Here is a 144,179-nt window from a genome sequence, read left to right on the forward strand (position 1 = left end):
GACTGCGACACGTGTAGTGGCCAGAGGCGGTCGACCCAGGCCGGTGAGGACTGCGCTGCTAACTTGCGGCGCCGAGCGCCCAGTTAGCGCGACGTCTCGTGCCGGTGACGTCACCGCCTCCAGGTCGTCCGCTGCCTCTTCACATCTTAGCTCTCGGCACACGGCATCGGGCAAGAGTGCTGCCATCTGTGGCGGCTGGCGCGACCCGAAGTTCCCAAAGACAAAGGGAGACCTTTGAAGTAGCTTGGCTTCTGGGTTGTGGCCGCGTCCTTGGTGAATAACTCATCGACGTTTCGGTCGACATTGCAGTCGCCATCATCAGGGAGCAGTTAGTACGTACCGAGCAGTTACCTACGTCCCGGATGATGGCGACTGCAATGACGACCGAAACTCCCCAAGGACCCGTCTACAACCCAGAATCTACTTCAGACAATGGCGGTGAAAGCCTGCGAACATTATTAAAAGGGAGACTTTATAGCAAAGGTTCCCAACCTTTTTTTGATCAGGGACCACTTTAATTTTATTATTATTAGCAGGGACCACAAGGTTAAAAAATAATCTGTATCAATCTAAAAATATAATAATCGTTCAATGTTAATCGAAACGTTTAACATAAGCAATCTAAAAAACCAAAATAAACATTTATTAACAGTGTTATGATTGAAAACATATATTTTTATTACACAATTCAGTTTGCATCAATGAGATTTTTGAGCTTGCATCTTCTGTACAAGATCTTGAATTCTTGGGGTAATATTTTTGCTCAAAGCTACACGCATATCATCACTCACTTTCAGTCGATTCCTGGATTTGTTTTAAATTACCAGTAATGCAGAAAATCCTTGTTCGCATAAATAAGTTATTGAGAAAAACATAACATAGCGCAAAGCGATTTCTCGAATTTTAGTATATGAAATTGCTTTCTTACACCAAAACGTCTCCAAAGAATCAGATTCAAAAGCGTCCTTACAGTTCCTGTCATTTTGTAATTCAATAAGTTCTTCTTGGATTTCTTCTGCAACTTCTCTAGCGTTAGTGCCAAAAGGGTTGCGTATCAGTTTTTGGTCCACATTTGCTTCTGTATTGTTATATTTTGGGAAGTAACGGTTGAATTCATCAACCAACATTTGCAAATGACATTTGCTGTTTTTTTTGTATGCTTTCCCTAAACATAACATACTTTTTGTCATCAAGGAGTGCCTTCAATGTTGCAAACGCACTATAATTGCCCTCGCCAACTTGACTAATCTATAACTTAAGATTGCAAATAAAAGCACGAAGTTTATCTTCATAATTAAAAATATTTGCAACGCCTTCTAATTGTCTGTTTCCTGAACCTTGCATTTGCAAGTTCAAATTATTTAAGTGTGTAAAAATATCCACAAGATATGCCAAATGCATTTGGGATGTCAAATCAGAAAACTGTACTACTAAGTCTTCCATTTTTTCTCACCTAGAAACAACTCAATCTCTCCTCTCAGCTCGTATAATCTTTCCAGCATATTGCCTTTAGACAACCAACGAACCTCTTTATGAAAGAGGAGGTTCTCATGGTTGGAGTCCATTTCAGTGCACAGTTTTTTTAAAAGGCGTGAATTTAAGGCACTGCTTTTAATGACATTTACTACTTTTATGGCCAATTTCATTGTATCATTAAGGCATTTAGGAAGAGTCTTGGAAGCTGACGCCTGGCGATGAAAGATACAATGCGATGTTTATGTTGACGGATTCCTCTGTTTGATTAACGTTGCTAGAACGGAATGTGATCCTAACATCGCAGGAGCACCATCCGTACAGAAACCGACTAGCTTTTCCCACATAATGCCATATTTCTGGAAATATCCAGTTATTATATTCATGACGTCGATACCTCTTGATGTCATTTCCAGTTCCTGAGAAAACAACAGTTCTTCTTTGATTATGTTGTCGTCGTCTAAAAAGCGGACAAAAACAAGTAACTGAGCACAATTAGAAATGTCAGTGGATTCATCGCACTGTAAAGTGATCAATGGCGACATTATAATTCTTGAAACAAGTTGCTCCTCGATATCATTTGACATGAGTTCAATTCTAGCTTTCACCGTATTGTTCGACAAAGATATATCTTGTATTTTTTTTTTTTGCTTCTAACCCTAAAACTTCTTCGACGGCTTCAATCAAACAAGGTTTCACAAGAGTTTCTCCTATTGTGTGAGGCTTTTTTGATTGTGCTATTAATTTCGATATCTCAAACGATGCTACTAATTTTTTTTTAGATGATGCATACCTTGTACCACTAGGCCAGAGTTTCCTTTTTTTAAATACTCTAATTTTCCTTGAAATAACTCTGGTGGTCGGTCAGAAAAATTTGTATGAATCGTTTCTAAGAGACGTTTTAATTTCGCTGGCTTCAAGGCTTCGTTCGCGAGAACAGTTGCGCATATAACACATTGTGGTTTTATTTCTCCATTACTTTCTATCGAAGTAAATCCAAATTTAATGTAACTATTATCATATTTTCTTATAGGCGGCATTTTCTGAAAACAAAACCAAAATGCAATAGAATGTACACTGTTATGCTTATATAATGTTTTATGCCAAGTAAAAGAATAAAAAAGAATATAGCTAAATTTTTTCATAATTCATAAAATAAATAATTAAATAAATAAATATAAACTGGCTTCCAAAAAATTCTAACCTCGCTATTATTATTTTACAAACTTAAATATTTACTACACAATTTAAATAATTATGTTGTCTAATCGTTAAAAACAAGGGTCTTGGTAGGTACCTTAAATTTCCCTTAACCCTCTTGGTGCCAGCCTCAAATTGTCTAATTCTATGACGGTTATACTTAAAGTACCAAGACATTTGTAAATGAATTACATATCTGGAGTTAAAAATTAATACCTTTTTTACTTTTATTAAATTTTACCTTTAATTACTTTTTTACCTTTAAAACTTTTTACTTTTAAGTATGGAAGTATAAATTTTTTACATATTATAAATAAAGTATTCTTTGTCAATTTTTTAAGATAACATAAAAACATATAATGCATTTGATATTTATTTCATTTTAAAGTTCTCGTGAAAAAGTCATTATTTTTAATGGATTGGCGTGCGAATAGAGCAAGGTTATTAAAGTAATATTCTTGGCCCTAAGAATTTCGTGGGAAAATATAATCACTACAACTATTACAAAAATGATTTTCAACGCACAATAAACAACAATAAAGAATAGCTGGCAATTTATAATATTCAAGAAACTGCTTATTATTTTTTGATAGAGCAACTTAATTATTTGTTTGCCAGAAATATATAACTTTTGTAAATATTTGCAAAATACATTTTTATAAGCAGAACCACATACTTATGTAAAAAATAATTAACACTTATAATTTACAAAAGAATCAAAATATAATTTTTTAAAAATAAAAGTTGAATTTCTCACAACGTAAAGTTAAATTCAAAACGAAGTAATGCGCACATACGCAGTACTAATCTGTTTCACATGCTGTTCGAAAATAGCATGAGAACTCTGCTCTCTATCAGGGAAGGAAGACAGAAGCGTGACAGCTCTAATCTCTATTTTGAGAAAAAGCAACTCAATAGTAGGGCGAGTCAAACCGACAACAGTAGAGTGCGCTGCAAGTGACGAAAATGCGTTTTTTAAAAGAAAAAAAAATTCAGTCCGATTTTTCGATCCTCCAATTTTTCGTACGACACAGAAAAGGCGATCTATCCGACTTTGGCATTAAAAGAGTAAACGGTGTTTTTATTTCGTTATGAAAAACCTAAAACAGCATAATAACAATTCAACAATTTTATAGCATATTTTTAAGAATTTTTGTGGCTGGTTACACTTTTTAATTTGGGAGGCCAGTGTTCTTTTACCATCTTAATTTTTAATTTCAAATCGGTTTATGTTAATATAATTAGGTTTTAAACTAACTGTACCTAACTGTTGTGAACATTTGTAATACATAAAAACAAGACTCGTACGTAAACTAACGTCCACATTCTGTTTTGTAATTGCATGTTTTTATTAAAAAAAGTTTAACAGAGAAAAATGCGTAGTCTACTTACCCTGTTCATATTTTATAAAAATATCCATAAGAATATTGAGGAGTTACAGATGTTGACCCACTAAACAGCTAAACAGAATCACTAACACAACACTGCTGAGCAAAACAAAAGAAAACGTACGATTGACTGACCGGCTTGCGCCATAATGTTTAGTCAGTTGCTTGCCCTTCCCCCGGTCGCCTGCGCGCCGCGTTCGCTTTTGTTGACCAACGCGCGTTCATTCAAAGTTTGAAATCTTTCACGGACCATATTTTAGCTCTCGCGGACCACTGATGGTCCGCGGACCACTGGTTGGGAACCACTGCTTTATAGTATTAACTGTTTGACAAGGTTCAAAGCCGGGGTTTTTGTATTTTTTCAAGTCTTTTTTTTTTGCTTGATCCGAGCCGTTTCAATATAAATTTTAAAATTTCGCCCTGCTAATGAAACTATTGAATAGTCTACGTAGCTGCTCCGGCAGCGAATTCTAGCAGCGGGTGCGGAAAATACGTATGTTTCGCGTCCAGAAATAATAGTTGAGAACACAATTTGCGTATATCCATCACGTTCGGCAGTATCCTAGGTTGAATTCCGTGTCGGAATTTCGTATCGTAAGTGTGTTTGTAGAACGAGAACAAATTAGTTTGCTCGTTGCCGAGGTTAGATGTTACTCAGTGCGTGGCTGGAGTGCGCTACATATAGCGCCATGATTATTTCTCGGATTGCTTTTTCTCCAGGTCAAACTCAATTTGCCTTCTTAGGCCGGTACACAGACTCGGACAAGACGCAACGCAACACGGCATGACATCACACGATGACGCGCGATACACTGACAACGTTTTACCTTTGCGTTATTCTTCCAATGCTATTTCGATCAAAAATTGTCGTCCTTATACTTCTGAGATGATACATATATATAGTACGTGTTTCTTAACACAATAAATACTAATCGTCTGCATTACCTCCATAATTTGAAAAATAAATTAAAATACTTTACACGTAAATATTTACTTGAATTAAATTAACGGTATAGAACAATATTTAACTATTCTGCTACAGTGTAACCATTGTGTCAATAACGACATGCTTTTGTTGACTTTTTTATACTCGCACATGCGCAGACCCGCACTCACGACCAAGGGACTTATTCTAAGTATATCGTTACATCCTTTGAGTCATCTTGACGTCGAGTTACTTTAATGGAATTTCTAATGACAGAAAATATCTATAGCGAGAAAAGTATATTCTATGTTCGTAATCGTTAAGATCCTACAGTCGCTCGGGTTAAGTTCTGGTTTTTCGATTTCCTCTCTTCCTCTGAGACGCGAGAGTGGGCATGACGATACAGCAGCAACGTAACGAATAAAAAACATTTTTTATATTTCTTCAGTATTATAAATAAAACGCAATTTTTTCTGAAAAGCACATGTTTTGAATTTAAATATGTAATGATTTTTAGATACAAAATTTAATTGGCTGGTAGAACAAAGATGACGTGTAATTATAAACTATGCAGGTCACACACTGCCGTGATTAAAAATTTCACTTTAAAATTGCGGTGACACCAAAGATTATCCACCTACGTAACACTGCGAAAGTTTGCATAGCAGAAGAAAAGCAAAAATTGTTTTTCTTCACTCGTAAGAAACTAACTGAAAAAAAGCCAACGCAGTTACCGACCAAATAAATAGCTTATCTGTGTAAACATAAACATTTTGCTGTCAAATTACCCAAACTCTAAAAAAATAAGAAGAAAAACACGAAAAAAAATTCAGCAGTTTATTCTAAAATTATTTGACTCGGGAAAAATAATAATCTATATTTAACTTACATAAATGCAGTTAAATTTACTTAGTAGGTATTAAAAAACTGTGTAATTTTAGACTTAACGAGATCACATTTTTTAAAAGGAAGTTTGGAGATATAGTCATATATTAATATAAAAATGTTATAAAGGAGTTGGTGTCTGCTTTGATGTTTTTAGGTTATTTCAGATATAATCTTATAGGCTTAATTACATGTAGTAAGCTCTTTGAGATAATTTGCAGTAATAATAGTGCTAATTTAATAGAAATAGTTCAAAATGCCACCGAGCCATCATTTGTATATGTTCTTTGAGAAACTGTAAATAAAGAGCGAGACATAGAATCAAGCAGAATGTAAGATAAACTATAATTCTAAATGAAAGAAAACCATCTCGTGTTTTCATTGGCTAGGTGTGCAGTTCATATAAATGCTTTGTTTATGCATACTTTACTATTGAACATTCACTATTAATAAAATAAAGTTTTATTTAAATTTCAACTATTTTATTTAAGTAATTTGAATTGTATTTCGATTATTTATTTTTATTAGTAGTTAAAAATTTAAGGCTATAAGGCTACCCAGCATTAAATAAGGAAAAAAATGGACTGAGCTATGAAATAAAATTATTATAGCAAATTAGATTAACTTATTTTTTAATTTTACATAAAGTGCAACTTCTTTAATTCCACAAGAAGTTAATTTTTTTTCAGCGACGGGATTTGAATCACATCAAAAATTTGCTAGAATCACGGTCTGCAAGCTAACTACACATACACAGTTGAATAATTACTGTTTCTTGTGTATTATTATATCGCGATTATTTCCAACCATGACCATATAAGTTTAGAAAATGTATTTCAGTATAGTTCCACTATCACAAAGTTTCATTTGGCACACCAATACGTTTGGTTCGACTCCATATGTTAATGAATGAGAATATATACGAGTGTGTGATATCACACGCGGGTCCGCCATCTTGATGACATCGGCTCCTGAGCATAGCAGAAAAATATAACACGTTCTAGTACGGTTGTAGGTACGACTTTGGGTATGAAGACTTTTAAACCCAGAGCCATACCCTCTTGGAAGGATGCTAAGTGTTCGCAGAGGTGCACATAGGTGCGCAGAGGTGCGCAAGCAGAAAATTAGCACGATAACTTCCAAGGAAATGGGTATCGTGTTGGGCTTTCGATAGCTTGTACCCTTTCATTACGAAACTATAGTTTGTAACGATTTTATTCATCGAGAATGACGTCACAGAAGAAACTAAGAATACGACACTGTCGAGAACGAGCGATATAATCGATAGGCAACGACAAATATTATCGAAACGATAAACTTAGGATAAGCACCTAAGTTGGAGCAGTCATTGGATGTTGTCGCCTCGTGTCTGATTGCGACAGTTTCGGCAGTGTCTTCACTCCGCTTCTGACTCTGTGTGCATTGCTTGTATGTAAAAAAACATGTGAGTGAACTACTAGCAGACAAAATGTCGCGCTTAATTCTGTGTGTTCCCGGCCTCTGAGTGCTCTTTTTTTTTTTTGGCGGGACGTATATGTGCTTCAAGTCTGCTTTGCTACCTTACGAACACGCGAAAAATCTTGGCTCTAGCATAATATGTTCCATGGAAACAGGAAGGGGTTACGTTTCGCGTGTTTCAGGCCCATTAACGCCCAAGTCCTAAGGGCAAAACCGGCACACGCATCAAATGCATCCTCGCCCCTAAGCGCAAAGTAAGTCGCTGAACCTGCCGTGCATTCGTTTCTGTCGGCAATTGTAGGACTTTATGGCCGAGACCCTATAACTTAATGGCCGAATAGTATGTGCAAATAAGTGCCGCAGGTACGACTGGTGAAAATATTCTTTTGAACGCAATAAATACCAAAAATGTACAATATAAAACCAAGGTTACATCCGTTGTAACACGCAAACATATAAACAGCACGGTCACACACGCACAGCCAAAGGCGTATAAAGCTCAAAACTTAAAAAGGGCGGGGGGGATTTTTCAGTACTCAACTTATTTAATTGGGAGGATGGCATATAATGTTATAATGCCATATAATGATAAATACTAACTACAGGAAAACTTTTGTTTATTAAAAAAAATTAAACAATAGTTGTGTGTATTGGTTACAAATATTCTAACTTTACCTTCTTGCTCCTTGTTATAATTTTTTTCACTTTGGAAATTTTTTTGGGGGGGAGGGGGAGTTAGTAGTATGTAAAAGGGGCCCTGGCGCTGGCGCGTGGTGTCCGTATCGGTGTCAGCCATCTTGGATTGTGACATCACGGCGGCCATCTGGGACTCAAAAATTCCTCAAAATTCCTCAAAGATGACTCAAATTGACTCAAAAATTCGAAAATTAGAATTTCGAAAAACCACAAAAGTCGTTTGCCTTAAAAACCACGAAATTCCTGATATAGGCTTAAGCTTCCGTGTCTTCAGCCTCCGATAAGACTCTTTTAGGATTATGACGTCACCGTTGCAATTTTCGTTACGGCAGCAATCTTGAAAATCTTTATTATCCGATTTTAATGAAAAAAATGTTAAAATTTATAAAAAATTCTGCCTCCGTTAAGCCATTTCTAGGAATAAGGATACCATGACTGACATCTTGGATTATGACGTCACCGTTGCAATTTCCGTTACGCCCGCCATCTTTAAAATCCGCAATTTTTATGTTAGAAAATCGGGAAAAATTTTAAAAATCATAAAAAAAATTTCATAATCTAATTAAATAATAAAAATATTAAAAACCACTGTTGCACTTATCGTTACGGTCGCCATCATGGATTATATAAACGTTGCATGTTTCGTTACACCCGCCATCTTGGTTGAGTAATATGCCATCGTTACACTTTATGTTACGGCTGTCATATTGGATTCTATTAATGTTGCATGTTTCGTTACGGCCACCATCTTGAAAATCTTTTTTTATTATCCGATTTTAATGAAAAAAAGTTCAAAATTCATCAAAAAATTAACTTATTAAAATTCTGATTGATTATATCGATTCCCGTTCTCGGTTCGAAACCGGTGAGGGCAAAAAATAGAAAAACAACAGATCCTTCCTCCACAGAAGCCACCTACAGACTGATCCCCGCCACTTGTTTCATAGCATATTTATCATCAAATAGTATGACGTAATGTCCGCCATCTTGTAATTTAGTCGCCATATCGGAAATCTTTATTTATTATCCGATTTTAACGAGAAAAAAAAATCCAAAATTCATCAAAAAATTAACTTATTATAATTCTGATTGATTAGATCGATTTCCGTCCTTGGTTCGAAACTGCTAAGAGCAAAAAACATTATATCCTTCCTCCACAGAAGCCACCTACAGACTGACCTACCACCATTATCAAGGTATATATCGTCAGCTGGTATGACGTCATGTCCGCCATCTTGTCTTTGTCCACTGGAGACCGTCATCTTGTTTTCGTCTGCTAGAGTGTGCTAGCGACATGTTAGTATAATTTTCTGTTCACCATACCTTTAACCCTGTCTGTTGGCATTGAACTTTCTCATTGACCTTGAACTTTGACCTTGGCCTTTAAATTTGACCATGACCTTGAACTTTGACTTTGACCTTGAACTTTGACCTTGACCTTGAAATTTGACCTTGATCTTGAACTTTGACTTTGACCTTGACGTACATCATGGATCCGACATTTTATGTTCAGTACATGCTACCAGGAGCTACCACATGCTAGTGGTCATTGCCACCATCTTGTTTTCGTCTGCTGGAGGACACCATCTTGTGTGTACTCGTCTTACCATCATGCTAGTTTTATTCTAACCTGCTACAGTGCAGTAATCATTTATTATTACTGAGGTGCCCGCCATCTTGAAATTTATCAGCCATCTTGAAATCATGTAATTATTTAGCTAGAAATGCGGGAAAAATTCCAAAATTCACCGAAAAAATCAATTATTAATTTACAAATCGAATCGATCAGTTCCTGTCCACGGTTAGATTCTTGACCAGTGACAGTTGTAACTAAATATTAAACATATTTAATATTTTGTTTTCCATTACCTTTCGTGGAATTTATTAATCATTCACTCTACGAAAAACAACTCAAGACAATATACCTGACCATCTAAATAAATACAGTGCGCTATGCATTACATGAAAGTTTAGTTTTTTGATACTTAGATTAACCTTTAAAATGTTCATGTACAAAACCATCCATGCACCAAGCGTCTTCGGACCGCAAGACCTGGTTATGAACAATGTCAGACATATAGACCATGAACATAGTACACACAGATAAACGGAATTTACACACAGGAAAAAGGAATGTAACGCAAGAAAACGGAATGTACACGCAGGAAAACGGAATGTACACGCAGGAAAACGGAACGTACACACAGGAAACGGAACGTACACACAGCAAACGGAATGATCACACATACAGTAGCGGAAACACATGCTTAGTTGGAAAACAGAATAAAAGAAATAAAACGTACTTTTTAAAATATAAATAATTCATTTATATTTCAATAGTACCCACATGACAGTTAAACAAATGATTATTGTATGTAGCCAGCTTTCCGCAGTTCTTTAAGTATGGATGATACTTCATCGATATGCGAGTAGTTTCCTCTACGAACAGATGATACCATCAGTCTTAGTTGGTCAACCAATCGTCCCATGAGGTATAATCAATCTCTTCTGCTACGTTCATCTTTCTTGTACGTTTATAATAAATATTATTATCTCCGGTGTCTTCCGTTTTAACACCAACCGCAAGGTTACTTTCGTCATCGTGTCAGTGATTATCACAAGCTTGATCAGGATAATTTATTTTATTATGTCATTTCCATCGTTTTGATCTCAAGCCGCCATCACAGTCTTCAATCTTGCCTGCTTTAGCTGCTTCAGCACAGTCTTCGATCACGCCACCAGCTTCAGAGTCACTGTAGCAATCACCGTAGAAGGCATCGTCTTCACCCAGATTACCTTAAGAATTCGTTATCGTTGATGTCGAAGTGTCTTCATAGTCTTCATACTTCCTTTTGACAAAGTATGGTGGATCTACTGAATATCGGCTTGAATGTATTCTCACTTTTCACGGTGTTACTTCCATTAGTTTCAGTCTTCTCGAAGCCATCAGCATCCTTCAATTTATGTTCTTCGTACGATCGGGTGAGCTAATACCATCACGCTCAGGACAAGGAAAATTATTGTCGTAATGCAGATCACTCTTCTTTAGTCTAGCGGATCCATCGATGTCCTCTATGCCGTAAGTTGGCTTGGCTTTACATGTTCTACCATGTCTTTTTAAGCTGTCAATTCACGTTAACAACCTGATACACCGATTACAGCCTATAATTTTGCGTAGTGGTTTTTAACACAATCATTCGTCTCATACCGTTTAGCATTCTTTCTCAAGGTAAACATCTTGCTACAGTATCTACGCTGATGTTTTGATACAGCTACAGACATCGAAGTCTCCAGAAGGCACCAATTGCTCCTACAGCCTTTTGTTTCAACAGCACCAATGATATTTGGCTAGAATGGTACGAGGTCCCAAGACATCACGACTACGCGACTACGAGCCATGAGGTTACGAGAATACGTGACTACGAATCTTCAAGTTTACGAGACTGCATGACTAAAAGACCACGTGGCTACGAAACTACATGTATATGAAGCTACAAGGATACAAGTCTCCTCGGCTCCAAATGACTGCAAGTCGACATGGCTACAAGACCACTTGGATACAAAGCTTCAATTCTACAAGTATACAAGTCTCCACCAACTACCTTCGAGTGTATAAAGCACCAACTACTCCAGCAGTATTATGTTATAAGATTACATGATTACTTGTTTACGTAACTACAAGTCTACGAGGCTCCAATGCTTCATGACTACGAGACTACGAGCTATGAGGTAACGAGACTACGCGATTGCGAGTCTTCAAGGTTACGTGATCACGAGGCTATAGGACTACGAAGCTTCCAGGTCACATGGTTACGAGTCAGCATGGCTAAAAGACTGCGTGGCTACGAAACTACATGACTCTAACTGACTGCAATAGCACCATTCAGTGGTGAGAGTTAATTTATCTCATACAAAATAACCTGTTTAAAGTAGTGTCGATTGATGTCAACAGATGACACCACATGTTGCTTACAGGTAAATATTATTTATTTTATACAGGATGCGGGATGCTCACTAACGATCGCAATATAAGGATGGCTTCGCTAGTCACCAAGGAGAAGGAAGTTCGTCTTGCATGTTAGTGCTTCACAGATGTCTCATGGTATCTGAATAAAATTACCTGTCTTAACCACCAAGTTCAATGCAGTTTGTCTCAAAGCATATTATTTGACTGAGTAATGGTTGTTTATTTTTTTAATTCCACATGGTAAAAATATTGTAAGTGTCAATTTATTAGCAGAATTTCACTATTTAAATGTAACTCTGAATAAAATGAAATGACTCATTAGGTAAAAAAATCCATCATGCAGAGAGTGGTTTCTCAGAATAGAGAGAAGCACTTGAAGAAACCACAGGGATAATCAGAAGCACACGGAGAATACCACCATAATATTGACAAGGATAATCAGATGCATTCGGCAGGGCCAGTAGCCCCTTTTACATATTACTGGAGTTTCCTCCCTTGTCCCACCCCCTGCGGATTCACCCTTGATTCCAGCTCAGATGTCGAAGCTACATTCACACACAACATACCGTTTAGTTTCTTCATTTAATGCTGCCGAGGTCTTCAATTTCAACCTTTTGAATTTTGTCAGCTACTGTTATAGGAAGCAGTTGTTTACCTAAATTAAAGCATACAAATCCATCGTTTTGTTCTTAAACGACTAGGAATGGCTTTCTGCAAAATGTCGCCTCGCAAATAAATAGGGTACCATATTCAAATTCCTTTTACTTTTTATTTAAAAAAAGTAAATTTGAGAACCATCGCTGGCTACTCCATGCCGATGACGTCGTGTATGCTGATTGGCGTTGAACGGATATCGGCGCATGCACAATAAAAGTTAGAAGTTTTGCACCATTCTGTGCGTCGTGTGCTGTCTGTTTTAATCATGTGCGTGTAATAATAGGCGGATTTATAAGAATAACTACCTATTGTAGCCGTTACCGTGGTGTGATTTCTGGAAAATGTTTACACTTTTTTTTTAGTTTCGTGGTCCATAGACCCAAAAACCACCGTCAACTTTATGGACACGATAACTGCTGTATTTTTGCACAAATCACTTCCAAAAAAATTCATATAATAATGAAAAAACGAAGGGGTGGAATCGGGGAAGATTTTTGAAAACCAGAAAAATTGCTTCCTCCCTTAAAATGACATCCGCGTGAAGTCATTGTATGATTTTTTCCCTCAATGTGGCGGCTTCTGTCCCGTTGTGTACTTTCAGCTTCCATGATCTATTCATTTCAGTTTTCTCTTACTTGTGCAACTGATACGACCCTGTTATCTGCGAGACGTAAAATATAGTAAACACAATTTGAACAGCGCTCTATTATTTTAGAGAACGAAAGTCCATTATGGTTTAGTTGCAGGTTTTTTTTTGTCGAGTTGGCGCGGTGCAAGACGGGCTGTTCATAGGCAGGTGCGTGTATGCGTGCTTATAATATAATGTGAGCGCAGCGAGCTAGAGAGAGAGTGTGTGTGTGAGAGTGTGTGTGTGTGAGAGAGTGTGTGTGTGTTTGCTTGAAAGAGAGAGATAGATGAATGATGCGTATCTAGAACCGCACGCCGCTATTTGCAAAGCGAGCACACGTGGCTGTCCAGCCCGTGGGGCAGGTGTATACCCCTCCTCCCCAACCTCCTCCACCACTCCAACTGCTACGCACACACTTCTCCTCCTCTTCTTCCACTTCACACACTCTATTCACCTCCCCTACTCACATTAGCCAGTACAGTCACGTGCATGGGAGCGTGGTCTTGTGCGTAGGAAAGAAATTTTTTTTTCTGATATTACTTTGCTCAGGTGATTCCTGCTTTAAAAATAAATTGTGCAAACCATCTGAAAACCTAACCATAAATTTAACTTAGAAATTATTTAGATTTAATTAATTAAAAAAAATACTGAAGTGTTGAAATTAACAACAACGGTGTTGCGCCATGGTTTACAATCTGTACTACTTCCATGTTCTGTATGACTATTACATTACGCTGGTTGACAAATCAGCGTAGAGGAAGAATCCCATGTGTTTACGATAAAAAAGGTATTGATGAGATATTTTTACTTGGACTAGTTTTAAGATGCCTCAACATTGTCTTCTCTCAGGAGACTGATGTACAACCGATGCATTCAATACAGATTTCTCACTGCCTGTAGTTCTTAGCTCATCCCTCGATGGGGACTTCTGTCATAACTTATCGACACATAAGCTAGGAACACAACATAGTAATACACAATATAGTATTTTCTAAGTTATGACAGTTCTAAGTTATGTCATTCTAAGTTATGTCATTCTAAGCTATAACGTTTCTAAGTTGTGTAAATCGGCATTTGTGTGTTTATAAGTTATGTCGCTTCTAAATTGTGGATTTATTATTTGCAATAGTTCTTAGTTATAACGTTCTAATTAATAACTTTTAAGTTAAGACGTATCTAAGTTTTGTAATTTGGCGTTGTATGTTTCTAAGTTAAAAGTTCTTAATTTATGACAGATTTAAGTTGTGTATTTCTAAGAAATGTTAGTTCTAAGTTATGACTCTATAAGTTATGACTTTTCTGAGTTGTTTGTTTCGGCGTTGTGTGTTTCGGAGTTATGTGATTCTAAGTTATGATCATTCTAACTTATGGTCGTTCTAAGTTCTGAACTTTTTTAAGATATCTAAGATATGATTGTTCTAAGTTCTGACTTTCTAAGTTACGTGGGTATTCCCTTTCAAAGCTAGGCGCTCCCTTCAGCCTCTGCCACCACACAGCTGCTCCCACTTCAGCTACAGGTCACATGAGTGCAGTCAGCGCAGTGCCCGGCTGCTCTTTAAGCTGTTTCCAGTTTGATCAACCTGGCCTCAACTGTTTTACTCTCAATTTACCGGTGCTTCAAAAATAATAACGCCGTTATTAGATTGACAAAATTAAAGCTATCTTGTCTGTGTTCACTTATACATATACACTCATAAAATTAACTACAGTCAAAAACATTGAAAGAAAAAAAGTATTATCTAGTAAATACATAATTAATTAAATAATTACTTTTAAAACTTCAAAATTCTGGTAATGTTCTGTATATTAATTACAAAATGCATGTAATATTTTAATAAAATCTTGATGTCTAAAACAATAATTAAGATTACTGGTATGTTTCAATGGCTGAAGTAAACGAGAGAGGAGGGAAAACTGCTTTGATAGATGAGATGGTACATATATACTGGTGTGCATCTGATTCCTTGGTCAGCAATAGTAGCGTAGAGACTGCACTTTTAGAAAAGCCGACTTATCTATTATTACATGCAGCAGAGATTGACGTTGTCGAACTGCTTTAATAGATTATATGGCTAATCTAACCTGGAGTGCTGTAGGGATCCTAGGTCAGCAAGAGAAGCGACGAGACTGCACGTTTTGAAGAACCGACATATCTACCACAACATGAAGCAGAGATTGAAGTCAAACTGACTTAATAGATGAGATGACTCGTCTAACCTGGTGTGCTGTAGAAGCCTATAGGTCAGCGAGAGAAGCAATGAAACTGATCAATTAAAATAGCCGTATTACCTACCACAGCACGCAGCAGTGATCGACGTCAATAAACATTTTGAGTAGATACGATGGCTCATTTAATATGTGTGCTGTAGGGCCTAGGTAAGCAAGAAAAGTGTCACTATTAGAAAAACCAATTCATCTACCACGTTATGCAGCAGTGATTGACGTCGTCCAAATACTTTAGTAAATGAGAAGGCATATCTAACCTGGTGTGCTTTAGGGTCATATAGGTCAGCGAGGGAAGCAACGAGGCTGCTTTATTAGAAGAGCCGAATTATCTACCATGGTATGCAGCAATGATCGACATCATCAAACTGATTTAGTAGATAAGATGGCTCACCTTGCCTGGTGTGCTGTGGGAGCCAAGTTTAATTAGAGAAGCGACGAGACTGCACTATTAGAAGAGCCGACTTATCTACCTTGGCGTGCATCACAGATCTATGTCAGCAAATGTAGTGAACTGATGTGTTTATGTTGTTTGGCCCTAGGTTAGCGAGAAAAGCTACAATACTGCTCTAATGGAAGATCTTACCTTGGTGTGCAGATAAAAAATACGCCAGAAAACGTTGTAATTACCCCACTCTCCACTCACAGCTTATCAAGGGGAATAGAGGGGCAAGGAAATCTAGATGTAAAAAAAACCAGGTTTTTTATGACAAATTTAATATGTTGCATAAAGAAGCCTAACATTATACAACAAATGATATGTGTCCACAAACATGACTCGATTACAGCTCACATTCAAAATAATTAACAAAGAGAGCATAGCAACAGTTAAAATTTAGAGCTCTCCGAATAGAATCAACCAAACTTACAATATTTTCTTCACTCATTATCCACAATTTGTGCAACATAAAATAAGGGAAATGGGCTGGAGAACTGTGTCACAGGCCAAACCACTGCCATCACATCACAGGTTTGTTAACATCACCTCAAAAACTAAGTCACTGCTAGAATACACACCCTCCAAGATAATAATTATGCCAGCATAACTCTCAACACCCGATACCACAGTTGCCACTTTTTATGATAACTTCCACAGGTTCATAGTGTGAATACAAATATATAGGTATATAATATTTAAAAAATTACCATTCATCATTAAATATTCCTTAAATAAATATTTATTTCTAAGTGCCCATTTTATATATTTCCTCACTAAGAGTACTGTTCACTTCCATTTGGTATGAAAAAAATATTTGATCACAGTACTAGACGATATATATCATTTAGCTACATTAAACCATGATAGCTCCTTATAGCATTAGAGTACTCATAATGAAGGGACTACTATTAATGACTCGCAATATAGACTTAGTTGGGCCAAAAACAAAACAAGGTAATGACTATAGTATATAATTGGCTGAGCCCCAATATCCTACTAATATTATAAACGCGAAAGTTTGTAAGTATGGATGTTTGTTACTCTTTCACGTAAAAACTACTAAATGGATTTGAATTAAATTTGGCTTACAGCTAGCTTATAACCTGGATTAACATATATACCCCATATTAATATTAAATTCCATCCCTAAGGAAGTGAAAAAGTGATAATTTCATTTTATAACAGAAAAAAAATCATAGGTCATAAACATACAAATAGTGAGTGTCATTTCTCATACACATAGTAAGGTCTGGCAAATTTTTTTTTTCTCCGTGGTGAGACCAGTCCGCTTAGTGGAGCTCGCAGCGGCTAGCAAAATAAAGGCGTTAATAACAGTTTTCTTCTTAACTTCGTCAATAGATAGAGTTGCCTTGAATTTTAAACGAATCATCGTTTGATGCGTTTGTCATGTCTTTAATTTTCGTTTGTTTGTGCCGTATACTTTCCTATACCATTCATCCTATTGCGATGAAATTTTGGTGAGTTGTTATGCGCATGCCCATAAAGGTTACTGAGACGGTATAACTATTTTTCAATAGTTGGAGCATGAATCGTGTCAAAAAATGTGTTTATTTCATTTCATATAGCGGCACTTCGTCTGTTTTTGTTGTATAAGTGCCCACGCATGACACAATTTATTTAAATATAAAAGAGAGACAGAGATAGTGTGATATATATGTATATAGAGTGAGATAGAGACGGAGAGATAAGTTGAGATAGAGCGAGGTATAGAGAATGAAATGGGTTAGATAAAAAGATATACCTATAGATGTATAGAGCTATATAGAGACTTATATATAGAAGATATAGAGATAGTGGGAAGTATATATGTAGATATAAAGAGATAAATAGAGATAGAGATATACATAGATGTATATAGATGTGGATATAGATAAATACATAGAGATGGATAGATGATTTGTATATGTGGAACTACTTCAAACATATTACAAAACAAAATTGAATGAGGCATTGCAATGCAGACCGAGCATTAGCTAGATAATGGAATCTTTTCAATATTAGTAATCCCTTATTTTTCAGCTTTTTTCTATATTGCTTTATAATGTCTAAATTACATACAGACCAGGTAAATAACAATAAACTGGCAGAACAACGTCTGTCGGGATCTAAAAGTGATATAAATGAATTTTCACACTTTACATTCAAATTAAGAAGACAATTACTGACTACGCCCTGTGTTAAGCCCGGGCAACGCCGGGTATTGCAGCTAGTATGTATTAAAATAACAGTCTTGATTTATAAACGTCACTTGTTCTAATATGCCATCAATCATAAATCATCACATCATAAATTGTGCAAGTTCATTTGCCAAACAAGCCAACCTGTGCTACCTCAAAAACGCACATTTATCCACATTTCTTCTATAATGACACCAACATGCACAAAGTCTAAACATTTCGGCTGAGTACATTTACTTAACAGCCATTTGTGTCGTTTCAGCAGCGCACCAAAAAAATTAATAAAATAATCACAGCTTTTCCAACAGTAAAATTTCAGCAGGACAATTTAACGAATAAAAGCTTCGAGGATATCTACAAGGCATTAAACGGCTCGTTGAATATGGGACTTAAATCACTTAATGCAATCAATTACCTGCTCTCCCAGGAATACAGGTTTTAAGGAAAATGGCAGCGACCACAACCTATAAATTCTTCGTTAGCTCTATTCCGCCCTCCAGCACAGCAGCAGGAAACCAAACATGCACCTCCAACATGGCCGCTCATGTCAGAGCAACATGAAACCCAGGAACACGGTAGTATAGGCCGCCTCCCGCACGAAAACGTAGAGTAATCCCACCTCCGAATTACTGGCTTCGTCCAAGAAAAGTAATATAGCTTCCTTCATATTACTCGTGAAACACGTAGTTTCTCTCGTACATCGAACACTCATCAAATACCAAATCTTCAAAAACTGTAAAATCTTGGTCGTCGTCATGACGAGTAAAATTGCATTAAATTTCCACAATTTCATGCTGTACATCGCCTGTATCGCCCAGATCACACCAACCTCGTTACTTCGTCTCTCAGTCATGTCTCTCGATCAACACGACAAAAGAACACCGCGCCAGTATTAGTAGAGCTGCCATATATACCTTGGTGTGTAGCTGAAATCTACAGCCATTCTCAGTCTTAATTGTATTAAATTTTCCAGCAAGCAAACATATACTTCTTTTCAGCCAACCTGAACACTAGATTAAATGTTGCTTACGGGGTTTTTTCAGACAAGGACTTTCAAAATTGAACTATTTGTTCTCAACATGTTAGGTTAAAACTCCAGGTTAGATTTAACTGTTCTATACATAATCCAGCCATTGATTGTGCTCGTAAGGTCGATACGGGATCCACATATAACTTAGAAACACACCACTTATAAGTCATAACTTATAATACTCGAAAAAAATTCACTAATTTTTAACTGTAACATAAGAAAGAACGACAATAACTGAAAAACACGTAACTAAGAAACACATAACGCCGAAACACACAACTTCGAAACGTCTAAATTTGTTAATCATAAATTAGAACTAGCATAACTTAGAAACACACAATTAGAACCATCTTGCTTAGAAACACACAACGCCAAAACACATAACCAAGGAGAGAAGGTTTTAATCGTTTGAACTGGATGACAAATTGTTGGTTCAACATCAGTCCATGTTGAGGCTTATCAAACCAGCTGCGAAGTATTGCTGCCGAATGAATCCGAGGTGTCTTCGCCTCCAGTAACGACTGTCGACACAGCTGGAGTCGTTGCAGTGATGGAGGATGCACGCACATCGAGGAATGACATGCTGCCGGCGGCAAGGACCTTCAGTGGCAGCTGTGTCGTAAAGAACCCCAGCTCCTCTATATACACTCGTCCATTCGACCGCTCCTCGTGCAAACATATCGACGGAAATTCTCGGGTTGTTAACTATGCAAAGGATTAAAAAGAAACTTAATAAACAGTTGAAGTCACACCACAATCGTGAAAGAGCACCTAAACGTAAAACGAAATTAAGTTTTTCGCATAAAATTTACCAAGCAAATATTTTGGAAATTTAGTTTTGTTAGGTTTCCGTTTTTACTTTCTATCGTGCGGTACGACGCGACGAAATAAGAAATAGAATCTACTTTTTGCGGGGCCGTCGGCGCGCGTATTTCTTACGTGTTGACGTCACCACGACCTTGAGTTCCATTGGCTGCTGAGCGTGTGTGGCCTGTCGTGGCGTTGTGACTCCAGCTTCAGACGTGGCGGCAGCAGATGGACAGTGGACATGGACTTATTTGCGCGGGAGTGAGAGTGGAGTTGATCCCGGCAGCAGAGAACGACGTGGATATCGCAGTTCACTAATCCCCAGTCCACGCAGTGGAAGTCTCGCCGGACAGGAACCTCCCGCGGGACCTTTGTCGGTGTCGTTGCAAGGAAGCCGCGCCGACAGTGGGACAAAGCGCGGATCCACGCTCCTGGCCTTGGCGGTAGCCGCCTGCGCTGTTGAAAGAAGTGCCGCCGGACCTCCGCCGAAGTCTCTTTGACGCCGCCGCGAGCGGACATCCCGTCGCACACGGTCACACTTTCGAGAGGGCGACGGTTCAAATAAAAAAAAAACGGGGGTTGTCAGTAAAGTCGGTTTATGGATGATAATTTTACGTGATAACGTCATAACAAAACATTGATGAAATTATTGATACTTTTATGAATAAAATTGAATCATTTTTATTTTAATAATAAAAGAATAAATACATGAAATTATACTAATAAAGATTTTTAAAATGCAAGAATAATCAACCTTTATTGCCGAAATTGTTGTTGTAATAAGCAATGAAAACCACATTAACTTTTCACTTCACTTTATAAACAGTCGACGAAACAGTTTACGTGTAGATGACTTGTAATTAATTTTAAAAACTGGCGTTTGGCTATAAAGTTTAAATATAATTATGAACAAGTTTTCATATAAATAAACTGTAATCAAATATATATCATCAATTATATGAATCACCATAATTTTTTAGTCAACCTATTATTACTGCACTCGCCAACAGCGTAACGGAACAATGAGCGTAACGTGACACAGCGCAACGGAACATTGAGCCTAATGGGACACAACGTAACGGAACAATGTGCGTAACGGGACACTTTTTCGTGCGTGCAGCCGGCGTTCATCGATTTATTAGACGTTGTCACATCAAAAAAGGGGGGTTGTCTGTAAAGTCGGTTTACGGACGATAATTTTACGTGATAACGTCATAATAAAACATTGATAAAAAATTGCATTCCTTTCAATTTTCAAATATTATGTACAGTTTTCTCAAATTTAATTTAAATAATTTGTTTAAACATAATCACGAAAAATTAGTTAAAAAGCCCGCCTTAACCTGTTTGATATTATAGAAGATTTTCTCGCGCGGTGGTTGGCCGGTTCTTGCACTCTCGGCTCAGGTGGAACGTGACAATGAGTCATGCTTTTTCGTGCGTGCAGCCGGCGTTCATCGATTTATCACGTCAAAAAATCAACGTGAGCGATTCTTTCAGTGTAACATCTAACCTTGGTAACCGGTGAATTCGCGTGTTTTCAAACACACAATCACAAACTGGCACATGTAACGTAGAATTCATTAAAATAACGCCTTCCATGATAAATATGCGCACAATGTGTTTTCGACTACATTTCTGAAAGCGAACCACGCGTATTTTCCGCACCCATCGCTAGAATTCGCTCTCGGAGCAGCTACGTCGACTATCGAATCATTAATATATAATAAAACTGGTCTGATTAAATAAAATAAAAAAGACTTGGAAAAATACTAAACTCTTGTTTTGAACCTGATTTCAGACAGCGAATTTTATTAAAAATACTGTCCATCTTATTAAAATTCATCAGACAGTTAAAACTGTAAATATTTACTTTGTATTTGTGAACTTTTGTTCGCGCCATTCGGTAGCTACCGATGGCAGCACCGTGGTTATGCATTTCCGTTCCATGCTACTTATGTTACATTCGCGAAGTCACTCCTACCAATTGGTTTATACCAAGAGCTAAGATGTTACACATCATTAAAAGTTGGGGTAGGCCTAGGATGTGTTGGAACAATGTTGCAAGTGTTTAACGTCGTGTCGTGTGTATCGGAGGATAAAAAAAAAGATGTATAATTTCAATATCAATGTAATTACTTTTTCTGTTTCAATATGTATATAAAATTAATGAAAGAAATAAAATAATTGTAACACTATTATTTTAGTCTGCACTCGTACTAGGCCGAGGCTAATTACTTGCATTGATGCGTGCACTGTACTAGGCCGGGTGGCGTCCGCCATCTTAGATTTCTTCCTCTCCTTGCAGATTTTGCTTCGCTCGGCGCCGGTGTGTGACAACTTTTCGGAATCGTCACAAGCTGTTCTTTCTTCTAATCCTCGTTTCTTGCAATACCGATTGTATTAACTCGTCATATGCCTGGACATTGTAATTTTTTAAAATTACTAATTTGTATAATTACGTCTCTCATTTGTTATACCGTAAACATTTTTAAAGCTGTCTGAACGTTTTTGAAATATTATAATATTTTATGCACAAAATTAATATTATTATATTCAGTATGGTTTACGCGTGTAGCCAAACATTTGCTGTCAAAGTAAATGAGTCACCCGGGACATAACGTTAGAGAAACTCGCCTATTAAACGTAGTGACCTGTAAATAATAAAAAAAGAATTATAATGGCATATGCTCTACCTGTATGTATTGTATACCCAAACTTACTAAGTCCAATTTATATTTATAACGTTTCAAAATCTACCCTATTTTCGTTTTACTCAAATTTCGAACTGCATGGAAAAATAATTTTGGTACTTGTAAGAATCCGAACCCAGTATTACTGCGAACGATATTTTGTAGTGATACTGTTGTTTTCACATAACTGTACAAATTAAAAAATATATATATTTAATTTTCCATTAATATTTCTGTTTTATTTACAAAAAAATGTTCAGTGTGGCATCCCGATTCATAAGACGTATTCACGTCAAAACAAGATCATTTAATTATGTAGTTCCCTAAATTATTGTAGATTGCAGGCTTTCGCAGCATTTGTCAGAAAACAGAACATCATACGCCAAAATTGAGCGTTTTCGTATTTTTTTAATATTTCATTTCTGTTAAAAAATTAAATAATAGTTACATATATATATATATATATATATATATATATATATATATATATATATGTGTGTGTGTGTGTGTGTGTGTATCTTTTTATGTATTTTTGACCTAAGAGGAACCTGAGAAGAAAAAAGAAGGATGCATTGCACAATATTTGGTTCTTGAGGAAATTACATTATGGTACGCTAAATATATCATTGATATTATGTTCTGTACTAGAATAGGTAGGGCTGAAGTATACTTTGATACCCGGGATATTAAAATCAGCTGCTCAGATTTGTCCTGAAAAAAAAGAATAAACGGATCACGTGATCCACTATTATTCTACGGGATCTCTACGCTCCTAGCCTTACTAAACTATTATTTAAATAATTAGGACACTTCAGTGTGTTCATTGGCCGATACCAAGGACCGGGTCTCTGCTGATTGGATAAACGCCTCTTAGGTTTCTTAATGACAAGGTGGTCCAGGGCGGTCCAAGATATTCAAAGTGAAACTGATGGCTATCACTATTAGAGATTACAGTAAATTTGCGTACTTTTCAACGAAGAGATCACCTCAAATAAACGAAAGGTTCGTCTTAATGTAAAATAACTGGATCTTCGTAGAAAATACGCCGTATTTCGACTTACGAGTTCTGTTTTTTAAGGTAAACAGGCACGAAGAAGAAATTTGAGTGTTTTTGCAGGTGCATTAACAAGTTCTACTAAAGGATTGAGCCGCATACCCCTGAGATTCCACAAGGATGCATGAAAGGACGGGAACGACTCATACTTTCACGTAAGGTAACATCGGCGAATCCTCAAGGATCCTTGTAGCTATTCAGAATGTCAACATAGGTGACTGACATCGCTTAAGGTCAACTTTTCAGAACCCTCTAGGCTAAAAATTTCCTTAATGTGATATTTGGAAACAGCTATAGATTGTCAGCTGTACCAGCAAGCAGGTTTTAATTAATTTTTCAAATATCTGTCGTATTAAAAAATTATGTAAATTTTATTAATTGCTTAGTCTAGATAATTAAAAAAATTATATGTTATTTTTTAATGGAAAACTACTCACGAATCCTTCAAATTAAAACAATGGTATAAAAACATATGATAAGGTTATTTATTAAATTAAAAACACAGCTCATTTGCGTAAGCAACGTATTGTGACGTTAGATGTCAAATAACAGTGAAATGTATTTTTGTCAATTGTTGAGCCACCTGACACATCAAAATATTTCTTTAATTATTAATAAATAAACCATTAATTTAGACTATGTATTTTCTAATTTTTTTTTAAATTTTAAATAATGACAAAATTACGAAAATGCATCTCCGAAGGTCAAAACATATCGAGGGAGAGATAAAATTGCATTTTTCTTATGATTTGTTGTAGTATTACAAACTCTTTCTTGGCAACTGGTCTCAAAAAGGAATCTTTTGTAAAAGTACAGAAAACTATTTTTTTTGTGTCCCGGAATATTTCAGTTATTGTGAACTTTATAACTCGTCTTAAATCACCTTGAGGTGGTTGACTGACTCTCGCCATATTCTCATGACGCACGACTTCAGAGGTTTTTTCGAAGACGAACGTGTGTACGGGGCTTTGGAGCACATCTGCCTCAAACCCTTTCACCTCTCGCAATACCCTACCTTCGGCCCGCCTCTATCGCATTTCCCCCAGTAGGTAATCCTCTCTCCGCTTCAACAATGGAAGAAACACATTCGCCGACGTGCTCTTTGGAATATCCGGTCGGAGTATTCACAGCTCTGGCGTGTTTACGTGGAATTACAATTCTCTGGGTCTTGGAGAAAGCTCGAAATAATTCAGCGGAGGCCACGCCACAAAAAGCATTGTCGCCGGATGCTGAATTCCATTCCCACGTTTCAAGGGATTGTATTTCAGTGAATCGGTTCGCCGGACAAATCACGAATACTCACTGAAAGGGTAAGTAGCGACAAGTCCGTCGGTTGTAATGGACTCGGAACTTCGCGAATGTTCATTCGGTTTCCGAAATTCTGGTCCTTCTGAGCGATTGCGTTTCTTTTCTTTTTCAATCTGCGGCGAGGGGAAATATTAGAGTACAAGAAAATAACTTGACAATGTGGGAACTCTGGCCAATTAGCATTGGCGAAATGCGAGACACTTTTATGCATTGCTTTCGAGTTGTTGTACACTCCACGCCACTGTAACTAGTTTCATGCACTTGAAAAGGTAGGTACACTCCACACCGCCATGTTTGCTGACACCACTTGTCTCGTATATTTCTTACCAGTTTCCCATATTGTCTCTATTACAATATCTGGTACAAGCATTAAACACTAGCAGGTTTGTAAAATAAATAACTAAAAACAAGCTTTATATATAAAACCAAACTAAAAAATAGAAAATAAATTTTAATAAATTTGAATTAAGAATAGTGTAAAAATTTTTTATAAATATAAATTAATAATAGTGTAAATAAGAAAATAATGTATTTTATTTAAAAAAAGCGTGGGGTGCATGGTGTCAATAGTTATAAATATTTTATTGACAGATATGAGTAGAAGGTTTATAATATCGATAATATCTTAAAAAGCACCCGACGCTTTTTTTTAATTAAAATACATTATTTTCTTATTTAAACTATTAGTAATTTATATTTATACAATTTTTTTACACTATTCTTAATTCAAATTTATTAAAAAAAAATTCTAAATTTTAGTTTGGTTTTCTATATAAAGCGTGTTTTTAGTTTTTGAAACTATTATTTATTTTCTACTTTTTAGTTTGGTTTATTTATAAAAGTGTTTTCTTTTCCCCTCAATTTCTTCCAGGTAAAAATCCTTAAACTGTAAGTTTTTCTCTCTATCCAAATATGTTTTTTGATATATCATCTGTCAAACTTATCCATATTTTCCGTGTTTGATGTCTTTTATTTGATGATTTACTGACCTTGGCATAGTTTGGAGTATTTGTAACTGCTTGGTGTAGATTTACAGGTTGGTGTTCGAGTGGAATTTCAAAAATCTGCCCATCAGGTGTAGCTATTGATGTTATGCATATGGTGTTTGATTTCCCATCTGCTGTTGGTTTCACAGCAAAATCAAACCTCAATTTTTCCATGTTTGGTGAAATATTTGCAGAAAATGTTTTTTTTATAATAATATTTCACTCTTGGTTAATTGGTAAAAATGAAACAAAGACGTAATTGTGTTTCTCTATTTAACGAAAGAAACAACATTTAAAGCCCTTATTTCAATTTTTTTCTTCGTATTTTTACAAATATAGATAATATTCTCTTCAAGAAAGTATATTGTTCACAATAATCATAACCCACTCTAAATTTTCATTTAATTAAATGTCACAATATATAGTACGCTTTGTTTATATCGCGCCAAAGACAAACTGAAAGAAAAGAGTTCGCACATGAGCGAAATGGTTTTCTGTACATATATGTCTTTGTTTCATTTTACCAATTATATAAATTGACAGAAATCTTATTTTGCAAATTGATTAATGTAATAATCTTATCAAATAAGTGTATTGTCATCGGTCCTCGATAAATCTACAAAGTTTGAATGAAATCTGGCCGTTTAAAGTGGGTCAAAATCGCACCCAAAGGAGTCGGTTACAAACATACATACAAACAAACATACAGGTGAAGCTAATATAAAGCGTGTAAAAATAGTGTGTTTAGAGTAGGGTTACACGTATCTCACACAGCACAAAAGTTTTAGACGCGTTTTCGCAGATTAATACTTCTAAGAAGCAATCTTCAATGGCCCTTGTACATGGCTGCAACAAGGCATGTCGAAATGTCGGGCACATTTGCAGAGACGCGGCCTCAATTCAGAAGCCGATAAGAAGTTCGAGCACCTGGCCGCATAAAAACCTAAGATTGAGCATTTCTGTAATGTTCCTGAAACATTACAGTGTTTCACTAAGGTTTCGCTTTACAATGCCTCATTCAATTTTTTTTTGACGTGATAACGTCTTATAAATCGATGAACGCCGGCTGCACGCACGAAAAAGCATGACTAATTATCACGTTCCACCTGAGCCGAGCGTGCAAGAACTGGCCAACCACCGTGCGAGATATCAAACAGGTTAAGGCGGGCTTTTTAACTAATTGTTCGTGATTATATTTAAACAAATTATTTAATTAAAATTTGCAGTAACTATTAATAATATTTGAAAATTAAAAAATGAATGCAATTTTTCATCAATGTTTTCTTATGACGTTATAACGTAAAATTATTGTCCGTAAACCGACTTTACGGACAACCCCCCCCTTTTTTTTGTAATTTGTTTGAAGTAGGTATACACATACAAAGCAGCTGTGTCTCTAATTCTCTTTCTCTACATCTCTATCCCTCTATATATCTTTATAAGAATATCTATACCTCTCTCAATATCTCGATATATATCTATTTCTCCATATATATGAAGGATATTTGTAAAACAATGTCCATTTGGTCATTAAAAAATTTAACTCTTGACAAAAGGTTTTTATTGCCAGTTTTAGGTTATTAAGTATCTACTTCGTGTTCACACATATTCGCCATTCAGTTATAAGCACTTTCCGTAACGCTGCACCAGTTTCCTTAGCCCCTCTGCAAAGAATTTCGCCGAAACGTGCCAGGAGGCGCGGCCACTCGCAGTGCGGACGAGTGAAACGGGAAGCCTGCTCACAGGGGCAACCCAAGCCTCGCGACGACTAAGCCGATAGCAACTTGAGTCACGCGCCTGGCTGGCATGGTCTTGTCACCTGGGGTTGCCAGTGAAGCCATCGATTTAGATACTGAGAATGCATACAAGACGAACACACAAACATTAATTTTAATATATTTAATTTGACATATCCAATACATTTCCTAATATACTTTTAATATGCAGCGAAACCAAAAATGAATCCCTATAATTCAAATTAACTACAAGCAAATAATTTACAAATAAAAAATAAATACATTTCCATCGAAGTCTTCACACTAACTTTCATTTCAAAGCATTTATTTGGCTTCGTCGTGGTGTAAAATATTTTTTATTATTATATCGTATTATAAGTTCATTTGTTTTAGTTTTTTTTTTTTTTGCAATTGGTGACCACTTAAAAATAGTTCGCTCCACAAACATGTGTGTAGGTCACTATATTTATTGGGGGGGGGGGGTTGTGATGATCATGGGAAATTGCGAGTCTATTTTGAAAAAACTCCAGCCTCTACAATGCCAGTGCCTGCACAAAAAAAAAATGGAATGTAGTCGCCAGACATTTCCAATTAATTTGGAACCTTCCTGACTTTTATGGCTTGACTTATTCGAAGCACGTAAGAATCGATAGTCCAAAGAATTCTTGTCCTTTGTCTTCAAATGATAAAGGCTTTAATACTATAGTTACTCAAACACAAAATTTTGAATTGTTAATGTAAGCGATCTAGGACGAAACAGCGATTTTCAGTAATTCAAATTTTGGAAAAAAAATTTTTAACTGCACTTTGAATATTTTGCCAACCTAAACAATGATTGAACTGTATTTACATTTATGTTTATCGTAATTGCATATTTCCTCGAAACACATGTCGTAGATTCGTGTAACTGGCATGAGTTTTAGGAGAAAGAAATCAGCAAATAGGTAGAACCAATAATAACTTTGTGTGAAGATTTACATAAACTACTTTTTATCAGAGAATGAATCGGTACCTTGACAGAATCGCATGAATCTAGTACGTTAAATTCAGGCCTGAAGACTTAGAGATTAGCAAAATGTAATTTAATTTGGTTTTATTGCTTGCATCCATATATATGTAAATATAATTTATATTTGGTACTTAGATACTACGTGCAATTTAATAAGAAGCATTGCAAAAATGTTAAATATAAATATAAGAGCAACATCGAAGTTCAATGCTTTATGTAAATTATCATTAAAAGTTAGTTTAAGATGTTACAAACCTGGAGCTTCCATTTATTTTGAATTTTGTTAACTCATTCTTGTAATCAAATTTTTGTTGTGATATTCATTTGAAGATGTTTACTTTACAAGTAAACAGTACTTAACTAGTCAGCTTTAAACACACCAAGGCATGCCTTCGTTGACGATTTTTGTTATACATGTGCGTGCCCTGAGCACTGCAGCCATCAGACGAGGTTGCAGCAGTCGTTCGATGTCGCCGCCTCGGTGTGTGATCGCGACAGTTTTGAGACGTCGTACCACGTCTGGTCCTTAAAGCACTGCTTTTACTTACATAATTACATGCAAGACAACTAACATCAAATTGTCGAGTAGTGGAAAGTGCTTCTGGAAGTGATGGAGTAAAAGTGTGTTTTTTAGTTGTGTTTTAGGTATATTTCACAGAAATACTACCTTTTGTAGCCATTTGAGCGATTTAGGAAATATTTTATATAGACTTTCATTTAATGGTCCATAGACTCTAAAACCATTGTCAACTCAGAAGTTTATATGTATACATCACAATTTTTTTTGACAAAATAACTTTCGCAATTTTTCACAAATCACTTCAACCCGATACATAAAATCTAGCAGTGGAAAATCTCGGTGAAGTTCGTTTATGACAAATATCTAACCAAAGGGGTAGAAAAGCTAAATGTTTTTTGAAAAAAAAAAACAGAAAAATCACTTAACTCCCATCATATGAAAAATAACCCATCCGCCTGGACGTATTAAATCTCTTAGGAGTAATACCATAATATTTTATCTGAAATTTTTTTTAAACGACCAACCATAACTGCAAAGGGATTAAAAAACAGGGACTGGAGGACAAAAAAAATCATAACTTTATTTGTAGGCACAACATCGAATTTTTACGGATTTTGCCTTATTCTTAAAATTTTTGTCTGGAACAATTTTTGATTAGATGAACCATTGTTGTAAGATATTTAATAAATAAGGGGTAAAATTTAAAAAAAATATCATAACTCCCTAAGTAGGTACAATATCAAATCCGCTCAATTGTTTGTAAATATTATAATTTTTATCTAAAACTCTTGTCTAAAAATTTTTTTGATAAGACGAACCATTATCGCAGGGGGTTGATAAAATCTAGGGGTAGAATTAAAAAATTAATTATAATTTACGTACCACGTACACTGTTAATTCCGTTCTGTTTATTCTAAAACCTTAAATTATTATCTAATATTTTCGTCTGAAATAAATGTTCTTACAACCAACCATTACTGCAAGGGGTAAAATAAACGAGGTTTGGAGGACAAAAAAAGCATAACTCCCTTAGTAGGAATACTATCAAATATGTTCAAATTGTTTGTAAATCATAAAGTTTTTAACTAAAATTTTTGTCTGAAACAATTGTTGAAATACAAACCATTACTGCAAGGGGTAGAATGACAAGACAAAATATCATTACTTCTTTTAATAGATGTACTATCATATCCATTATAAAGTATTGTAAAATGCCTAAACTGAATCTAAAACATTTGACTGAAATTTTTTTTTTATGAACGAACAACTATTTACGAGATTACAGGTATTGGGATTAAAGGTATTGAAATATAACAAAAGATTAAAACTGTCAGTATCAAATTCTTTGAAATTTATTAATAACTATTTTAATGTTACCTTAAACTAATGTTAAAAAAATTATACGACCATGTATTAGTGCAAAAGATGAATAATAGTGTTTGAAGATAAAAATATTTGCATAAGTACCTTAGTAGGCATAAAATGAAATTCGTTATGTCATTCAATGCTGGATGAATTAATTTAAAATAATTCAAAATATTTTTGCTGCCTGTAATATGCGTAAACGTTATATCCATCTTTCTTGAATATTGGTGAACATATAGGATGTTATTTAGGCTACATTAATTTCTTTAAATGTTCCAGAAGTTTATAGAATTTTCCAAAATATTTCCAAAATAAATAGGTACTTCGAAATCTACCGCCTGTAGGCTGTGTCAAAAGGTTTTTTTTTTTTTTTTCATGCAGCCTGATTATTGAAAGTAAGAAATTTTTTGGAAACATTTTCATCTATTGCTGAATGAACATGACTGCAACATGTTGTGTTGAAACATCCCGTCAGAATGGTCAACAACTGTGTGCAACGTGGAAGTAAGGACAGAAACTATGAAGAAAGATTTGGAAAAGTTAGTGATGTGTGTTACATGCGAGTTTACCTTAGTACATGCCTGATAAATACTTTAAGATAAAAATTTGGAAGTGGTCAGCTCTAATAATATTCATTTGTATATGTTGTGCACGTACTTTGTCATTTAAAACCCCCATTTTATGCCTTGAGTAGTAAACCTTTTAAACTTTTAAAGCATGTATTATATAACTTTCAATACCTGTAGTGAGGCAAATGTTAAATAAATGACTTTTGAAATTATTATATTGCCTTTTCTATCCGTCGAATAATTTGTAGGTGGCATTAACTGAAAAAAGGTTGGGTTTGTATATACTACGTAATGATTTCAACGACGCAACAGCGCCACACGCAACCAATACTAAAAAATCAGTCATTTATAAAGTCCACATGGTGAAGACATCACCAATCTTATTACTTATCACCCCGGAATTCGTTATATAATTCATATTTATAATGAAAACAAAATAAATTGTCAATAATTTTCATTTCTTTCACCGTGTGAAAGTTTAACAAGTAACAACGTGTATATAATTATTTGAACATTGTGTTTTTCTATGTACCTACATGTCTGCGACTTAAACAGTTTTTAGAACACATCTCTTATAGAAACGCAAGCCAAAACACAAGAAAGTGGGAAGTTAAACAATACTTGCGTTGTGTAATTGTGCCTTTGAATAGTTTATAAACCGGTACATACAGACGACCGCTGCTGGTGACATCAGTGGAAGTCATTCGTATTTTAAAAGCCATTCGTAGTTCATTAAAAATAACCTTTCCAGTCCGGACAAGGAAATCTTTGTAAGACAAGATACAATTTTTTCCAACAAAGCCAACTCTAAAACAACTGAATAAACAAAAATTTATATTCTTAGTCAAGCAGAAACACCAAGATTTAAAGTGATGTCCAATTCTCACTTAATAATTTTGTATATTTTAAATTATTTGTAGTAAATTTATTTAAAGAATTTTGTGATTTTTCTCTTTGATATGAGGATATGTTTGTGTTTTTTTCAGTACTAAGTAAGAAACTTTAGGTCTATGTAAGTATGTACTTAATAAATTAAAACCAGAACGGGCTTTCTTGCATAAATAATGGCATTTATATGTAGCTCACAATGGCTAGATGCATTCAAGATTAGTTAATTGTATTCAGTTGAATTTTCTTATACAGTACCTAAAACTAGCCATGCAATTGACCTAAGAAACAATTAAAAAGCTATGATGTTTAGAGGCTTGAAACATTGAAACAAACGCATGGCAATGAACATTCATTCATATGTGACGTAATCACGTACCCCTTTCTGTTATTAGTTAACCTTTGCATTGCTTCCTGTTCTGTAATCGGATGTGCTTACTTGAGGACTGTAATTGTTTGAAGGTGTTTTGCTACTTGACTAAACCTTTTGCAGTTGCCACACTGGAGAAATAAATACATTATGTCTGTACGTGCATGGACTTAGAGAATGGTGGATTTTGTAACCCGGTGGTCCATTGAAGTTTGAAATATCCTCGCAGAAAGAGATTTAGGTACTACAATCGGCAATGAAGTGGTGACAAAATGCCTAGGATGGGAAAAAACGGAAAACCTCAAGAAAACACTGCCTAACCTCGGCGACCCCAATGTGACTCCCGTGCAAAATAAATCTGTGTTTGACCTCACTGGGAATCAAACGCAGATAATCTTTATGGCAGATGAGTTACATGGCTCTCACACAAATGTGGTCGATTTTATGAAGTGGAGTATTTAAAATTCTGCAATTTATAACAAATTTAAAAAATAAATAGCTCATTAAGGGCAGACAGTTAAAGCAAGTAATTTTGCATATGCCTTTATAAAACAGTATAAAAATACTTTCATAAACTTGAATCTTTATAACGGTTAGTTATATGGCTGATATTGATAATATACATATCCTGGTCGAACATTTGTTATTATTAGAAACAAGATTTTATGGTTTTTATTTTTAGTACAATTTCATTTTTAAACAGAATATTTCGGTGTAATTAGTTTTATTTTTATAAAAAGCCATTTGGTAATACTTGCTTCACCAGAAAAGTGGTAAAATTTATATGCTGCATTTTACGATAAAATAATTGGTAATAAATTGTTCTGAAACAGGTACATTCAGAACGATAAAAGTAAATTAGTGAATATTTGGGGTTTAAAAGTGATTCAATAAGAGATGCACAATAAAAAAAATTAAATTAATTTTTCTGATCCATGCATTTTGGTATAATTTTGTGCCCGGAAATGACATTCTTTGAATTTCAAACATTAAAAGATTAATTTTTTTATTATTTGAATTAAGTTTTGGTTAAATGATACTTAATTTCATGATAAACTTCCGTGTCAGTGAATTACGTACTTGCATGTCGGTGCTATGCGGTTTTTGACATGCTTTTCGGTGTTATTTAGGTTTAATCGCGATTCCATATAATCTTGTCCCTAGTTATTACATATACACTTATAACATCTTAGTAATAAAAATATTATATACTTTTTTATGTACAGTATAATAAACATATCTGTTTTTTTCCGCACTGATACAAGTAGCTTGAAAACAATTTGCTGGTCACATGATATGGGCAGTGTTGGTTGTAGATCTTTAATATGTTGACAATATTACGCAAAAAAATCACTCAGTTTCATTGTCAAGTGTTACCAGTTGACCTCTTCAAATAAATGCACAGTTTTTTTTCTTATTTTCTGTCAAGCTACTTACTGCTTCCTTCATTAGATGTTTTGGTAGAGTAGGGACATTGACAGACCAGGACCAGGATGATGGACATGGCGTATTTTAAAATACTATAGTTTTCAGTAATGATTTTGCTTCTCATCCACTTATTTTCTCTCAGTGTTTCTTCCACGCCCTTTTCCCCTGAGGATATCGCACCCATTGGCTCTGATAACTAACATTTACCCTTCTCCTCCAGTAGGGGCGTTATTTAAATGTGTTAAAATAGCTTGTTAGTAAAAAATCTTAAATATCTAAGATATATATATATATATATATATATACACACAAATACACTCACACAAACTTCTGGTAGGGAATGCATTTGTAACTATAAAAACATAAGAACTTTAAAACTGTTGTTTTTATTTTAAGTTACTCTTGAATGAAATTTACAGAGCAAGAAACAATTATTTGCCCCTCTGTAAATAGCTTTGAAAGAACCACTACTTTCACTTTTCCAGAAAAAACAGTTTTCAGGAATACAGTTTTGAGCTCACGAAGCGTCACACACATCACGTTTACGTACTTTGAATGATTCTTGCAATTGGGAAGATTTATTCAAAACTTCATGTTGAACATACGCCACGGTTAGTTAACACTGTGTATAGAGAAAACCTGAAGTACAAACAAACAAAAGATGAAAACACAAACACATACACTGGAAGCCACGCCAAAATAAGCCGTTGATAATTTCATAAACAAAGAGCATGGGCGTAAATTCCAGGTAGGAGAGGAGACAGACCCCCCCCCCTCCTGGAATTAAGAAGCCCCTCACTAAGGGGAGCCTGCCTGCACTTGCGAAAGCGCGACTGTGAAACGGTTTTGATGTCAAAACTATGTCTTATGGAAAACTTTCTGTATTTATAAAAGTTTTCTGCTTATTGTATTGCATGTAGGCCAAATACGGGCAGTACACAACATACGAGCACCGAATACAGAGACGAAGTTTTGGTTAATCCCACGCGCTGAACTCTTGGGAAATGTGGGAGGAATTAGCCCACTGTTTTCATCTGTGCTGTGATATTGTTCTCACTTAATACTTCCACAGCATGCTCTGTGCTGCCTGCGTTTTTAACTTTGATTTAAGATGATTTTTCTTCGGACATACACCATTGATGGTTACACCGTATACCATAAGAAACCTCAATAACGAACAAAAATGATGATATCCAAACACACAGAAAAAGAAGCCAAAATCAGCCAATGTAAAAAAAATAAAAAACATAGCACAGAAAAACCTGGCCATGTTATGACACGTGCAAGACCACATATTCTTTTTTTTTTTTTGACATTAGGAGTAGGAGTCTCCCTTGAGGTCAGAGTGAAAACATATATTATATTGATGATAAATAAAAAGCAAGCAGTCTCGGAGTGTTATGACAGCAGGAACTGCGCCGCGGCTACGCGCGGCCGCAGGAGGTGGCGCCCGGGCCGACGCACGAGGCGAACGCCAGCAGGTGCGGGATGACGCTCTGCTCCAGCACGCCGGAGAAGAGGTGCGCCCACGGCCCGCGCGCGAACACGGCCACGTCGTCCCCGCCGTGCGTCTCCCGCCGCAAGGGCACCGTCGCCGGGAAGCGGTACTCCGCGCCGCCTGCGCACCCCAGCAAGGCACTTCGCTCCCAGTTCGCGGACTGCGCAGGCCAGCGAGGCACTTCGCTCGTGGACTGCGCAGGCCAGCGAGGCACTTCGCTCGTGGACTGCGCAGGCCAGCGAGGCACTTCGCTCCCAGTTCGTGGACTGCGCAGTCGTTTCACACTTCAAGGTGTAGCAAGCTTTAAGCATATTTTAGGTAATAAAATCAATATGTTAAACTTAATTTTTTGGCTCACTTTCAATTCTTGCATTTTAAATTTCTTTGTTTTTATTTCGAAAAAATAAAACATGTTGCAAAAGTGCCTTTCAAAATTATCTTATCTACTAAGTTCTCAGAATGATTCTTGCAATGGAGAATAATGATATAATATTTTTTTTTGGAAATACGCCATTTCAGTTTCTGCACTATTTTTCATGGGGAAAAAAATCATAAAAATAAAAGTGATATCATAAACCCAAAGAAAGAAACCAAATTATCTTATATCAATCAGATAAAACCAACGAAGAACCTAAACAGGTATTATGGACTACATAACGACGACAGTACAGACGAAGTTTGAATGTGTTCGTTTGTGCTATGTGCTGTCGTCGTAGTTTGGTCCATATACATGGTTAGGTTCATCGTTGGGTTTATCTGTTTGACATTAGCAGATGTAGGCTTGTTTTCTGTGTATTTGTGTTCTCATTTTTATTTTAAATTATTTAATTTAATAATTTTTCATGACAAAAAGTGCAGAACTCTAATGACGTATGTCCAAGAAATTGTTTTACAATATGATCTGCTTTTATTTTTTCAAGCCATATGCTTCATATTGATTACATTTTGTTATAAAGAGTTATTTTTAATTTTTCTATATCAAGTCATAATTTGATATTTAGTATTAATGATAAACTATTAGGACAGAAATCTATCTATCGGCTTTGCAGTATATGTTTTACGGATAAAAAATTTTGTACATGGCTTAGATTATCTTATGTAAGTCTTGTTTTGGTGAGCCTTTGGACGTACAATTGTTTTGTAATCTTTTCAATGACAAATTGTATTTTTTAACATATCTTGTCCGCATGGTTCGATTCTGTGGCTAGTTTATTTGTATATTTTATTTTAACGTGGGTGTACATTAGATATCTTGATTATAAGGGCCAGTTCTCCAGCCTAAGTATGAAATGTTTATATAATGTGTCTTAAATGAAGGCATCACCATCCCATTTCCACAAACCAGTTAAAAGAATGACTTAATTAAATATCTCACATCAATAACAAAATTTCAGAGTCCATGAGGTACTCTGTAAGCATGTTGCATGCTGGAAAATAGCTAAAAGAGTAACATTTATCCAGCAATCAGCCCATAAAATATTTCTTTCGTAATGATTCAAAAACTTTTACCTAAAATGCTACCTCAAGGGAAACATAATTAAATTTTTTTTAACAATTGACATTCACGTGTTTCATATGTTTTATTCTTTTTGAAAAATTTTTATTTGTAATAAGTACAGCAAATAGTATCTCGCTCAAATTTGGCGATTGTTTTCAGAGCAGTAATTTTCAGATTGTTGATAAAAAAATTAATGTGTTTAAAATATTGTGCACAGTTATTATTTACAAATTTATTAACTTGAAAATTTGAAAGAATTCATTAACCGTCTATAAATGTGTCATATTCATTAACATATGTAACATTTTTTTTTTATTTGGCCATTATGTTTATTAAAGCAATAAGATCAACAACACAGTTCGATGAAATTGGGCAAGGAATCATCTCACGAACCATGGGCGTAAGTTCCCGAACTGAGAAATTAAAATGCCCCACGCTGTGGGCGCACCCGCTTGCTCATGCGATATCACAACTGTGATGAACCTAGATCCTTCTGGGAAGCCACAGATTGGCGCAACTGTCATGCCATGCCATGCCAGGAAACCACAAGACCAGGTGCTGTGGAGCGCGAGGCCAGTGTCTCGCCACAGCTCCACCTGGACGCTGGGTGACTCGACTTACCCATGTTATCGTCTCGCAGGTCGGGTCTCCGGCGATCGCGCTGGGGTTTCCTGTACCCAGGCCCGTTTGCGTAGCTCAGAGTGGAGTAGGGAAGGCCATCCACCGCAGAAACCCCTGCTATTCCTTTGGACACACGTGGAAACTTTCTTCTAGTACTCGGCTACACTGTCCATAAAACATTGTGTGTTAGACAGTTCTAAAATAAAATTACGAGTTTAAGTTGCAATGATAACTGACGTAATATTTTCTTCCACATCTACTAACACTTGTAAAAATTTAAAAGAAACAAGAGACAGGTATTAAAATTTATAAACTGTAACATAGGTTTCATTTAGCTTATGCTATTTCACCACTGGTGTCATGGTAGTCGGTGAGTTAGAGTAATTTTTAGGTTGGCTCCATTTGCTATTCGTAAACTTCATGCCTTGCTGGATAAGTAGTAGTACGAATAACACCTGTCTTCAACTCCAGACTATTTATGATTATTTACTAAACGACAAATTGCTGTAAATATTACATAGAATATCTATGAAAGTTAATGAAATACTTTTTCAAATAAATTTGGTACGCAGTTTTACAGTACAGAAACTGTAGATAGTTACGCTACTTTGAAATGTTAACTTCAAAACTTCTGAAATATATTAAAAATAGTGTATACAAAGACTATATTTATGTGTCCGAACTTTTATTTATAGAATTTCATGCAATTTAGTTCCCTTAAATAACAATTTCTTTACGCATACACGAAATTAATTATTTTTAACGAGGTTAAAATCTTAAACATTTTCAAGACAGAGATAAAAACATTACATAACTTATTTCTAACATTAACCTAACACTTCTACACGTGTTACTTAGTAAAGTGCAATTAACTGTGTTCATTAATTCCAGTTCACATTTTACTTAATAGTTTTCAGTAATCTTGCATTATCGTATAGTGAGGACAGAGAAATGGCTATTTGTATCTAATTTTTGAGAATGTACCCGTTCAGTGTAATGTATTTTACCAATATTTACATTAACACTTAAGAAAAATTTTAATGCTCATATTCTATCTGGTGGGAACATAATTAAATAAAAAAAACTAAAATTTACAGATTCGTCCACATTATTTCAAATATTAACATTATTAGCACTTAAAAAAGCTCAGTATAGTGTTTTATCTTATACTTAGATTCCACTATTTAGTTGATTTAATATTAATATTTTCATATAAGGATATCAGTGGACTGTATTTTGCTGATACAAATGTTTACCTACAGAGTGTATCAAAATTCATGTTACAACGCTTGAGGGTAGAAAGCTCTTATTATTATTTGCTAGTAAACATGTTGCCGGAAACGCGTAGTTAAGCCCCTGTATCCCCAGAAAGAGTCAGCGTAGGCAACCCGTTGGGCTTTGTGCGAGACAGACGATGTGGTGAATTACGTGTTTACGACGCCGGGCAGCGCTCGAGAGGACTGTATGATGTCGAATGCTGACCCCCGCCCCTTTTTACTTCCGTTGGTGGCGCCCTCACCTCTTTTCTTCCGTTCGTGCCGTGCCATAGAACTGCGCAGCGTGACATCGCAGAGTCGCAGTGTGTTTTGATATCACTGGTGGTTTGTCGTTGACTGTTCTGTCGTACAAGCAAACTCGTGGTGTCATTTCTTTCGCTGTGGTTCTGAAAAGGGGACGTTTTATTGGAATACAATGGAGTACACGTTTAGTGAGTACAAGGACATGCTGCTTGTTTACGGGGAAGCTAGACAAAATGGACGAGCCACCGAATACAATGGAGTACACGTTTAGTGAGTACAAGGACATGCTGCTTGTTTACGGGGAAGCTAGACAAAATGGACGAGCCACCCGTCGTCTGTACGAATAACGATATCCGGGTCGTAGGATTCCAGCTCACACCATGTTTGCAAGACTTACTCAGCGAATGCGTGATACTGGTACATGTGCCGTCACAAGACTAAATGCTGGTGCTCCACGCAGGGTTCGTACTCCCAGTTTCGAAGAAGATGTACTTCAGAGATTTTAAGAGAGTCCGGATACAAGCACAAGGGCAGAAGGTTCCGATATGGACACTGACAAAATGACTGTTTGGCGAGTTCTTCATGAGCAACTCTTGTACCCGTACCACCTTCAAAAAGTGAAACACATGGGTCCGGCGGACTATCCTCTTCGCATGACCTTTTCTCGTTGGTACATTCGAAGAGTATTGAGGAACCCCGAGTTAGCGGTTTTATTCAGCGATGAAGCCAAGTTCACTCAAGACGCAATTCGCACAACAGTCATGTTTGGAATGATGTCAATCCGCATGCAACGTGTGTTACAGCTCGCCAGGAACGTTTTTCAGTTAATGTGTGGGCCGGTATTGTTGACAGCGTACCCATCGGGCCTTTTTTTCTTCAGCCACGACTTAGCGGCGCCGGATACCTCCACTTCCTTCAGAACGAACTACCAGGTCTTCTTGAAGAGGTTCCATTGCATGTCCGACGTGTGATGTGGTACCAAAATGACGTGGCACCACCTCATTTTTCCCTGCAAGTGCGAGAGTATTTAAACCAAACATTTCCAAACCGATGGATTGGACGAGCGGGCCCTGTCACATGGCCGCCAAGGTCACCGGACCTAACCCCGTTAGATTTCTTTCTGTGGGGTTACGTAAAAAGGCTTATCTACGCTACGCCAGTAGAAACGGTAGAAGATCTCACACAGCGAATCATTTAAGCGTTCGAAATCATAAGGTCGACTCCACACATGCTCCAGCGTATCCGTGAAAACATGATTCGCCGTTGCCACCTCTGTGTCGCTCAATGTGGGCGTGTTTTTGAGCCGTTGCTTTAGGCTGTCACGTTGTTAAAAGGTATGCAACAATTTCAATGCCGAAGCTGTGATTGATTTCAAAGTGAAATTAAAATCTGTGCCACGATTAAAAAGGTTATTTCTCTACTCGAAGGCCCGCACATCCACAACATAACAATCTACAACGGGTTGCCTACGCTGACTCTTTCTGGGGCTACAGGGGCTTAACTACTCGTTTCCGGCAACATGTTTATTGGCAAAAATGGTTGCAAATAATAAGAGCTTTCTACCCTCAAGCGTTGTAACATGAATATTGGTACATCCTGTATAATCTATACATGCCGACTCAAATGAATGCACATTCGAATTAATACCTCTAACAACAAAAACAAAACAAAAACCAAAACATAGCAACATATCTACTTCTATGAACAGTTCACATTAATGAGAGTATTTTTTATCGTGTAACTTGTCTTAAATTTGATTATTATGAAAAGCAGTATCAGTAACCATTTCCAAAATGTCATTTGCTAAGCAAACAGATGTTTATTTACGAACATTGACAACTAAATTATGTTTACAAATATTGTTGACAGAGCAAAAGTGGCAAAAGGATACGGAAACCATCTGCACTACGGCAGTGTCTCACGTATCCAACATAAATGGCCTAACATAACGTCGGAAAAGTAAAAATGTCGAAGAAGTTGTTAATAAAAACCTATAAAAGGTCAAATTATGTAATAATTGTACATATTTCAACAACAAAACCACAAAACAAAAGAAAATATGAACATATAGTTACAGAACTTTGTGAACTGAATTGCAGCACTTATATTAAAAGTTTTCTTGTGATGGTTTTAATGAATTTATGGCTGTGGTAGAATCTGGAGCAACAAAAAATTAGATTTGTTCACCCTCGCTACTTGAAGTTCTTGTTGACGATTTATGAGTTTTACCTTCGTTCGAACATCGGATAATACAGAATGTCGAACGAGCAGACAGCCTAGAGGTGGTGTGCTACTAAAAATGATTTTAATTCCGAGAATTGTTTTTAAAATACTATTTGTCTTGAAAAACACAGTTTATTATTTAAAATGTCTGTAAAAAACCTTACCAACTGTTCTAATGATTTCACAGAAATTGTAAATTAGGTAACTTTACGTAACCCAACATACTATTTAAATGGTAAACTACCAGTAAACTTCATGAGACATATCACAGTCGATTTACACAATTTTCAAACATATTGAAGTAAACTCGTAAATACATTTTCAATTTTTTTTCCAGAAGAGCACCAGCTTTATAATACGGTTGTTCTGGTAACGGCCATGTTTGAGACACACATGTTACACGACACATTTTTTTTGGAACTCGGCCAGCTGATGTCGGGCAGACCCGGAACTCGGAGGACTTCCAGAAGCGTCCAGAGCGTGACTAGGACTCTTAGATGAGGGTCCAGTATAACAATTACATTTCACTTTTTAATGATTAAAATTTTTCATAGTTGAGTTTTAAAAGAAAATTGACTGTCACGCTTAAATCTAAGGAAATAGTTGACTTTGAGAACTCCAAAATTTAAGTAATGGTTTCTTGTAATTTTTTATTCATATTTTTGGTTTTAATTTGATTAAAACTTTGTGCATAAGTCGATTGTTTAAAGATTTCGTTAAAACATCTTATATATGTGATATTAAATACATGAAACACGCGTGTCAAGATTGTATGAAAGACATCTTTACAGTTACTCGTGTGCAAACTGGCATTAAATATTGTTTACCTCGAAACACAGTTCCTGCCAATTGTATGTACAAGGCATGTCGGGCTACATAATGGGACGGGAATACATTATTGTAGCCTGCTAAGAATTTAAACTATCCTTATAAAATAATCTGTGTGTGGCTAATGTTTCTATGAGAGAGGCTATTAGGACTATTAGCGAGGACTTCCCACTGGCTGCATGCCTGAGGCACTCACCTAAGTGGCTAATGTTGCTATGAGGGAGACTATTAGGGCTATTAGGGAGGACCTCCTCCTGGCTACGTGCCCGAGGCGCTCACCTATGTGGCTAATGCTGCTATGGGGGAGGCTATTGGGGCTATTAGGGAGGACCTCCTCCTGGCTACGTGCCTGAGGCACTCACCTATGTAGCTAATGCTGCTATGGGGGAGGCTATTGGGGCTATTAGGGAGGACCTCCTCCTGGCTACGTGGCCGAGGCGCTCACCTATGTGGCTAATGCTGCTATGGGGGAGGCTATTGGGGCTATTAAGGAGGACCTCCTCCTGGCTACATGCCCGAGGCGCTCACCTATGTGGCTAATGCTGCTATGGGGGAGGATATTGGGGCTATTAGGGAGGACCTCCTCCTGGCTACGTGCTTGAGGCACTCACCTATGTGGCTAATGCTGCTATGGGGGAGGCTATTGGGGCTATTAGGGAGGACCTCCTCCTGGCTACGCGCCTGAGGCGCTCACCTATGTGGCTAATGCTGCTATGGGGGAGGCTATTGGGGCTATTAGGGAGGACCTCCTCCTGGCTACGTGCTTGAGGCACTCACCTATGTGGCTAATGCTGCTATGAGGGAGGCTATTGGGGCTATTAGGGAGGACCTCCTCCTGGCTACGTGCCCGAGGCGCTCACCTATGTGGCTAATGCTGCTATGAGGGAGGCTATTGGGGCTATTAGGGAGGACCTCCTCCTGGCTACGTGCTTGAGGCACTCACCTATGTGGCTAATGGTGCTATGAGGGAGGCTATTGGGGCTATTAGGGAGGACCTCCCCCTGGCTGCGTGCTGGAGGCGCTCACCTATGTGGCTAATGCTGCTATGAGGGAGGCTATTGGGGCTATTAGGGAGGACCTCCTCCTGGCTACGTGCTTGAGGCACTCACCTATGTGGCTAATGCTGCTATGAGGGAGGCTATTGGGGCTATTAGGGAGGACATCCCCCTGACTGCGTGCCCGAGGCGCTCACCCAGGATGTCGTGGCCGCGCGGGGCGTAGCCGCTGTAGGACATGGTGTGCGAGTGGTCGGCCGTCACGACGAGCAGCGTGTCTCGCTCGTCCGTCAGCTCGACGGCCGCCTGCACCGCCTCGTGCAGCTGCAGCGTCTCGTCCAGGGCCCTGCGCGGCCGCGTGCTGTGGTGGGCGTGGTCGATCATTCCGCCTGCCAACCAGCGCCCGTGTCGGTCAGCGCCGCGCCACACCCGCAACACCAGCTGCATTCCAGAATACTACACGCACAGTGCACAGACAGTTGTTGTCTCTGTGTTCCTGGCAATTCAACATGCACTACTTCAGCGGCATGGCGTAGCTAACGGTTGTTTTGATACTTTAATTTCAAAGATAACAAAGTGAAATTAATTTGAATATTGTTTTGCGAGGTGGTTCATTGTGTATATGTAAACAACTGCTTCATCTAATATCCGACGAAATTACAAATATTTAAAAATAAAAAATTTTGACAGCTGCAAATGAGAGTAAAAAAAAGGGCAACAGTTTCAATGTTTCAAACTGTTTTGTCGCATGCAAATGTAGCTTCAAATTTTTTACTATGCATGTGCAACTGTACTGTTTACCTACACGGTGGATGTATGCATTTAATCACGAATATAGCCTAGGCATCACATACTTGTCCAGAAGCGTGCCATGTATTTTACTTTGGAGAGGGATAGAAGCATTTTGCCCGCTGTTTGTTTTCAAATCCTCAACTTTTGTGACTGGGAGTGATACATTTTTTAGGAATTGTTTTAGGGAGAGGGGGACTATATCCCCCATCTCCCCTCTTCAGTTGAGCATCAAGTACTCATGAATTTGAGTCATCCGGGAGTGTTGAGATCAGACACACAACCCCTGGCCTTAGAAACGTGACCTTTAGCAATCGGTATATACGTATGTCGTGGACGAGGGGGGTCCAGTCAAAGACGTGCGCTGGACTCAGAAGTGGGTGTGAGAATACGCACCCCTTCCCCTTTCACCATTCCCTATTCCCACACTCCAATCGCCTTTCCTAAAAAAAAAAATGAGAGGAAAAATGACGTGCATCGTGACGCAAACAAATTTTAAATAAGTAAAGCAATCTGATGGAAGTTTTCTTTTTAATTTTTACCTTATCAAATTATTGTTATTACTGTAGTTCGCACACCTGCGAAACATATGTAAAACCAATCATTTCAGCCTACTAGAGGTGGTGCCGAGACATCATGGTACATTCGTTGTGCATGCCTATGGGTTTAGTTCTTGGTGGTTCAAACTGGTGTGTTGTAACCAGGAACCTCTTCCTGCATAGTTCATTATCAGAGAGGTGGTACTGTACAGTTCAAACTGTCCCATGTTCTTTTATTCTTGTAATTGTTTTTACCTTTAACGTTCCTTTGTTACATTCTGCCATGTCAACGCCGAGTGCTTTGTGATATCCCCTTTTATAAATCGTTGGGGGCGAATTTCTAGTTTAAAAGCGTCTTAGAAAATAAAACAAAGACTTTACACTCATTTTTATTTTAATTCTAACACTTTTTTTTTTGGGACAGGAGAAAATATTCGTTTCATTTCAATTATTTGCAAAACGTTTATAGGTGAAGTTGTGTATTCTTGTACATATATCATTCGCACTTTGTTAACTATGTGTGTGTTTGTGTTTTGTAACTATTTGTGTCAAGTGTGGTATGGTAATGTTATTAATAGTTTTGTACGTAATCTAACTGGTGTTTTCGTGATTTCAACTGTAAAGACAGGTTTATTTACTTTTCAATAACGTTTAAATATTCGCCTGCTTGGAATTGAGATCAATATTTTTCTCACGTTTAATACATTTTACCCTAAAATTGCAGTACGTAGCTGTTACATCACTTGATATTCTGATTTTAAAGTCCCTGTAATTTTTGAGGCAACTGTTTGCAACCATTGTAGGGACCCACGCATAGTGGCGCCCGCTTTACTGCACAGACTACATAATTAACCTGTATTTATTGTAGCAATCACGAAAACGCTCGTTATTTTACGTATTCTCATTAGTAATAAAATATCACACTTGACACAAGTATTACCAAAACTCACACAGTTACCATGGCTATAATGATAAACTGACGCGAATACAGCACTTCACCTATAACGTTTTGTAAATCATGGAAATGTAATAAACTTGGACTCCTGTCTCAAATTGACCACTAAAAAGGTAAATATGTGTATATAAAGTCTATGTTGATTTTTTTTTCTCGTAGAAGCTGCTATACTATAAATATACATTGTTGGGATACATGGAAGCCTTATGAATATTAATGCAACTGTGGATGTATATTGGCAATATCATACAAAATAATATGAGCAACAAAAACATTACAAATATCACATACACCGCAATGTGCGATACGCATAACTTGTAGGTTGTGATTTGAACGTCTCTGGGAGTATTCATGGCCACCGAGATACACTGCAGAAACACATCCTCACCTTCGACAAAGAGGAAGTATCCGTTCGGATCATTCCGCAAGATCCCGATTGCGGCCTGGGTCATCTCGGCCAGACTGGGTTGCTTCTCGCGGTCGGCCTCCAAGTTGTAATCCATGTGGTCCGACGCGAACAGTCCTGCGAAGCAACCACACGAGACGTTAGTGCGTGAGCGTCTGTTGCCAATCTGAATGCGAACCCTTATCTTGTAAGGAAGTTAATAATGTAGCACTGAATGAATGTTGTTTGTCCTGTTACAATGTCTGACATATGACTCCAGGGCTGGGCGCTGGCGCTTTTCTTTTTTGACGTGACGTCTAATAAATCGATGATCGCCGGCTGCACGCACAAAAAGTGTCCCGTTACGCTGTGTCCCGTTACGCTGTCGGCGAGTGCAGTAATAATAGGTTATGTTACAATTAACTAAAAAATTATGGTGATTCATATAATTGATGATTGATATTTGATTACAGATTATTTATATGAAAACTTGTTCATAATTATATTTAAACTTTATAGCTAAAAGCCAGTTTTTAAAATTAATTACAAGTCATCTACACGTGAACTGTTTCGTCGACTGTTCATAAAGTGAAGTGAAAAGCAAATATGGTTTTCATTGCTTATTACAACAACAATTTCGGCAATAAAGGTAAATTATTCTTGCATTTTAAAAACCTGATTACTTGAATAATTTCAATTATTTATTCTTTTATTATTAAAATAAAAATGATTCAATTTTATTCATAAAAGTATGCAACCATTTCATCAGTGTTTTGTTATGACGTTGTCACGTTAAACTATCGTCCGTAAACCGACTTTACAGACAACCAATTTTTTTTTATTTTCCTTGTTTGTCTATTGCTCTGTTAAACATATGGAGATTAATGTGAAAAGTAAATTTAAATGGTTATTGGCGTGTAGTTTTAAATTGCTGGCTGACATCCATTTCAATTCATGATTTCTAGGGACAAGATTATATGGTAAATTGCGATAAAAACCAAAATAACACCGAAATGCAAGTAAATACACCATAAAGCACCGAAATGTAACAAAAATTCATGTCATTAATAGGAATATTTGATCAAAACTCAACTCAGATTACAAAAAAAAACACGTAACCTTATAATATATTACATTCAATTAACGTTGATTATTTAGCATGGAACAAAAATGTATCTACTAAATAGATAAGAAAAAAAATATTTTTGTATATTGAAACTGTTAAGGGTAACTAATTTATACATTAAATAATTTGTCAAACGTACATATACTTGCTGATTTATTTGTATTGTTACCAGTAGTTTAATGTAGGCTACTTATTAAAAATTATTATTATATTGTAAAAGTGCATTATGTAATAGTCAAAATGACACTGTTCTGGTAAAGTACTATTGAAGAAGTAAGTATCGTATTTTCTGAAAATTCTGCTATCTTTATGAATGAATAAACAGAGTTCATAAAAATAGCAAAAAAATCTCCTGTTGTAAAAAATGAAATTTGCCTTAAAATAAAACAATATAACCTTCACTAACGATTCCTTATTAGAAAAACTTTAAAAGATTTTGTTACATGTTATAAAGACGCGATTATACAGGAATTTAATCATAATAATTTTGAGGTGATATTGGTTTTAACCTCTTAGCAACCTCTTTGCATGAACATTGTTTAACCTTCAATATTACCTCTTATTCAAATCTATGTATTAATTCATGTAACAATCTAAGTCATGTTTTGTGCTTAATAAAGCCTTAGTTTCTGAAGATAAGGTTTATTATGTCAATTTATTAAGCACATTTTATCAAGAAACATTTAATACAAACAATGGACAAGTATTTCAAGCCCGAGAGATTTGAAGCAGATCACACAACTGGGAAAAGCTCCTCACAATGGAATCACTGGAAGAAAACATTCGAAGTCTTCACAGCTTCAATCAAGGCTTCTGAAGCTGATAAGCTGTTACTACTCTACAATCACGTGAGACACAGTATATACGAACTTATTAGCGAATGTACTTCTTATGCGTCTGCAATCGAAAAGCTAGATTCACTCTTTATTAAACCTAAGAATGAAATATTTTCAAGGCATAAACTAATGAGCCGACACCAGCAACCTGATGAAAGTGTAAATCAATTCTTACAATCTTTGCATCTCCTTAGCTCTGACTGCGAGTTCAAAGATGTTAAAGCAGCAGCTTATAGGGATGAATACATTAGAGATGCATTTATAAAAGGTCTCTCATCGAACAGTATCCGACAACGTTTGTTAGAAAACGCAACTCTTAGCCTGGATGAAGCATTTGCAAAAGCACGATCATTAGAATCAGCTCATATAATTTCTGAATCCTATATTCCTAGCCAGACACCTTTAGCCTCAACTGAGCCGGTTCAGCAACCAAATTCTCCTGTAACCGCAGCCAGCAGTAGTCAGAAATGTTTCTTCTGTGGGTTCCCTCGTCATCCTCGTTCTTCCTGTCCAGCGCGAGAAGCTACATGCAAACTCTGTGGTAAGAAAGGCCATTATGCAAAAGTCTGTAGGTCAATTAAGCCCAAAGATCGTACTGCCGCCTTACCTGACTCTCCTCAAGACACAGATGACTTCTCAACTATTGCTTGCCTTCCTTCTAAGTCTCTGGTTTTCCCTACTAACCAATCTAATCGTAATCGTAAGACCAAACCAACATCTTCCAAAACATCAGCTGCTTCTCCAACTAGCCTTTCCAAAACCATTGTCAAACTGAAAGTAAATGGTTTTCCAGCTGAAGGGCTAATAGACACGGGGAGTTCGGAGAGTTACATAAATGATGGTTTTGTCTCCAAACATAAATTAAAACAATATCCTACGTCATCTGAAGTAGCTATGGCATCGTCCTCTTTGGCCATGCCTATAAAAGCTTATTGTTCCGTAGATTTACAAATCTCGGACAATATATACAGAAAAACAAAGCTTAACGTTCTAAACAACTGTTGCGCAGATGTTATATTAGGGCACGATATCTTTAAGCAGCATTCCACTCTGTCGATAGTTTTTGGTGGTAATAAACCTGAACTGCAAATCAGTAGCTTAGCATGTGCCAAAGTCGGTCCGGCCACCCTCTTCGAACACTTAACACCAAATTGTAGACCTATCGCGATCAAGTCCAGACGACACTCAAACGAAGACGAAAAATACATTCAATCCCACATAGAAAAACTTCTCTCTGACGGTGTCATTGAAGAAAGCAACTCACCCTGGAGGGCGCAGGTACTAGTCGTGAGTGGAACACATCGAAAACGTATGGTCGTCGACTATTCTCAGACTATAAACCGATACACGATGTTAGACGCTTACCCAATCCCTTCCATAGAGAAAATAGTTTCCGATGTAGCTAAATATAATATCCACAGCACAGTAGATCTCAAGAGCGCATATTATCAAATACCAATAAGGGTTGAAGACAGGCCGTACACCGCCTTCGAGGCAGCAGGACAACTCTGGCAATTCAAACGTATACCAATGGGCGTCACCAATGGAGTGTCTGCGTTCCAGAGGAAGATGGACGAGATCAAGACCAAAGAAAGACTACAAGGAGTTGGCATCTACTTGGACGATGTGACGGTGAGCGGAAAAGACCAATCTGAACACGACTCCAATCTACGAAAATTTTTAGACGTCTGCAAGAAATATAATTTAACCATTAATCAAGAAAAATCCCATTTCAATTTGAAGTCTCTTAAGCTCCTCGGTTATCTCATCGAAAACAATATACTCAAACCAGATCCCGACAGACTTAAGCCACTGATTGATTTCCCTATCCCTAGAAACAAAGCATCCTTGCAACGAGCACTAGGGATGTTCGCTTATTATTCTAAATGGATTCCAAAATTTTCAGATAAAATACGTAGATTAGTGAACTGTAAAGTATTTCCTATGGCCCCTGAACTAATCCAAGACTTCAACAATTTACGGAACTGCATAGTTAAATCCTTCGTCGTTAACGTAGAGGAAGACATCCTATTCTGCGTCGAAACAGATGCCTCTGACGTCGCCATCGCCGCCACTCTGACTCAAAACAAGAGACCAGTAGCCTTCTTCTCGAGAACCCTCACTAAGAGCGAACAACACCATTCAGCTGTCGAGAAGGAAGCTTATGCGATCATTGAAGCCCTTCGGAAGTGGAGGCATTACTTGATAGGAAGAAAGTTTCAACTTATAACCGACCAGAAGTCTATTTCTTACATGTTTAACATTCGGCATCCTGGGAAAATCAAGAACGAAAAATTTACAAGATGGCGGTTAGAACTTGCTCCTTACAACTATGACATCATCTACAGACCGGGGAAGGAGAACGTGGCGGCTGACGCTCTCTCTAGGACTTGCGGCTCGCTCCATACCTTCGACAGACTTGTCCACTACCACAAGGCTTTGTGTCACCCAGGGATCACCCGGATGGCTCACTGGGTGAAGAATCAGAACCTTCCCTACTCCATCGACGAGATACGCCGAGTCACGTCTTCCTGCAGAACATGCTCCGAAATCAAACCTCGCTTTCACAACAAGCGGAGCACCCTCATCAAGGCCACCGCACCCTTCGAACGGCTCAGCGTTGATTTTAAGGGACCATTACCATCCAACACTCCTCGGAAATATCTGTTAACGGTAGTCGACGAGTACTCCAGGTTCCCTTTTGCCATCCCTTGCAACGACCTATCCTCCACAACCGTCATTCAAGCACTAAATCAGATCTTTACACTCTTCGGATATCCTTCATACATTCACACAGACAGAGGCACATCCTTTATATCCAGAGAACTTCAATCATTCCTACATTCCAATGGAGTTGCTACTAGTCGTACTACACCATACAATCCGTGTGGAAATGGCCAAGTAGAACGTTACAATGGGATAATATGGAGAACTGTATCGCTGGCGCTGAAAACGAAGGGACTCGTGATAACGCAGTGGGAGAAGGTGTTACCTGAAGCGTTGCACTCCATCCGCACACTGCTCTGTACTGCTACTAACGCTACACCCCACGAACGTATGTTCTACCATAAGAGAAGGGCCAGTTCTGGAGTTACTCTTCCTTCGTGGCTTACTACACCAGGGAAAATTCTAATGAAGAATCACGTCCGTCAGAGTAAATATGACCCCCTGGTGCAAGAAGTAACTCTGCTTGAGGCGAACCCTGACTATGCTCTGGTTCAACTTCCAGATGGTAAGGAGACAACAGTCAACCTCAGGCATCTCGCTCCTGCAGGGGATATTGTCGACAATGAATCTAACTTAGAAGACGTGAATTTTCCAAACCTTGCTGATGATCCTAATCAACACACTGAAGCATCTGAAGACACCCAGCTGAACCTCACTCCAGAAGATTCACCTGCGAAGAACATGAATGATCAAGACCTACCTCAAGTGAACCCAATTCGGACTCCACCCAGATCTCCTCCCAGACCTCAACCTCCACTCCGGAGATCTTCCCGCACCACTAGACCTTCTGAATATCTCAAGGACTATGTCCTTAAATGAAGAGGGGGCGAATGTGGTGATATTGGTTTTAACCTCTTAGCAACCTCTTAGCAACCACTTTGCATGAACATTGTTTAACCTTCAATATTACCTCTTATTCAAATCTATGAATTAATTCATGTAACAATCTAAGTCATGTTTTGTGCTTAATAAAGCCTTAGTTTCTGAAGATAAGGTTTATTATGTCAAATTTATAAAAAACAACCCAAGGAAAGAATTTCAAAATTTATTAACATAAATGAGCAAAACCATTGTCTAAATTTAAGTTCCAGATTGCCTTTAAAAAATGTAGTTTGAAAGAGTTTATTTTTAATATTTTCTGGCAAAGAGCCTTGGGATAAGGCCTATTTTCTAAATATTTTGCCCTTGAAGAATTACATGGCCCAGGCCCCGCAAAGCCTAGAGCCGCCATTGGACATATCGTACACCGAGAATAATAGGGCCACATCTCAAAAAAAAAATTACATTTTTGTATATTTGTAATGTCTATGGCCATATCTATTCGGTATAACAAGGCCATATATGTAGTACAATAAATATTCACCTGAAATGAGATATGTCCTTATTACATTTTAAATTTTTAAAACAGAAATCAGAATAATACAGCCACATGTTGACATGCGGCCTTATTATTCGTACAGCTGAGGGTGGGTTTGAATACACCATGGCCATATTTTGACTTGTGCCATAGAAACAGTGCCGACATTATGCACTTCCTGATTGCTGAGGCTAAGAATAAACTTTAATTTATTCACTCTCCTGTAAAATTTAGTTTTTTTGAGATGTGGCCCTATTATTTTCGATGTGCCCGTGCATATGTAGTTTGTCAATTGCCTTAAGGGGACAGTCTAGTCAGAGGTTTGCCGTGTTAGTGAGGCAGAATGATAAGTGTGACGCTCGCTGGTGCTTCTAGTGCAGTATCGCATCTAAACGCAAGGCTCTGAACTAGCGAGTGCAGTATTCTAGTCCTGCCTAGGAAAACTATAAAATTTTAGCGGTAACTGTAACAATATATAGTGGAGTAGACAAAATGAATGTGTAATGTGTCCTTTCAATGCTGTCAAGAAAAAATGTATCTGGTGTTTCATACCTAAAAACTGCACTTGAATCACACATTAAAGCCATTTTCTATCTTTTATAAATACAGTTTGATAACTAAATCCGAAACAGCGTATTCTTATATGCTTTTCGTGAATAGACGCCAATAGTAGTATAGGAATGACGGAGCTGGCACAGGCGTCAGGCGGTGGAGCGTGGAGCCGGTCAATGACCGACCAAACTGACGTCACGGCGGCCATCTTGGATGACCTTGACCTTGACCTTTGACCTTGACCTGGAATTTGATCCTCAAAAATCGCCAAAATCCACCAAAATTGGGCAAAAATTGTCCAAAATTCCTCAAAATTCGCCAAAATTTCCATTTTTTTGAAAAAATTTCCGCCAAAAAATCTCAAAAAATTCCACAATTCAAAAATCAGGATTTCGAAAATCCTCAAAAGTCGCTTTGCCCTAGAAAAAACGAAAACTCCTAAAAGCGGCTTAAAACTCCTAAGAGCTAGCCGCTCTAAGCCGTCGAGGTCATGACCTTGAAAATTAGGATGCCATGGCAGCCATATTGGATGATGACGTCACCGTTGCAATTTTCGTTACGGCCGCCATCTTTAACTTTTTTATTTATTATTCGATTTTAATGAAATTTTTTTTAAAAATTATAAAAAAATTAAATTAATAAAATTTTAATATATATTTTTTTAAAAAATGTACTTTTTAGACACGGAGTTCGGAGTCCTCGGTTCGAACCCGACGAGGGCAAAAAAAATTAAAAATGGCGACCGATCCTTCCCCCGTGGTGGGTGCTGACAGACTGACCCCCACCACTTATGTCAAAGTATACATATCTTCACCTAGTATGACGTCATGTCTGCCATCTTGAAATTGAGACGCCATCTTGAAAATCTTTATTTATTATCCGATGTTAATGAAAAAAATTCCAAAATTCATCAAAAAATTAACGTATTTGAATTCCGATTGATTATATCGATTACCGTCCTCGGTTCGAACCCGGTGAGGGCAAAAAATAAAAAATCAGATCCTTCCACCACAGAAGCCACCTACAGATTGACCTACCTCCACCAATAACAAGGTATTTACCATCAGCTGGTATGACATCATGTCCGCCATCTTGTCTTCGTCCGCTACGGCCGCCATCTTTAACTTTTTTATTTATTATTCGATTTTAATGAAATTTTTTTAAAAATTATAAAAAAATTAAATTAATAAAATTTTAATATATTTTTTTTAAAAATTGTACTTTTTAGACACGGAGTTCGGAGTCCTCGGTTCGAACCCGACGAGGGCAAAAAAAATTAAAAATGGCGACCGATCCTTCCCCCGTGGTGGGTGCTGACAGACTGACCCCCACCACTTATGTCAAAGTATACATATCTTCACCTAGTATGACGTCATGTCTGCCATCTTGAAATTGAGACGCCATCTTGAAAATCTTTATTTATTATCCGATGTTAATGAAAAAAATTCCAAAATTCATCAAAAAATTAACGTATTTGAATTCCGATTGATTATATCGATTACCGTCCTCGGTTCGAACCCGGTGAGGGCAAAAAATAAAAAATCAGATCCTTCCACCACAGAAGCCACCTACAGATTGACCTACCTCCACCAATAACAAGGTATTTACCATCAGCTGGTATGACATCATGTCCGCCATCTTGTCTTCGTCCGCTACGGCCGCCATCTTTAACTTTTTTATTTATTATTCGATTTTAATGAAATTTTTTTTAAAAATTATAAAAAAATTAAATTAATAAAATTTTAATATATATTTTTTTTAAAAATTGTACTTTTTAGACACGGAGTTCGGAGTCCTCGGTTCGAACCCGACGAGGGCAAAAAAAATTAAAAATGGCGACCGATCCTTCCCCCGTGGTGGGTGCTGACAGACTGACCCCCACCACTTATGTCAAAGTATACATATCTTCACCTAGTATGACGTCATGTCTGCCATCTTGAAATTGAGACGCCATCTTGAAAATCTTTATTTATTATCCGATGTTAATGAAAAAAATTCCAAAATTCATCAAAAAATTAACGTATTTGAATTCCGATTGATTATATCGATTACCGTCCTCGGTTCGAACCCGGTGAGGGCAAAAAATAAAAAATCAGATCCTTCCACCACAGAAGCCACCTACAGATTGACCTACCTCCACCAATAACAAGGTATTTACCATCAGCTGGTATGACATCATGTCCGCCATCTTGTCTTCGTCCGCTGGAGTCCACCATCTTGTTTTCGTCTGCTAGAGTGTGCTGACATCATGTTAATATATTGTTCTGTTCTCCATACCTTTAACCTTGTATATTAACATTAAACTTTGACCTTGACCTTGAACTTTGACCTTGACCTTGAACTTTGACCTTGACCTTTGACCTTGACCTTTGACCTTGAAATTTGACCTTGACCTTGAAATTTGACCTTGACCTTGAAATTTGACTTTGTCCTTGAAATTTGACTTTGTACTTGTCGGCCATCATGGATCCGACATTTTTTGTTCATTACATGATACCAGGAGCCACCACCTGCCGGAGTACGCCATCTTGTGTGTGTACTTGTATTATAGAGGACATTCCCATCTGGATAGTTTTATTCTAACCCGCTACAGTGCAGTAATCATTTATTATGGAGGTGCTCCCCGCCATCTTGAAATTCGACCACCATCTTGAAATCATGTAATAATGTAGCTAGAAAAGCGGGAAAAAAATCCAAAATTAATTAAATAAATTTGTAATCCATATAATGATTTATTGGATCGACTAAGGTCCTTGGTTCGATCCCTGGCCGATACAAAACATCTTTAATTTAAAAAAAAATACTAAAAAAGTGTTGGTTTAAGAAAATAAAAACACCACAAGTTCTTTTTAAAAAAATGTTATTACATAAATTCAATAGGAAACGAAACGTATACACACATTACACACAGGAAACGGAACGTACACACAGTACACACAGGAAACGGAACGTACACACAGTACACACAGGAAACGAAACGTACACACAGTACACACAGGAAACGAAACGTATACACACATTACACACAGGAAACGGAACGTACACACAGTACACACAGGAAACGGAACGTACACACAGTACACACAGGAAACGGAACGTACACACAGTACACACAGGAAACGGAACGTACACACAGTACACACAGGAAACGGAACGTACACACAGTACACACAGGAAACGGAACGTACACACAGGAAACGAAACGTATACACACAGTACACACAGGAAACGGAACGTACACACAGTACACACAGGAAACGGAACGTACACACAGTACACACAGGAAACGGAACGTACACACAGTACACACAGGAAACGAAATGTATACACACATTACACACAGGAAACGGAACGTACACACAGTACACACAGGAAACGAAATGTATACACACATTACACACAGGACTTCATTTTTTTTTTTAAAGCTTTCCCGCAACAATTAACAAAAACTAATATTCCCGTCCAAACCGACGATCTCCCCCGTCCCCCCCTGATCGACCGCGGAGGCACCTGCCTTTCTCCTTGCGCAGCCTCGCGATGAACTTCTTGGGCGCGATGGAGCCGACCTTCTTCTTCTGCGTGGCGATGCTGTAGAAGAGGTCGGCCAGGCAGGTGAGCAGCGTCTCCTTGGTGCGCTTGTTCTTGGCCTTGTACTCCAGCACGCGCTCGCGGAACGGCCGGCAGAAGTAGAGCGCCTGCAGCACCGAGTTGCTGTAGCACGTGTTGCCGAACTGCAACACCAGACCGCGCCCCACGCCCAGAGTGTCCGCAAGGAAAAAAATATTTCGTACCAACTTAGGCGAGAAAAAAGTACTAGATTAGAAAAAAAAGTACTAAATTATAATTTGTTATGGTTTTTAACAATTTAGGAAGTTATTATGACATTGCAATGCTCGAACTTAAATATCACATCACACACACATACATTCCATAGTTTTATTTAAAAATAATTACGCTTAATAATAAAACATATTGGAGTTACAATAATATTATTATATTAAAGAAAAATGTACTAGATATGTACTAAACCCCTAAAAAAGTTATAAAAGTACTAGATCTAGTACGAAAGTACTAACTGTGGAGACCCTGCCCACGCCCCATGTCCCACGTCACGCCAACCAGCCTCCTCGCTGCCGCGACGTTCACAAGCGACGTTCTTTCGACATTCACAACTCTTTAGCAGCTTGGCTTCTGGGTTATAGCCCGCGTCCTCGGCGGATAATTCACAGACGTTTCGGTCGACAGGTAGGGCAACTGCTCCCTGATGATGGCGACTGCAATGCCGACCGAAACGTCGGTGAATTATCCGCCAAGGACGCGGGCTACAACCCAGAAGCAAAGCTACTTCAGACAATGGCCGTGAAAGCCTGCGCACATTATGTATGTACGTAAATATATAAACATACATACTATAGTTTAATTGTACAAACTTGACCTTTAAAACAAGAGAAAGTTTAGAAAAAAAAAATTATGACTCAAAAACCCATGTACGGTTCCGCTGACTCCACTCAAGGAAATCTCGCCCACACCGAGACGAAGCGACCAGCATTGAGAAAACGACCAAATTCCAATCAGGTCAGAAGTTACGAGGTGTAACGTGTTTTTTTGGACGAACACGTGACTTGCCTAACTGGACAATGATGGTTTTTCTCCGTGTGCTCCTGATTATTCTTATCAAAATAATGATGGTTTTTCTCCGTGTGCTCCCGATAATTCTTGTCAATATTATGATTGTTTTTCTCCGTGTGCTACCGATAATTCTTGTCAATATTATGATGGTTTTTCTCCGTGTGCTCCTGATTATTCTTGTCAATATTATGAAGGTTTTTTCCGTGTGCTCCTGATTATTCTTGTCAATATTATGAAGGTTTTTTCCGTGTGCTTGCGATCATTCCTGTGGTTTCTCCAAGTGCTTCTGGTTATTTCTGAGAAACCGATCTCTCCATGAAGGAGTTTTACTCTTAATGAGACATGTCATTTTATTCAAAGTTACATTTAATTAGTGATTTTCGGCTACTAAATCGTCACTTGAAATATTTTTTAATGAGGTGGAAATAAAAAAAAAATATTACTCAGTCTAGTAATATACCATGAGACATCTGTGAAGCACTAACGTACAAGACGAATTTCCTTCTCCTTGGTGACTTCCGAAGCCGTACTTCTTTTGCGGGCGTTAGTGAGCATCCTGCATCCTACATAAAAGAAATAAATTTTATTTATCTGTAAGCAACATGTGGCGATATCTGTTGTTGAAAAGCGGAACTACTTGCAACAAGTACCTTTGCATGAGATAAATTAACTCTCACCACTGAATGGTGCTATTTTAGTCAGTTAGAGACATGAAGTTTCGTAGCCATGCGGCCAATTAGTCAGGCAGTCTCGTAACCATGCGTTCTGTAAGCTTCATAGACCTATAGCCTCGAGATCACGTAACCTTGAGGATTTGCAATCGTATAGTCTCGTAGTCTCGCAGTCAAGATGCATTGGAGCCTCGTAGACTTGAAGCTACGTAAGCAAGTAGCCTTGTAATCTTATAACATAAAGCTGATGGTGCAGTTGGAGCAAAAGAGAAAATTCCGTCGAAGAAAGATACGGTAATTGGTGCCTTGTAGACGAGTAGCTTCGTAGTCAAGAACTCATGCAGACTTGAAGTCCTGTATCCTCGCAGTCACATAAACTTGTGTTCTAGAAGCTTCGTAGCTCTGTAGCCTTGCAGTCTCGTAAACTTTAAGATTCGTAGGCGTGTAGTCTCGTAACCTCATGGCTCGTAGTCGTGTAGTCATGATGTCTTGGGACCTCATAGAATTGTAGCTACGTAAGCAAGTAGCCTTGTAATCTTATAACATAATGCTGATGGAGCAGTTGGAGCTTTAAACACTCGAAGGTAGTTGGTGGAGTCTTGTAGACTCGTAGAATTGAAGTTTTGTATCCAAGTTTTCTTGTAGCCATGTCGTCTTGCATTTATTTGGAGCCGAGTAGACTTGTATCCTTGTAGCTTCATAATCATGTTTTTACGTAGCCACGCGGTATTTTAGCCATGCAGACTCGCCGCAGCCATGTATAAGTCATAACCAGCTAGATCATTTTAGACTCGTAACCTTGAGACCTCATAGTCTCTTAGACTCGTAGCATTCTAGCCAAATATCATTGGCGCTGATGAAACAAAAAGCTGATGGAGCAATTGGAGCCTTTTGGAGCCTTCGATGTATGTAGCTGTATCAAAACAACATCACTGCAGATACTGTAGCAAGGTGTTTACCTTGATAAAGAATGCTGAAAAGTATGAGAAGAATGATTGTGTTAAAAACCCACTACGCAAAATGTTAAGCTGTAATCGGTGTATCAGGTTGTTAACACGAATTGAGGGATTAAAAAGACATGGTAGAACATGTAAAGCCAAGCCTACTTACGTCATAGATCACATCGATGGATCCACTAGACTAAAGAATACAACAATAATTTTTCCTTGACCTGAGCGAGATGGTATTAGATCGATCGATCATGTTGAAGAACATAAATTGAAGGATGCTGATGGCTTCGTGAAGACTGAAACTAATGGAAGTAACAACACCGTGAAAAGTGAGAATACAACCAAGCCGATATTCAGTAGATCCACAATACTTTGTAAAAATGATGGACTAATAAATTGATTAACTTTCATGTGTGTACTATTGAAAAATAAATAAATTATTATATGTTTTAAAGTATGTTTTATTTCTTGTATTCTGATTTCCAACTAAGCGTGTGTGTTTCCGCTACTGTATGTGTGATCATTCCGTTTCCTGTGTGTACTGCGTGTATACGTTTCGTTTCCTGTGTGTACTGTGTGTACGTTCCGTTTCCTGTGTGTAATGTGTGTATACGTTTCGTTTCCTGTGTGTACTGTGTGTACGTTCCGTTTCCTGTGTGTAATGTGTGTATACATTTCGTTTCCTGTGTGTACTGTGTGTACGTTCCGTTTCCTGTGTGTACTGTGTGTACGTTCCGTTTCCTGTGTGTACTGTGTGTACGTTCCGTTTCCTGTGTGTACTGTGTGTATACGTTTCGTTTCCTGTGTGTACGTTCCGTTTCCTGTGTGTACTGTGTGTACGTTCCGTTTCCTGTGTGTACTGTGTGTACGTTCCGTTTCCTGTGTGTACTGTGTGTACGTTCCGTTTCCTGTGTGTACTGTGTGTACGTTCCGTTTCCTGTGTGTACTGTGTGTACGTTCCGTTTCCTGTGTGTACTGTGTGTACGTTCCGTTTCCTGTGTGTAATGTGTGTATACGTTTCGTTTCCTGTGTGTACTGTGTGTACGTTTCGTTTCCTGTGTGTACTGTGTGTACGTTCCGTTTCCTGTGTGTACTGTGTGTACGTTCCGTTTCCTGTGTGTAATGTGTGTATACGTTTCGTTTCCTATTGAATTTATGTAATAACATTTTTTTAAAAAGAACTTGTGGTGTTTTTATTTTCTTAAACCAACACTTTTTTAGTATTTTTTTTTAAATTAAAGATGTTTTGTATCGGCCAGGGATCGAACCAAGGACCTTAGTCGATCCAATAAATCATCATATGGATTACAAATTTATTTAATTAATTTTGGATTTTTTTCCCGCTTTTCTAGCTACATTATTACATGATTTCAAGATGGTGGTCGAATTTCAAGATGGCGGGGAGCACCTCCATAATAAATGATTACTGCACTGTAGCGGGTTAGAATAAAACTATCCAGATGGGAATGTCCTCTATAATACAAGTACACACACAAGATGGCGTACTCCGGCAGGTGGTGGCTCCTGGTATCATGTAATGAACAAAAAATGTCGGATCCATGATGGCCGACAAGTACAAAGTCAAATTTCAAGGACAAAGTCAAATTTCAAGGTCAAGGTCAAATTTCAAGGTCAAGGTCAAATTTCAAGGTCAAGGTCAAATTTCAAGGTCAAGGTCAAAGGTCAAGGTCAAAGTTCAAGGTCAAGGTCAAAGTTCAAGGTCAAGGTCAAAGTTCAAGGTCAAGGTCAAAGTTTAATGTTAATATACAAGGTTAAAGGTATGGAGAACAGAACAATATATTAACATGATGTCAGCACACTCTAGCAGACGAAAACAAGATGGTGGACTCCAGCGGACGAAGACAAGATGGCGGACATGATGTCATACCAGCTGATGGTAAATACCTTGTTATTGGTGGAGGTAGGTCAATCTGTAGGTGGCTTCTGTGGTGGAAGGATCTGATTTTTTATTTTTTGCCCTCACCGGGTTCGAACCGAGGACGGTAATCGATATAATCAATCGGAATTCAAATACGTTAATTTTTTGATGAATTTTGGAATTTTTTTCATTAACATCGGATAATAAATAAAGATTTTCAAGATGGCGTCTCAATTTCAAGATGGCAGACATGACGTCATACTAGGTGAAGATATGTATACTTTGACATAAGTGGTGGGGGTCAGTCTGTCAGCACCCACCACGGGGGAAGGATCGGTCGCCATTTTTAATTTTTTTTGCCCTCGTCGGGTTCGAACCGAGGACTCCGAACTCCGTGTCTAAAAAGTACAATTTTTAAAAAAAAATATATTAAAATTTTATTAATTTAATTTTTTTATAATTTTTAAAAAAAATTTCATTAAAATCGAATAATAAATAAAAAAGTTAAAGATGGCGGCCGTAGCGGACGAAGACAAGATGGCGGACATGATGTCATACCAGCTGATGGTAAATACCTTGTTATTGGTGGAGGTAGGTCAATCTGTAGGTGGCTTCTGTGGTGGAAGGATCTGATTTTTTATTTTTTGCCCTCACCGGGTTCGAACCGAGGACGGTAATCGATATAATCAATCGTAATTCAAATACGTTAATTTTTTGATGAATTTTGGAATTTTTTTCATTAACATCGGATAATAAATAAAGATTTTCAAGATGGCGTCTCAATTTCAAGATGGCAGACATGACGTCATACTAGGTGAAGACATGTATACTTTGACATAAGTGGTGGGGGTCAGTCTGTCAGCACCCACCACGGGGGAAGGATCGGTCGCCATTTTTAATTTTTTTTGCCCTCGTCGGGTTTGAACCGAGGACTCCGAACTCCGTGTCTAAAAAGTACATTTTTTAAAAAAATATATATTAAAATTTTATTAATTTAATTTTTTTATAATTTTTAAAAAAAATTTCATTAAAATCGAATAATAAATAAAAAAGTTAAAGATGGCGGCCGTAACGAAAATTGCAACGGTGACGTCATCATCCAATATGGCTGCCATGGCATCCTAATTTTCAAGGTCATGACCTCGACGGCTTAGAGCGGCTAGCTCTTAGGAGTTTTAAGCCGCTTTTAGGAGTTTTCGTTTTTTCTAGGGCAAAGCGACTTTTGAGGATTTTCGAAATCCTGATTTTGGAATTGTGGAATTTTTTGAGATTTTTTGGCGGAAATTTTTTCAAAAAAATGGAAATTTTGGCGAATTTTGAGGAATTTTGGACAATGTTTGCCCAATTTTGGCGGATTTTGGCGATTTTTGAGGATCAAATTCCAGGTCAAGGTCAAGGGTCAAGGTCAAGGTCATCCAAGATGGCCGCCGTGACGTCAGTTTGGTCGGTCATTGACCGGCTCCACGCTCCACCGCCTGACGCCTGTGCCAGCTCCGTCATTCCTATACTACTGCCAATCGGATATCTTGAGCACTTTTCAAATCACCTTTTTTTCCCCCTGAAGCTCTACCGTATGTGAGCCCAGGTAGGCGGGGCCCCATACGATATTTTTTACGTGGTTTCGAATACTACCTACATTTTCTCTATTATAAAATTTCCTCTTTTCCAAAAATATTACTCCAAAAACAATAGCAGTATAATTACTAAAAATTCCAAAAGGTTTACGATCGTATAGACCAAATTTAATAATCTTAAATTTAATAGTAGAATACACTTCAGAATGAACAATCTTCGGATTATTATTGTTACTTTTTGCCAATGTAAACATGGAAATAATGAAAATATAGTCATATTGATTTTTAGCCGGTAATGGTGAACTTCATGATTACAAAGCATTGAAAGCAGCTAAAAAAACTTTCTAAAATGACTCAATAGCCAAGATTTTATGGTTATGTATTCTGATCAATTTGGTACTGAATATTTTAAAATTTAATTTAAATCAATTTAATGATTGTTTTGCAAGTAACCAATATAATATTTAAATAATATACTAAATTACTTAATTTTGGCACAAGTTACAAATTATGTTTTAAAACAAGACCTCATGTTATTGGAGTCACTCATTTAGCTGTGGTATGGCATGGAAAAATATTATATAAATTTAATTTGTGGCCTTGTTTTTTTCTGGTGCTAACATAGATTATCATTATACTAGAAGTATACACAAGATTAATCACTATGCAGTATTGCAAGGCCAATTACGATTTGCATTCCTGGTGATATAACCGATATTTACTTCTTTTATTTTCTCAACTGTTAATTACATTATTTAAACAGAATTTTTATTTTAAGATTTTCTGTACACTTCTATAAAAATCTACATACATTAGAAAGTAAATAAATTTTGGTACAAGTCTGTATTTGCTATACGGCTCTAAATAAAAGCGGAACTAAGGGTTCACAAATAGAATTTTACATTTTCATAGAAAAAAAATATTAGTTAATCCAAGTGAATTTTGTTTCATTTTTGTATTAGTTTGGTTTAATCATGATATAATCTGGCCTTTTCTTATGGGTTATGAGAAAATATTAGCATACTTGTAACGGGACATTTCCCCTCTACTCCCCTTTACGCCCCTTTACGCTGACTGACCTCAAGTCAATGATGGTTAGCGCCACATGCTTGGGGTGGAGAGCAAACTGCATGCGGGGAAGGACGGGAACAGACCCTGAGCCTGTGAAGTTGGTGATAGCCGAGAACGGCAGAGAACAGGGAAAAATCTTCCAGAAGGAATTAATGTCACCAGGCGGGGACACAGTCTCGCACAGTTACTGAGTCCCAACAGTCTGCAGAGAGTAGCCAGAGGTGAAGGACGAGATCACGCTGCTGTCGACGAAGATGTCAAAGAGTTGCTGAGCGAGTGAGCTCAGCGAGATGCGACGAAACTATGGAGGAGGTTGCGGTAGCCAAGCTGCTGACGACGGTCGCACACACTACACAACTAGGAGCCGGGGCAGTCGACTCACTGGCCGAGTCACCTAGCTGGAGAGGACCTGGAGTGACGACTCGTGGATGCCGGTGAGATCCCGCAGCTTAAGAGCAAGCCGCTACCCGTGGGAGGTGTCCATCAGCCAGAGCTCCTGGTCACGAGTCACGGAGTAGCTGACCGAACGAGGGTTGGAGTCAAGCGTTCGACAACCGATGAGTCGTCGCATGTCCAGGAGTCCATGCGACGGAGCCGAGTTGGGAAGAGTGACCCCAGTGCACTTCCGAGTATGGTGGGCTGTCTAACAAGACGACCAGCAACGCTCTTAAGAAGGCGAGTAAAAACTTTACCTTTACCATTACCGTTACCTTTACCAAACACAACACTCGATGGCGAGTAACTTAAAGTTCAAAAGTTATTTTAACGACTGCCTGGGAGTGAATGAGCGCACTCGTTGGAGTTAAAGTATACAACTCTGATTTCTATTTCAAGTTTTTTTTTCAAGATTCGTAATTTAATAAATTATAACTCTTTAGGGAAACTTGTAAATAGCCAGTGTAAACGTAATGTTAATGTCAATTTTGGCTTATTAATGCATTTTGCTGATTTGTTATAACGGGCGTTTATAGTTGATTGCACTTATTTTCGGTATTAACAGGGGTGTCATTAAATTTAGTTAAAAGCGAGTTGTGTTACGCTTCGTGCCAAAAGTAAATGGTTTTGTTTCATCAACGGATAGAAGGGTAATAAAAGTAATATTCCCTTTGGTTGAAGATGATTAATAGTAACAATGTTACGTTTAAGCCATAGTTTATATTATTTTGTTAATAATAAGAGATGGGGGAAAAAATCTTGTTTTATCGCTGGTTCATTACCCCTGCATCATATAATGTTTTTTGTTGTCCAACTAAAACATAGCGTTGCAAAACGTGAGAGGCAAGACCGTGACATGTGCCAGGTACCTCGTCTGGAGGCCCCTCACGGCCACTGACGTCACTCGCGCATACCTTTGGGATTAGGACGGCCCAGCTTCGCCCTCTGACCCCGCTTCATCCTTCCTCGGTGCTGTCATCTATCTTTTAACGGTCTGGGAATTATGGAGGCTTACAAAGGCCGCCGCGTGGAGTGGCGAGAGTAACGAAGTTTTTCTGGATGCTTCGAGCGTCTGTACGACCAACAGGTATACAAGCGACAACGATGGCCTCCACGGCAGTTCCAAGAGTTCGGAGTAAAGTGGAGTGAAAGTGCGTGTCCAGTGAAGAGGACGAAAGACCCCCACTTGGCGAGCGGCGAAGCGACGGAACCATGCGTGTGTGACCGAGTAATTTGAGTATGTGTGTGTGGACAGATGCTGTGTAAGGGGTGAACCACTGTTAAGCTTCAGCTTCAGTGAGGAGTGTGAACGGTGGACTTGGCAGATATTTAGTGATTTGTGAACTGAGACAGTGTGGTGATTTAATTTATAATGGAAATATTAGTAACAAATGAAACTGTATTAAATTAATTGAACCAAACGAATCAGTGTCTAGCAGAAAAGTTCGCCGAATTTCGAGTTTCCTGACATTTGTTGGGGAAAAGAAACATTTTTAAAGGATTTCGGGTAGGGATAAACCCCTTATTTCCTCCTATTCTCCCCCCCCCCTCCTTCAAGAATACTGCTGATGTCCAGCTCTGCTCTAAAACAACCTGTACCTGAGCCTTACCTAGAAGGTATTCCGTGTTATTCATATCTAAGTTGAGAAGTCCTTTCCTGTTCCACACGTAGCGACTGGTAGAGTTCCTGCCGAGCTTGTCCGCTTCCCACCTGGCGATGAGGTCGCTGGTGTCTCGACGGGCTCCCCACTCCCCTTCTTCGTCTCTCACGCCTTTGTGGCGGAAATTCATGCGACCACCTCCCATAATTACCTGAAGGAATAAAACACAAATTAAGTAAGTGACCTAGCAGAAGAATTATTAACATTTCAATATTAAAGCATCAGCTAAATTTATTTGGCTAATTTACATTTAGGTCCAAACCCATGTATTTGGACACCAGGTTTCCCACTTTATTTTACTCAAGACACTTTCCCTGGGTTTTACCTGATTTCAATGTCCCCCCACCAAAGAATTAGTGAAACACACACCAACCACAGATGATATGTAAAATTGATGACTATAAAATGTTTACACTCACAAAACACAGTTTTTCTATTACTGATATGCAATCAATGTTGCTAGCCGTAACATAAATCAACTATAGGATCAAACTTAGAGACGCAACATTATTAATTGTGGCCAGGTGAGGGACTATCGACATATGATCGTATTTCAAATGATTAAATCGATACACGTTATTTGATTCGTTGATTGTTTCTGTAACACTTAACTAACTATGAGAAGCAATGAGTTTTCAACTACCCATGAACAAGTGATTAAAATACAAATGGATTTTAGAAGACACGAAGGAACCTACCTAGTGGTATTAAAAAATTTTAAACTAGTTGGGTATCTAATATTTTGTATATTTCCTAGTGATTTTTCTAGGTTTTATGTTACCTTTCAATTCCCTGAGTTTTTTCATGTTTTCCAGATTCTCCCTGTCTGCGGAATCCCTGTGACATACATATAAGTAAATAATTTTTATGATTCATATTTATAACTCATTAATAACCCGCGGCTTTGCTTGAACATTTTCTGAGAATTGCTAAAAATTTTACCATTAAAAAAGGAATGTTATTAATTCCAAACATTTTTATTGAAAAAATAGAAAAAATAAATTGTCAGATACATAAAATATTTATTTCATAACATAACTGTTTAAAAATGATTCTTTTGGAGTATTTATTAACCATACGATTTTAAAACACATGTTTCAGAGTGTTCGAAGATATATTTTACCTTGATGAAATCACACTTACCTCCTGTTCATCCCACGAGATAGAAAATTTGAAAAAATTCTTAAGCTCGCACCTAAATTATTTTAACAAAGTTTATGCCATTGTTTACACTGAAACTTCCTTTTACTACGGTTAGAGATATTTTTGGAATTATTAAATAATTTCACTTTATTACAAATACCTCGCATTATTTAAGGATATTGATACAGGCATTTTTTTAATTGAAATAAAATACAGATATCAAGTTTATTATACAAGATATTAGTTGACTATTAGTTTACTTAGTATTACTTAAACCAAATCCCAAATATTTTTACTCCTCACCGCTTTTACCACAGTGATGCCAATGTAATAATTAAGAACTAAGTAAATATGACAATATCTATTAACAAAAAAAAATCAACCCTATTTTTTTAACCGCAGAAGTGAACTCCAAAACAATTATAATAAACTTATATTTATATTCATAACAATTCAGGCAGTAGTATTCGATTGATGCTGAACAAACCGACAGAGACAAAAATGATCAAATCTATATTTTTGATTTCAGAATAATTTAAATAGCAATTTTCAATCATTTTTACATTACTTCATCCAATAAATGTACAGATATTTTGCATCGAATAGTTTTATTATTAGTACATATTGATACACTCTAGTGACTACAAAGCAATGTAGCAAATAATTTATATATTACTTAAGACTCGGCTGCAAACTTTTGACTTTTTGAGTTTCCCAGCTGTACAAGGAAAATAACTTATAGAGACCATATGATAAAAAAAATATCATACAAAAAGTCCCAATCACAAATATTAGCCCGGCATTTTAGAAACAGCAGATTGCTTCTAGTGTATATCTGGAGACTAAATTTAGAACAAAAAAAAAAGAATGCAATGCTTAAACTATAACTAACACATCCATATTGTTTCAAAATGGATCTGATGACATGAGAATGCACTAACGTTGAAATTTGAGCCTTGTGATGCCAGAGAAATTAAATTTCAAATCGAAGCAAGAAATTCAGTATCAAAATACATTTCAGAAATAAGAGCAGTAAGTAGTAAAATTATTTATGATAAGAACAGTAGGCCTACAGACATATAAACCGACAGGACATAAGGTAAAATCACAAAAAGGACAATATTCAAGCTAATTTTCGACCATGTAGTGGCCATCATGAGTAAAGAAGTACGTGTTCATAGGTGCTACTTCCGAACACCTGGTTAAGGTCCACCTATACGGTGTGTTGAGCTTCAGAAGAAACCGCGCAATTTGAAAAATGCGTGACATATCTTAACTGAGTTTGTTTACAAAAAAATCATTTAAGAACATTCTGAGGGCGGATTGGTATTTCTATTTCCGTATATTATTTAAAAACTGTATTTTTATGAGAGTGAAAAAGGCGTCTTTTCAGAATGAATTTTTAGTCATGAAAAGTCCGGTACAGATTCATGAAAGCTCTCTAGGGCTTTGCATGAAACCTTTTGTCTCGTTCCTTCACCATTTAATGTTATAGCTACCGCTCAACTATCATGGTTGAACTATGCACGACGAGAAGACTGCGCGCCAGTCCGCAGCCTTGCGCCTAGAGGCGATACCACGCTAGAAGCACCAACGTAAACGCTCTGACGACTGAACATAACGGCTGCAAAGAAGTTTTACTTTTTAAAAAAAGAAGACCACTGTAATTGTCCCGGCTAAAGTTCATGACTCCGCAATTAAGTTTATCCTAACTAGCGGTGAGTGACGATTGGATGACAAAGGGGGGGGGGGGGGGTGATTCCTTGTTATTTTTCCCTTCCTCGACACCCAAGGCCAGATCCAGGGAGGCGCAACTGAACAGGCGGAACATGGCCACTAAAAAAAACTGAATGGTTGAGAAGTGCCCACATCAATAATTAATTATAAAAGTATAAAGAAAAAAGAAATCTCTTAACTATAATGACTTAAAAAAAAATAAATAAAAACAAACATTCTTAGTTCAGTATTTATGGAATTGTGTATTAACAGAGTAGCGTATTGAGTATAGTGGCAAAATATAATAATTTTTTTTTGGAATAATGTTTGACAGTGTTGAATCATCTTGGAAGCAATGAAATAAGTACGGCTGCCACGTGCACATGTCCGTGATTTTTTTCTTTCGAAATTATAACTGCGGTTACTATTTCCAACAATCACACTTTTCGGCTATGCAGTATTTTTTATTTTTTATTTTTTTATTTTTTTGAAACAAACGATAAAACACTTTAACATACTGTTTTGTTGTTTCGTATCGGAAAAAGTACAATATTCCCAGCAAAGTACGACAGGAGTTAAATCAAGTTAGCCAACATATTCTTTCAGAAAGTTAACGACTTGAAGGAGGTTAAGGTTGGCGATGACCACCGCGCAGAAGAGAAGGGGAAGCCTTCTTTTCACAGACGATAGAACCAAACGCCCGATCGTGTATCTTCGGTTTTTTTTTCCTTTATTGTAACTCATGATAACTAATGGTCAATTAGGTTAGGTTAGCTACATTATAAATACTTTAAGGCATTGTGGACGGTTGAATTGGTTAGGATAGCTACATTAAAGATACTGTGGAATCAAAAATAAAAAAGCGAGCATGAACTTCGGGGAACTTGGGGTGTGTCTCTCTCGTGTGTGAAACGAAGGCTTCCCGAAGAGGAGAGCCGCGGGACACGGGGAGGGGAGGTCACCTTGAGGTCGCGGCCCGGCAGGTCCAGCACCAGCTGCGCGGCGATATCGCGGCACGGCTTGGGCGTGTCGCCGTCGCTCTCCCAGCCGCGGTCCGCGTGCGCGTAGCCGCCCGCCGGGGTGGCGTGCGTGACGCGCGTGTTGGTCGCCAGCCCCGCGCTGCGCCCCGCCGCCTGCGCGCACGCACGCGTGACTCTCGTCACACAGTCACACAGTCACACCTCGCACGTGATGTGTGGGTATGAATCATTTCAAACCTGTGTCCACTGCAGGATGGAAGTGACGTGGTGGGAGGTGTTGCCCAGCGACGGGCAGTCGTTCGCCTTGGCGCCGGCCGAGACCCCGACCACCCCTCTGTTGGTCTTCACGCCCGACAGGCAGGCCGTGGCGGCGCAGGCAGAGTCGGCCACTTGCGAGTCCACGCAGTACGTCTGCGGCCCATGACAACACACACACTCCCATGAGCCCGGCCCCGCCATCCCCGATAGTTCACATTTTTTTTGCTGCAATTATGATTTTAACTAATGTTCGCAGGCTTTCAACGGCCATTGCCTGAAGTAGCTCGGCTTCTGGGTTGTAGCCGTGTCCTCGGCGAATAATTCACCTACGTTTAGGTCGACATTGCTCCCTGATGATGGCGACTGCAATGTCGACCGAAACTTCGGTGAATTATTTGCCAAGGACACGGCTACAACACAGAAGCCAAACTTCTTTATGATTTCAACTATTTATAGCAGTTTTTTTTTTGGCATGTCATTGCATAAATAACATCTCCCAGACCTTTATTTTGTTGCCACCACGTGTTCACTAACAGGTTCAATTTGGCGCGGGTGACTTCAACTATCATGGCAATCACACCAGTTTGCATGTGTTTTACTTCAAGGAATTTCCAAAAGTTGAGTCCTATGCCGTGTCGAGCTAAAAAAATTAACACGGAAGCTTCATTGCAAGGGGGAACAAAATATTGGAAATCGCAAGATTTTGAGGCTTGATACCTTCCCTGACGCACATGCGGTGTGCAGATTTTCATGAAGAAACCACTTGATTTGAAAACTGCTCAAGATAGCCGTGAGTGGTGTATGTATACGAAAAATCATTTAAGTATTCGCTGAATGAGGATGATTGGTTTTGTTTCCCGATGACGTTTTTGATGTGTATTTTTAGAAGAGTGTAAATTCCTAAAAGGAGTGTTTTCGTGCTAATTTTTAGACATGGAAAACCCTGCAAAGATCCTTGAAAGCACGTATATCTTTGTATTCATTTTCCCGTGATATAATGTCACGGTAACCGCTCAACTACCTTAGTGCACGACGAGAAGACTGCGCGCTAGGTCAGAACCTAGCGCTTAGAGGCGACACCGCGCTAAAAGCACCAGCGAGCGCCACTGACAGTAAACATTCGGCAATTGATTTATCACTTTCATAATAAGATATTTTGTTTGGCATTTTTTTACAGATCACATCAAATTCAATTCTTTAGGGAAAAAATGGATAGCTGATCAAAAAATTGTAACACAAAAGCACTGAATTATCAACTTTGAAGTAAAATATTTTGAAAATTATGCCTCTTAAACAAAAAAAAACTACAATTTATAGTGTCCATGCACAACTCTTTTACATGGAAAACTTAAAAAAAAATATTTCAAATAGGGCCTTAAGAACAAGATTTTTGATTTGATTCTCGATTAATTAAAATCGTTAATAAACCATGGGAAATGTGAAACGCAAGCTAAGTCGTGAAATATCACTGTGTGACCGTGACCCAGCTCGAGCGCACGGAGATGAAGGGATGGACTTAAGGTCCCCACACACGATCAGTCCGAAATGTCAGTTCAGACTTATCAGTTGGAACTGAACAGTCGGAAAGGTGCAAGGATAGTTGACTGATCGGTCGGAACGCTGATGGCTCCCCATCAAATCGGACTGTGTGCTCGAGAGCCCTCAGTCCGAACTGCCGTGTGTGGGAACAGCGACTTACAAGTCCATCAGCTGAGTGTCGTGGCAGACATCTTTGTTTGAACTTTCGGTTGCTTTGCTAATTTTCCCCCTTGTTTTCTAACTAAAAATGCAACTGAAATTGCAACAACCAAATGTTCTTCCATATTCTACGATGTAACGACACATCCCAGAGCAACAGCAACCAAAATATTGATCGTGTTTGGGGAAGGCCAAACTGTCAGTTTGGACTCAGCACCTGAACTGATTCACAAAGCAAGGAAGACAAAGAGTTGCAACTGAATGCTACAACTAACGCTCTTATTTTCTTGAGAAATCAGTGAACTGTGCGGTATTGATCAGCAACCTAACCACCTAAAAATCGTTAAATTTTCGAAAGTAAATGTTGGCATACTTGATTTAATTTCATGATCGTTCGTTGCTGAGAATAATCAACCTATATGTATTAGATTATCTATTTTCCAATACGGAACAACCAAAACTCCATGTAAAAAATGCGTTATCTTTTGTTTCAAAAATTAAAAAAAAAAAACTGCACGGACGCAAAGTACGAGTGTTGAAAATCATAACCTCTAGTTTAAAGAAAAAAAAAAAAAACACGAGCACACGTCTGCACATGGTAGCCATTATTATTTAATTGCTACCAAAATTAACTAAAATTGTCAAAAATTATTCCGAGGTATAATGTTTTGCAATTATACTAATGCATTCTATAAATTCAGAATTATTAGGTTTTTTTTGACGTAACAACGTCTAATAAATAATGAACGCCGGCTGCAAGAACGAAAACATTGGTTGTCTGTAAAGTCGGTTTACGGACGATAGTTTAACATGACATCGTTATAACAAAACATTAATGAAAGATTGATCCAGAAGAAAAGGAAGTATCATATTCGGCCTGAGACTTAGCCGTAATACGTTTTTGCAACCAAACCATTTTGGCATTAAAAATATTATATTCTTTGAGGAAGAATTTTTTTTCTATCTTTTGTATGATAAAATCTACCTCTGCATACTTTTATGAATAAAATTGAATCATTTTTATTGAATTATCTCTATTTTGTTTGGATACAAAAGAGTGAAATGAAATGTACAATTTAATTATAAAATGTACTTTTATTTGCATTCATTATTTAAATATATTTATTACTTTTGAAATGTTACGTGCGCCGTATTTATTTTTACAAGTTAAAAAAAAAAAACGTCGCACCTGCCGGGATTCGAACCGACAACCTTACGATTAGGAAAATTAACGCCGTTGACCGCTTTTTTTTTTTTTTTTTTTAAAAAGATGGATGGCACACTGGCAAGTTTTGACAGTCACCAGTGTGCCAACAATCTCCCCCCCTTAATGTTGTAGTTGTAAGTCACCCCGAGTCATTGTGGAATGGTAGTGTTGGTTGAAGGTTGTTATTAAGACAATACAAATTACACCCATGTCTTACCCGGGATTCGAACCCGGAGCCCCCGCACCGTAGCCCGGTGGGCCGTCGACTGCGCTACGGAGGCCGACTGCTCAGCCAAGAGGCCATGCATGACAATTTATTGTTTCAGATGGTATATAGACTCTTTAATCATTTTGTTCACGGTAGGGGAATAATATTATTTCGTTTTAATAACTCGATTTTATAACAAATACGCATCCCAAATACACCAAACTTATTTATAAGGTGTTACAATATTTTTTAAAACATTGTGCAAAAGATCCCGGTTGTAATTTGAATTATTATGTGTAACTGTAAAACACCATTGTTGGTTCAAAACGTATTTGAATATCCAACATTACTTTTAAATAACCGTACCGATTGTGCTGAGAATCGGTGGACGATCGTTAAATTACATAATACTAATAATTCAAACGACGAAAATATGATTGAAAAGTCAAATCGATGTTTGTTCCAATCGAGTGGAAGAGAGATGCCACGCATGCGTACAATGAGCATGAAGAGAGATGCCACGCATTCGTACAATGAGCAAACAGGAACATCCGTAGTGGGACATCCGTAGTGGGACACTTTTTCGTGCGTGCAGCTGGCGTTCATCGATTTATTAGAAGTTGTCACGTCAAAAGTGTCCCGTTATGCACATTGTTCCGTTACGCTGTGTTCCGTTGCGCTCATTGTACGCTTGCGCCGCATCTATCTCTCTTCCACTCGACTGTTTATAAAGTGAAGTGAAAAGTTAATGTGGTTTTCATTGCTTATTACAACAACAATTTCGGCAATAAAGGTTCATTATTCTTGCATTTTAAAAATCTGATTACCTACTAATATAGTTTCAAGTATTTATTATTTTATTATTAAAATAAAAATGATTCAATTTTATTCATAAAGTATGCAATCATTTCATCAATGTTTTGTTATGACGTTGTCACGTTAAACTATCGTCCGTAAACCGACTTTACAGACAACCAATTTTTTTCTTCATATTGAAAAGTTTAGTTTTGATGTTGGCATTTGTGTTGTGACCGCCCCCACCTTGGCCAGGCCGGAGTAGGGGAAGCGCTCGAAGGACAGCTCGGCCTCCTCGCCGGACAGGCCTCGCCGCTGCCCCAGCAGGGCGCGCGCCGCCGCCAGCGTGGCCGTCGACATGCCGTCCCCCAGGAACAGCACCACGTTCCTCGCGCGCCGCTCGACGGGCGCCGCCGCCAGCCGCCCCGCCAGCGCCGCCTGGCCCGCCGCCAGCCAGAACCCGGCGTCTGTACAGTAGTTTGGCAAATATTCGCCGTTCATTTACCCAAAACAGGAAGAAAAAGTATTATCTTTGAAAGATTTGTGCAATGGGAGTGCATGACTTGATGTAAGCTTTTGGACATACGCCATTGCTTAGCACATGTATGTATGTAGAAGAAAACTACAAAAAAAAAACACAAATGACAAAAAACACAAATAAAGCAAAAATTTGCCCCACAATTTGTGGTTTTTTTTTCGTTATGTTAGTCCATTATTCTTTGTTTTTCTCTGTGGAGTATTGTGTGGCGTTAAATCCTGACAACAGAAACTTTTTGCTTAATTTGTGTTTCTTTTTTTTGTAGTTTTCTTCTACAGACATACATGTGCTAAGCAATGGCGTATGTCCAAAAGCTTACATCAAGTCAGGAAAAAAATGTTTCCGAAGAGTTATAATTTTACATAAACAATCCACTTCAATAGTTCTTGAACCATTTCTGACCCCTTACTGTAATGTTCCGAGGTTCTGACACTTCCAGAGTGAACTATGGAAGGAGGGGGGGAAGGATAATATCGTATTGAGAGGGATTCTGGGTACCTGAAATTTTCGCTTTTTTCGATTAGTCTAAGCCAGCGGTTTCCAATTTTTTTTTTCGGCCAGTGAAACCTATGATCGGCTTTTCTTTTGGCGGAACGCCAACTCCTTCAAAGAAAGTTGTTTGACGATAATAATTGTGCCAGCTTCATATGACATTCGTCCTGACTCACGGAACCCCTGTGAACCTGCCACGGAACCCCAGGGTTCCGCGGAACAACCTGTTGTCAACTGTTGGTCTAGGCAGTCATAAAATGTACTCAGATACTACTCTTATGTCTGTTCGGTTCCTTAAACTCCCTATAGGGAAAGGTCGTACAGCTGACCGTGTTACAGTGCCGACCTTTCCTAGTTATCACTTCTGACACTAGGTATCAGCATTTTACAGGCGTTCGTGAATAACTTTTACCTGCATAGTTCACGTGCTTAGGCGACTACCTACCGTCTTTGTTCAGAGTTGAATGAACCGTGACCCGGTGAAGGTGTCCGTTTACATTTCGTGCGTGATAAGTTGTTTTGACGAAGTCAAAATAAGTTATTCCTTTAGCATCCACTTTATCTCTTGAGAATAGGGTCAAATAAGTTGTTATTAAATTCACGATACTACTTGACATAAATGTGCATCTCGCATTAATGTTACCAAGCTATCGTACATTACCGACCACCCAATTTTTGTCTAGTACCAACGAAGAAATATATAATAAAAAATCAACATGTTAAAGCTTTTTTTTAATATTTTCAGGGAAAAATGGCTAAATATGAAAACAGAAAGAAAGGAAAATGTAAAGAGGACGATATTTGATAGGCAATTCAAGAAGTTGAATAAATAGAATAAATAGAAACAGCGATAATTCAGCGATAATTGATTGAACAAAATGCAAACAATGATATTTCAATTCGTGTGTGATATGCACAATAGGTAGCCCAGGAGACTTTTCAACAAATGTGTTTATTTCATATAGTGTAGCGGCAGTTCGTCTGTTTTCGTTGTATGATTGCGCGCGCATGAAGCCTGGACAAACAAGCATTAACGAATTATCCTTACCTTTTCCCCTAAGTGTGACAAATAGTCACTTGATATTACATATTAAGTACCTTGGTGTGTATGTACGTAATGAGATAATTTGTTACGTAGTGAAATTACCTCTGGTAGAACATTTGAAGTTTACGTTATTCAAATTAATCCCATTGCCAGTACCAAAGCATGATGGTGACACAAAATTTGTTTTTGTGTCTCCTAAAACATAATTCCTATTAGCATCTATCAGTATTTTTAAAAATTACTACCTCTGAGTACAATAAGTGTAAGGCTATTGACGCAAACTGGCGAGTGTGCGTAAGCAAACTTCGCCTTTATATTGAACACACCATCAGGAAGATTGTGAAGTTCAATTATTATTCCCGATTTTGCTATTTCCTAAGTATTGTATATAACACATACTAGAATTAAACACTTCAGTATGGCACCAGTTATACCCACACGAATGGCTTTATGTTACACCGAAACCAGAGACAAAAACAGTTGTATGTAACGGACAAGAGCCAAGGGACGAATTAATTTCTGGAACTGGTCGCTTAATACTTTTAAAATAGTGTAAATGTTTAGGGGAGAGTATTTTAATTCAAAGTCAAATGGAATAACGTAGTAATTATAGTGATAAGGACTTTGAACCAACTATTTCATTAGAAATGATTGTTGGAAAATCTGTAATGAATAAGTTAACACTTATGATTTAATGTTGAATTTGTCACTGAATAAAAATGATGTTGGTCTAGAGGATTTAAAATTAGCAGGACAAAAGATGGAAGTGATGGAGAAGACAATACACGAGGAAGAGTGGAAATTGAGTCAGTCACACTTGAAGTACAAACTTTCACTATTAGTCTCTATTATTGTGTTATGTCTTTGTTTTCAAAAGTGTAAAGGTCTAAAGCGGTTTACTTGGTTTAAGGCTAGAGAAAGCTGTTGAAATAGTCTGTGTTTCCGTCCACTAATCGTTAATACTGTTTACTACCTATGTGGGAAGAACTGGTTTCATAAGGGTTAGCCGAAATGAGTTTTATTACAAATTTATTAATTACTAAACTTTACATTAATAATAAATAATTGGACTTAAAAATGTCCGATCACAAGTCACTGGCCCTTAAAAATGTTTATCCTCAAGTCACTGGCACTTAAAATTGTTTATACTCAAGTCACTCAATGTCTGTCAATTTCCACAGTTCGCACTCTTCACTGGAGCTAGGCTCAACAGTGGTTCGCCCCTTACCATACATCTGTCCACACTCACAGCCTCGCGCCACTCAGTCGCACTCTCACGGTCCAGTCGAACTCCGCGTCGCGCCACTCAGGGAGGAAGTCTCTCGCCCTCTTCGCTGACGTCGCACTTTCCTTCGCTCGGAATCCGGCGTCGTGGCTTAAGTAGTCATACGTCGTATTTCCAGAACCGACGAAAGCAGCTGTCACAAGTCGCGTCATCCTGGGCTGACCCGACGCCCGAACAGTCCAGAAAAGCAGTGCCAATTCGCTGCGGCGACCCGCAGAATTCCCCAGGCCGCTCAGCGATCGATGACAGCGCCGATGCAAGACGACACGTAGGGCCCTTGTTATCCAGCCAGGCACGCGTAGCACGCCTTACGTCAGTGGAAGGCACGTGACACGACGCATGACCCCAGTGGCCGTGCAGGGCCGCCAGCCAGCTCCGAACCTGGCGCGTGTCGTGGTCCTGTTTGCGTTCGTAACAATACGGTAAACAGAGATACGCGATTGATAAGGCGAACTCCCCTACGAGAGCCAGTACACGAGCGAATTCTCTGATAAGATACGTAGTGGGAATGAGCGTGATGGTAGGGAGCTCAAGTGAGAAAGTCAGCTCCCACTCAACGTTACTACGTGACTGGCTTTTCTCGACAGGGGAGGGATTGTTGTGACCAGAAGTAGTAGTGTGTAATAGCCGGTCCGGGCACAGGATGCAGGATGTGGAGCCGAACCACATCTCTGATTCTGACGACACGGCGGCCATCTTGGATGAGCGTAACGGGACACAGCGTAACGGGACAAGTAGATCACGGCGGCCATCTTGGATGACCGTGACCTTGACCTTTGACCTTTTAACTGGTCCTTGACCCCGGCAGTCATATTGGATCCGCCATATTGGATCAGACATCTTGGATACCGTCGACTTTGTTTCTTTTGTTTGTTCCTATATAGCGCCAGCGGCGCTCTTACCTTTTTCTGTTCCACTGGACGCCGCCATCTTGAATACCGTCGACTTTGTTTCTGTTGTTTCTTCCTAGATAGCGCACGCGTCGCTCTGTCTCATCACATAAGGTCGATGTTTCATTACCTACCAGAGCTATTATGGTCCTTATCGAATTATTAAATTTTTTTTTATGCAAAATACATTGGAAGGGCTGTGATTCGAACCAGCGCAGCTCTGATCTCTAGGTTGGAAAACATACGCCTTTGACCGCTCGGCCATCGAGACATTTACTAGACTGAGAATTAAATAAGGTATATAAAAAAATAACATGCATATTTGGACTTGAACTTTTTTTTAAATTTTAAGTAATAATAGCACTACCTGTTCGAGACAGAGCCGCCATCTTGGTTAATGACGTCAACATTGCAATTTCCGTTACGCCCGCCATCTTGAAAATTTGTAATTTTTATGTAAGAAAATCGGGAAAAAAATTAAATAATCGAATTAAATAATAAAAATCTTAAAAACCACTGTTGGACTTATCTTTACGGTCGCCATCTTGGATTATATAAATGTTGCATATTTTGTTACACCCGCCATCTTGGTTAAGTACTATGTCATCGTTACACTTTATGTTATGACCGTCATATTGGATCCTATTAATGTTGCAATTACCGTTATGGTCGCCATCTTGAAATTTAGACGCCATCTTGTAAATCGATAATTTTTATGTTAGAAAATCGGGAAAAATTCATCAAAAAACTAACTTAATAGAATACTAATTGATTAGATCGATTACCGTCCTAGGTTCGAAACCGCTAAGAGCAAAAAAAAACATCAGATCCTTCCTCCACAGAAGCCACCTACAGACTGACCTACCACCAATATCAAGGTATATATCGTCAGCTGGTATGACGTCATATCCGCCATCTTGTCTTCGTTCGCTGAAGACAGTCATCTTGTTTTCGTCTGCTAGAGTCTAGAGTGTGCTAGCGACATGTTAGTATAATTTTCTGTTCAACATACCTTTAACCTCGACTGTTGCCATTGAACATTGTCATTGACCTTTAACTTTGTCATTGACCTTGAAAATTGACCTTGACCTTGAAATTTGACCTTGACCTTGATATTTGACCTTGACCTTGATATTTGACTTTGACCTTGACGACCATCATAGATCCGTCATTTTATGTTCAGTACATGCTACCAGGAGCTACCACATGCTAGTGGTCATTGCCAACATCATGTTTTCGTCTGCTGGAGGACACCATCATGTGTGAACTTGTCTTATAGAGTACATTACCATCATACTTGTCTAAGTTTTACCCGCACCTGCTACAGTGCAGTAATCATTTATTATTACTGAGGTGCCCGCCATCTTGAAATTTGGCCGCCATCTTGAAATCATGTAATTATTAAGCTAGAATTGCGGGAAAAATTCCAAAAGTCTCCGAAAAAATCAATTATTAATTTACAAATTAAATCAATGGATTCCTGTCCACGGTTATATTCTTGACCAGTGACAGTTGTAACTAATTATTAAATAAATTTTAGATTCTGTTTTCCATTACCTTTCGTGGAGTTTATTTATCATTCACTCTACGATAAACAACTCAAGTCAATATACCTGACCAATGAATTAATACAGTGCCGATTAGCCTATTATGAAAGTCTAATTTTTCAATAATCTGAATAACCTATAAGCCGTTCATGTACAAAGCCACACATATAGATCAATTGTCTTCAGTCCATGAGACCGAGTAATGTCATTATCCGACGTATAGGCTAGTCATTTCAGGACCGCAAGACCTTCGTCGTTAGCTAATTATATTCAATTAATCCATCGTGACATTGTTATACATACTAAAGGACCAAGTGAGCTTGAAAAATATTTTAGTAACACCAAGAGGTTTTAAACTAGTAAATATTCAGTCACTACATTTTGTACTACGCACAATCAACAAAAAGGAAGCACCGACAACAAAAAGACAGCACCGCCAACGAAAAGGCAGCACATTTGGAAGCACCATCAATGAAAAGACAGCACATTTGGAAGCACCGAACACGAAAAGGCAGCACCGCCAACGAAAAGGCAAAACATTTGGAAGCACCGACGACGAAAAAACAGCACCGTCATCGAAACGGCAGCACATTTGGAAGCACCGGCAACGTAAAGGCAGCACCGACATTGAAAAGGCAGCACCGTCATTGAAAAGGCAGCACATTTGGAAGCACCGCCAACGAAAAGGCAGCACATTTGGAAGACCGCCAACGAAAAGGCAGAACATTTGGAAGCACCGTCAACGAAAAGGAAGCACATTTGGAAGCACCGCCAACGAAAAGGCAGCACATTGGAAGCACCGGCAACGAAAAGGCAGCACCATCAACGAAAAGGAAGTACATTTGGAAGCACCACCAACGAAAATGCAGCACAATTGGAAACACCGTCAACGAAAAGGCAGCACCATCAACGAAAAGGAAGCAAATTTAGAAGCTCAAGTTACGAGAACTAAGTCTTAGTTAGAAATCGGAATACAAGAAATAAAAACATTACATTTTTATAATTGAAATTATTTATTTCTTTTCATTATACTAATGCAAGTAAAACAAGCCATTATTGTATGTAGCCAGCTTTCCTTAGTTCTTTGAGTATGAAGGATATTTCTTTGATGCACGAATAGTTTCCTGCACAAAGCGAGCCATGTAGAAGTCTTAACCGGTCAACCAATATGTTTGGATCTTTCCATGATGTGTAATCAATCTCTTCTACCAACATTTTACTTGCTTGTTTACTATAAATATTATGATCTCTGGCGTCTTCCGTTTTAACACCATCCTGAGGGTAACTTTCATTTTCGAGGCAGTGATCATCACAAGCTTGATCAGATTTATTTAATATATCTCGACATGTCCAACGTTTCGGTCTCAGGACACCGCCACATTCTTCGATCTTATCAGCTTTAGGTGCTTCATCGTCTATGCCGTTGTCAACAGCCTCAAGTCACTGTAACAATCACTGTAGAATACATCCTCTTCACCCAGATTACCGTATGAATTCGATATCTATGATGTCGAAGTGTCTTTATCGTCTTCATGCTTCCTTTTTAGGAGTCCATCATTTTTACAAAGTAGGAAAGATCTACTTGAATTCAGCTGGAATGTATTCTCACTTTTCACGTTAAGGATTCTTCCATTGTCTTCATTCTTCCATAAATCATCTTCCTTCAATTTAAGCTCTTCGTCGAGATCGTAAGAGCCACGAACATAATCTCTCCCAAGACAAGGAAAATTAATGTCGTAATGCAGATTACTCTTCCTTAGCCTAGTAGATCCATCGTTGTCCTCTAGCTTGTACGCAGGCTTGGCGTTACAGGTTCTGTCATGTCTTTTTAAGCACTCTATCCGCATAAACGACTTGTCACATCGATCCCAACTTATCATATTGCGTAGTGGATTTTTAACACAGTCATTCTTCTCGTGTTGTCTTCCATTCTTTCTCAAGATAAATTCTTTGCTGCAAAACTTACACCTGTGTCCTTTCGATACAGCGACAGGCACCGACTCAGGATTCATATTAGTTACTGTGACTAATGTTAGATACAAACTGACTGTTTTCCAATTGGATCCATTGCTTAAATATAATTTTTTAAATATTTCGTCAGCGAGAGTTAAGTTATCTCATGCAAAGGTACTTGTTGTAAGTAGTTATGCTTTTCAACAACAGATGACACCACGTGTTGCTTGCAGGTAAATATTATTTATTTCACGCGGGATGCAGGTTGCTCACTAACGATCGCAATATAGGGACGGCTTCGCTAGACTCCAAGGAGAAGGAAGTTTGTTCTTCCAGTTAGTGCTTCTCAGATTTCTCAGAGCATATTATTAGACTGAGTAATATATATTTTTTTATTTCCACCTGATAAAAATATTGCAAGTGTCGATTGAGTAGCAGAAAATCACTAATTAATTGTAACTTTGAATAAAATGACATGTCTCATTAGGAGTAAAACTTCTTCATGGAGAGATCGGTTCCTCAGAAATAACCAGAAGCACTTGGAGAAACTAATAATCGCAAGCACACGGAAAAAAATCATCATAATATTGACAAGAATAATCAGGAGCACACGGAGAAAAACCATCATAATATTGACAAGTATAATCAGGAGCACACGGAGAAAACCAACATAATATTAGCAAGAATTATCGGGAGCACACGGAGAAAAACACCACACATTTACTTTGATATATTAAAATTTAAAATAATTAAAATTTAAAATAAAAAATTACAAAAAATACAAAAAATACAAAAACTGATTCTGATAGCTTGTGAACTTATCATTGATGAGCAAAGATAGAGTTCTAGATCAAGCCAGAATCAGACGCCAGAGATCATAATATTTATAATAAACAAGCAAGTAAGATGTTGGTAGAAGAGATTGATTACACATCAGTAGTATAACATAGCCGGTACTAGATCTGGCGCTGGCGCGTGGAGCCGAGAGCCGGCTCCGCCATCTTGGATTTGTGACGTCACGGCGGCAAAAATTCCTCAAAATTCCTCAAAAATGACTCAAAATTTCCCGTTTTAAGAAAAAAATTCCCGTTTTCGAGGGAAAAATTCCCGTTTCGAGGGAAAATTTCCCGATTTAGTCCTTAAAAATCCCAACGGCTAGAAATGTCCTGATAGAGGCTTAAGCATCCTTAACTCAAGCCTCAGTTAAGCCTCTATCAGGATGTGACCTTGACCTTTGACCTTGACCCCGACGGCCATCTTGGATCCGCCATTTTGGATGACGTCATTTCGTTTTCTAGAAAATTCCGGCATTGTGTTATCCGCCATTTTGAATTATGACGTCACCGTTGCAATTTCCGTTACGGCCGCCATCTTTAAATTTATTATCCGATTTTAATAAAAAAATTTAAAAATTATAAAAAATTAAATAATAAACAATTTAATAAAATATTTAAAAAACAAACATTTACGACACGGAGCTCGGAGTCCTCGGTTCAAACCCGACGAGTGCAAAAAAATATAAATGGCGACCGATCCTTCCCCCGCGGTGGCTGCAGGCATACTGACTCCCTCCACTTTTTTTTCAAAGCATATATATATATCGTCAGGTAGTATGACGTCATGGCCGCCATCTTGTCCTCGTCTGCTGGAAGCCATCATCAGTGTATCGTCGGCGAGAGTGCGCTGACGCCATGTTAGTTTGATTCTTATCCGCTAGAGTGCAGTAATCATTTATTATTGCTGTGACACCCGACATCTTGTCATTTGGCCGCCATCTTGAAAATCCATAATCATTTAGCTAGAAATTCGGGAAAAATTCCAAAATTCATTAAATAAATTTGTAATCTATATACTGCTCGATTAGGTCGACTAAGGTCCTTGGTACGATCTAGGACGAAGATAAAAAATAAATTTAATTAAAAAACCAGAAAAGTGTCAGGTTCGAGGAATTAAACACCGCAAGTTCTTTTACAAACATAATATTTATTACATATTTTCTATTCTACTACAGGAACATTTGCGATAGTTATCAATTTTATAATCATTTAGGCCTGCATAGGCGTGAAATAACTAATTCTTAGCTCCAATCGGTTTATACTAGACAGAGACCAACCAGATCCTCTACAGACATAGTCCTCCTCTTCTTGACAGAGTTTCTGGATACCGTTTTTAACAGTTTGCTTCACATCGGTAGAACTGTAAATTACTGCGGCCGATGTCTTGAATGCACACTTCTTCACTTTGTCATCGAACGGATATGGCTTTCCATATATACAGTCCAACCACAAGTTATATTTCAAAGGTCCGTTTGTTGCTACATCATCAGTAAGCTGATTGATTATCTTCTGTCTGATATCGTCAAGAAAATTACAAATGTCCTTCGACTCACCGAATGTATTTAGATAATAGTAGTCTTTCAACGTTCCACGAAATGCAGACTGCGTCAAGTAGAAGCCATTATCGTTCACTTGTAATGCGCCGAACACAGTCTTAGGTTTATTTTCCTGTTCAGACGTCATACCAATCGGTTGCTGCACATCGGTTTTCTTGCTTGTACGCTCACGAGCCTTCAACCTAAACCGAGGAGTCGAAATTTCTGCAGGTAGTTCAGCAGTAGGCACACGGACTTCACCTTTACAGTTTTTCGCATGTCGTCGCAAATTATCAATTCTAGTAAACCATTCATGACACTCATCACATCGAAACTTCATGCGAGATGGATTCTTCGTGCATTTGCTCCGCTCATGTCTTCGTGCATCATGAGCAAATGCGAACGACGTATCACAGTAGCTGCAAGGATACCGTGGTGATGAAGACGAACCTTTCAGACCCGATCCAGATACTGACGTTGCCGCAGTTGCACCATCTCCAGGCATACTCTTATGAACATCAATGCATCGTTGTTGCGCCGAAACCTTTACTTTCTGCCGAACAGCAGGACCTTTGCATGCCTTCATGTGCGTTTTCATATTATCTTTTCTGGCAAACTGCTTATGACATTTCTCACAAACAAACATTTTACGATATAGGTTCTTGGCACATTCTCTATTCTCATGTCGTCGAGCATTGCTGTTGTTTGAGAAAATCTTGTCGCAGTAACAGCACCGATGTTCGCTAGTTGTCAAATCAGCATCCATTGAAGTCTCCATTGATGGCGAACCAGCGTTCGCCGAGTTTCCCTGTGCAGACAGCACTAGCGGCATTAAAGTCTCTTCTGCTGGCGGTACCACGTCTGTTGAAGTCTCCTCCAGTGTTGACATCGACGTTGCCAACGGGATCTGCTCCACCATCGTCGACGCTGACGTCATGGTTCCCGCAGTCGATGGTACAACCTCCATCGAGTTCGTCGTTAAAGTCGGTAAAGATGCCATCGAGTTCGCAAGAACAGGTAATTACGTGATTAATGCACCAGAAGAAACAAACTAGGTGATCCTTACACCGACGACGTCAGTAACAAACTAAGCATCCTGTTGTCTAGAGCTCGCTTATATATACATGCACCGTATGGAACAATACGCTAGTCAAATCAAGAACCATTTACAATAATACTAGAGTCAAAACAACATTAAAAATAGAAGGACCATCAACGAAAAGGCAGCACATTAGGAAGCACCGACAACGAAAAGGCAGCACATTTGGAAGCACCGACAACGAAAAGGCAGCACATTTGGAAGCACCGACAACGAAAAGGCAGCACATTAGGAAGCACCGACAACGAAAAGGCAGCACATTTGGAAGCACCGACAACGAAAAGGCAGCACATTTGGAAGCACCGACAACGAAAAGGCAGCACATTTGGAAGCACCGACTACGAAAAGGCAGCACATTTGGAAGCACCGTCATCGAAAAGGCAGCACATTTGGAAGCACCGACAACGTAAAGGCAGCACATTTGGAAGCACCCACAACGTAAAGGCAGCACATTTGGAAGCACCGACAACGAAAAGGCAGCACATTTGGAAGCACCGACAACGAAAAGGCAGCACATTTGGAAGCACCGACAACGAAAAGGCAGCACATTTGGAAGCACCGACAACGAAAAGGCAGCACATTTGGAAGCACCGACAACGAAAAGGCAGCACATTTGGAAGCACCGACAACGAAAAGGCAGCACATTTGGAAGCACCGACAACGAAAAGGCAGCACATTTGGAAGCACCGACTACGAAAAGGCAGCACATTTGGAAGCACCGACAACGAAAAGGCAGCACATTTGGAAGCACCGACTACGAATGGCAGCACATTTGGAAGCACCGACAACGTAAAGGCAGCACATTTGGAAGCACCGACAACGAAAAGGCAGCACATTTGGAAGCACCGACAACGAATAGGCAGCACATTTGGAAGCACCGACAACGAAAAGGCAGCACATTTGGAAGCACCGCCAACGAAAAGGCAGCACATTTGGAAGCACCGACAACGAAAAGGCAGCACATTTGGAAGCACCGCCAACGAAAAGGCGGCACATTTTGGATGCATCATCGAATAAGGAAGCACATTTGGAAGCTTCATCAACTAAAAAAGGCAAAAAGGAAGCACAAGTTACGAGATCTAAGTCTTAGTAAGAAATCATAATACAAGAAATAAAAACATTACATTCTTATAATTTAAATTATTTATTTTATTGCTTTACATTATACAAATGCAAGTAAAACAAGTCAATATTGTATGTAGCCAGCATTCCTCAGTTCCTTGAGTATGAAGGATATTTCTTTGATGCACGAATAGTTTCCTGCACAAAGCGAACCATGTAGAAGTATTAGCCGGTCAACCAATATGTTTGGATCTTTCCATGATGTGTAATCATTCTCTTCTACCACCATCTTCCTTGCACCTTTATAATAAATATTATGATCTCTGGTGTCTTCCGTTTTACCACCAACCTCAGGGTAACTTTCATGTTGGAGACGATGATCATCACAAGCTTGATCAGATTTATTTAATATATCACGTCGTTTCCATCGTTTCGGTCTCAGGACACCGCCACATTCTTCGATCTTGGCAGCTTTAGGTGCTTCATCATAGTCTATGTCTTTGTCAACAGCCTCAGAGTCACTGTAACAATCACCGTAGAAGGAATCGTTTTCACCCAATTTACCGTAATAATTCGATGTTGATGATGTTGAAGTGTCTTCATCGTCTTCATGCTTCCTTTTTAGGAGTCCATCATTTTTACAAAGTAGGAAAGATCTACTTGAATTCGGCTGGAATATATTCTCACTTTTCACGTTAAGGATTCTTCCACTGTCTTCGTTCTTCCGTAAATCATCAACCTTCTTCAATTTAAGTTCTTTGTCGAGATCGGAAGAGCCAAGAAAATTATTGTCGTAATGCAGATCACTCTTCCTTAGGCTAGTAGATTCATCGTTGTCCTCTAGCTTGTACGCAGACTTGGCGCTACAAGTTCTGCCATGTCTTTTTAGGCTCTCTCTCCGCGTAAACGACTTGCTACATCGAACACAACTTATCATATTGCGCAGTGGATTTTTAACACAGTCATTCTTCTCGTGTTGTCTTTTATTCTTTCTCAAGATAAACTCTTTACTGCAAAACTTACACCTATGTTCTTTCGATACAGCGTCAGATCCCAAATCGGAATTCATATTAGTTACTGAGACTAATGCCAGATACCAATTGAGTGTTTTAAATTAGATTCAATACTTAAATAGAAATTTTTTCATATTTCATCAGCGAGAATTAATATATCTCATGCAAAAGTACTTTATGCATGTAGTTCTGCTTTTCAACAACAGATGTCGCCACATGTTGCTTGCAGGTAAATAATATTTAGTTATTTTATGCGGGATGCGGGATGCTCACTATCGATCGCAAAAGAAGGATGGCTTCGTTAGACTCCAAGGAAAAGGAATTTCGTCATGCATGTTGGTGCTCCACAGATGTCTCATGGCGTAATATTAATTTGACTGAGTAATGATATTTGTTAATTCTACCTGATAAAAATATTGCAAGTTTTGATTTAGTAGCAGAAATTATCGAATTAAATGTAACTCCAAATAAAATGACATGTCTCATTAGAACAAAAAAAATCCATGCAGAGAGCGGTTTCTCAGAATAGTCAGAAACACTTGAAGAAACCACAGGAATGATTGCAAGAACACGGGAAAAACCATCAAAATATTGTCAAGAATAATCAGGAGCACACTGAGGAAACCACCATTATATTAACAATAATAATCGGAAGCACACGGAGAAAACCATCATAATATTGACCAGATTAATTGGAAGCACACGGAGAAAACCATCATAATATTGACCAGACTAATCGGAAGCACACAGGGAAAACCACCACAAGTTTTCTTTGATATCATAAAAATAAAAATAAATTAATAAAAAATTAAAAAAAATTAAAAAATGCATAAATTTCTGGCTTGTACAAGAACTCTATCTTTGCTCAACAATGATAAGTTTACAAGCTAGCAGAAACTGTTTATGCATTTTTTAATTTTTTTTTAATTTTTTATTAATTTATTTTTATTTTTATGATATCAAAGAAAACTTGTGGTGGTTTTCCCTGTGTGCTTCCGATTAATCTGGTCAATATTATGATGGTTTTCTCCGTGTGCTTCCGATTAATCTGGTCAATTTTATGATGGTTTTCTCCGTGTGCTTCCGATTATTATTGTTAATATTATGGTGGTTTCCTCAGTGTGCTCCTGATTATTCTTGACAATATTTTGATGGTTTTTCCCGTGTTCTTGCAATCATTCCTGTGGTTTCTTCAAGTGTTTCTGACTATTCTGAGAAACCGCTCTCTGCATGGATTTTTTTTGTTCTAATGAGACATGTCATTTTATTTGGAGTTACATTTAATTCGATAATTTCTGCTACTAAATCAAAACTTGCAATATTTTTATCAGGTAGAATTAACAAATATCATTACTCAGTCAAATTAATATTACGCCATGAGACATCTGTGGAGCACCAACATGCAAGACGAACTTCCTTTTCCTTGGAGTCTAACGAAGCCATCCTTCTTTTGCGATCGATAGTGAGAATCCCGCATCCCGCATAAAATAACTAAATATTATTTACCTGCAAGCAACATGTGGCGACATCTGTTGTTGAAAAGCAGAACTACATGCATAAAGTACTTTTGCATGAGATATATTAATTCTCGCTGATGAAATATGAAAAAATTTCTATTTAAGTATTGAATCTAATTTAAAACACTCAATTGGTATCTGGCATTAGTCTCAGTAACTAATATGAATTCCGATTTGGGATCTGACGCTGTATCGAAAGAACATAGGTGTAAGTTTTGCAGTAAAGAGTATATCTTGAGAAAGAATAAAAGACAACACGAGAAGAATGACTGTGTTAAAAATCCACTGCGCAATATGATAAGTTGTGTTCGATGTAGCAAGTCGTTTACGCGGAGAGAGAGCCTAAAAAGACATGGCAGAACTTGTAGCGCCAAGTCTGCGTACAAGCTAGAGGACAACGATGAATCTACTAGCCTAAGGAAGAGTGATCTGCATTACGACAATAATTTTCTTGGCTCTTCCGATCTCGACAAAGAACTTAAATTGAAGAAGGTTGATGATTTACGGAAGAATGAAGACAGTGGAAGAATCCTTAACGTGAAAAGTGAGAATATATTCCATCCGAATTCAAGTAGATCTTTCCTACTTTGTAAAAATGATGGACTCCTAAAAAGGAAGCATGAAGACGATGAAGACACTTCAACATCATCAACATCGAATTATTACGGTAAATTGGGTGAAAACGATTCCTTCTACGGTGATTGTTACAGTGACTCTGAGGCTGTTGACAAAGACATAGACTATGATGAAGCACCTAAAGCTGCCAAGATCGAAGAATGTGGCGGTGTCCTGAGACCGAAACGATGGAAACGACGTGATATATTAAATAAATCTGATCAAGCTTGTGATGATCATCGTCTCCAACATGAAAGTTACCCTGAGGTTGGTGGTAAAACGGAAGACACCAGAGATCATAATATTTATTATAAAGGTGCAAGGAAGATGGTGGTAGAAGAGAATGATTACACATCATGGAAAGATCCAAACATATTGGTTGACCGGCTAAGACTTCTACATGGTTCGCTTTGTGCAGGAAACTATTCGTGCATCAAAGAAATATCCTTCATACTCAAGGAACTGAGGAATGCTGGCTACATACAATATTGACTTGTTTTACTTGCATTTGTATAATGTAAAGCAATAAAATAAATAATTTAAATTATAAGAATGTAATGTTTTTATTTCTTGTATTATGATTTCTTACTAAGACTTAGATCTCGTAACTTGTGCTTCCTTTTTGCCTTTTTTAGTGATGAAGCTTCCAAATGTGCTTCCTTATTCGATGATGCATCCAAAATGTGCCGCCTTTTCGTTGGCGGTGCTTCCAAATGTGCTGCCTTTACGTTGTCGGTGCTTTCAAATGTGCTGCCATTCGTAGTCGGTGCTTCCAAATGTGCTGCCTTTTCGTTGTCGGTGCTTCCAAATGTGCTGCCTTTTCGTAGTCGGTGCTTCCAAATGTGCTGCCTTTTCGTAGTCGGTGCTTCCAAATGTGCTGCCTTTTCGTTGTCGGTGCTTCCAAATGTGCTGCCTTTTCGTTGTCGGTGCTTCCAAATGTGCTGCCTTTTCGTTGTCGGTGCTTCCAAATGTGCTGCCTTTTCGTTGTCGGTGCTTCCAAATGTGCTGCCTTTTCGTTGTCGGTGCTTCCAAATGTGCTGCCTTTTCGTTGTCGGTGCTTCCAAATGTGCTGCCTTTACGTTGTGGGTGCTTCCAAATGTGCTGCCTTTACGTTGTCGGTGCTTCCAAATGTGCTGCCTTTTCGATGACGGTGCTTCCAAATGTGCTGCCTTTTCGTAGTCGGTGCTTCCAAATGTGCTGCCTTTTCGTTGTCGGTGCTTCCAAATGTGCTGCCTTTTCGTTGTCGGTGCTTCCAAATGTGCTGCCTTTTCGTTGTCGGTGCTTCCTAATGTGCTGCCTTTTCGTTGATGGTCCTTCTATTTTTAATGTTGTTTTGACTCTAGTATTATTGTAAATGGTTCTTGATTTGACTAGCGTATTGTTCCATACGGTGCATGTATATATAAGCGAGCTCTAGACAACAGGATGCTTAGTTTGTTACTGACGTCGTCGGTGTAAGGATCACCTAGTTTGTTTCTTCTGGTGCATTAATCACGTAATTACCTGTTCTTGCGAACTCGATGGCATCTTTACCGACTTTAACGACGAACTCGATGGAGGTTGTACCATCGACTGCGGGAACCATGACGTCAGCGTCGACGATGGTGGAGCAGATCCCGTTGGCAACGTCGATGTCAACACTGGAGGAGACTTCAACAGACGTGGTACCGCCAGCAGAAGAGACTTTAATGCCGCTAGTGCTGTCTGCACAGGGAAACTCGGCGAACGCTGGTTCGCCATCAATGGAGACTTCAATGGATGCTGATTTGACAACTAGCGAACATCGGTGCTGTTACTGCGACAAGATTTTCTCAAACAACAGCAATGCTCGACGACATGAGAATAGAGAATGTGCCAAGAACCTATATCGTAAAATGTTTGTTTGTGAGAAATGTCATAAGCAGTTTGCCAGAAAAGATAATATGAAAACGCACATGAAGGCATGCAAAGGTCCTGCTGTTCGGCAGAAAGTAAAGGTTTCGGCGCAACAACGATGCATTGATGTTCATAAGAGTATGCCTGGAGATGGTGCAACTGCGGCAACGTCAGTATCTGGATCGGGTCTGAAAGGTTCGTCTTCATCACCACGGTATCCTTGCAGCTACTGTGATACGTCGTTCGCATTTGCTCATGATGCACGAAGACATGAGCGGAGCAAATGCACGAAGAATCCATCTCGCATGAAGTTTCGATGTGATGAGTGTCATGAATGGTTTACTAGAATTGATAATTTGCGACGACATGCGAAAAACTGTAAAGGTGAAGTCCGTGTGCCTACTGCTGAACTACCTGCAGAAATTTCGACTCCTCGGTTTAGGTTGAAGGCTCGTGAGCGTACAAGCAAGAAAACCGATGTGCAGCAACCGATTGGTATGACGTCTGAACAGGAAAATAAACCTAAGACTGTGTTCGGCGCATTACAAGTGAACGATAATGGCTTCTACTTGACGCAGTCTGCATTTCGTGGAACGTTGAAAGACTACTATTATCTAAATACATTCGGTGAGTCGAAGGACATTTGTAATTTTCTTGACGATATCAGACAGAAGATAATCAATCAGCTTACTGATGATGTAGCAACAAACGGACCTTTGAAATATAACTTGTGGTTGGACTGTATATATGGAAAGCCATATCCGTTCGATGACAAAGTGAAGAAGTGTGCATTCAAGACATCGGCCGCAGTAATTTACAGTTCTACCGATGTGAAGCAAACTGTTAAAAACGGTATCCAGAAACTCTGTCAAGAAGAGGAGGACTATGTCTGTAGAGGATCTGGTTGGTCTCTGTCTAGTATAAACCGATTGGAGCTAAGAATTAGTTATTTCACGCCTATGCAGGCCTAAATGATTATAAAATTGATAACTATCGCAAATGTTCCTGTAGTAGAATAGAAAATATGTAATAAATATTATGTTTGTAAAAGAACTTGCGGTGTTTAATTCCTCGAACCTGACACTTTTCTGGTTTTTTAATTAAATTTATTTTTTATCTTCGTCCTAGATCGTACCAAGGACCTTAGTCGACCTAATCGAGCAGTATATAGATTACAAATTTATTTAATGAATTTTGGAATTTTTCCCGAATTTCTAGCTAAATGATTATGGATTTTCAAGATGGCGGCCAAATGACAAGATGTCGGGTGTCACAGCAATAATAAATGATTACTGCACTCTAGCGGATAAGAATCAAACTAACATGGCGTCAGCGCACTCTCGCCGACGATACACTGATGATGGCTTCCAGCAGACGAGGACAAGATGGCGGCCATGACGTCATACTACCTGACGATATATATATATGCTTTGAAAAAAAAGTGGAGGGAGTCAGTATGCCTGCAGCCACCGCGGGGGAAGGATCGGTCGCCATTTTTATTTTTTTGCACTCGTCGGGTTTGAACCGAGGACTCCGAGCTCCGTGTCGTAAATGTTTGTTTTTTAAATATTTTATTAAATTGTTTATTATTTAATTTTTTATAATTTTTAAATTTTTTTCATTAAAATCGGATAATAAATTTAAAGATGGCGGCCGTAACGGAAATCGCAACGGTGACGTCATAATTCAAAATGGCGGATAACACAATGCCGGAATTTTCTAGAAAACGAAATGACGTCATCCAAAATGGCGGATCCAAGATGGCCGTCGGGGTCAAGGTCAAAGGTCAAGGTCACATCCTGATAGAGGCTTAACTGAGGCTTGAGTTAAGGATGCTTAAGCCTCTATCAGGACATTTCTAGCCGTTGGGATTTTTAAGGACTAAATCGGGAAATTTTCCCTCGAAACGGGAATTTTTCCCTCGAAAACGGGAATTTTTTTCTTAAAACGGGAAATTTTGAGTCATTTTGAGTCATTTTTGAGGAATTTTGAGGAATTTTTGCCGCCGTGACGTCACAAATCCAAGATGGCGGAGCCGGCTCTCGGCTCCACGCGCCAGCGCCAGATCTAGTACCGGCTATGTTATACTACTCACATCATGGAAAGATCCAAACATATTGGTTGACCGATTAAGACTTCTACATGGCTCGCTTTATGCAGGAAACTTTTCGTGCATCAAAGAAATATCCTTCATACTCAAAGAACTAAGGAAAGCTGGCTACATACAATAATGGCTTGTTTTACTTGCATTAGTATAATGAAAAGAAATAAATAATTTCAATTATAAAAATGTAATGTTTTTATTTCTTGTATTCCGATTTCTAACTAAGACTTAGTTCTCGTAACTTGAGCTTCTAAATTTGCTTCCTTTTCGTTGATGGTGCTGCCTTTTCGTTGCCGGTGCTTCCAAATGTGCTGCCTTTTCGTTGGCGGTGCTTCCAAATGTGCTTCCTTTTCGTTGACGGTGCTTCCAAATGTGCTGCCTTTTCGTTGGCGGTGCTTCCAAATGTGCTGCCTTTTCAATGACGGTGCTGCCTTTTCAATGTCGGTGCTGCCTTTACGTTGCCGGTGCTTCCAAATGTGCTGCCGTTTCGATGACGGTGCTGTCTTTTCGTTGTCGGTGCTTCCAAATGTTTTGCCTTTTCGTTGGCGGTGCTGCCTTTTCGTGTTCGGTGCTTCCAAATGTGCTGTCTTTTTATTGACGGTGCTGTCTTTTTGTTGTCGGTGCTTCCTTTTTGTTGATTGTGCGTAGACAAAATGTATTGACTGAATATTTACTAGTTTAAAACCTCTTGGTGTTACTAAAATATTTTTCAAGCTCACTTGGTCCTTTAGTATGTATAACAATGTCACGATGGATTAATTGAATATAATTAGCTAACGACGAAGGTCTTGCGGTCCTGAAATGACTAGCCTATACATCTGATAATGACTTTACTCGGTCTCATGGACTAAAGACAATTGATCTATATGTGTGGCTTTGTACATGAACGGCTTATAGGTTATTCAGAGTATTGAAAAATTAGACTTTCATAATAGGCTAATCGGCACTGTATTAATTCATTGGTCAGGTATATTGACTTAAGTTGTTTATCGTAGAGTGAATGATTAATAAACTCCACGATGGGTAATGGAAAACAGAATCTAAAATTTATTTAATAATTAGTTACAACTGTCACTGGTCAAGAATCTAACCGTGGACAGGAATCCATCGATTCAATTTGTAAATTAGTAATTGATTGTTTCGGAGACTTTTGGAATTTTTCCCGCATTTCTAGCTAAATAATTACATGATTTCAAGATGGCGGCCAAATTTCAAGATGGCGGGCACCTCAGTAATAATAAATGATTACTGCACTGTAGCAGGTGCGGGTAAAACTTAGACAAGTATGATGGTAATGTACTCTATAAGACAAGTACACACATGATGGTGTCCTCCAGCAGACGAAAACATGATGTTGGCAATGACCACTAGCATATGGTAGCTCCTGGTAGCATGTACTGAACATAAAATGACGGATCTATGATGGTCGTCAAGGTCAAAGTCAAATATCAAGGTCAAGGTCAAATTTCAATGTCAAGGTCAATGTTCAAGGTCAATGACAAAGTTAAAGGTCAATGACAATGTTCAATGGCAACAGTCGAGGTTAAAGGTATGTTGAACAGAAAATTATACTAACATGTCGCTAGCACACTCTAGACTCTAGCAGACGAAAACAAGATGACTGTCTCCAGAGGACGAAGACAAGATGGCGGATATGACGTCATACCAGCTGACGATATATACCTTGATATTGGTGGTATGTCAGTCTGTAGGTGGCTTCTGTGGAGGAAGGATCTGATGTTTTTTTTTGCTCTTAGCGGTTTCGAACCAAGGACGGTAATCGATCTAATCAATCAGTATTCTATTAAGTTAGTTTTTTGATGAATTTTTCCCGATTTTCTAACATAAAAATTATGGATTTACAATATGGCGTCTAAATTTCAAGATGGTGACCATAACGGTAATTGCAACATTAATAGGATCCAATATGATGGTCATAACATAAAGTGTAACGATGACATAGTACTCAACCAAGATGGCGGGTGTAACAAAATATGCAACATTTATATAATCCAAGATGGCGACCGTAACGATAAGTCCAACAGTGGTTTTTAAGATTTTTATTATTTAATTCGATTATTTAATTTTTTTCCCGATTTTCTTACATAAAAATTACAAATTTTCAAGATGGCGGGCGTAACGGAAATTGCAATGTTGACGTCATAAACCAAGATGGCGGTTATGTCTCGAACAGGTAGTGCTATTATTACTTAAAATTTAAAAAAAAAAAATCAAGTCCAAATATGCATTATATTTTTTTATATACCTTATTTAATTCTCAGTCTAGTAAATGTCTCGATGGCCGAGCGGTCAAAGGTGTATGTTTTCCAACCTAGAGATCAGAGCTGCGCTGGTTGGAATCACAGCGCTTCCAATGTATTTTGCATAAAAAATTAAATTTAATATGTCGATAAGGACCATAATAGCTTTGGTAGGTAATGAAACATCGACCTTATGTGATGAGACAGAGCGACGATGGCGCTATCTAGGAAGAAACAACAGAAACAAAGTCGACGGTATTCAAGATGGCGGCGTCCAGTGGAACAGAAAAAGGTAAGAGCGCCGCTGGCGCTATCTAGGAACAAACAACAGAAACAAAGTCGACGGTATCCAAGATGGCGGCCTGCTGTGGAAAGAAAAAAATCAAGAGCGACCCTGGCGCTATTTAGGAACAAACAACAGTAACAAAGTCGACGGTATCCAAGATGTCTGATCCAATATGGCGGATCCAATATGACTGCCGGGGTCAAGGACCAGTTAAAAGGTCAAGGTCACGGTCATCCAAGATGGCCACTGTGATCTACTTGTCCCGTTACTCTATGTCCCGTTACGCTGTGTCTCGTTACGCTCATCCAAGATGGTTGCCGTGACGTCAGAATCAGAAATGTGGTTCGGCTCCGGCTCCACATCCTGCATCCTGTGCCCGGACCGGCTATTACACACTACTAGAAGTATATGCTCGATTCTCGGCGCGGTATACTAGGGAATAGGAAACCACTTTATTATATGCATTATCTTCAAATTTTTATTTAATTGAATAATTTCGTATATTTAAGTTATAAAACGTGGTTTGTAGTGATTCGTGTGAACGACCACACACGCAGACAGATGGCTGATGCGTAGAGGATGTTTGTACAAACGTTACTCAAAGTGTGTTGAGGTGCTGAAATCAAGAAACCACGCATTTACAGTTTATAGCCATGTCAGTAAACGGAGAGATGAATCTGCGCGTGTGTGCGTGTGCGTGTGGAACCGAGGAAGCTTAGAGACAATGTCGGCCTCGTGACTGGTGACGACCCGGTGGACTTTTGTTTTGCGAGTGGTCGCCAAAGGAAGGCTGGGCGAGTCTAGGGAGGAGACTCGTGTTCTGAGTCTGACTGAAGGCAGACGTGCAACCATAATGTAGTTAGAATAAAGTATAGTCTTCAGCTCGATGACAGCAGTTATGTCTCTGGGGTAACAATCCCTTAATCTTGGCAACGATACGCATCTCCTTATGGTTCGACTGCGAACAATCCTAGTTTCAACGACAGCCGGACGCTACAAATTCAAAGAACTTATAAAATGAATTGACTTGAAGGGCATTTTATATTTGTCCAAATAATAAGACATAAAATTTATTTAATAATATCTGTGATGCTTATTTATCCTTTGTACTTACCGTTTTCGTCCCGAACATTGTTTCGTGATAGTTGGTCAGATTTGTCTGGCGAGGTTCCTTTCACTCCAACTGAAAAAAAAAAAAAAAAAAAAAAAAAAATGAACCATATCTCATTTTCAAATTCTTTGGCAAGATGTTAAAATTTTATTTTTCTTAAAAATTTCTTATGCTCTGTAAAAATTTGCTTGCTGTCACACATCAACGTTAACATTTGTTTACTGATTTCAATTTACTGCTTCGTAGGGGACCTAGCCCTTTACTTTATTGGACACCAGTTTTCTTAAACCGTACTGCTGTATAGTTTGCTATGCTAACAGCAAAAAAAAAAAAATCAACTGCTCTATTCACAGGCGTATCCAAAAAAGTCTTTTGAGGGGGGTGGGGGGAGACCGAGAGAGATATAGTGATCACCCCTTACTATGTGTAGGAAAAAAAAAGCAGTAAGTTCCTGTAGTTACAAAAAATTTGTAACTAATCTCACAAGTAATGTTGTTAATTGGTTTACATTTTTTTCATTTCAGTATTGTTTATTTTTGTATGGCCCCATTGATACTCCTCACATAGGAAATAGGTTGAATTTCAGACTATTTTCTCTGCCCACCCGCTTTTTTTAAATTTTAAGTTGGAAACACCCTATTATCTCTCTTTCAGAACAATACCTACGAAAAACACTGTGCAAATTTGGTAAGGTGATGGTTAAGGGGGAATAGGCCTCTCTATCTTGGATTTTTCCATCTTTGTGCTATAATTCGGATTTTAAACTATTTATCCCAATTGTTGGCATATTAGGGTATAAATCATATCTCCCCACCTGTACCTTTTTGGAACAACATATTTACCAACAGGCATACTGTAAGCGCTGTGAAGACAAATATTATTCCACATGGGTGACTACAACTATCATAATAATCACACCAGTACACAAGGGTTTACTTCGAAAAGTTGCCAAAGCTAAGTCCTATGCCATGTCAAACCCAAAAATTTTGCTAGGAAGCTTTATTGCAAGCGGTATCATAATATTTGAAGTTGCAAGAAGGAGAGGCCTAATCCCTATTAAGAACGAGGTTTCAAACGCATGAACAAAATACGTGCGCCCGATTAGCTAATGTTAGTATCTCGCAGGCTTTCAGAAAGATTGATCTTGGGAATTAGTCCATTGATCGGTAGTCAATAGACCGAAAGTAATTTGTCTTTATGTGAAGTGACTCTGGGTCAAAGAACTTTTAAATGAATTTCCTTTCGGCAATGTGACTTACTATGTTAACTTCATGTTTCCAGAGCTAAGACTTTTCCCAGCAAGATAAAATCGTGGGATTTCAAAAGTAAAATGACTGTCGGTCAAACTACTGCCGTTAAAATGAAATTTAGGTTAAAACTCTCGGCACAACTACTTTAGGTCTTAGGAAGCCGCCTGTCTTCGTCTGTGCTGTCGTCATTGTGGTGTCCAGAATATCTGCTTCATCGCATCGCTAGGTTCGCCTGTTGTCGTTGCGCTGTCCAAGGTTGTTTTTGTCTTTATTTGTTGTCCTTGTTGCTACTCTCTCGTCGTTTTATTCACTGTGTCCGTCTGTGCTGATTTTTTTTACTAATCCACGAAATTTTCTGTGCTGCTTATGTTTATAAATTTTTTATAACGGCTGATATTAACTGTTTTCTGTATGTTTGCAAGTCCATACTTTTTGTAATTTTCATCTTTTATGTCCGTTATTGAGGTTTCATATGGCATTCAGTGTAACTAGCGATGGCGTATGTCTAAAATTACATCTTGAATCAACTCTATGTCTACTACCCTTAATGTAAAATGATTTACGTTATACGGATTATTATCCTTTCAATAATAGAGGAATTGCAAACTTAATATTTTAACATATTTTCAAATTATTCTTTGCAATTCTGAGGGTAACCTCTGTATTTTCTTTCATTTGTGTTTAATTAACTTCTTACTTGGATATTTTATTTTTGATTTTCGAGTTTTGTTTATTAACCAATTAAAAGTTTCCTTCGTAATTTATGATTTTATATTTTGTGAATTTTAATTTAATAACTGAATAATATCAGTGGAATACTCTTTATAGATGACCAGTTTTGATTCAGGTTAGATTTTTATACGGTTTGAAAGTGAATTTTGATCTATAACCTTGTAATAAAACAATGTGTGATTGCATGGTAAATTTGTAAGAGCTTTGTTAGTTGGCCAGTACAAACCAGGAAGAGGTTGATATATCCGAGAGCGTTTGTTTGGAAGCTTTAAGTCTAGTTTGAACCTTCACGAATATCAATCGTGTGTTGACCATTTACAAGTTTTGGAAACTTTATTTCGGACCTATATTGAGTTTTATATTCTAAGAACAAATTTATTTATGATCAGTTATTTTGGTAATATATCCTAAAGAAGAAATTGAAATTTTATTTAATCATCGCCAAGTTAACTACGTTTTATGTGGACATTGATTTCATCGTATTAAGTAACGAGTAGGCTAAATCATAAGATGATGTCTAAACTATGTTGGATTTGTAAATAGTGCTTGCCCTGGATTTGTGTTGACTGATCCAAGTGTTGGACGCTTCAAATTCGAATATAGCGCCATTTTGCTGCCATTAGCTCAAGCGATCCTGGTGGCCACCGGGAGAGACTCAGTGGTTCATCTGGTACCGGCGTCATCGGACGTCCGGCTATCGGTTTTGACTTTCACAACAGTTTCAGTACGAAACATTTGGTCCTCCGGGCCGGATCAATCCGCTAACCGCGATTACTGAACTATCGGGCTCAGTTCTAGTTACGTGGAGAGATTCGGAGTGTTTGTTTGCGTTGTTCATTGTACCGAGTCTCCTTTGTCCGTCGTTGCGCCGCCATAAAAACGTTCACGGGTTATCTTAATGTGCTATTAGCTTCCTGTGGAAGGGAAGATAACAACTGAGTGCTAAGGGAAGATAAGAACTGAGTGCGTGAGGGAAGATAAGAGCTGCCTTTATCACACTGACCGTGCAGGTGCTGACGAAGCCCTTTGTGTCGTGCCGCACTACTATTTCTTATCATCTTTCCACGGTAACCAGATACTGATAATGACCGGTCTGCTATAAGATTGCGTGTTTTCTAAGACTGGCGGTGAAATATGACTTTGAATTATTAAGTAGACCGTTGACATAGATTTTGCCAAGTCTTTGTTTGGCATTACTACACATATCGATACAAAATCGATTCACAGGACATGGAAAATCGATTATTTAAACACTACTCGGGCCAGAATCGATTTTAGTTGAAAAATCGATTTTATGAACCACTCGGTTCAGAATCGATTTTTAGCTGAAAAAATCGATTACATTTAACTTTTATATTTTGTGCTCCTATTTTCGACTGAGTGCACGTCAGTAGAATAAACACAACCATGACTGACAGTGTTTCAGCTCTGGAGCGACGTCTGGAGCGTGCCGAAAACCGATTACAGCGTGCCGCGGATCTGGCCAAAAGGGTTACTACAGACACTTCCAAGCAGTCATTATTCTTTGCAACCTGTCGGGACTTATCTCAGCTTCGTAATGGGTTTGAAGATGACCATTTGGCTTATGAATTGGCATGCAAGGAGCAAGTTTATTTTGATGACAAAAGGCATACAAGTAGGCTAAATCACTTCGACGATCTTTATTATGAAGTTAATGCAATCTGGGACACATTAGTGCAGGATTCTAAGAACCGGAACAAAGAAACACGTAATCAATGTGCAGCTGGGTCGTCACCTCATCTGCCAGCTATTGATTTACCCCACTTTCAGGGTAATCCAACAGAATGGCTCAGCTTCTCAAATCTGTTTGAGGCTCTGGTTGTAGACAACCGAAGTCTCACCAATGTAGAGAGACTATCTTACCTAAAGTCATCTTTGTCTGGTGACGAGTTGGCAGTAATTCAAGCATTACCCTTGACTGATTCGAACTATAGTATTGCTTGGGAACTACTGTCTAAGAGGTACAGTAACAAGTGCTTGATTGTTTCATTGCACATTGAAGCAATTATGCAAATACCATCTGTGTCATTAGAGGCCCCAGCATCAGTGAATAAGATGATGTCTCTTCTGGCAGAGCACATTGCGGCATTGCGAGTGCTGGATGTCAATGTTGAAAAATGGGACCCGCTGTTGCTGCATATCATTGAAGCTAAGCTGGATAAGGTTTTGCGTAACCAGTGGGAGCTGTTTATTAATGACAAGGGAGCAGAGTTACCCAAGCTTACCGAGTTTTTGTTATTTTTAGAGGGTTACCGCCGTGCAGCTGAGTCACAGTTAGTGACGTCTGGGAAAACCTTTAAGAGCAAGTCGTCTATTTATTCTAAGCCAGCTTCTAGATATGTGCAACATCAGTCATTCGCAGGAAACACTGTCTCCAAGTCAGTGAAGTGTGTCATATGCAGTGGACCTCACGAAATCTACCAGTGCCCCAAGTTCCTTGAGTCATCCCCAAAGGAAAGGTATCAGATGGTGAGGTCAGGAAACCTCTGTTTGAACTGCTTGCGAACCTCTCATCATGCAAGCGCATGCCTTTCGTCTTCTCATTGTCGGTCTTGTGACTCTCGACATCACACACTACTTCATTTTAGTGACATGCGACCACAGTCACCAGACCATGATGGTGTGAATGCATCGTGTACTTCATCTCCTGGACAATATTTGGCTACATACGAACTGCATAATCAAGACAGTCCATCTACGATTTTGCTGTCCACTGCACTCATAGAAATTCCAGTCAGCTCTGGCAGGACTCACACAGTTTGAGCACTCTTGGACTCTGCCAGCCAATCCAGCTTCATGACAGAAGGTTGTGTGAAGAGGCTAGGCTTAATACGTCGAAGCTACATGGATACAAGTCTACTCGGCTCCAACACGCAACGTACACACAGTACAAACAGGAAACTGAACGTACACACAGAAAACGGAACGTACACACAGTGCACACAGAAAACGGAACGTACACACAGTACACACAGGAAACGGAACGTACACACAGTACACACAGAAAACGGAACGTACACACAGTACACACAGGAAACGGAACGTACACACAGTACACACAGGAAACGGAACGTACACACAGAAAACGAAACGTACACACAGTACACACCGGAAACGGAACGTACACACAGTACACACAGGAAACGGAACGTACACACAGGAAACGGAACGTACACACAGTACACACAGGAAACGGAAAGTACACACAGTACACACACGAAACGGAACGTACACATGGTACACACAGGAAATGGAACGTACGCACAGTACACACAGGAAACGGAACGTACACACAGGAAACGGAATGATCACACATACAGTAGCGGAAACACACAGGCTTAGTTGGAAATCAGAATACAAGAAATAAAAACATTAAATTTTTACTTTCAATATTTAATTACTTCTCAACATCACACAAATACAAGTAAAAGAAGCCATTATTGTATGTAGCCAGCTTTCCTCAGTTCTTTGAGTATGGCTTGTACTAGAACTCTAACTTTGCACATCAAAGAGAAGTTCACAAGCTAGCAGAATGTTTGTATTTTTTTCGTTTTTATTTTTAATTTTTTATTAATTTTTTTTTGTAATTTTATGATATCAAAGAAAACTTGTGGCGGTTTTCTCCGGGTGCTTCCGATTATTCTTGTCAATTTTATGGTGGTTTTCTCCGTGTGCTCCCGTTTATTCTTGACAATATTATGGTGGTTTTCTCCGTGTGCTCCTGATTATTCTTGTCAATATTATGGTAGTTTTCTCCGGGTGCTCCTGATCATTCTTGTCAATATTATGGTGGTTTTCTTCGTGTGCTCCTGATTATTATTGTCAATATTTTGATGGTTTTCTCCGTGTGCTTCCGATTATTCTTGACAATATTATGGTGGTTTTCTCCGTGTGCTCCTGATTATTCTTGACAATATTTTGATGGTTTTCTCTGGGTGCTTCTGATTATTCCTGACTAGACATCTGATGGTTTTCTCCGAGTGATTCTGGTTACTGATGAGAAATTGACATCTGCATGAAGGATTTTTTTACTTAATGAGGCATGTCATTTTTATTCAAGGTTGCATTTAATTAGTAAACTTCTGCTACTTAATCATCAGTTGTAATATTTTTATCAAATGGTATTAAAAAAAATCATTACTTAGTTGAATAATAATAATCTCTGAGAAATCTAAGAAGCACTAACAGGAAGGACGAACTTCCTTCTCCTTGGAGTCTAGCGAAGCCAACCTTCCTTTGCGATCGATAGTGAGCATTCCGCATCCCGCATTAACGAAATAGATATTATTTACCTGCAAGCAACACGTGGCGACATCTGTTGATGACAGCCAGAACTGCTTGCATCAATTTGCTTTGCATTAGATAACTTAACTCTCGCTGATGAAATATTTAAAAAATTCTATTTAAGAAATGGTTCCAATTGGAGAAAACTGACAGTTTGTATCTAACATTAGTCACAGAAGCTACCATGGATCATGGTTTTTTATCTGCAGCTGAATCGGAAGGAAGCCGCTGTAGATACTGTGGCAAGAATTTTGTCATGAGAAGGAATGATTGTGCTAGAAACCCACTACGCAACATGTTAAGCTGTAATCGTTGTAGCAGGTTGTTAACACGAATTGACAGCTTAAAAAGACATGGTAGAACATGTAAAGTCAAGACTACTTACGGCATAGAGGACACCTATGGATCCACTAGACTAAAGAAGAGTGATCTGCATTACGTCAATAATTTTCCTTGTCCTGAGCGTGATGGTATTAGCTCACACGATCGTGAGGAAGAACATAAATTGAAGGATGGTAATGGCTTCGGGAAGACTGAAACTAATGTAAGTATCAACACCGTGAAAAGTGAGAATACATTCAAGCCTATATTCAGTAGATCCTCCATTCTTTGTAAAAATGATGGACTCCTAAAAAGGAAGCATGAAGACGATGAAGACACTTCGACATCATCGATAGTGAATTCATACGGTAATCTGGGTGAAGAGGATATCTTCTACAGTGATTGTTACAGTGACTCTGAGGCAGTTTACAAAGGCATAGACTGTGATGAAGCACCTAGAGGCGACAAGATCGAAGAATGTGGCGATGTCCTGAGACCGAAACGATGGAAACGTCGTGTTATAATAAATAAATCTGATAATGCTTATTATGATCACTGGGACGATTGTGATATTAAAAGTATTTATAATAAACAAGCAAGTTAGATGGTGGTAAAAGAGATTGATTACACATCATGGAAAGATCCAAACATATTGGTTGACCGGCTAAGACTTCTACATGGCTCGCTTTGTGCAGGAAACTATTCGTGCATCAAAGAAATATCCTTCATACTCAAAGAACTGAGGAAAGCTGGCTACATACAATAATGGCTTCTTTTACTTGTATTTGTGTGATGTTGAGAAGTAATTATATATTGAAAGTAAAAATTTAATGATTTTATTTCTTGTATTCTGATTTCCAACTAAGCCTGTGTGTTTCCGCTAGTGTATGTGTGATCATTCCGTTTCCTGTGTGTACTATATGTACGTTCCGTTTCCTGTGTGTGCTGTGTGTACGTTCCGTTTCCTGTGTGTACTGTGTGTACGTTCCGTTTCGTGTGTGTACTGTGTGTACGTTCCGTTTCCTGTGTGTACTGTGTGTACGTTCCGTTTTCTGTGTGTACTGTGGGTACGTTCCGTTTTCTGTGTGTACGTTTTGTTTCCTGTGTGTACTGTGTGTACGTTCCGTTTCCTGTGTGTACTGTGTGTACGTTCCGTTTCCTTTGTGTACTGTGTGTACGTTCCGTTTCCTGTGTGTACTGTGTGTACGTTCCGTTTCCTGTGTGTACTGTGTGTACGTTCCGTTTCCTGTGAGTACTGTGTGTACGTTCCGTTTCCTGTGAGTACTGTGTGTACGTTCCGTTTTCTGTGTGTTTTGTGTGTACGTTCCGTTTTCTGTGTGTACGTTCAGTTTCCTGTGTGTACTGTGTGTACGTTGCGTGTTGGAGCCAAGTAGACTTGTATCCATGTAGCTTCATAGACTTGTAGTTTCGTGGCCATGCGGTCTTCTAGTCATGCAATCTCGCAGCCATGTATAACTCAAAAACAGCTAGATCATTTTAGACTCGTAGCCTTGTAGCCTCGTAGTCTCTTACACTCGTACATTGTAGCCCAATATCATTGGAGCTGTTGAAAGAAAAGGCTGTTGGAGCATTTGGAGTTGTTGGAGCATTTTGAGCTGTTGGAGCTGTTGGAGCATTTGGAGCTGTTGGAGCTAAGAAGTAGTCGTTGCACGTCTATGCAGGGCTTAATGTTTATAAGATTGCTGGCTTTCGCAAGTGATCCTGTAGTAGGATAGAAATTGTGTAATAAATATTATGTTTGTAAAATACTTTGTGGTGTTTTATTTCTCGAATCTTACACTTTTCTGGTATTTAAATTAAATTTATTTTAGCTTCGTAAGGATCGTGCCAAGGACCTTAGTCGACCTAATTAATCAGTATATTGTTTGCAAATTTATTTAATGAATTTTTTATTTTTTCCTGAATTTCTAGGTTAATTATTACGAATATTCCAAGGTGTTGGTCTTGATGTCTGATAGGATGATGGTAGTAGAGGATTTAAAGTCTCTTTAAGAATGTTGAACGTGGTTTATTGTAATTATTATCTTTTTCATAAAATTAAACATTATTGCATCGATCGAGTATCGAACCAAGGACTGGAGCGGATCGAATCAATATGTAAGTTAATGAGTTATTTTTTTGATGAATTTTGGATTTTTTTCCCGCTTTTCTAGCTACATTATTACACGATTTCAAGATGGCGCCCAAATTTCAAGATGGCGGGGGCACTTCGGTAATTAATGATTACTGCACTGTAGCGGGTTAGAATAAAATTATCCAGATGGAAATGTACTCTATAATACGAGTACACACACAAGATGGTGTACTCCAGCAGGTGGTAGCTCCTGGTATCATGTACTGAACATAAAATGTTGGATCCATGATGGTCGACAAGGACAAAGTCAAATTTCAAGGTCAAGGTCAAATTTCAAGGTCAAGGTCAAATTTCAAGGTCAAGGGCAAATTTGAAGGTCAAGGGCAAATTTCAAGGTCAAGGTCAAAGTACGAGGTCATGGTCAAAGTTCGAGGTCAAGGTCAAAGTTCAAGGTCAAGGTCAGGTTTCAAGGTCAAGGTAAATTTTCAAGGTCAAGGTCAAAGGTGTGGTGGCCAGATAATTATACTAACATGGTATCGGTATACTCTAGCAGACGAAAACAAGATGGTGATCTCCAGTGGGTGATTTTAAGATGGCGGCCGTCACGAAAAGTGCAACGGTGGTTTTAAGGATTTTTTTATTATTTAAATAGGTTGATTAATTTTTTTAATGATTTATAAATTTTTTCCCGAATCTCTAGCATAAAATTACGGATTTTCAAGATGGCGGACATGACGTCATACTAGGTGAAGATATATATGCTTTGACATAAGTGGTGGGAGTCAGTCTGCCAGCAGCCACCACGGGGGAAAGGATCGGTCGTCATTTTTATTTAATTTTTTTGCCCTCGTCGGGTTCGAACCGAGGACTCCGAGCTCCGTGTCGTAAATGTATGTTTTTAAAATAGTTTTATTAAAATTTTATTAATTGAATTTTTTTATAATTTTTAATTTTTTTTCCATTAAAATCGGATAATAAATTAAAAAGTTAAAGATGGCGGCCGCAACGGAAACTGCAACGGTGACGTCATAATCCAAGATGGCGGTCATAATCCTAGATGACGTCAGAGGCTTAAAGCGGCTAGCTCTTAGGAGTTTTAAGCCTCTTTTAGGAATTTGGGTTCTTTCTAGGGCAAAACGACTTTTGAGGATTTTCGAAATCCTAATTTTTGGATTGTGGAATGTTTTGAGAATTTTTGCGGAATTTTTTTCCTAAGAAATGTAAATTTTGGCGATTTTTGAGGAATTTTGGGCAATTTTTGCCCAATTTTGGCGAATTTTGGGGGTCATAGGTCAATGTCCTACTTGTCCCGTTACGCTGTGTCCCGTTACACCCATCCAAGATGGCGGCCGTGACGTCACAATTCAGAGATGTGGGTCGTCTCCGGCTCCACGTGCCAGCGCCATGTGCCCGGACCGGCTAACCTATACTACTCATACTCTTCCATACTTTTGCATTAGTTTGTTTTACACACGTTTACAATAAATTTGCATACTTTCACAACTCGTAGTTCGCAACTCTAAACTGTCAACTCTGAGGTTGGATCCGGCGTTAGCATTAGAATATTGTGACAATTTGAGTATACATTTCCAATATTTTAGCTATCATAAACCCATTAAATCTATCTTAGATTCTTTGAATACATGGACAGACATTCGTAAATAAACGTCCTTTTCCAACGCATGATTACGCTTCAATTACCCTTAAAATTTCTTATCCACCTTATCGGATAAGATTCAATCCTAACGCACGCGGTGGCCTCGCACCCGTGATTTTCCTATGGCCTTCTCGTCGGTGCTGGGGAAAAAAGTTCTTTTTAGAAATCCCGTCGAAAGATAATCATTAGGAATGATTGCGCATTTTTCTTAGGGCGAAGGTCTGCGTATCTGCGAAAATATCGTTCGAAGCATAAAAATTGCACATCTCATCGGCGACGCAGGCGTTACAGATGATTGTAAACGGATAAACAAAAATCATCCATCGCATGAGCAGCTGCGAATCCACGCGCCCAAAGACAGAGTTAGCTGAGTATGGCGAAGTACGTTTCACCGCTGAGAAAGAAGACATGTATTATGCAGGGTTTACATAAAAGAATGCCGCTGTTTCAATTATATATTGTAACAATTTAATTGAGACTATTTACAACAAATCATACATATATTGAAGGTAAACTAAGTTTTTTTTACAAATGTTCAATTGGTGCAACTTTAGTTATACGTCACACATACAACCTTAAGTTCAATTCTTCCCACACTTTACTTAACACGTCCGGAGTAATGGAAGCAATAAATAGCCTCTTCAATTCTGTGTCTCAACTCTGAAAAATCATTAGGAAGCGGTGAAACGAAAACACAATCTTTTATAAAGCCCCAAACAAAAAAAAATCGTATGGCGTTATGTCAGGCGAACGTGGAGGCCAGCGAAAAAGAGCTCTGTCATCTCAACCATTACGACCAATCCAACGGTCAAGGACTTCGAAGTTCAACCACTCTAATGGGGAGGGGATCCATCCTGTTGCTAAAGTTTACATATTCACCTTCTACTTATTGGGAAAATATCCATTCTTTCGCGCTGCAAGCGAGAAAACAACTAAGTAGTACTCGCTCATGCGTTTATCTAAAACTGTTTGAGTTATTATTTATTTGTGACCTTGAACCAACAATCTACAACGTTTACAGTTGATACTATTAAAAATTATAACTGGGACATTATTTTATGGACATGCTGTACTAGGGAGAAAATAACTCGCAAATTGAAGTGACTGCAATACTTAGAGGCCGTGATATCATCGACTATAGCAGGAGAAAAAATAATTGCGGGGCTTGTGTCCTTGAAATATCTCCCTTCGCAATAATGACACATGCGTGATAGTCATTTCAGTAGTTACTCATGCTACCAGGTAAATGCTGGATGAAAAAGGTAATCTGCAAGAGTTGGAGGTCTTGAACAGCTAACTACGTACACATAGGTGCATCACGTCATAAATAAGTGTACATGAATCCACTAGTTAACCACTGGTGTTTTTTGCATTTTAGATGGAACGAAATTGTCTAGCTTTTGAACAAATGAAGGGCAAGCCGAATGTTCACTTAGTTGTAATCCAACCCCACACACTTCTCTTCACACCGTGAATGTTCACATTATTACGTGTTACAGCGCATCTCATCCTTAGATTAAAATGGGCATTTACTCTCTTTTTCCAATGCATGATTTCTGCCATTAGCGCTGTCCTTTGGCTGGCTCTGTTGCCAGATGCACGCCATAGAGCATAAAAGTTTCACACACAACTTTATAATTTAATGAAAATTTGTTTAATGAATTAGAAATAAAAAAGTGTATTTTGTACGGGAAAATTTGAAATGAGAATTGAGGTAGTAAATTTTCGTGGCGTATTTCATAAAGAGCATCATCTAATAGTTTACATTTGTTATTTTAAGGATGTAATTGAATGACGCCATCTTGGTTTCAACGGTTTTTGTTAACATTTTGTTGATATAATTTAACTTCTAGAAGTTTGGTTCTTTTCTCAATTGCACATACTTTCATAGAATGCCTTGTTTATTATAGTGACTGAATGTTGTAAATAGTTTCTACTGTGAAATAATTGTTGTTCAGCATTTAATCTTTTTTTCTGCCTGAATGAGTACAACTGTAATAAATACTACCAATGGACACTTTTGTATGGTCTCAGAAAAATAAAGAAATAGTTTGATTAAAAATATATAAAACTTATGATTAACGATGGTATACAAAATAAGACTTTTAATGTTAACAACCATGGTAGTATCAAACTGGAAACAGTGTTCGCCATTTACTCTGTACTGCAATCTAAGCGTGAAACACACCATACTTATCTACCCCTGTAGAACTCCAAAAACTTCCTTCTACTTTAATAATATTATTTAGATCAAACAACAAAACATTGGATCGGCCTACTATTCGAGGGGTTTTGAAATGATGTTTATTTAAATTTAAAAAAAAAATGGTGTCTGTAAAGTCGGATTACGGACGATAGTTTAACGTGACGTCATAACAAAACATTGATGAAATGATTGATCCAGAAGAAAAGGAAATATCATATTCGGCCTGAGACTGAGCCGTAATAGGTTTTTGCAACCAAACCAGTTAGGCATTAAAAATATTCTATTCTTTGAGGAAGAAATTTCTTTATTTTTTCTATCTTTTGTATGATAAAATCTACCTCTACATAAATTTATGAATAAAATTGAATCATTTTTATTGAACGATCACTATTTTGTATGGATACAAAGGAGTGAAATGAAATGTACAGTTTAATTAATAAATTTTACTTTTATTTGCATTCATTAATTCAAATATATTTATTACTTTTGAAATGTTCCGTGCGCCGTATTTATTTTTACAAGTTCAAAAAAAAATTTGCAGCTACCGGAATTCGAACCGACAACCTTTGGTATTGGAAGTTAGCGATGCTGACCTCACGGTCACAAGGCCATAGTTAAAAACTAATAGTTTGAGATGTTATATACAAATTTATAAAAATTTTGTTCAAAGGTAGGGGAATAAAATTATTTCGTTTTTATAACACATTTTATAACAAATACGCATCCCAAATACACCAAACTTATTTATAATGTGTTGCAATATTTTTTAAAACATTGTGCAAAAGATCCCAGGTGTAATTTGAATTATTATGTGTAACTGTAAAACACCATTGTTGGTTCAAAACGTATTTGAATATTCAACATGACTTTTAAATAACCGTACCGATTGTGCTGAAAATCGGTGGACGATCATTAAATTACATAATATTAATAATTCAAACGACGAAAATATGATTGAAAAGTCAAATCGATGTTTGTTCCAATCGAGTGGAAGAGAGATGCCACGCATGCGTACAATGAGCAAACAGGACTCATCTGTAGTGGGACATCCGTAGTGGGACATCCGTAGTGGGACACTTTTTCGTGCGTGCAGCCAGCGTTCATCGATTTATTAGACGTTGTCACGTCAATAAGTCAATGAAAATTAAGGGACATTCATGTTAATTGAAACACGCCATTTTGGTTTTCAGTTGATTTTAGGCTATAATATTTTTAAAATCTTATAGTAAATTTTGACTTCGTTAAAGCATAAACTATATATGTATATATATAATTTGAATGTCTGAAGTTATTAGTGACTGTTTTCTAAAAAAAAATTATCTGTGAAGATATAGGTTTTACGCATTGAATTCATTTATGTGTATGTCATAGTCTCTGTAAATCTATTGACGTATAATCTCTGCCTTAACGAAAACCAAAAGTCAATTTTTAAACATTAAAAATATTGTTAAAACACAAAATATGTTGAAACAAATATGGCCTCGTTTGAGTCCTATCCGTCCCTCTTAAGGGGCCCGCCTACCTGGGCACACATACGGTGTGCAGAGCTTCAGGAAAAACAACGCGATTTCAAAACTACTCAAGATATCCGAGTGGGGCCTATTTACGAATAGCATTTAAGAGTTCGCTGAGGACCGAAAAGTACTTTTAATTTCGGATTAAGTTTTTAAACTGTATTTTTAGAAGCGTTAAAATGCCTAAAACGCGTGTTTTCAGAGTCATTTTTAGGCATAAAACAATCAGTACAGATTCTTGAAAGCACTTAAGGGGCTTGCATAACACCTTTATCTTCATTTCTCCGCCATAAAATATTACGGTCACCGCTTAAATTTCACAGTTATCCTGTGACGACGAGACGAATGCGCGCCAGTTCAGAGACTTGCGCTTAGAGGCTATACCGCGCTGGAAGCACCAGCGAGCGTCGCGCTTATCATCCCGCCTCACTAACACACATTCACCCCTGACGAGGCGGGCCCCTTAAGGGGACTCCTAGTCAGGGGTGTATTTGTGATATTGAGGCGAAATAAGTGTGACGCTCGCTGGTGTTTCTAGTGCGGTATAGCCTATAAGCGCAAGGCTCTGATATGGAGCGCAGTATTCATGTCGTGCATAGGGCAACTGTGTGAGTTGAGCGGCAACCGTTACATTATATAGCCTAGAAATGAAGATAAAGGTGTAGTGCAAGCATGTCATTTGAGTAGTTTCAAGAAACTGTATCAGGTTTTTAATGCCTAAGAAATAGTTTGAAAACAAGCATTTAAGCCATTTTCACTAGTTTCAAATTACAGTTTAAAAACCAAATACGGACACCGAACTACTAATCCGCCCTCAGCGTTTTCTTAAATACTTTTAGTAAATACTCTCCCCCCCCCCCCCCCCAACACAATTCTGAAATCTCGAGCAGTTTTCTAATCGTGTTGTTTTTTTCTGAAGCTATGCGCACCGTATGTGTAGGCGCGGCTCGGATCACGTACAAACCAGTCAAATGGAAGTATCGGGATTTACATGGAAGTACAAATTTTGATACACGAAAAGAAATTTCAAATTTTTATTTTTTTTATATTCGATTATGCGAGATAGTTTTTTGTTCATTCGCCGTTTTCAGGCATTATTCTCGACGGCCTTAAAGATTATGTAGTAAAATTGGACAAACCTAGATCTTAAGAAAAGCCCGGTATATCTGTCTCAGCACTTCAAACAATATGGTAGTAGAAGTAGCTGCTACGATTTGTATAGTTTTCTGCTTAAGCAACTGTTCTGACCTAGAGCTGCTTTCTTACAGATAGTGAATTGAACACTCAAGTAAAGAACTAGTTTCCAGTATATAATAGTGTTATTGACTTTGTCATTAGACGTGTTAAATATAATTAAACATTATAAGCATAAAGGTAATTGTGCTATGGCACAGAGCACTGATTAGGGATTAAAAAACGGCTGGTGTTTCGTATTACATCTTTCGTTAAGGGTGTATATCCCGTTTCAAGGTCATTATTTTATTTTTGCGTTTAATATGGTTAAACTTGAAAACTATGAGAGAGTTGGAGCTTCAACGAAATGAAATATATAAATATAAAGTGCATATTAATTGCATAATTAGCCGACCAAGTTGAATCTTTCAACATGTTTGTGCAGTAACTTATAGCTAAGGAGAACCAAATTGAATAAATAACTCAAAATTTTTGTTTTTAAAGACAATGCTTATGGCTACTGTTGTTATGGTTTAAATTTCTTCCAGAATACTTTATTTTATTTAGCGTTTTAAATCATAAAATATATGGTGATTTAAAAGGACAGGTAAAATAAAAGATTTTTTTGAAAGAAATTAAACCATACTATTTAAACCTAAAAACTACAAGTTTTATATTACATTTTATTCACCTAATCCATACTGCACAAAATCGTTAAAAAATGAAACTTTGTCAGATAATTATGCAGAAAAAGTGCAATATACAATTTTTTCCATTTATCATTTATGAAATGTAAGTAAGCCACACAAATAGTCGGAAAGTTAACCATGCGATAATTAAATATAAAATAATGAGTTTCAAGGGTCATCTACCCTTAAGGTTAAGTAGTTTGGCTAGAGTGGCAGTCGCGATGCAAGCGAAGTGACATTTAAACCAGGAAATTACAGATTGTTTTATTTACATTTTCATGCTAATGGCTACGAACTACTGCGGAATGAACTTTAATAACTACCTTAAAGAAAAAATCTGCGTTTAAATGCTGTTCCATCCCTGTCCACTGTAAACTGGCTTCGGGGTCACGCCCCAGCAATAGCGCTATCAACTGCACCGTCAACAGACGAACTGCAGGAGAGGTTTACTTCTGTAAGTAAAGAGTTAAATTAAGTACTTTATACAGTTTTTTAGTCGTATTTAATTTGTTGAAAGTTTTTGACCGGGAGGGCAAGACTTTCAAAACAGTGTAGTGATTTACTTTCTTAATTAAATATTAGCAATACCAAAAGCTAATTTGTTTAAAGGTGGGCCTACGAACCCGTTAGCTATGTAGGGGTTGACATTCATTGGTTTATCGAACTCAAACTCGACATTCTCTCATCGTCACGGATGTCCAAAGAACACATTATTTTCCTTTGAATTTAAAGCGATGATCCTACGAGCATAATTTGTCAGAAAATATTTATTTTATTTAAGGCCTAATTCTGATGTTTTTGGTGGTTATTTAATTAATTTAAATACGTTAAATATATGTGGCTTATGTGTACAGACAAGGGATGACTGTTAAATCTTATATATATAAATGTCTGGGAGGGTGGCAATGAGTTGTTTACTTTTAAACGCATGTAGCAGCCGAAGCTATGCATGTGAGAAATCACTGAATTTGGGGGGGGGGGGGGGGGGGGAAGGGTGGCAGCTTCAGTTCCTTCAAAATCTTCATATAATCATTAACACATGTGTTAGTCCACTAAACAAAACTAATTTTTTTATTGTGTTTGCCACATTGTAAATTTAGTATATACATATTTATTTATTTTAACGTACGCAAATTCGATCAATTTTTCTTATTATTGTGGCCGTCAGGCTTACAAGTACAAACATTTAGTGCTCTACGGCAAAAAGAGATTATGTGCTTAGGCCGACAATGGCTCTTGCAAGATTTACTGGTGGCCTTTATGTGCAGAGCACAACTTTCGTGTATTATTCTTTTTATCGTCAGTACGCCTTTAAGAATGTTTAAATTTCTACTTTATCATATAATGGAACAGTCGTTATATAAAATAAACTAAAATTCTATACCACTTTAATATATTTTGCTTAAAGTTTTACACTAAACATTGTTGTAAAAGTAAGCTTTTAAGCAATTTTAATTTTAAGGGTGCCAAAAAGACCTGAAAAAATTTAAGTTGAATTTAGGCTTTAATATGACTTAAATGTTTTGTTTTTAAATTTAAGTAAGCCACTTTAAAGCAATGTTTAATTTTTTTTAAATTACGCGTTCTCTTCTAAAATCTGCATACCGTTTAACATGTAAGCAGCCAGAATATTATATTATACGTGACTGAATGTAATGTGACATGAAGCTAGTTTCTATTTAATAATTATTTTTAATTATTTTTCGTGATGAACGAGAGTAACTTTATGTGTAGACGCTCGTTTCCAGTCTTGGAAATGTTGGAGCCTGCTCCAAGCCCTCCCAGCTGCGTCACACGCGTGTAGCCAATGAATATGCAGCGTTCATGAATAGCCTACGTAATACACGTAACTTAACTTGGTTCGCATCTTATCAGTAAAGCGTAGATCTCTGAATTTCATCAACTTGACGTCAATTTGGTACCAACCTACTATACTGTTATAATGTTTGGATGTAATATTGCAAAATTAGCACAAATTGAGCACTAAATTATGACAAATTCTGAGTTTGAAATTCCAATGTGTGGTTTGCCAACTTGACACACGTCTACTAGCTCTCTCCAGCGAGGAAGAATCACAACTGTGACCGTGAACCGAGTTGTTTTTCTTTCAAGCTGTGCCAATGGCGAACAAACCGGTCCTTTATTGGACACTGCACGACTTATCCGTCTTCCTCTCCCCTCTCCCCTCTCCCCTCTCCTCTCTCCACGCGGCGGTCCACTGATCAGATCACTCGCCTCTTTCCAAGGTGATCCAGGTTGGACTGCCGGCGGGGTCAAAAAGGAGTTACGTATCGTTTCAGCCAGTCGAAAACGCGACGTCGGACGTTGTCGTGAGCGAGTGTGTTTTCTCGGGGCACTACATCCTTTCGTTCCTCCATCCAGCCTTGATCCCGACCCACTCCCACATTGGACAGTTCTCACCAACGACCTAGAGATACATAGACTGCTAGTGGGAGGCCATCTTTGATTCCAATTGAATTTGACAGAATGGTGGGCAAACAGCGCTTTGTTAGCAGACGACGTACGTTGACAGCAGAAAAGTGGCAGTGTACTAAGTTAATTATGTAACATTACGGGATGAATTATGTTCATTAAGTAAAATTACGTGATTAATGAACAGATAACAAATAACACAAATAACAAACCCACACAAATCATTTAAAAGTGGTAATTATTCCATTGCAGTAGATTATTTTAAATTAATAGTACTTAGTGATGAGATTAATTCTATGTACTGTATTAAATTACTTACGCGAAATACATATATAATAGGTTCAATAACTGAGCAACATATTGGTCACAAATGTTTGGTCGAATAAGGGTTAGCTATTTTCTAGCGCATTTAATTTCGTACTTACAAATCGCACTACGATGAAACTGTATTTAAAATTATATTTCACTCGTTCCATCTTTAAGTATTACCTGCAAAAACTGTTGAATTGCGAAAAACCTACATTTTTAGGTAATTTACTAGCAACTTGCATGTTTCTCCCATAAGAACCAATGCTTTTAAAGCTCTGTTTTGCCAACCATTCTGTCAAATCAGCTCTCTGTCTCTCTCGCTCGGATTGTACTTCCCCGGTATGCCGTCGACAGCAGCAATTGGCGCTGAAAGCAGGGTGATAAGCAGTCTATATATCTCTAGGTCGTTGGTTCTCACAAAGTGCTACCAACGGTCTACGCATTCTTCTGGTATCTGTTCTGTCGACAGCGTTCGCGGACGACTCTATGTGGTTGTCAGTTATCCTGAACAAACATGATATTTTTCTTTGCAAGGTACAGTTGGGAGGAAAAAGGGTACAACCTATATTACTTTTGAGAACCGTCACACTCGAGACAAGTTAAATGAACATTCACTTTCTTTCCAATACATAATTTCTGCCAGTAGCGCTGTCCTTGTTTCGGTGTACTCTGTTGCCAGATAGACGCCATATAACGCAAAAGCTTCAGACCCGCCTTTCTAATGTAATTGAAAATTTTAAAAAATATATATATTTCTCTAAAATTGTATTTTGTAAAGTACAATATGGAATGAGAATCGTGGAAATACATTTTCCTCTAAAATTGCATCAAGAGCATCATCTAATAGTATTCATTATTTATTTTTGATGACGTAAATGAAAGACGCCATATTAGTTGCAACTGTTTTTGTTAATACTTTGTTTGCATCATTTAAATAAAAAAAGAAAGTATTGGCTCTGTTCAGCATAGAACATATATTCATGGAATGCCTTGTTATTAATAGTGGCTGACTGGTACAAATAGTTTCTCCTGTGAAATAATTATTTGGGTTTAGCATTTAATTATTTTTGTCAGAATGACTACAACTTTAATAATAGTATCAGTAGACACTATAGCATGGTCTTAGGAAACTCAAGAAGCAGTTTAATAAAAAAGTATATTCATACTTATTATGATTAACGCTGGGGTAAAAAAAATATGTATGATGTAAATAATCCGGGTAGTATCATTCTGGCAACAATGGACGCCATTCGCTCTGTACTGTAGCCTAAGCAAGAGGGAGACCTAAGATGCACTTTTTTTTTTCCTAACCTAACTAAAACTAAGTGTATTTTGGAGGGGTCCGGGTTAGGGAGGGACCTAGGTGCGTCTCAGGCCGAAGCCTATACGCCTAGTCATGCTGGGATTAGCCATGCAAGGAGAGGGTCGCATGCATCATGTGCTAGGAGGGGATTGGCCAGCCATGGCAGCGATTGGCGCCATGACTAACTCCCCTCACTCTTAAATCTAGACTATAACTAGAGATAGGTTGGGCCCAGGTAAAACCTGCATAGACACAGGGAAAACCCTGGGCACATTCATGCGGGATGCAAATTGGCATGCATTACGTGTAGGAGTTTACAGGAGACAGAGGATGGTCTGGATGAAGTGTTGGACAGAGTAGAAAAGAGTCTACCATGCGGGGGTTGGGAACTTGGACTCGTAGTCCGCTTTGCTTTTTATCCAGGACTGGATTTAGTGACCAGGGACGCAAGCACCCCTGGTGGTGAGTGGTTGCACTGACCACTCACTCCGCCGCCAGTCAGCACCTAAAAAACTAAGAAACTAAAACAGAAAAAAGATAAATGACTTACAAACTAGGCATTTCGTTACGAAATACTAAGATGCACACAAAGTTCTGCCATTCCCGATTACACCCGAACAATTCACCTTCGGTCAACTTCGGGATTTGTTTCATTTTTGCGCAGGAAAAATGAATTCATATATTAAAAGTGGTCGGTTAGGTTAGCTACATTAAAACACTTTAAAACACTATGGACGGTTAGTTAGGTTGGTATAGCTACATTAAAATAAACAGAGAAATATAAAACTATATATAAATAAAGCCGAGGTTGGCCGAAGGTGAATATTCGGGCGTGTTCGGGCAGGGACAGAACTTGACGGACATCTTAGGCTTCCCTAAGCAAGAGACAGACCATATACAAAAGCAACGTTGCGCAACAGTAGGGAGACCTTGCGCTCCCGAGACGAGACTGTGTTTGGAGAACCCCGAAGCGCGTTGTTCAAACTGTGGCCGGAGATTGTTTGAGTAAACTATCGAGTCCACAAGCTTCTGGCGGTGGCGGGTGGTGGTATGTGACGTACTCCATTATCTTGTTGTTCGGGGACGTCTTCGGTAACTATCGACCACATCAGGCAGGCCTGTGTTGCGTGGTACTGCGCATGCGTTCAGAATGACGTCACCACGAATGGCTATCGCCGGATGCACAATTGAAAAAAAAAAATCATTAAAAGATTTGACCGCTATGGTTTCGAACCTACTGATTCACAATAGCAAATATGATGGTCGTGTGCATGGGAAAGAGGTCGTGTGCATAGGAGGGAAATGAATATATTTTATTTCTGTTACCTCCACATAGCGCAACAGCCAATGACAGAAGGGTAGGGTGCCATCTTGGTGGGACTAGAGAACTGTTTATATTTATCAATCATATTGTGGCTAGTATTTGTCGAGATATTATAACGCTTAGGTGTAATTCCTGCTTAAAAATTAATTAATGCTTTTACTTATAAAAATGTCACTAGTAATTAATGTACATAAATAATAAGAATTTTCTTGGTTAGGTATAAATTATGTGTTCATGATTGGTCAGATGTCACGAGATAATCATCTAGTAGTTAATATAGTTACTTAATAACACTACCAACATATGTCGAATGCATCGCGAAATTTTGCTAGCTCAAACTAACTGTAAGATTTCAATTGCAAACAAATTTCGCACAGGTCCTGTGCTTGGGCTGCTGTGACCTCGATTGTGATTTTTGATTGTGAACTCAGCTTTACGGTGGAAGGATAGGAACAGAAATACATCATATGAACGCCGATGAGCACACTGTTAAGTAATACCGCCAACACCTAGTTTATGAATGCATTATTGGTCGTTAATTCCAGCCAATGAAAATGGACGAGAATGGAGACATGTTATATAAGCAGAATTTTTGTATTTGTAATTATCGTCTGCATTTGAAGTTCATTTTAGTTAGGAATATTTGCCGATTGATTATTCTTTCAACGCAACACTTGTATCATTGTTGAAATTGTCTAAGTACCTATTTGAAATACCAAACATATAGCTAGGATTGAATCTAAACATGACAAAATTTTAGCTCTTAGCCTGCAATCCGTACACAAATAATAATCACAAATATTTAACTTTAATATATATATACATTTACATGTAATTTTTTTAATCATATGCTTGAATCCACCATCAAATAGTTGTAAAGTTAAAACAATAGATATATTAAAGAATTGGAAATACATTTTATAAAATCGTATAATAGCAAACATTAGCCAGAAACACACCAAAATAATCCATTTCTGAAACGGTAAAATAATGATTCTGATAAGAGCTTTTTTACATTTCGTGTATTTATATTTCTTCTAATTATCTCATAACTGTAATTCCGTATTTCCTACTCCTTCCGTACTATATCATAACCTGCTTCCCCAAAGAAACGTTACTCCGCGCCAACGACACATTCGACTGCGCCTTGATCGGTGCTTCCAATAATATTCAAGGAGAAATATCCAACATTGAAATCCGTTTTAAGTTCCAAAAAAAGTGTCAAAGAAGCTCATGGAATGTTGAGATCAGTACATGGTGTTAATGTGGTGACTTTGAAGAATGTTTACAAGGGTATGAGCGATTTAAAAGCGTAAATGAATCGTTTTAAGACGAGCAACGGTCGGAACTTCCTTCGACCTCAAAAACAAACGAAAAATGGCAAAAATTGGCAAATATGGTTTGTCTGAACAGGCGATTAACTATTCAAGAGCTTACAGAAGAACTGAACATCACGTGCGGGTCCGTGCAAAGCATAATAACCGATAAATTGCAAATGATACGAGTGAGTGCGAAATTTGTCCCCAGACTTTTGACTGACGAACAGAAGGAAAATCGCGTATCAGTTTGCACGGAGTTTAAGGATCGTCTTGAGGCAGATCCAGACTTCGTGGCAAAAACTGTAAATGGAGATGAAAGTGAGGTGTATGTCTATGATCCTGAGACGAAAATTCAGATTTCCTAATGGAAAACTGTGACCCTCCTCGCCCTAAGAAGGCAAGTCAGTGAAAGTCGAACATCAAGCTCATACTCAATATTTTTTTTATATTGAGGGCATAATGTGATCAGTTATTTTAATCTCCGAATATTACAAGAGCTCAGTGCAAATTTTTCGAAAAGGACCAGGAAAATGGGCCAACGCCACACCCCGCTTTTGATTCGCGAGTTTTTGGCCGAGCGAAAGGTTCCTGTCCATCCACATCCCTTCTTACACTCTGGATTTGGCACCATGCAGCTTCGAGCTCTTCCAAAAAAATAAAAACTGTTCTAAAAAAACGTTTTGACATCATTCCCGAAATTTAAAGGGCCACAACGGAGCAGCTGAAGGCACTTCCGAAAGAAACCTTCCAAAAATGCTTCCAACCAAGGAATGAATGTTGGGAGAAGTGCATCACCAAGCATAGTATTTCGAAGGAGATTAGTTCCAATTTAATGTAAGTTTATTACTTTTTCGTAATAAAATTATTCACCCAATTTTTTTTAACATAACTCATATAACCATATCTGTTAATTCTTAATTCAACATGTGATTCACGTAAGACCCTTCAAAACTCCTACACGACAATCATAAACCATCCCACTTGTTTCCATATTGTCATATTTTCAGAACGAGACTAGTTCCTAAATTTTATTTTCAATCACTTGTGTCAATTACCAGGAGATTATATGTGACGTAGTTGAAGTCACTTTCTACCTCACCGTCGCCCTATTATGATACCAAAAACAATGCGGAAATGGTGTTTGACCCCACTTGTTGATATTAATTTGGAATAAGAATTTACGGCCTTTAGCACAGATGCTGCCAAAAAAATACAGTCCTTTAATAATGTTTCGAAAATGCAAACACTGCACGTGACCAATGTTTTGAGTGTCCAGCAAAAATGGCACAGACCATCGTCTGGACAAAAAACGGCTTCGCGCAGTATAGTAATTTAGTGCTGTAGATAGAACCAAAATCGGTCGTGATTGGTTGCTGGTAAGATTGAGTTGAGTGACAGTAGGAGGGATAGGACCGTCTGTCTGACCGCGATGTCCAAAAATTTTTTTTATTTGTAGTATGTAGCAACGAGCCAAATTCACTAGTCTGATGCACCTGGTTCACATAATTATACACAGAGGGCAGCATGGTATAGTGCCACACATATATTTATTTATCTTGGCTTTACTCAATAGCTTTATGTGAAATAAGACTATGGGAAATATATATTAATGGAATTTCGATACTTTTTTTTCCCAAAGAGTTGAATATATATATATATTTAAACCTTTTTCATGCCTACACACATTAATAATTTTTATTTACATTTTTGGATACTTAGTTTTCCGTTTCAAAGCAACTTAACTGATGAAATAATTGTTGTCCAAGAATAAAATCCTATTATTAAAACGTTCGTTTGGAAATAATTATTTTCGCGCGATTAAACAGTTTATTTGTACTCATCGTGCTGCTCATTGGCGAATGTTGTTCATAACGTCAGATGCAGAGTTTGACCCGTCTGAACCCGGAAGGGTCAGACAGATACGCTACACGCGACTGCACCAACAGGTCACGGGAACCAATCAAATGCCACATCCACATCTGCACCATCAGCTCCGACACACCAGACAGACGTGACTGCGTGAATGTGGCAGGTCCTTTTGGCCTAATAGAAACTGAGCAAATATGTGCACGCAGCGGCGATGGATGCTGGTCCTGATCGGACGAAGCGGAAACGTGAACACAAGAGCAAAACAATTCAGCACGACAATGGCGACAGCCGAGGTCACCGCCGCATCGTCGATCTCGTTCATGCTCGGCCTGGCCTCATACGCGTGCGGGTAGGTCATGTTTCAAGTTCGGGCGACCGCCAGCGAACAGTAGGGCCCTAGACTTTTTGAGACTATCCCCCGAAAAAATTAAAACAAAAAAGTACTCTTTCAAACATTATTATCCCAAACCTGGAACTTGAATTTCGACAATGGTTTTGATAATTTATCTTAGGGTATTTTTATATTATTTCCACGTGTTAGCTTTATGAATGATTAAGATGAAATTTCCGGTATACTGGCATCTTTATACTTTGAAAGGTTTGAAATTTGTAAACCGAAATCATGATTTGAAATATGTATTGACTATCACATTAAGTTACATAATAATGAAAAATAAATTTTCTTTTACCCCTTTTATGTCCATATTTTTAACAGAACACTAGACAAACAAAAATAAATGAAAATGAAAAGCACCGAACCTGGGTCCTAGGTGACAGCACGCCATTCACACACCGCTCAATATTTCGTGAAAGTGTCAACTACTAGCACTTAAGAGCCATTACACTTGCCAATATCAGCTCCGGCACTAGCCTGGATTAGCGAGTAGAGGTTGTATAATTATGTCCTAGACAGGATAACAGGCTCTCTGGGTTTTCTGAGGAGTCACGGAGATGTGGTAGGTTCGGATTGGCGCCCACAGCGCTCGCTGGAGGGGCTTGCCAGTGTGCTAATGGTACAAGGGGGTAGCGGTGGTGACGATGCTAAAGTGAGTTCCCTCAGCCACTCGTCATGGTCTCTCCCCAAACAACTCCGAACCACGCTGAAGTGGCATACCCACTTCCCTCGCCACATGGGGCCATCCAAGCTGGTGCCACCCATTAGGGTGTATGTCTTGGGCCCGCAAGGGATCAGTTGGCGGGAAACGATTCTAGCATGAGCTAACATGTGACGCAAGATTGGTTTCACGGTTTCGTATTAAACACGTAGGCCCTATATTTTTGGACACTGGTATTGCGCGCGTGTGTGCGTGTTTGGGGAGGGATGGCTGTAATGAGTGAGACTCTGGTTGGGGCTCGGCTCTTTGCTGGCTCGCTATTGGCTCGTGTATGAGGAGTGCGAGTTTGGCTCAGGTTAAAACACGCCAGACATTGGAGGATAGAAAAGATCGTACCGTGCATAAATGACGATAATACAAAAAACAATAATAATATCCGAACGACTTGACAGAATTCGATGGGGTTTGTTTTGTCGGATATATATGTACAGAAATAGTCAATTCAGTGTCTAGTTTTTACCAATAAGGGTTTAGAAGCAAATAAAGAATAAATATGAAATTTTTTTGGATGTAAAATTATTAAACTTACATAAGAAAAACCCCTATAGTAATAAAATCTTAGAACGAAAAAATATGTTTCAATTTAAAAAATAAAAATAATATAAATGTATTTTGTTCGAATATTTGGTTATCATAGAGGTTGTTAATAAGAAATTTTAATAATATTACAGACTTTTTCATATTTGTGTATTTTTTGGTATTCAAGACGTTATTTTATAAAAAAAACTTTTTTTTTCTTTATACTGCATTGAATATTTTTGTAAATTCAGGTCTCCATAATAATAATAATATCTAGCCGACAAAACCAAACACATAGAATTGGGTAAAGTAGTTCAGGTTCTATATTCTATTATTGTTATCATATTCTTGTCATCCATGAACGATGTGAACTTTCGTATCTTCTGAAGTGCATTCTGTACCTGGTGAGAGAGGAATTACGTCGGCTGCCGTGCCACGCAGGAGTGTATGAGCCCGACATTCTAACTATCTTCGTGGACGAGTTCCTTGCGTTGCCGGTTCTTGTGGTAGTTCACACGATGTAGCCTCCTCACGGTGGCTTGCAGTGGTTCAAGTATGTCTGGAAAAGCTTGCAGGAAGACATACTTGCAGGAAGCCCACAATATTGTCGGTAATAGGTTCGCCTGCAAGCTAGTTCTGCAGTCAAGGAAAATGCGTGGTCGTCGTTGCTTTTGGGACAGTGTCCCGATAGATCAATTGTTTACTTGTTCCATTTTTTTTATCAACTTACTTGGTGCGTTCTTGATATACCAGCACTATACACTCTAATAAGAAAAGTTATCGAAAGAATATTCAGGCAAAAATCTCTGCTGAAGTTTTCGCCGCGGCGCGGCGGGTCCCTGTACAGTCCCAGGCCGACCACTACCTCGTCACAGAAAAAAAAATTCTCTACTTATACAGGATAATTCTTTGGAAACCAGTTGCCAAGAAATAGTCTGTAATATTACAAGAAAGATATCGTAACTGTGTACAACACTTAGCTATGTTTATTTTTCCATATAAGAATACGTTTTTTCGAAATAATACTGACAATTTCTTATTACAAATTGGCGCATAATTTTATGTTTTACTCATTTTTTTAAACCATAGAAAAGACAATGTAATTAATTTTGTTTTATTATGCTTATGTGCGCAGTTAATACTGGAAAGCTATTCGGGGAACTGTTTACAAGTAAGTAACTAACTATTGGAGGTACTGGGACAACACAAAGCTTAAATGCTCGGGTAAGAACTCGGACCCATATTACTGCGAACAATATTTTGTAGTAATTACGTTGTTTTCATGTAAATACACAAATTAACAAATATTTGTAAAATTACATAAATATTTATTTTCCCGTTAGAAAAATAATTACAAAGTAGGGATAATAAAAGTAATTAATCGTCGATTGCGGTAAAGTAACACATTGAAATGACTTAAAAACAGTTTTAAAAGATGCTGGACTGGGAAAGGGGGTGGAACTCATGCCTGCTGGGTCGCAATGCGCTCGAAGCCCTCTGTGGAAGCTGTTTCAGCATCACAAGAGGTCGCGGTGGTGGCGTGTCCGACCTTCGTAGCGCAGTCGGATGAATGCCAGGTTTAGGTGCGATAGGTTCTGCTTTCGGATTCCGAGTAAGGAATCTTACTCGACAGCCCAGTTTAGAAAACACCGAGTAAGGAATCTTACTCGACAGCCCAGTTTAGAAGACACCGAGTAAGGAATATTACTCGACAGCCCAGTTTAGAAGACACCGAGTAAGGAATATTACTCGACAGCCCAGTTTAGAAGACACCGAGTAAGGAATATTACTCGACAGCCCAGTTTAGAAGACACTGAGTAAGGAATCTTACTCGGTGTCTTCTAAACTGAGCTGTCTATGTTAATGAAATTTACAAAACAAAACTGTCAAAAACCACAGTATGGATGAGGGGAGAGACGTGCTGGAGTTTCACACACTCACAGATATATATATATATATATATATATATATATATATATATATATATATATATATATATATATATATAGTCGGAACACTCGCGTTCCATAAGGGCGGTTGGAGTTCTATTCGCTGTGGGTATAGTATATCCATGATTTTTTTTTTGCAAGTGGTTAATGTGGCGGACGTTGCCACTCTTTAATTCCTTTAAGTACTCCGTTAATCGTCGCATCACTCCGTCATTTGTTTCCAGCTACATCATCGTCAACGAGACGGAAAAAAAAAGTGTGGAAAGAGGGGCAATCTCCGGAATTCAACTTATTCATGGAAGGTTGTAGTTCCCGTGCCTTCGCACAGATTACGCAGTGCCTCTATATCGTGAATACTTTATTTAAAAGTGTTTGAATATCAACAAATAAACTGTTGATAAATGTTCGGAAATTTCTTTATAAACAGTATTTTATGTATTATTTCATTTTCATTTGTAATTTTTTTTTGGGATGGGGTTGATATCTTCCCATGTTCCCTTCCAAATAGACGACAAAACTTTAAATGTTTCTTGCCATTATATACGCAACAAATATACGGCAACCATTTTTTTTATCAATTTGTTTGAGAGAAACATTTTTGATTCAAATTTAACATTCTAAAGAAAAAAATCATTATGGTTGAATACATATTTCTGTCATTTCACAAATAAATTTAATTAACAAAATCTTTAAAAAAGTACGCGAATAATAATAGTATTACCAACGCACCAGTTTAACTATCTTCCGAAAACCAAATTCTGACGCTCATTTAATTGACATAGCGCCCACGACGGAATTAGAAAATCTTTCTAATAGGGAAATCCACAATTTATGTCGCAATAACATCACATGTGTCAAACGTGATTAGTTAGAAAATTTTTCGCTTCCACCGCACTATCATGTTGCGTGAAATATGCAAAATAGAGATGAATTAAATACGCAATAATGATTATTCAATTTTTTTTTTAGAAAATTTATCCAAGAGTTAAAATATACTTGGGCAAACCTGTTTTTTTTTTCATGCGTACACACGTTTATATTTTATATTTATATTTTTTCTGTTACTGTTTAAAAGCAACCTAATGAAAACTAATACAACAAAATGGTGCCCAAGAAGAAACTATCCAAAAATAAAATTAAAATGTTTGTTTGGAAATTATCTTTGCACTGTCTTACAGTTTATATGTAATAATCACGCTTCTCACTGGTGAATATTGTTCATGACGTCAGATGCAGATTGTGCCGCTGTCTGTTCTGTCTGACGTCGGAAGTTCAAGATCGCCAGCTCTCGTCACACAGATCTCACGACTGTACAATCAACACCTGACGTCACAGGTCACGTGAGCCAATCAAATGACATACACGCATCTGCATCATCAGCTCCAACACATCAGACAGGCGTGAATGCGCAGAGGTGTAGTAAGTGTGCAATGACAGGTGTTTGTCGCGCAGGTAAAAATCCCGAATGTTCACAACAACGCTGTATTTTAATGTTCGCTCGTCCAGCCTCAGTGAACACGACACAACGTCCACTGCAAGCTTGCACTGACACGTTTGGGCGGACTTATTTCGCTCTGGCGTGGACGCGTGCTTAATTTATTAATTCGACAAGATGTTAGGCCTGGTTTTTAAACTACGCAAGAAAAAGAAAAAATGCCGAAAGTTCAATAACGACGTTCTCAAGTATCCGTTTATAAACTACGCAACATGCAAAAACACAACGCAAACATCCACCAAATTTCAACTTCTTGAGATTCAACTTTCGTTTGAAGTCAAGTGTTCCGAAAGAAAGCCTTTAAAGACGCAGACCGAATGATGATTGTTGTTTTTATTATATAAATGACGTTTTCACCAGTCAAACATTCAGCACAGTGAAAAAATTAACACATTCAAATCAGTTTATGAATTATTTTTTTTAAATTATAAGTTAGAATAAACAAAAGAAGCCCGGTGTTGAAATTAGTTTTCTAATGTTTTGTTATTTCAAGTTGTAAGGTCGATGACGATTTGCGACTTGCGTGCTAGATAAAAAATTCCCTATCACGAATCCAAGTTTATCCTTCATCGTGATGGCACGATCCTGTATATGATGCTTGCTGTTTTAATTTAGTACGTCGAAAGATCGTGGACATAACAAAAACCAGTGACATAACAATAACAATGAATTATAATCGAAAAATGCACACGAAAGAAAAAAATATATATCCACAAGACCTTTGTATTGTGATATTCGAGTTTTTGTATGTCCAGGATAGTTCGGCGTACAAAATTAAAAAAGCAACCATCAAGTACCACAGGATCAATATACACAGGATCATGCCCTTGGGATTTGGATACGTGTTGCGTATACTCCGTAAGTCACATAATTAATTAATCAATCAAGTTCACTCACCGGTCCCTGAGGCGCAGCAGAACGCCGCGGCCAACAGCACGCAGCCTGCCGCAAAACCAGCTAGCGGTTCCATGGTCAGTGGTCAGGTGCTAGCTACTGTACCGTCCCGTCTCTCTTTTCCCTTCGGTCTGTCCCTCTCTCTCTCTCTAACTCTCTCTCTCCCTCTCTCTCAGCACACGCGCAGCTAGATGACAGCCGAAGACTGAAATGCCCGCCTCCCAGCGCGGCGGGAAAAAGAGCCTTCATATACAGACAAAAGGCTACCTCCTCCGCCCCTTCTACGTCATCCAAACTACCTGCTCCAATACGTGGAATCCACAATCTCCACCTAGCGTCCTCATCCCCGCGTGTACTTTCCTCAGGCCGTGTGAAGCCGTCACGTCCGTCCGTGAATGCCCGAAAATTCCGTCCGTCCGTCAATAGCTTCCCAACCTTGAACTTACGACTTAGAACATAATTACGCATCTTCAAAATGTTAGCATAGTATCGCGGGCGACCTTTACTATCTTTAAATGATTCGAATTTTGTTTACTGGTTTAAATGTTTCCATGAAATGGTTTTAACTTTCGTTTTATTATTACGTATATTAAAATTATAAATTTTTTATACCAAAAATGTACCGAGACATAGAAGTGTGATTAATTACGTATTGCGAAACTGAAAATAAACATAATAAATATCAGAGCAAAATAAAACTATGTTAATGATTTATAAGTGCTTAAATGTCATGGTCGTCCATATAATCTACTTATGCAAGAGAGATACTCACCACTTTTTAAGCCTTCTAGTCAGTTGGCAGTATCAAAATGGAAAAGTATTGTACAGACGCGTGGGTCAGTCGCTCGGCCTGTAGACGTGACGGGTCATAGAGTCACCCTTTGTAAATTAGAACCATCTCAACTTATAAAATCAATTTCGGCACAGCCTATAGGCGTAGGTAGATTTCGAAGTACATATTTCTTCTGGAAATATTTTGGAAACTTTTAAAAATCCTGGAACATTTTAAAAACTTAATGTAGCCTGCATAAAATTCTATATGTTTGCCAATATTTAAAAAAAAATCGAGTTAACATTTTTTTTATATTCCATGCAGCGAAAATATTTTGAATGATTTTGACTAAATGCATCTAGCATTGAATGTCTTAACGAATGTCATAGTTTGCTTACAGTAGTGTATAATAGTATGTCCGGGCACAGGCTTTAAGGCTGTGGAGCCGATGAGCCGAACGCCATATTGTATTGTGACGTCACCGTGGGCATCTTGGATGACCTTGACCTTGAACTTGACATTAACCTTTAACCTTAAAAAATTATCCAAAATTTGCCAAAATCAGCCAAAATTTGCCCAAAATTCACCAAACTTCACCAAAATTTCCAGATTTTTGGAAAAATATTCCTCAAAAAGAATCTCAAAAATTTTTAAAAATTAAAAAAATTCTTTTTTCGAGGGAAAAATTCCCATTTCGAGGGAAAACTTAACGTTTTTAGTCCTTGAAAATCCCAGCGGCCAGAAATGTCCATATTGAGGCTTAAGCATCCATGTCTACAGCCTCCGATAAGCCTCTGACGTCATCATGGAAAATTTCATTATGGAATATTATGTCACCGTTGCAATTTCCGTTATGGTGCCATCTTGAAAATCTTTATTTATTATCCGATTTTAATTGAAAAAATAAAAATTATAAGAAAATTCAATTAATTGAATTTTAATAAAAATAGTTTAAAAACATACATTTACGTTATGGAGCTCGGAATCCTCGGTTAGAACCTGGAGAGGGGAAAAAAATGGCTACCGATCCTTCCTCCACGGAAGCCGCTGGCAGACTTTTGTCAATGTATATCTATATCGTCACCTAGTATGATGTCATGCGTAATTTTAATGCTAGAAAATCGGGAAATATTTTAAAAATGAATAAAAAAATGAATAATTAAATTTTAATTAAAAATATTTAAAAACTTCGTTGCACTCTTCGTTACGGCCGCCATATTTAAAAAGCATACTTTTAATGGTAGAAATTTGGAAAAAATTTCAAAAATTATAAAGAAATTTTAATAATTACATTTTAATAAAATAATAATTATCTCCAACCATCAATTAGATTCCTGTCAGATCAAGCTCAGATTTTTCACAAATGGGAAACGTTGCTGACGTTTCCTCAAGTCAGTGTTTTTATTTTTTTTTACCTCCACCAACGCATTCCGTTTCTGTCCCCTTCTCACCGATTACATCCGTCTCTGATGACTCTTGATGTCGACGAGACAATGTTCCATTCCATTTCGCTGATTATCCATCCTTCTGTTCATGTCAGTTTTAACTATACCAAGAGCCCGTCACTGCTTTAAACACACTAAGCTGTGGGGCTGCCTTGAAACGTAAGGTATAACCGTAAATTTCCAAATGTCTCTTTAAATAACCCTTTTACCTCTGGAATCCATTATAATGTTTTTTTTAAATGTTTTCAGTCATTTTTTACCCTTCCAAATATAAAATACTAGTTGCTCGCGTTCTTTCGTACGTCCTTGTGGCTTTTGAAGGATTCGTAGTGCTATCATTTTAGTAAAATGTAAACAAGCGCAGCTCCTTTGGATGATCAGCCGGGGGGGGGGGGGGGGGACAACAGCTCCTCTTGAGCTCGAGTTTTATGCATATTATTTTGGAAGTCATATTTTTGTTTACTTAAATACTTACATTCATATGTTAAAATCTTGTTTATCAAAATAAGTATGAGTCTATAAAAATACTGTAATTGGGACCATAAATTTGTTAATACTCCAAGACCAATTTCTGAAATTTATAAAGTCATGTTTTGGAAATTCATTCTTTCGTTGTATGATAGCCCGTCCCGAAAAGTATTTTTGGAGCCACCCTTAATTGTAATCGTCTGTTCCTTAGGTAGCCAACTTCTGTCTATAAACTTATAAATTTATATATTAAGTACTATAAATTACTTGTAAGAGTAAAAATTAAAAATATATCTATCCGAAAATAGCGAGAAATAAACGTAAACAAAAATGACTGCCGGAAAAATATTTCTCTGTTAATACATTCGTATGACTAGTTTTTCACTGAATTCCGTTTTAAAACTAAAGGATTCCTTGTCGAAGGCTGGGTCGGTCAAGGACATGTCCTAACTATTCGGATACAGTAACAGTGTCAACAACCTCTTATTTCGAAGCTTTATGAAGTGCGTTGTTCTAGCAACCCGAAATGCATTCGCAGAATGGTTTCAGGTATAAATGTGACGTCGTCCGGCCGACGACCACCCCAGAGCCCGACCTGCACCCGCCAGTATACGCTCCCGCTAACGGAACACACCCCTGGCCATGGCCCACCCGAGTCAGGCGAGCCGAACAGCGATTAAAGGCAAACCCGCGAAAACCTGAGTAGACAAGAGAAGAACCGTACCCATTCCTCCTGGAACATTAAATTAGGATTTTAGCGACAATAAAGTCTCTTCCAGACACACCCATTTAGAGTCTAGCGTAATGTGGTCAAACCTGGCGCAAGAGAGGCCGAGCCTCTCTCGGACGCCATGCCAGTTCGGGAGTTCATCACGGCTCGCGGACCGGGGCGGACCTACGTCCCACGGAGAGGCAACAACCTTTGTCTTCATCGAAAGTAACGTCCTGTAAATATAGTCACTAATTAACAGAACCCCTTTTTTTACTTAAACTCTCCGTGAGTACCCGGTCCCCCTTTTCGGTCCAGGACCTAATCCGACCGCATCAGTTTAAAGACACCCCGCACCACACTTGGTCAGCGGGGTTGATCTTCAGTATACGGCACGGGCCGCCTCCCGCAACGCACAGAACTTTACTTAAGGTCACGCGCACGGCGCTGACCACAAACCCGCAAGGGAGCTTGGACAAACTTAATTGCGGTGCGTGTTTCACCACAGTGGGCACAACACCCGCGCAGAGACATTCGTATACGGGATTGGCCGTCTCCAAGCGCCCAACCCTTAACTCAGTGTATTTTTGTATCCCGTATTTTGTATTACTAACTTACGTTACCCGAGTAACGAGTGCCACGTAACTTGTGCGCACCCCCTTATTCAGTGTACTTTTGTGTCCCGCCTTTGTGTTACGAAATTACGTTACCCGCGTAACCAGTGAGACGTATGAGACGTAACAGCGTCCGAGGCCCACGTAACGCGGAACACAAACAATACGGCGCCACGGAATAACGAGTAAAACCCCCCCCCCCCCCCCGGGGACCTCTGTAGAGTGTTGTATTGTGTACGACTCACTCCTATGAATAAAAGGTACGACACCACCACCTCAACTCCACGTCTCTTATTTAAATATCATCTCACGCAACACCGCCGCCGGCCCTAGTGGGCCACGCAGGGGCACATACATCCACGACCCCAAACTCACGACTAGAGCCGAGCTAGTCTGGCGCCCACCCGGACAACACAGACGAAGAACCGCCTTTTCCCACTAGGAGCCACACCGGGACTCGAGCCCGAGACCCCGGACGACGGCAAATGAATATGTGTACACCGTGATGTGTACATTATGAACAAGCAAAACATTAGAGTCCGCTCTACAGTGACACGGAAGCAGAGATGAATTTCGCGAAACGTGATGTTTACAATGGCATGCAAGCGGACACGGACCCTGTGCGGATAAACTCGGCGCAGTCCGGCTCGTCCGTTTACGTTAATCCGTGCGACCAATAGCAACCGAGTATTTGGCCGCGGTGGTTGCCGTGTTTTGTTCTTGCATCTTACTATTTAATTACTTTTTAGTAACCAAGAATATTAGTCTCACTGGTTACCATTTGTTGCGTTTCCGTGCATTGTGAAATCGGTAGACGGATAGTGAAACGTTAACATCTTGCGGGCCCGTGATTGGTTTTCGTTTTTGCGTATTCGTGTCATTTGTGGAACGGGCCTAAATGAAGTGTACAGATAAAGTGCGGTTTTCTTACAACATGCTAACTTCAGAAGTGCTCAATTGGAACGAGGTCAGACATTCGGAGAGTAATGGGCCCACTTTAACTTTAGAAACTAAATTCTTCGATAAGGTTCCCCACAATGAAAAAAAATTATTAAAAAAAGTGGAGGAGGTCGTAAGGGACAGATGGGTGGTGGAGTAGATTGGCGATTTTCTTAGGAACAGGACACAGAGGGTACGTGTGGAGGATGAGATGTCTGAGGAGGGAAGTGTCAAGTCAGGGCAGTGCTCTTCACCATCATGATGAACGATTTATGGGAGGGAATAAAAGGGCATATAAGACTCCTTACAACACTCCCTCCTCCAACGCTTAGGAGGGAGGGTTGCAATAGAATTTGAATAGGCTGGCATGAATATAAATATGGGCAAGACGAAAGTGGTCAGTTTACTACGAAAAATAACGTTAAGAGGGTTTACCACTGGAGGGGAGTTGTGATAGGTGAGGCCTCAATTTATAAATACCTAGGGTTAGTACTGCAAGGAAATCTGATGTGGGGGAGTAGGTTTAGAGGGTGGTTGAAAGAGCAGACAGGCCCTGGGGATGCTGGGACGAGTTCTTAGGGGAGGAAGCAGTGTTTTAAGGGAAAAACAATGGTTCGCCCCATGCTGGAGCACGCAGCAGTAGTGTGGGGCCCATGTAGAGCAGTGCTTGAGAAGGAACTGGAGGGGGTGCAGAGGAAAGTAGCTAGATGGGTGAAGGAAAATTGGAGGAGAATCGATAGAACCGAAAAAGGAGAGTATCCAAATAGCCCAGCAGAGCTGATGAAGGAAATGGGGTGGGAGAACCCAAAGGACAGAAGGCAGAAGGAGAGGCTAGTTAGGATGAACCAAGTGCTGAGGGCGGTGGGAAGAGCTGGGGAGACGAGTTGCGATGGGAATGTTAGAAATAGGAGGGAAAACCCCAGGAAAGTCTTTAAGGAGCGAAGAAAGACGGAAAGGGAAAATATTCTATGGTTGTGAGAACGATAGGGGAATGGCATTATTGGAAGAGGAGTGTGTATTGGTTCAGTTCAGGAGAAGAGTGAGAGGAAATTAAGTGGAATGCTTGCCATAGGGCTTTTTCCCAATCAGAGCAGTAATCGATAATTTTACCTTTGGAAAGAGAGCCAAAATGGTTTTCGTAAGGCAATCGCAAGTATTTTATATTAAGATAATATATACTCTTCAAGAATACTATGTATCCTGTTGGCAAACGTTACACAGAGCTCTAGTGTAAAACTTTTTCAAGCTAACCTTCCCAAAATTTTGAAAATATGTCTCATGAAAAAAACCCAGTAAATAACGTTTCTACAACACATGATCTCTTTTACTTGGTTTTCTAATAAGGTTTTAAATTAAGAGTGTAAAATTACTGAAAAAGTACTTAATTTCACCACAATCCCTAGTATTCTGTTTTCTACATCGATGTATACGCCATAAAATGGCAGGACATCCATGGAAGTTCTAAAGAAGTGCATTATTTTCAAATCGACTGCATGCAAGTTCGTGGACTTGCAAGTACATTAAGAAAGTTAAGGCGATTAGACATTAGGCGCGCGTGCCCACGCATTAACGTGCTTGTTCTTACGTCGGATTTATAAACTACACAAAAATCGAGAGAAAAAAAAACGCATGACTCAAAAAGTTTGTTAATCACGTTTTGAAGTTACCGTTATAACAAACCCACGCAGTATACAATAACGTGAGAGTTTCAAGATCCCAACTCTCTTTTATTCAGCACATTATACCAGTGTTTTTCCTGTTTTCCCTGACTCACAGGGACTAATTAGACTAGTTCCCACCTGAAACAAGAACTCATCTTGGCGCCACCCCCCCCCCCTATATTTTCCAAACCAACCAAACCAAAACCTTTCCCGACAACACCCCATATCGCCACCACATATTAATTTCACTATTCCCAATATTTGTTTTTATTAAATTTGGATGATAAATAAAAAGTTTTATTGGCAATCATTTCATTTTTATACATCGCGAAAAAAAAAAGAAAATTTTAAATATTTGGCGATATGCATGCATGTATCTTTCAATACAAATAAATCAGTTCATCTGCCCTACAACTTGTTTTTGTCTTCTAACACTACGATATTTTAGTAAATATCCATAGTAAAAATTACTCTGCCAGTTTAGATACCTCCCCCCCCCTAAAACATTCCAAACATGCGGCGCCTGGGGCACAAGCCTCGTCTGCCCCCTATAGTTACGCCCCTGCTGATTGACAGGCTTTTAGATATATAAAATTCACATTATCGAAACACATTTTAACAAACATACATAACATTTTGACTATTAAATGTTTTTCCTGCTCAATACACAGTCTGCTCTGGCAAGATTTCTACATTTGTCGTCACGAGACGTGAAGGTTATTTACGCGGGAACAGGTGACCATCTCCAAAAGGATTTGAGAGGAATAAGGATTTGCGTGGTTCGTCACACCGTGCAGGTAAATGTAAAAACAATTTGGGAGGGAAGAGGATATATAAATCCGGGCACAAAGAAGTCAACTCTTTTAAGACGTTTAGCAACAGTATAAAAAATATGACGTAGCCAACAACGAACACAAACAGAAATAAAGTTGAATATTTTTGTTTAGTCAGATTTTGAAACGATATTGTGATCAGCGACTGTTTCTTTTTAATGTTCACTGTGTTAAAAATTAATACTCAGTGGTTTGCGCATCTTAAATTTAATTAATGTCACAAGACACGTGAATTTATTACATTATTTGAATAATTATTGCAATGTATAATTTTGATTTAGACTTATTTCATAGACTACGCTTATGACAAATGTCCATGAAATCAGTTTTTAATCAACACGGATTTATATTTAAAATACATACCAATTTTGAGACAGTAAATATGAAATATTATGAAAAAATTACTGAAACTGTTTCGCAATTAAGATATTGTTTATTTCCCCGTGTGTTCCAGGTCTCTAAGACATGTTTTCAGCTCATCGAGTTTTTTTTTTTTTTTTTTGCGGTCTGCGGGAAACCTAAGTGAGCAAAATTTCAACTTCCACAGTTTTGGCTTGTGACCTATTCTTCTGTGTTTGAAGTGAAAATAATCAGATGGATTTTAAAGATGCGGTCTCTATTGTGCATCATGTTTTCACTTAAGTTAATCTTTCGCTCAAAGTAATTATCAAAAGAAGACTGATATATATATATATATATATTACTGTAGGGTGTATATATATACATATATACACACACACACACTCTCTCTCTCTACAGTTTCCCAATTAAAAGTTGTAGTGTTAGTGACGTCTTACGATTTGCGTACTTTATTAGCGACCGACGTTTTCATGCGTTAGTTGCGTGTTGTGTTTATTGCAAAGTCTGTGAATCCGGCATTAGACGCACACAATAACCCTTCGCATAACTTACACTAATTACATTTACCTACACGTACTAATCGATGCGATCGAAGTATAGAAATTCGGGTTTATATTGGCTCGTCAAAACTTGCAATGTCCTAATTTTTTTTTGATCACTGATTGGAAATTTTTGTCCCAATCTGTGTCCTGGTAGCATAGAAGAAGAAGAAGAAGACTAAAATCATGATATTTTATTTTGTGGTTCCCGCTTCAAAAAGGTAAACAGAAAATAACCGCCGGTGCCAAGAACACCAAGACGGAAATTTTGTTTACTGCTGTCCGTTTGCGACCGGCGCTTTTCAAAGGCTGAACACACGAGTACATTTTTTCAGAATGCTTAGAATTCATTTATTAGCATTTACTCTTGTACTTACAGAATAAATACATATTATTAAACTCCCACAACCTTCAAAAGTTAACTGAATATTCAAAACTTATCTGTGTACTAATTTACATTGCTTGAAAACAATAAATAAAAACAATAAAAAATCATTTATTTTGGCGCCTTATTAGTCCAGTCATTACGTCGGAAAATACGGGTTAGAAATGCAAATGTACCGAGAAAGATAAATTTTGGATATTACGTGGGAGGGGCCTGGAAAAGCTTAACTTCAAATTGTCGACCAAAATTACCTTGCGCATTTTCCGCCATCTTGAAAAAAGGGCTGAATTCAGTTTTTTCATCATAACTCGGTTCTCCGTTGAGATACGAAAATGTATATAACAATACTTTTTTGTTGCTTTTCTTACGATCTACAATTAAGGTCCTATACTTTTTTCACGTATCGTTCATCGTTATTGAGATATCGATCGCAAAAACCATAAATTTGGGGAGTGAAATTAGTTTTTTTGATATTTTCTTTTTTCTCGTGAAAAATATCTAAAAAATGTCTAGTATCAAACGTGTAGAGCGTGTTCAGACCTACAATACATTTTTTCTTTTTTCTTTTTGACAAAAATTACGACCTCCAGGGCACCGCAAAGTTGATCGCAGCCCGCCCGACGCTGCAATGTGCGTCTCGCCATAGAGGTGCAAATGCTTGTGGGTGCAGGAAAGCAGGAATTAGTTGCTCCGTTATTTTCCTGCACTTTAGTGGACAAACATGCAACAACGTCGCCAGAGTCAACATTCTATTCAACGACGATCACGATGATGATGATGATGATGATGATGATGATGATGATGATGATGACATTTCGACCGTCACAGCATAATTTCATGCGGTTAAAGAGTCTTCACGACTCCAAGAGTCTACCGTGGAGGAACTTCTTCAGCTAGGACCATCAAAACGACGAAAAATATTTGAAAAAAAAAGACCGCCTTTAATTATTATTTTTTAATACACAAAAATCATTTGATCAATAAATCTCATGTGTTTGATTTATAATTTGGGTGGTTTATTAATTTATTTTGTATTGAAATAATTCACTGAACAACCTTCCATCCATTTTGACGTGTGGATACAACCGTGGCTAAACAGCGGCTAAATAAAATCTGAGCACAGTCGTACCAACTTTGCGGCGCGCTAAAGGTCTTAATTTTTGTCTAAAATAAAAAAAAACTATATTGTAGGTCTAAACACGCTCTACATGTTTGATACTAGACATTTTTCGATATCTTTCACGAGGAAAAAAGAAAATAGCAAAAAACTAATTTCACTCCCCAAATTTATGGTTTTTGCGATCGATATCTCAATAACGATGAACGATACGTGATAAATATAAAGGACCTTAATTTTATATCGTAAAAAAACAACAAAAACGTATTGCATAAATATTTTCGTATCTCAACGGGGAACCGAGTTATGATGAAAAAACTGAATTTAACCCTTTTTTCAAGATGGAGGAAAATGCACAAGGTAATTTTGGTAGACAATTTGAAGTTAAGCTTTTCTAGGCCCCCCCCCCTCCCCCCCAAGAAATATCCAAAATTTAGCTTTCTCAGTTCATTTGCATTTCCAAATGTATATAATGACTGGACTAATATACGATATTACGGTTTATATCGGCAATGGTCAGCTCTTCAGTTTACGTTACTCCGTGCGACCAATATAAGCGGAGTATTTATCTGCGGTGGTAGCCATATGTGTTTGCGTTAATAACACGTGACAAATGTTTTCAAGTACAAGCATACATATAATGTTTTATCATTACATTATGATTTATTTATATTTAATATGTAAAATTAGACTGTTTGACCGTTTTTTTATTTCAAATTTTTTAATTAACTTTATTATTCGAAATCGTGAAGCTCCATTTGTTGCCGTTTTGTTACGGTTCCGTGCATTCCGGGAGCGACAGATGGATAGCGAAGCGTAAATATCTCGCGGGTCTGGATTAGTTGTAGAAGGGGCCTAAGCGTTGTCTTTCAGGGCGTCTTCGTGCCTTCATCGTGCGTTATTTTTCAATGTAAATGTCACGAGTTTGCTCGTAAACACTCACTTTTCTCCACAACCATCCACCTTTCCCACCCCTCCTTCATTCACGGTTACAGTAGTAGATAACCCTTGGTCTCTCATTGACAATAAGACAGTTTGGTAGCAGTATCTGTGCGTGGGAGTGGGTGGTGAAAATCTCTTCGCAACATTGGTCTCTGCGATATTGATCAATAGTTTTTTTTGTGTGAACTAAACAAAATTCAACGCTGTGACCGTATCCATTTTCGAGTTATTTTTTGTTTAGAATAACTTCAGCCAGATTCACTGTGATGTATTTTCAAATAATTATATTACATTTAAATAAAATTCATGCGCCAAGTTGCACAATTCAGTCATTCATAAAATGCATATTTGGCATCACTGTAATAAAAAATTATATAATTCAAAGAATACTAGTTTTTAAAGGTCGCAGATTTTTGCAGCCATTGCCTGGAGTTGAATGGCTTTTCAGTTGAAGTGTCGCGAAGGAGAGGGGGAGGGTCCAATTCAATTACCTCAATTATGTTAACAAATAGGTAAATGACAAAAAAAGCATTGGCCCTAGTAATAGGGTTAGGCAGAGTGCCAGACGTGTTGTGCAAAAGTTAAGCAAAAAAACCCTAAAGAAAAGCATAAATATCGTAACAGAAATACACAACTTTATTATTATTTAACTCAAGCCTCATTTAAATATGGAGGGACAACTCATGACAAGTGAACTGCCCATAAAGAGGGAGCAATGTTAAGTACAAAAATTACGTAAGTACAGTGATCAATACAAATAGTCAGTATACAATTTACGTGCTATCGTTATTTAAAATCCATACAAGAAACTCCAGAGAGAATGCTGTCTGTCCGGACGTGAGAGGTGCGGCAATGCTAAACAGATAATTACAAAATAGAGTCGGTGTTCTGCAAGCACTGCTTTACGAGCCCAAAAGAAAAAGAAGGCAGACATGGAGGCAGAAGGCAAACTACTGAACTATCAAGATAATATAAGACACCGACCAGAAAGCACATCCTAGCCATGCGTAACATGGCGCAACGCCGAAGCATCCCTCACGGCGATCGCTCCCGGAACAGAACATAACGAGCAAATGAAAATCAGCCCTATATATAAAAAATCCAGATGGCGCTAGTGTTGCATTCAGTAGGCCTGGAAGGAGGTGCCTACGTCACGCGGACGTCAAAAGGGATGGCGGGAGGGGGATTTAAGGGGAAGGAGGGAAGGGGAGGAGCCGGCGGGCGACTGAATGCCGACGCGCACGTTGCACAGTTGTAGCCACTCGAAGGCGAAAATATTCCGAAACGTCGGTGAAATAAAAAACATTGTGTTTTTATCCCTAGAAATATAACTCCAGGTCAAATGTATAGGCTAGTATGTGTCCTGTTACTTCACTATGACCTGTGTATCCTTAGGCCACTGTCGTTCTGTCAACACTGTACACAGAAAAGAAGAATTTTTCTACTTTTACCAAAGATTCCTTTGGAAACCAGATAAAAAGAATCAGTTTGTAATAGAAGCACTAGAAGAAAGATATTGTAACACACGACTTTGGTTATTTTTGCAGATAAAAGTTTATCGAGATAATAGTCAGTATTTCATACAAAAATTAGCGCATAAATTTACATTTTAATTGATGTTTCATTCAAGAATAATTTGTAAAAAAAAAAATTGAAAAGAAATCGAGTATTCAATGATTTAAATATATTTTTTTTATTATGCTCATTGATGTGCGCAGTTAACACTGAAAAGCTATTCAGCGACCGATTTACAAATAACTTATTACTGCGAACACTATTTTATAGTGATACAGTTGTTTTTATGTATGTGTACGAATATCTGTAATTTTGGGTGAATATTTCTGTTCCATTTACAAAAATTTCTTACAGTGCATGTACGTAAACATATTCACGTGGTTATCGGAAACGAACCCAATGGGATGTTTCGCAGGTGTCAGCTGGTACTGTCAAATTACGTATGACACAGGCTATACCTTCGTTTTCGATGGGACAGAGATAACGTCAGCAGCGAAGGCCATTTATCCCCTCGGTATCAAAGGTCGCAGAGGAGAGGACTCAGAAGCTTCACAACAGTTTCCTTCCTCCCCGCTGAAGTTTCGTAGAACTTCGACTTCAGGTTTTCTCCTTCCATTGTCACCACAGAGATAGGAAGGAAAACCTCAAAGTGGCCGCTGACGCACGGCGACTTACGGAACCAGAACCTCTCCGATATCGGTCTTCCACGTATTTTGGCCACGCTCGCTTATATTACTCATGGCCTGGACAGAAACTGTCTACTTATGCCAAGCGTGATGGTCCATTGGGATGGGATTTGCCCGCCCCCTAACCACCCAGAACTAAAAATACTGACAGGATGGATGACACTTGTATTAGGTTCAATTTTTTAAATGTAAATTTTACATTTTTAATTCTACTGTTGTGTGTGATTTTTAACAGCTTTAGTACTATACAAATTAGATGTTATCATAGATTTGTAGACTTTTCAAGACACCATAAAAGGTTAAAAATTACCTTTAAAGGAGCTATTGTTTGTTTTCACTCAAGAATTAAGACTAACAATTTAACCTTTTCCTAAGATAAACATAATTTTTAATTATTATAATGTAACTAATCTATTTGTTTTATTTTTAATGTGGTAATAAAGTTACTGTATAATTATAAGATTAATGCATAAGAATAAATGCAATTGATTTATTTCATAGCCATAAATTATTGTTACGAACGCGAGAGACCAGACCGCGATGCCAGGCTCGGAGCTGGCTGGCGGCCCCGCACGGCCACGTGGCCTCACTGACTTAAGGCATGTCACGCGTGCCTGGCCGGATTATAAGGGTCGTCACTACCCCTCTGCCCCCAACCCCTCCCCTCCCTTCGTTCTGCCTCGGCACCGTTATCTATCGCTGAGCGGCCTTGGGAATACCGCGGGCCGCCGCGTTAAGTGACGTGAGCAAGCAACGCCCTTCTCGACTGTTCGGGCGTCGGGTCGGCCCAGGATGACGCGACTCGTCACAGCTGCTCTCGTCGGTTCGAGAAGGGCGCTGCAGACTACTTAAGGGGCCCGCCTACATAGCCTTGAAATGACCTGCCGCGCTCAAAAATTGTGTTTCTTCCACCAAGTGCCGTGGTGGTTCGAAGAAACATTCAAGCTCCCCCCCCCCCCCTGCCCTGCTGTGTTCTTCCGTATTTTACAACAGGAGGGGTAGGGGTGACTCGGCTTATCCCTCTTCTCCGGCCGTACACGACCTTCGTTCCGTACTGCGAAAGGAAAGGGGCAAGGGAATAACAAAAACTGGTGGCCAGCGTAGCGGGCCACGGCTGGAGTTCGCCTGTCTGCTTGCTACCCACGGCATTTAGTCCAGGAAACAAGGCACAAACATCGAAATTTTTTTTCAAAAACAGAATTTTTGCATAGTGGTAGAGTTGACTATGCTTAACAACAAACCGAAAGTTTACCGCATTAGACCTTGTGCGTATCACCGAAAAAGTGCATTTAAGTTCTAGATGACAGCGACTTTCAGCAGTCCATTAAAATACTTCTTTTTCATACAGTTTGAAACGTAGACTCTCCGTAAACTTATCAAAATAATCTAGAAACGCTATTTATACATTCGTGTTATAAATATTCCAAAGTATAATATTAAAGATAATATATGCATGGATTAAATCATAAAATAGTTTTTTTTATATCTGTCACCCTTGATAAAAATATGATTTACACAAAGCTGAAAAGCCTAATGCGAAACATTTTCTTATAAATGTTTTTGTGTATCCTTTTAGCTTTAAGGTAGTGTTTTTATAAAGAGTCTAGGTTAATAAGTTTGCGTTCTAGAGAGGCCCGAGTGTCACAGCGTGTATCGTTCTGTGGCGCGGCGGTTGTAACTCTCACAGCGGGCGCGACATAGCGTCACTAATTATAATTGGTCTTGTTTATCTATTTTATACGATAGAGTGTATTTAATTTACATCTATATATATATATACTTCTATTGGTTTTCCTTTATGAACGAGTCTTTATACAATTTAAAAATCAACTCTTAAATTATTTCTGTTAGCAATGTTTCAGTCGAAAACACTAAGAGACATATGATTTCTATCTGTTGGTAGATATTATATTAAAAAATAGTATTTAAATTTAAAATTATATAAATACCAATTAATTATTGTTTATAATCCTAATTCATCATTTTATTTTCAACCAGACAATGCAAGATTTTTAACCAAGCCTTTATCCGAAAATGTGTTAAGATTTTGAAATATTAAAAAATTAGTTTGATGCTTCATAAAAAGTACGAAAATATAAATCGTTAAGTACCTACAAAGTCAGGTTTTATATCTTTTATTATATCATTACTATAATTCAATTATTTTATCTAAAATAAATAAATCAAGGGGTCTATTGTAAAATATTTAGCATAAATGATTAAGCTATTTTAAGTTGAATTGTGTGCTGGCTAGCAGCCTTCGTTAAATCTCTATAATTAGACCAGGAAACAAAGTATTCATCCTCAATACTTTTTCAAAAGCCGAATTTTTGTACAGTGGTAGATTATACTATGCTTAATAACATACCGAAAGTTTACCGCTGTAGACCTTGTGCGTATCACCAAAAACATGCATTTAAGACCTAAATAATAGCTTCTTGAACGATCCACAATATTTTCAACCCGTAAACGTTATTACTATTAATTATGTTTACTGCTGTCTACAAAAGCATCTTTTTACGTAATAAAATTAAAAGTTAAAAGTTTGTATATGTTTTACTACACATGCAATTCTTTAATAATATTAGGAAAAGATTTTTATCCGAATATATGAAGAATGGAATTATTTATTGCAGTTATATAAATTGACTGACATGAAAATTAAGATGAATAAATTTATGTATTTTTTAAGCTTTAAATTGGTATATTTGTTAAGATGGTTGTATAATTGATTGACTGCAGAAGTGTTCTGAGTGTGGTAGTGTGCATTGTACTGCGGCGATGTTGAAGTCGCTCGGGCCGGGACGATTTTCGTTCCTATGAATTGAAGCTTTTTAATGCATTGAAAAATTATTACAAAACTGAAATTTCGTACAGTGGAAGGATAAACACATCTTAGTAACATATTAAAAGTTTACCGCCGCAAACCTTGAACGTTACACCAAAAAGTGCATTTAAGCCCAAAATGGTAATATTTTACAATGATCTACAAAAAAGCATTTCATAAATGCAATTTATGTAGTGTACTCTCAACATGAACAACAAAATAATCTAAAGACATTGCTGTGCATGGCTATAGTGATAAAAATTACATTATTCTTAGATATTTTTTTGATAGACAAGTTAATAAAACCATAATTATACTATACTAAAGTTAATAAAACCATAATTATATTATTTAATGTAAAAATAAACACAAATTGTAAAATTTATAAGAGTTCAATGGGAAAAAACGCTTTTATAAACGTTGTTGCATATTTGTTTGCCTTTAAATTAGTGTACTTGTTTAGAGTCTGGTACAATTTATCTGGCCACTGAAGCGTTCTGAGCTGCGTAGTGTACCGCACTGCAGCGATGCTATGAGTCGCTGGCGTTGGAAACACTACGCAGCTCAGGACGCTCCAGCAGTCGGAAAAAATCATACCAGACTCATAAAATATATACCAATTTACGCTTATGAAATTCGCAACAACGTTTCATTAATCACTTTTTACGTCGGGCTGTTCATATTTATGTAATTTGTATTTATATTTCCATAAAATTGAGTAGAATATGTTTTCTTAACTTCAATGATTTTAATTGTCTATTAATGATAAGGTGTTACAAAATTTGTGATTTTTATCACTGTCATTATATATGGCAATGTTTTTCGATTATTTTGGTGTCCATACTGAGAGTTAACTATCTATATTACATCTATGAAAAGCATTTTTTTTGGATCGTTGCAGAAAATATCATTTAGGAATTAACTGCACGCTGTTGGTGTGACGCAAATGGTTAACGGCGGTGAACGTTTTATATGTCACTAAGAATACTTTTTAATGCTTCTGTACCAAATTTCATATTTGGAATAATCTTCCATACATTAAAAACCTTTGTTTTCTAACAGTGAAAATCGTCCCAGTCCGTGCGATTTTAGCACCGCCACAGTGCGGTACGCACACCACGCTCGGAACGCTTCTGCGGTCATGCCAGTTGTACCAGTATCTTACAAAATATGCCAATTCAAAGTTTACGAAATTTACAACCACGTCTTTTAAACAATTTTTACGTCAAAGTCAGCACGTTTATGTAATGTATATTTTCATTCCTTATACCTAAATTGTAATGACAAATACTTTTTCCTAATATTATTATAATATTGCATGTTCAGAAAAATATAAAGAGATGTTTTTCAATTAGGTTTATAATGTGGAATTTTTTTATTTTAATATGGTTTTATTTACTGAATGTTTTATATAATAATGAAGTCTACGGAGTGCAATATTGTGGAACGCTCAAAAAATATTATTTAGGACTTTATTGCACGTTTTCGGTGTGACGCACAAGGATTACGGGGTAAACTTTTACATGTTATTAAAAAAGAATGGTATTACCACTTTACTCAATTTCTGTGTGGGTAAAAAATTCCAGAAATCTCTATTTCGTAAGAGCG

General features: G+C 38.1%; 2 protein-coding genes across 2 annotated transcripts in view; both read right to left on the reverse strand.

The window, feature by feature from the left end:
• Positions 1–34,267: 34,267 nt before the first annotated feature.
• LOC134539036 (membrane-bound alkaline phosphatase-like) lies at positions 34,268–73,725 on the reverse strand. The gene is made up of 8 exons (XM_063380718.1): positions 73,471–73,725; positions 69,296–69,469; positions 69,041–69,211; positions 65,169–65,370; positions 45,755–45,889; positions 43,281–43,472; positions 37,518–37,640; positions 34,268–35,518 (listed from the first exon to the last, which is right to left on the reverse strand). Exons 1-8 carry the CDS (start codon positions 73,723–73,725, stop codon positions 35,325–35,327), a joined length of 1,446 nt encoding a protein of 481 aa, XP_063236788.1. The 3' UTR covers positions 34,268–35,324.
• Positions 73,726–141,385: 67,660 nt separating this feature from the next.
• Positions 141,386–144,179, reverse strand: part of LOC134539039 (uncharacterized) — a 7,279-nt gene continuing 4,485 nt past the window's right edge. Inside the window, exon 4 of the mRNA XM_063380725.1 lies at positions 141,386–141,402. Within this exon, the coding sequence (XP_063236795.1) occupies positions 141,386–141,402 (17 nt within the window). The remainder of the gene's footprint in view (positions 141,403–144,179) is intronic.

The sequence above is a fragment of the Bacillus rossius genome, chromosome 14, assembly GCF_032445375.1.
Source record: "Bacillus rossius redtenbacheri isolate Brsri chromosome 14, Brsri_v3, whole genome shotgun sequence".
Classification (NCBI taxonomy): Eukaryota; Metazoa; Arthropoda; class Insecta; order Phasmatodea; family Bacillidae; genus Bacillus; species Bacillus rossius.

Excerpts from the sequence above, each read along its gene's own strand:
- LOC134539036 (XM_063380718.1), bottom strand. The coding sequence starts at position 73,725 with ATGAACGGCGAATATTTGCCAAACTACTGTACAGACGCCGGGTTCTGG. Across the intron at positions 43,473-45,754 it reads ATACTTCCTCTTTGTCGAAG|GCGGAATGATCGACCACGCC; the intron begins GTGAGGATGTGT and ends GCTGGTTGGCAG. Across the intron at positions 37,641-43,280 it reads GCGCGGCCACGACATCCTGG|GAATAGCAGGGGTTTCTGCG; the intron begins GTGAGCGCCTCG and ends GTGTGTCCAAAG.